Raw genomic sequence first — 144,179 nt, forward strand, 5'->3', positions numbered from 1 at the left:
TGTCAAAAACTTCGCTGACACACTGAAATTTTTTTTAATGGAGGCCAGAAATGACAGTATTTTCTGAAAACGTATATGTGATCCGTGTGACGGAGAAACCACAGTTTTAAATACCTGGCCTGAAGGTAACTATTTTGAACAGCAAACCGGTGTCAAAAACTTTGCTGACACACTGAAACAATTTTTTTAATGGAGGCCAGAAATGGCAGCATTTTCTGAAAACGTATATGTGATCCGTGTGACAGAGAAACCACAGTTTTAAATACCTGGCCTGTAGGTAACTATTTTGAACAGCAAACCAGTGTCAAAAACTTCGCTGACACACTGAAACAAATTTTTAATGGAGGCCAGAAATGGCAGTATTTTCTGAAAACTTATATGTGATCCGTGTGACAGAGAAACCACACTTTTAAATAGCTGGATTTTTAGCGCTGTAATTTGGAAAGGACCTGGCAGTATTCTACACTGCTAACAAGCAAATGGCGCAGAAAAATGGTGTTCTCTGGATTGCTTTTTAAGCAAATAATGAGGATTAAGATCCCAAAAAAAATATTCCTGGCCCCTTAGACCTGGTCCTATGTCTAGAAATGTCTAACAGCAGCAGCAGCAGACAGAACAGGAATGGAGCCTCTTGTGCTATATGCACTGCAGTCTGCTATATACACTGCCTGCCTGCCTATATACATTGCCTGCCTGATATCTCTGCAGATGGATTAGTCCTCTGAAGGACTGTTTGTTGAGATGGATATATGTAATGTACTTGTTTTCTCTCTACACTACCTAATACACAACCAAATCTCTCCCTAGCTCAGCAACACCTCTCCCTACACTGCCTGATTGCGAAGTAGACTGACGAGCATGGCGGAGCCAGGTCTCATATAGACCAAATAACGCTGTGCGGCCAGCCAATCACTGTAATGCCACAACCAACATGGCTGCGGCATTACAGTGAGTGGCAGCAATCCCTGCATGTTCATTGGCTCTGTAAAGAGCGCCAAACATGTAGGGAGGGGACCCGAGCATCTGCCCGAGCATCTCATAAGTACTCGGCGAGCTCCGAGCATCTCGAGTACTGAGATGCTCGGGCGAGTACCGAGTACTTGCGAGTATGCTCGCTTATCACTACATGCAAACCAACTCCACACATCAATCTGCTAAAAACTCTCCAACTACCTACTCCAAACACTGAACTCTCTACTAGAGATGAGCGTTGTTCTACTCGAACTGTTCGCCAATCTCAAATTCCAGCTGTTTTGGGCGGTGTTCGAGCCGTTCGGCGAACACGAACAATTTGAGAAAAATTCGGCTGTTCGAGGTTATGTTCGATAACTGTTCGTGCACCAAAATCATAACTGGATTTTTTCTCAGTAATGATGAAAATTAATGTTAATACGCAGTTTGAGTGTACAGCGGGGTGGGGGGAGGGGCAGGGGATGGATCTCTGCAGGAACAATGAAGATCTCCATTTTTTTTTCTCTTTCCCGCATTTGCAGTGGGGAGGTGCAATCTGTCAGCCTATCAGCAGCGAACACACGGAGCGAAGTGCTTTTTTTCACACAAGCAAGGGCATGTGTCATTGGCAGTGTATGTCACATGTCCTTGCCCTATAAGACCAAGCCATTTTCCCCGTCGCCACCATTTTCTCACTGCTGCAGCTGCGTGTTAGACGGCACCGCTGTTGCTGTGTGCGCTATACCTTGTTTATTTCAAGCCAATTTTCGCACAAATATACAGATAGCTTGGGAGTAGGGAATAGTTGTGATTGCAGTCCTTTTAAGGACTAGGTTACAGCATTTCCTACGACTTTTATCAGGGAGGTCTGTGCTCTTAAATAGATAGGTTGTGGGAGTAAAGACTAATTGTAATTGGAGTCCTTTTCAGGACTAGGTTACATCAGTTCCTATCAGTTTTTGCCAGGCAGGTCTGTGCCAGTGCTGTGCAAGTTTTTTTCACAGCATTTGGCTGAATCTAGCAAAGCTAATCCTTTTTGGCCTATTGCAGAGTGTGTTAGTCAGTGGAGTAGCCTATCTGTGTTGCAAGATATACCACCTGTGTATAGAATACCAATTTTTTTACTGCACCTAGTGAAGTAAAATCTTTTGGGCATAGCATCATTCTATTAGTCCATCTATACTGACCTCCATCAGGTTGCAAATTAAAACTAATTTTTATCTGCATCTACAGTACCTCTGAAAAAATATTTGGGCTTCTACCTGTGTGTGGGACTTGTTGTATTAGTCCATCTATACTGACCTCCATCAGGTTGCAAACTGAATATATTTTTTTCCTGCATCTACCTCTGAAAAAATATTGGGCTTCTAGCTGTGTGTGGGTCTTGTTCTATTAATCCATCTATACTGACCTCCATCAGGTTGCAAACTGAATATAATTTTTTTCTGCATCTAGCTCTGAAAAAATATTTGGCCTTCTAGTAGTGTGTCGGACTTTCTCTATTAGTCCATATATACTGACCTCCATCAGGTTGCAAACTGAATATAATTTTTTTCTGCATCTAGCTCTGAAAAAATATTTGGCCTTCTAGTAGTGTGTCGGACTTTCTATATTAGTCCATCTTTACTGACCTCCATCAGGTTGCAAATTAAAACTAATTTTTATCTGCATCTACAGTACCTCTGAAAAAATATTTGGGCTTCTAGCTGTGTGTGGGACTTGTTGTATTAGTCCATCTATACTGACCTCCATCAGGTTGCAAACTGAATATATTTTTTTCTGCATCTACCTCTGAAAAAATATTGGGCTTCTAGCTGTGTGTGGGACTTGTTGTATTAGTCCATCTATACTGACCTCCATCAGGTTGCAAACTGAATATATTTTTTTCTGCATCTACCTCTGAAAAAATATTGGGCTTCTAGCTGTGTGTGGGTCTTGTTCTATTAATCCATCTATACTGACCTCCATCAGGGTGCAAACTGAATATAATTTTTTTCTGCATCTAGCTCTGAAAAAATATTTGGCCTTCTAGTAGTGTGTCGGACTTTCTCTATTAGTCCATCTATACTTACCTCCATCAGGTTGCAAACTGAATATATTTTTTTCTGCATCTACCTCTGAAAAAATATTGGGCTTCTAGCTGTGTGTGGGACTTGTTGTATTAGTCCATCTATACTGACCTCCATCAGGTTGCAAACTGAATATATTTTTTTCTGCATCTACCTCTGAAAAAATATTGGGCTTCTAGCTGTGTGTGGGTCTTGTTCTATTAATCCATCTATACTGACCTCCATCAGGTTGCAAACTGAATATAATTTTTTTCTGCATCTAGCTCTGAAAAAATATTTGGCCTTCTAGTAGTGTGTCGGACTTTCTCTATTAGTCCATCTATACTGACCTCCATCAGGTTGCAAAATGAATATATTTTTTTCTGCATCTACCTCTGAAAAAATATTTGGCCTTCTAGTAGTGTGTCGGACTTTCTCTATTAGTCCATCTATACTGACCTCCATCAGGTTGCAAATTAAAACTAATTTTTATCTGCATCTACAGTACCTCTGAAAAAATATTTGGGCTTCTAGCTGTGTGTGGGACTTGTTGTATTAGTCCATCTATACTGACCTCCATCAGGTTGCAAACTGAATATATTTTTTTCCTGCATCTACCTCTGAAAAAATATTGGGCTTCTAGCTGTGTGTGGGTCTTGTTCTATTAATCCATCTATACTGACCTCCATCAGGTTGCAAATTCAAAATAATTTTTTTCTGCATCTAACCCAGCCAATAGTTTTGGCCTAATACCACAGTTTGGCCACTCAGCTCTGCTCGGTTACCATCCATTGTTTTTTTGTGCAAACAACTCCAGAGTTGTGAATTAGTTAACCACCAAAATGAGTGGAAAAAGGCCTGCTGCTGGTGGAAAGGGGAATAGGCGTGTTGGGAAGGGGAAAAAAGGTTGTGTCCGTGGGGTAGGTGTTAAAGCAACAGTAACATCTGCAGAAGAAAGACCATCTTCCAGCCAAACTAAAATGTCTACTTCTTTTAGCGGACAATGTGATAAGATCCCTTTCTTACGGCCACGCCAATCGCTACAAATTCCAGATTAGGCACAAAAACAGCAGGTGCTTCAACGGATATCAAGTGCTCCTTTAAGTGGGCTCTCCTCCACATCAACTTCAACATCACAAATACTCCAGTCCTCAAAGGTGTCACCCAAATCGCACTTGCTTCCTCACAGCTCCCAAATCTCCAGCTGCCCGTCTGAGTATGAGGTAGAACAGATGGTTGAGTCTGCAGAGCTGTTTACTCATACTATAGCCTGGGAATCAGAGGTCGACTCCAGCGCTTCTGTGAATCCAGACGAGGAAATCATCTGCACTGATGCCCAGAATCTTTATGAGTGGGATCCAGGACCAGACGCAGAAGGTTCTGACCATAATGTAGACCCTCATTCCCAAACTGTAACTCCTGTTGGTGGAGAAAATGAGGAAGTCGATGATAAGACTCAAATACCTGATTGGAGCGACAACTTTAGTCTTTTGTCAGGGCAGGAACAGGTTGGCTCTGAGGACGACGGGTGTGATAACGCACAGGGTGATGATGATGAGGTCGGAGATCCCACTTACTATCAACCCACAGTCAGCCAAGAGATGAGGTCAGCAGAGGAGGTGGAGGAAGATGCTAGTGACGACGAGGTCAGGTTGCGCCTTCCTGGACAGAGACGTAGTACTGGAAGCACGTCAACAACTGCATCCTCAAACACAACTCTGCCTCTCACCACAAGTCGTGGTGGCTCTTCAGGTCGCATGGGTGCTAAGCCTTGCATAGCCTGGGCATTTTTTCAGATCGATAAAGATGACCCAACTCGTGTTATCTGTAACATTTGTCAGCAAAAGCTAAGTAGAGGCCAAAAAATACATAGTTTGAGTACTTCATGCATGAACCGGCACATGGACATGAAGCATAAGTTGCAGTGGGAAGCTCAGTGTGCTACAATGCGGCCTAGCCGGCCGGGCCAACCACCGTCTGCCATATCTTGTGCATCCGCGGCCTCTTCATCCTCTGTGACTGGGGGGACAGCAGTCACATCTGTTTTGGGGCGCAGACCTGCCACCTCTTTACCCGCAACAGCCAGCGTGATTGGCAGGTCATCATTTTCTTTGGAGGTGGTAACACCAGCTGGTGTTGAGCGCTGTCCGACATCGGTAGCACCACCTTTGGATCAAGGCAACCTAACATGTCCGCCTGCATCTTCCTCACAGACCGGCAGTTTGCCGGGGACACCCTTATCAACCCCGTCTAAGCACAATAGCCAGCCCTCGGTCCCTCAGATGTGGACAAGTAAAAGACCATTTCCTCCTAGCCATGAGAAAGCTAAGAGGTTGAATTTCACCATCTGCAAGCTCTTGGCTACAGAAATGCTGCCTTTCCGCCTGGTGGACACAGAGGATTTTCGAGACCTTATGTCCGTCGCAGTGCCCCAGTACCAGATGCCCAGTCGGCACTACTTCTCAAAGAAAGGTGTGCCTGCGCTCCACCAGCATGTCGCACATAACATCACCGCTTCTTTGAGAAACTCTGTGTGTGACAGGGTGCATTTCACCACAGACACTTGGACGAGTAGGCATGGACAGGGGCGTTACATGTCGCTGACTGGGCACTGGGTAACTATGGTGACAGCAGGACAAGGGGCTGCTGTCCAAGTCTTGCCGTCCCCACGAGTTGTGCGTCAATCCTCTTTATGTCAAAGTTCCTCCACTGCTTCTGCCTCCTCAACCTCCTCTCGGTCTTCCACCTGCACCCAAAGCCTGTCTGGTCATGCCACAAGCTTTCTAACTGCGCAGAAGGGATCGTGCACACCTCCTTACTATGCTGGCAGTAGGGCTCAACGTCATCAGGCGGTTTTTACATTGAAATGTCTGGGAAATGTGAGTCGCACAGCTGAGGAGTTGTGGTCAGCTCTGGAGAACCAATTTCATGAATGGTTGTCTCCACTGGACCTGAAACCAGGGAAGGCCGTGTGCGACAATGCTGCAAACCTGGTTGCGGCCCTTCGCCGGGGCAATGTCACACACGTGCCTTGTATGGCTCACGTGTTGAACCTGGTTGTACAGCAATTTTTAGCCCACTATCCCAGACTAGATGGCCTTCTGCAGAGGGCACGGTCGCTGTGTGCTCACTTCCGCCGTTCGCATCCCGCAGCTCAGCCACTTACATCTCTACAGAAGTCGTTGGGCCTGCCACTTCACCGGCTAAAATGCGATGTGCCTACCCGGTGGAATTCAACTCTGCACATGTTGCAGCGACTGTGGCAGCACCGACAAGCCCTGGTGCAATACGTTCTGACGTATAGCCTGGGCCAACGAGATTCAGAGGTGGGGCAAATCACGCTGGAGGAGTGGTCTCAGATCAGGGACCTATGCACCCTTCTGCACAGTTTTGAAATGGCGACGAAGATGTTTAGTGCTGACGATGCCATTATCAGCATGACTATTCCGGTGATTTACATGCTGGAGCACATGTTAAACAGAATTCGGAGTCAGGTGGTGGCACAAGAGGAGGTGGAGGAAGTAGAGGAGGAGGAGTTGTATGCGGAAGGGCTAACATCTGCAAGGTCCAGACGGTCGGCAGCACCAAGGCGGCAGGCATGTGAGGGTGGGGGAGATGGTTTTACGAGGGCGCATGGTAGCAGCCAAACTAGTGAGGAAGGTGCAGGAGCCCAGGAAGAAGTGGAGGACGAACTGATGGAAGACTCATCAGATGAGGGAGACCTTGATCACATTTCTGTTGTGCGAGGTTGGGGGGAGAGGACAGAGGAAGGAAGCATGATTGTTACCTCGCCACCAACACAACAGGGACTTGGTGCTCCTGGATGCGCAACACACATGAGTGCCTTCTTGCTGCACTACCTGCAACATGACCCTCGAATTGTGAGAATTAGAAATAATCCTGACTACTGGGTTGCCACACTGTTAGATCCCCGGTACAAAAGTAAATTTGCAGAAATTATTCCTGCCATAGAAAGGGATGCACGCATGCAGGAGTATCAGCAGAGACTGTTGCAGAATCTTACATGTGCTTTTCCACAAAATACCAGTGGTGCACGTAGTGAATCTCACAGTTCCAACTTGCCAACCGTGGGACCGTCAAGTGTTCAGCACTCAAACCGTAACAGAACCACAGTATCTGCTGGTAACATCAATTTTGCGGAATCATTTCACCACTTTTTTAGCCCATCCTTTGCAAGGCCACAGGAGACAAGAAGTCTGACACATAGTCAACGCCTAGAGACGATGGTACAGGAGTATCTCCAAGTAAACATTGAAGCCACGACTGTGTCACTCGACCCTTGCTCTTTTTGGGCTTCCAATCTGGATAAATGGCCGGAGCTAGCCACTTACGCCTTGGAGATCTTGTCATGCCCCGCAGCCAGCGTTCTGTCTGAACGTGTGTTCAGCGCTGCTGGTGGTGTGCTGACAGATAAGCGCACGCGGCTCTCCACTGATAATGTAGACAGACTCACGTTCATAAAGATGAACAAATCATGGATCCGAAATGACTTTTCTACCCCTGTGTCATCCTGGGGAGAGTAAAAGCTTGATGATTGCTTAAAATCACCCTACCAACCGTTTTAAGCTTTCAAATTACTAATCATGTTTATCTGTATCTTGACTGGAAAATAATTTGGGCTTTGTAGCAGTGTGCAGCACTGATCCTATTAGGCCATCTATACTAAAGCTTCACCAGATTTAAAATTAAAAATAATTTTTAGCTGCATCTAGCCCGGAAAATAATTTTGGGGCTCCGAGATGCGCAAGACACATAAGTGCCTTCTTGCTGCACTACCTGCAGCATGACCCTCATATTGTCAGAATTCGAAGTAATCATAACTACTGGGTTGCCACACTCTTAGATCCCCCAAACTTTTCGATCAACCTTTTCATTTTAATAAAGACCAAAAAAATGGTCATTTTTGAAATTATAAGCATTAGCAGGTTGTTAGAAACTGAAATCAAACAGTTTTCAACTCAAAACTTTATTCTAGGTGATGTTACATTTTCACATAGGACCCCTTGTTCGAAAGAAGCTTCTGAACTCTCTCGTCCATTGAATTTGTCAGGTTTTGGATGGTTTCTGCTTCAATTGTTTTGCATGAGGACAGAATACCCTCCCAGAGCTGTTGCTTAGATGTGAACTGCCTCCCGCCATCATAGACACTCCTTTTAATGATGCTCCAAAGGTTCTGAATGGGGTAGAGGTCAGGGGAGCATGGGGGTCACACCATAAGTTTGTCCCCTTTTATGCCCATATCAGCCAGAGATGCAGATGTTTTATGTGCAGCATGAGATGGTGCATTATCATGCAGAAAAATGATCTTGCTGTGAAATACACGGTTCTTCTTCTTGAACCATGGCAGGAAGTGCTGTTTGAGAAAATCCACATAGATTATGGAGTTCATCTTTAGCGCCTTCAGGGATCCTAAAGGGGCCGACAATCTCTCTCCCCATGATTCCAGCCCAAAACATTAATCCACCTCCTCCTTGTTGGCGCTGTAGCCGTGTTTGCGTGGGGTGTCCATCAACCAGCCATCCTCCACTCCATCCATCTGGACCATCGAGCGCTGCATGGCACTCATCCGTGAACAAAACAGTTTTGAAATCAGTCTTCTTGTAATGTTTAGCCCACTGGAGCCGTTTCTGCTTGTGTGAAGTGGATAGAGGAGGTCGACAGGATGGCGTATGCACAACTTTGATATACAGTAAGGTTTTTAATATAGGCAGTATAGGTACCGTCCCAATTTAGGGTCACCTTGCCGCTGGTGGGACGGCTTGTATACTTTTTTTGATCAAAAATAGTTCACTAAGTACCCTATATTTATTATGCAACTTTGCTTTACATTTATATATAATGATGGTAGGGTATGAGATATATTTTTGTCTTTTGTCTTTTGTAGGTTTTGTTTCTTTTTTGCTAGTGTGAACATGCTTCTATTTCTTGCATGTCTACCATCTTAGACCTCAGTTCACATTGCCTGGTTTTTTGTCTTGTTTGCATTCTGTGCAATTTAAGGGTGTGGCATCCCCTTTGTTGAGCTGACTGGTATATATGTAGCTTACCACGGGCCTGGGTGGTCTGGAGTTGGGACCCGGTCCTATTTGTCTACCCTTTTATATGCATTACTTCAACTTTGATATACAGTAAGGTTTTTAATATAGGCAGTATAGGTACCGTCCTAATTTAGGGTCACCATGCCGCTGGTGGGACGGCTTGTATACTTTTTTTGATCAAAAATAGTTCACTAAGTACCCTATATTTATTATGCAACTTTGCTTTACATTTATATATAATGATGGTAGGGTATGAGATATATTTTTGTCTTTTGTCTTTTGTAGGTTTTGTTTCTTTTGTGCTAGTGTGAACATGCTTCTATTTCTTGCATGTCTACCATCTTAGACCTCAGTTCACATTGCCTGGTTTTTTGTCTTGTTTGCATTCTGTGCAATTTAAGGGTGTGGCATCCCCTTTGTTGAGCTGACTGGTATATATGTAGCTTACCACGGGCCTGGGTGGTCTGGAGTTGGGACCCGGTCCTATTTGTCTACCCTTTTATATGCATTACTTCAACTTTGATATACAGTAAGGTTTTTAATATAGGCAGTATAGGTACCGTCCCAATTTAGGGTCACCTTGCCGCTGGTGGGACGGCTTGTATACTTTTTTTGATCAAAAATAGTTCACTAAGTACCCTATATTTATTATGCAACTTTGCTTTACATTTATATATAATGATGGTAGGGTATGAGATATATTTTTGTCTTTTGTCTTTTGTAGGTTTTGTTTCTTTTTTGCTAGTGTGAACATGCTTCTATTTCTTGCATGTCTACCATCTTAGACCTCAGTTCACATTGCCTGGTTTTTTGTCTTGTTTGCATTCTGTGCAATTTAAGGGTGTGGCATCCCCTTTGTTGAGCTGACTGGTATATATGTAGCTTACCACGGGCCTGGGTGGTCTGGAGTTGGGACCCGGTCCTATTTGTCTACCTTTTATATGCATTACTTCAACTTTGATATACAGTAAGGTTTTTAATATAGGCAGTATAGGTACCGTCCCAATTTAGGGTCACCTTGCCGCTGGTGGGACGGCTTGTATACTTTTTTTGATCAAAAATAGTTCACTAAGTACCCTATATTTATTATGCAACTTTGCTTTACATTTATATATAATGATGGTAGGGTATGAGATATATTTTTGTCTTTTGTCTTTTGTAGGTTTTGTTTCTTTTTTGCTAGTGTGAACATGCTTCTATTTCTTGCATGTCTACCATCTTAGACCTCAGTTCACATTGCCTGGTTTTTTGTCTTGTTTGCATTCTGTGCAATTTAAGGGTGTGGCATCCCCTTTGTTGAGCTGACTGGTATATATGTAGCTTACCACGGGCCTGGGTGGTCTGGAGTTGGGACCCGGTCCTATTTGTCTACCCTTTTATATGCATTACTTCAACTTTGATATACAGTAAGGTTTTTAATATAGGCAGTATAGGTACCGTCCCAATTTAGGGTCACCTTGCCGCTGGTGGGACGGCTTGTATACTTTTTTTGATCAAAAATAGTTCACTAAGTACCCTATATTTATTATGCAACTTTGCTTTACATTTATATATAATGATGGTAGGGTATGAGATATATTTTTGTCTTTTGTCTTTTGTAGGTTTTGTTTCTTTTTTGCTAGTGTGAACATGCTTCTATTTCTTGCATGTCTACCATCTTAGACCTCAGTTCACATTGCCTGGTTTTTTGTCTTGTTTGCATTCTGTGCAATTTAAGGGTGTGGCATCCCCTTTGTTGAGCTGACTGGTATATATGTAGCTTACCACGGGCCTGGGTGGTCTGGAGTTGGGACCCGGTCCTATTTGTCTACCCTTTTATATGCATTACTTCAACTTTGATATACGGTAAGGTTTTTAATATAGGCAGTATAGGTACCGTCCCAATTTAGGGTCACCTTGCCGCTGGTGGGACGGCTTGTATACTTTTTTTGATCAAAAATAGTTCACTAAGTACCCTATATTTATTATGCAACTTTGCTTTACATTTATATATAATGATGGTAGGGTATGAGATATATTTTTGTCTTTTGTCTTTTGTAGGTTTTGTTTCTTTTTTGCTAGTGTGAACATGCTTCTATTTCTTGCATGTCTACCATCTTAGACCTCAGTTCACATTGCCTGTTTTTTTGTCTTGTTTGCATTCTGTGCAATTTAAGGGTGTGGCATCCCCTTTGTTGAGCTGACTGGTATATATGTAGCTTACCACGGGCCTGGGTGGTCTGGAGTTGGGACCCGGTCCTATTTGTCTACCCTTTTATATGCATTACTTCAACTTTGATATACAGTAAGGTTTTTAATATAGGCAGTATAGGTACCGTCCCAATTTAGGGTCACCTTGCCGCTGGTGGGACGGCTTGTATACTTTTTTTGATCAAAAATAGTTCACTAAGTACCCTATATTTATTATGCAATTTTGCTTTACATTTATATATAATGATGGTAGGGTATGAGATATATTTTTGTCTTTTGTCTTTTGTAGGTTTTGTTTCTTTTTTGCTAGTGTGAACATGCTTCTATTTCTTGCATGTCTACCATCTTAGACCTCAGTTCACATTGCCTGGTTTTTTGTCTTGTTTGCATTCTGTGCAATTTAAGGGTGTGGCATCCCCTTTGTTGAGCTGACTGGTATATATGTAGCTTACCACGGGCCTGGGTGGTCTGGAGTTGGGACCCGGTCCTATTTGTCTACCCTTTTATATGCATTACTTCAACTTTGATATACAGTAAGGTTTTTAATATAGGCAGTATAGGTACCGTCCCAATTTAGGGTCACCTGGGTCGCTGGTGGGACGGCTTGTATACTTTTTTTGATCAAAAATAGTTCACTAAGTACCCTATATTTATTATGCAACTTTGCTTTACATTTAAATATAATGATGGTAGGGTATGAGATATATTTTTGTCTTTTGTAGGTTTTGTTTCTTTTTTGCTAGTGTGAACATGCTTCTATTTCTTGCATGTCTACCATCTTAGACCTCAGTTCACATTGCCTGGTTTTTTGTCTTGTTTGCATTCTGTGCAATTTAAGGGTGTGGCATCCCCTTTGTTGAGCTGACTGGTATATATGTAGCTTACCACGGGCCTGGGTGGTCTGGAGTTGGGACCCGGTCCTATTTGTCTACCCTTTTATATGCATTACTTCAACTTTGATATACAGTAAGGTTTTTAATATAGGCAGTATAGGTACCGTCCCAATTTAGGGTCACCTTGCCGCTGGTGGGACGGCTTGTATACTTTTTTTGATCAAAAATAGTTCACTAAGTACCCTATATTTATTATGCAACTTTGCTTTACATTTATATATAATGATGGTAGGGTATGAGATATATTTTTGTCTTTTGTCTTTTGTAGGTTTTGTTTCTTTTTTGCTAGTGTGAACATGCTTCTATTTCTTGCATGTCTACCATCTTAGACCTCAGTTCACATTGCCTGGTTTTTTGTCTTGTTTGCATTCTGCGCAATTTAAGGGTGTGGCATCCCCTTTGTTGAGCTGACTGGTATATATGTAGCTTACCACGGGCCTGGGTGGTCTGGAGTTGGGACCCGGTCCTATTTGTCTACCCTTTTATATGCATTACTTCAACTTTGATATACAGTAAGGTTTTTAATATAGGCAGTATAGGTACCGTCCCAATTTAGGGTCACCTGGGTCGCTGGTGGGACGGCTTGTATACTTTTTTTGATCAAAAATAGTTCACTAAGTACCCTATATTTATTATGCAACTTTGCTTTACATTTAAATATAATGATGGTAGGGTATGAGATATATTTTTGTCTTTTGTCTTTTGTAGGTTTTGTTTCTTTTTTTGCTAGTGTGAACATGCTTCTATTTCTTGCATGTCTACCATCTTAGACCTCAGTTCACATTGCCTGGTTTTTTGTCTTGTTTGCATTCTGTGCAATTTAAGGGTGTGGCATCCCCTTTGTTGAGCTGACTGGTATATATGTAGCTTACCACGGGCCTGGGTGGTCTGGAGTTGGGACCCGGTCCTATTTGTCTACCCTTTTATATGCATTACTTCAACTTTGATATACAGTAAGGTTTTTAATATAGGCAGTATAGGTACCGTCCCAATTTAGGGTCACCTTGCCGCTGGTGGGACGGCTTGTATACTTTTTTTGATCAAAAATAGTTCACTAAGTACCCTATATTTATTATGCAACTTTGCTTTACATTTATATATAATGATGGTAGGGTATGAGGTATATTTTTGTCTTTTGTCTTTTGTAGGTTTTGTTTCTTTTTTGCTAGTGTGAACATGCTTCTATTTCTTGCATGTCTACCATCTTAGACCTCAGTTCACATTGCCTGGTTTTTTGTCTTGTTTGCATTCTGTGCAATTTAAGGGTGTGGCATCCCCTTTGTTGAGCTGACTGGTATATATGTAGCTTACCACGGGCCTGGGTGGTCTGGAGTTGGGACCCGGTCCTATTTGTCTACTCTTTTATATGCATTACTTCAACTTTGATATACAGTAAGGTTTTTAATATAGGCAGTATAGGTACCGTCCCAATTTAGGGTCACCTTGCCGCTGGTGGGACGGCTTGTATACTTTTTTTGATCAAAAATAGTTCACTAAGTACCCTATATTTATTATGCAACTTTGCTTTACATTTATATATAATGATGGTAGGGTATGAGATATATTTTTGTCTTTTGTCTTTTGTAGGTTTTGTTTCTTTTTTGCTAGTGTGAACATGCTTCTATTTCTTGCATGTCTACCATCTTAGACCTCAGTTCACATTGCCTGGTTTTTTGTCTTGTTTGCATTCTGTGCAATTTAAGGGTGTGGCATCCCCTTTGTTGAGCTGACTGGTATATATGTAGCTTACCACGGGCCTGGGTGGTCTGGAGTTGGGACCCGGTCCTATTTGTCTACCCTTTTATATGCATTACTTCAACTTTGATATACAGTAAGGTTTTTAATATAGGCAGTATAGGTACCGTCCCAATTTAGGGTCACCTTGCCGCTGGTGGGACGGCTTGTATACTTTTTTTGATCAAAAATAGTTCACTAAGTACCCTATATTTATTATGCAACTTTGCTTTACATTTATATATAATGATGGTAGGGTATGAGATATATTTTTGTCTTTTGTCTTTTGTAGGTTTTGTTTCTTTTTTGCTAGTGTGAACATGCTTCTATTTCTTGCATGTCTACCATCTTAGACCTCAGTTCACATTGCCTGGTTTTTTGTCTTGTTTGCATTCTGCGCAATTTAAGGGTGTGGAATCCCCTTTGTTGAGCTGACTGGTATATATGTAGCTTACCACGGGCCTGGGTGGTCTGGAGTTGGGACCCGGTCCTATTTGTCTACCCTTTTATATGCATTACTTCAACTTTGATATACAGTAAGGTTTTTAATATAGGCAGTATAGGTACCGTCCCAATTTAGGGTCACCTGGGTCGCTGGTGGGACGGCTTGTATACTTTTTTTGATCAAAAATAGTTCACTAAGTACCCTATATTTATTATGCAACTTTGCTTTACATTTAAATATAATGATGGTAGGGTATGAGATATATTTTTGTCTTTTGTCTTTTGTAGGTTTTGTTTCTTTTTTTGCTAGTGTGAACATGCTTCTATTCCTTGCATGTCTACCATCTTAGACCTCAGTTCACATTGCCTGGTTTTTTGTCTTGTTTGCATTCTGTGCAATTTAAGGGTGTGGCATCCCCTTTGTTGAGCTGACTGGTATATATGTAGCTTACCACGGGCCTGGGTGGTCTGGAGTTGGGACCCGGTCCTATTTGTCTACCCTTTTATATGCATTACTTCAACTTTGATATACAGTAAGGTTTTTAATATAGGCAGTATAGGTACCGTCCCAATTTAGGGTCACCTTGCCGCTGGTGGGACGGCTTGTATACTTTTTTTGATCAAAAATAGTTCACTAAGTACCCTATATTTATTATGCAACTTTGCTTTACATTTATATATAATGATGGTAGGGTATGAGATATATTTTTGTCTTTTGTCTTTTGTAGGTTTTGTTTCTTTTTTGCTAGTGTGAACATGCTTCTATTTCTTGCATGTCTACCATCTTAGACCTCAGTTCACATTGCCTGGTTTTTTGTCTTGTTTGCATTCTGTGCAATTTAAGGGTGTGGCATCCCCTTTGTTGAGCTGACTGGTATATATGTAGCTTACCACGGGCCTGGGTGGTCTGGAGTTGGGACCCGGTCCTATTTGTCTACTCTTTTATATGCATTACTTCAACTTTGATATACAGTAAGGTTTTTAATATAGGCAGTATAGGTACCGTCCCAATTTAGGGTCACCTTGCCGCTGGTGGGACGGCTTGTATACTTTTTTTGATCAAAAATAGTTCACTAAGTACCCTATATTTATTATGCAACTTTGCTTTACATTTATATATAATGATGGTAGGGTATGAGATATATTTTTGTCTTTTGTCTTTTGTAGGTTTTGTTTCTTTTTTGCTAGTGTGAACATGCTTCTATTTCTTGCATGTCTACCATCTTAGACCTCAGTTCACATTGCCTGGTTTTTTGTCTTGTTTGCATTCTGTGCAATTTAAGGGTGTGGCATCCCCTTTGTTGAGCTGACTGGTATATATGTAGCTTACCACGGGCCTGGGTGGTCTGGAGTTGGGACCCGGTCCTATTTGTCTACCCTTTTATATGCATTACTTCAACTTTGATATACAGTAAGGTTTTTAATATAGGCAGTATAGGTACCGTCCCAATTTAGGGTCACCTTGCCGCTGGTGGGACGGCTTGTATACTTTTTTTGATCAAAAATAGTTCACTAAGTACCCTATATTTATTATGCAACTTTGCTTTACATTTATATATAATGATGGTAGGGTATGAGATATATTTTTGTCTTTTGTCTTTTGTAGGTTTTGTTCATGTAATGTTTGGCCCACTGGAGCCGTTTCTGCTTGTGTGAAGTGGATAGAGGAGCTCGACAGGATGGCGCATGCACAGCTGCAAACCTCTGAAGGACCCTGCATCTTGTTGTTCGGGGGACGTTGGAGGCACAAGCAGCTTCAAAAACTTGTCTGCTGCTATGACAAGGCTTTTTTGCCGCTGCTCTTTCAACCTGACGTAATTGCCTGTAGGAAAGAGTCCTCAATTTGCCCTTATCAGCACGCACACGTGTGTACTGTGAATCAGCTACATACTTCTTGATTGCCAAGACACTTCATCCTGATCATCGCACAATGTTGATTGTAGTCATGCCTTGACCTAAACACTCCACAATTTGTTGCTTCTCAGCAGCCGACACATCCTTTTTCTTTCCCATTTTGGCAGAAAATGTAGGCTGCTTAATAATGTGAGAGAGCCTTCTTAAGTAGTCTTGCCTTTCATTGGACACACCTGCCAAACTAATTAGCACAGGTGTCTGCAATTGCTTACAGTGATATAAAGAGCCCTGACATACATCACCATCAATGAGTTTAACTGACAAACAAACAAATTCTTCCCTTATCACTCCTAAACACTTTTTGCATAATAATTTGGAACGCAGTGTACATGTGCTTTTCCACAAAACACCAGTGGTTCACGTAGTGAATCTTACAGTTCTAACTTGCCAACCGTGGTCTGTATGGAGTTGTTCAATAAAGGGCCCAAAATTAAGATAACATAGATGGGAGAGGTCTCTATGAATAGGAATTCCTAAGTATTTGATACCCTGTGAGGGCCAGGCAAAGGGAAAGTTGTACTGGATGGAATCCTATATGGATTTGGGGAGGGAGACATCGAGGGCCTCAGACTTCGCTGCATTGATTTTAAAATTTTACCATGTAACAAAGTGATCTATTTCAGCCATAACAGCATGGATGGATATATGTGATTGAGTGATATATACTAGGACATCATCAGCAAATAGAGAGCACTTGTACTCGGTGCCTCCCACCTCAATCCACCTAATATTGGGGTTATGGCGAATTGATGAGAGCAGGTGCTCCGTCACTAGGATGTATAAGAGAGGGGACAGAGGACATCACTGCCTTGTCCCATTGGTGATTGTGAAAGGTGATGAAAATGTTCTGACGCACCCCCTGGGCCTTGGGACACCCGGAGCCGGACCCTTTTTGGTGGATGCTGGTGGTTGTAGTCTTCGTGGCGGCGACCCGCTTCCGTGGCTCAGGGCGGTCAAACCAGTGGCGGAACTATTTATGTGGTTTTGATGTTTAAATGTCCGACTACGCCACCCGTGGATTGCGGTCAGAGTGAACCGCCGCTACAGGGCAGACCACTGAGGCTGGTGTTGTGGGTGCAGCAGAGCGTAGCATAACTCCCCACGGGAGGAGTATAGCCTCAGGGCAGTGTATGCGGAGGATGGGGGTGATGGTGCAGGGCAGCAGCAGTAACGACACGGAGTCAGTGATGCAGTTCAGGGCCTTTACTCACAGTTCTTATTATCCAGACCACGTCTGCAGGTAACGGCTGCCCACGTCGTACTGTGCTCACCAGGTGAGGGGCTCAGACAACTCCCAGATAACTTTGGAGCACTTCACAGGACCCCCTTTGTGTGTCCTTTGTCTGGCCTTTCTTACCAACCCTTCTGTCCGGCTGCCTCGGGCCTCCTCTTGGTAAACTTGGCGCCAGTTTCCCTGATCCTATGTGGTGCCTTCCTAGCGGGTGTAGCGAGGGGCTGCGCCACATAAAATGTCAGAGCCTCCGGTTTCTAGCTGAGGGTCGTTTCCTGCCTCCACTAGTTCGGGGACCGGTCTCTCCCTTTGGCCTGACCCCTCCACGCAGGTGGATTCGGGCGTGCGGTGGCGACTCGCCCGTCCGCACCCCTGGGATCCCTTCATTCCTCGTTCCTGGAGCCTTCTCCGCTCCTCTTCCTTCCTTCTCCCTCTTCCAGGCCTGGGCCTCTGTTACTAGGCCCGCCTCCGGAGCAGAGCTCATGCAGAGCCCCTGCTCCCTGCCACTTCTGCTCAGACTTCTCTGCACTGAACTAAGATGGTGCCCACCTTTTATACTCCCTTCTCAATGCACCCAGGAACTGCTTCCTCCCTGCTCCTGCACTACAGGGTTCCCCTTCCTCAGTGTTCCCTCCCCCCACTCCAGCCAGGGACAGGGACTGTCGTGCCCATCTCAGGGGCATATTGGTCGCCCTGCCCCACGGCAATGTGGTGTAATGCATGCAGGTGTCGGGTCCTGATCCACACTCCATCCTTACCTGAGAGTGAGATATCACACCTCTGGGTGAGGTGCAATACGTCTGTAGCAACCGAGCCCTCAGGGTGCTACAGTTCCATTTATCTTCAGCCTAAGTGACGTATTGCGATACAGGGCCGTGATTTTGGCTATAAAAGGGTCCCCTAGACCCCTACCCCAAGCTTTTTAAGAGAATCATATATGGCGTGCCAGGAGACTCTATGGAATGCTTTCTCAGCATCCAACGAGAGTATCTAATTACAAATTTTTAACTGCATCTAGCCCAGGAAATACTTTGTGCCTAGTAGCAGTGTCTGCTAGTCAGCGGATTATCCCGGCTGTTAAGCAAGCTGCACCACCTGTAGTTTAGACATTTAATTTTTTCAAAGGAAATGCTTCGGGACCATGGGATACTTAGTGAAGAGCATCAGGAGGCACCCCAAGGCATAGGGGCTGGGACTGGCAGTAGGATGCCTTGCGGTGGACAGCCGAGCTCGATCCTTATAAAAGCTTTTTAACTGCAGCAGCTTTAGTGGACGCTACTGGAGCTGGAATTACCGCGGCTGCTGGCATGAGACTTGCCCTCCAATAGATCCTTGTAAATGGATTTAAAGTGTATTCATTCAAATTAGAGAGACAATTTAAATTAAAAAGCTTAGAGCTGCCTCCACCACAGGGGGGCTCGCTCGACCCACCAGCGGACAGGCACCAGTATTGGGAGAGGGGGGCTGGCCGTCAGGGTTCACCGCGGCTCTGGCACAAACCCGGTGACACGGAGGTGGCACGGGCAGGAGCGGACTGGCCGTGTCGGCTTCTCACTTTTTGGATTTTAGAAGGGCATGACATGCCTATATCTGTGTCTCCCCCTCCTTTTACTCCTCCACCTCTTTTATTTTCGCATGACTATATGTACTTGTCACTTTTCCATGTGTTAGTTATGTCTTCTGAGCAGTTTGTCAGCTTTTGGACACCTTTGAAGGTGTTTTCTATGTGTTTCTATGTGTTTTTGTTTGCCTGCCATTGGTTTTAACGGTGTTCGAAGGTGTTCGACGAACAGTTCGACGAACAGTTCGGCGAACACACGGGTGTTCGACGAACCGAACCGAACTCGAACACTACGGGGGTGGCTCAACACTACTCTCTACTACAACTCCAAACCAGGTAGTGGTAACGATCACTGGCAAGGTCAGAAGCAAAGAGGAGGGTTCTTATACCTACTTGGAGTAACAAACTCAGAATAGCTGTTATAACCCAAGACAGAGAATTCCAGGACTCAAACTAAGCAGTTTAACCCTTGCAGCACAAGAACAAAGAAAGCAGAACTGCTAATAGGATGGTGAAGCTGTTCAAACTACTGCAGGTGAACGTGTCACCAGATTCTGTGATCGTCATACTCAACTGTCGCGGTATCCCCGTGATAGCAACACTAGAGTCTCAATTCCAAGACACAAGTGGCCTTAAATAGGGAGGTGATGTCAGTGATCCACTCTGGGCAACCTGCAAACCCCAACTCGGAGCACAGCAGAGGACAATAGATCCAGGGAAATGAAACAGAACCTGGCATAGACAGGATAGGTGTGCAACATTTTCCTACACCATAGATAACTCCATCCTCACCAGCTTAAACTATGGAAAGCTAACAGGAAGGGTTCATTAATTATGTTGCTTACACCAAATTTTGTCTCTCCGATCAGCATGTTGCAGCAGAAATCCTAATTAATTTTATCAAGCAATGCTTTTCCTTTGCTTAGTGATCCAATTTTTAAGGATGCAGAAAGAAAAGATCCAGCTTCAAACAGAAATGCATTGAAGTAAAATTTCTTAAAAATGTATATATAAAGGCAACACTATATGGTACCTAGGCATTGGTGCAATTGGAGACCGAGTCTAAGAACACCAACAACCAACTTCCGGCACCTGTCAGCTGTTATTCCAGCCCAGGATGCTTTGACTACATTACACAATTTTTTGCCATTTGTTGGCTTTGCCTCAGAAATAGCATTTTTGATGTCACCCCACAAGTGTTCTATCAGATTAAGGTCCGGAGATTGGGCTGGCCACTCCATAGCCTCAATTTTGTTGGATTGGAACCAAGATTTTGCTTGTTTACTGGTGTGTTTAGGATCATTGTCTTGTTGAAACACCCATTTCAAGGGCATATCCTCTTCAGCGTAAGGTAACATGACCTCTTCAAGTATTTTAATATGTTCAAAATGGTCCATGATCCCTGGTATGCGGTAAATAGGTCCGGCACCATAGTAAGAGAAACATGCCCATATCATGATGCTTGCACCACCATGCTTCGCTGTCTTCAGAGTGCACTGTGGCTTGAATGCAGAGTTTGAGGGTTGTCTGATGAACTGTCTGCGGCCTTTGGACCCAAAAAAAACAATTTTACTTTCATCAGTCCACAAAATGTTTCTCCATTTTTCTTTAGGCCAGTTGATGTGTTCTTTGGCAAATTGTACTCGATTCAGTAAATGTCTTTTTTTTAACAGTGGGACTTTGCGGGGACTTCTTGCTAAGAGATTAGCTTCACTCAGGCGTCTTCTAACTGTCACAGTACTCACAGGTAACTTGAGACTGTCTTTGATCATCCTGAAACTGATCATTGGCTGAGTCTTTGCAATTCTGGCTATTCATTGCTTCATTCGAATGATAGTCTTTGGTTTTCTTCCACGTCTCTATGGTTTTATGCTCCATTTTGAAGCATTGGAGATCATTTTACCTGAACAGCCTATCATTGTCTGCACTTCTTTATAAGTTTTACCCTCTCCAATCAACATTTTAATCAAAGTATGCTGTTCTTATGAACAATGTCTCGAACGACCCATATTTCTCAGGCTTTCAAGGAGAAATGCATGTACAACATGTGCTGGCTTCACCCTTAAATACGGGACGCCTGATTCACACCGGTTTCTTCACAGAATGATTGACCTCACTAATTGAACCCACACTGCTATTATTTTGAACACGCCCCCTTTCAATTAATCAAATACACATACTCAAAAACATGCAGATCATGAATGCTGAGTCTGTTGGTTTTCTTAGAATCTACTGCACCAACTGGTAAATTGTTTGTTATGTGGTAATATAATTTAAACCAAAAACAGTGATTAATCTGGTTAGTCATATTGGACTGCTATTATTTTGAACACTATTGTACATGATCCTGTGCTTCATTTTGCTGCCAGAACTTATCTGGATTGTTCTCAAGGGTGAGCTGATTTCTTGTTTTTTGCCTCTATCCAATTTTAAAGCTTTTTTGCCTTTTAGAACCTTGCCTTTTTGTTTTTATTAGACAGCAATGCCACTCGACCTGGTCATCTGCTGTTATAGCCAATTCATGCTAAGGAACAACAAGTTCGGACACATTAGTTGAAGTACCAGCATTGTACTCAGCTGCAAGTTGCTTGACTGTGTACCGCCTACTTATCAGAGTATTTCCTGATACCTACAGGAACCCCTTTCTTTTCATATTTTCCCTCTGCCTGCTATCGATCTCTGAATGACAGGTCACTGCTGAGATCTCAGCTGTGATCTGTCATTCAAAGGGTGAAGGCAGGTTAATGGACCGGGGAATCACAGACAGGGAGAAGAAAACCCAGTGCACAGTCCGGCCCATGTGCACTGAAATCTAATTAGCAGAAAACTTCAAATAGTGATTAGAGAAGAACAACAAGGCCTATTTCTTCTCCAAAGGTATCAATGTAATCTGTATCACAGCACCGTTACAGCCATGTCTTTACTTTACATTCCAAAATTGTGCTGACAGGTTCTCTTCAAACTCATCTTTTACTCTGAAAAATGATAGGATCTGCCAACTCACTGAGGATGAAGTTACAGCTGTCTATTGAAGTCTGTGGAGTTGAAAGGGTGGAGAAGGAGGTAGTAAAATAGAGAGGAACAGTCACACACAAGCCCTTTCCACAGCTTCTAGTATGTAATTTATCTCAAGCCAGTGCTGGATTCACAGCTACACTGCTCAATACTGCTGTTTTAAAGCTTTAATGCTGCTACATACAAACAAGAGAGCAGGATCTCCCATTTCTTTGTGCTATTTGTGAGAGATATAATACCAACTAGACTGCAGACACTAGCTCAAAGGCAACTAGAAATGAGAGATAATGCCTGCACAGGGGAAACTGTTAACAAAAGGCTGGATTCTAGTCATATAATGTTGACTGTCCTTCAATTTCACTGTTTTCCCATAATGTTTTATAACTTTTTACTTTTATGTTTCAGTTTACTCAGCAGAATCACTAATTTTAAAAAGTAGTAGGTAAATCTATGACAAATATATATCATCTATAAAAAGCATTCATAACTGTCAAATCCGGTTAGATACCACAGAAGTGGTATAGAACACATTGAAAGAAACCAGTTGAGGCAGAGTGGAGGAAATTTATGAGGATATTATTATCACCTATACCACTTACCTGAACATTGTCATAGACTAAGTAAACCCTTTCATGGCAACAGTACTTTCTAACGTCAGTGACATCTTTCAACACAATGCTGTAATCCAAAATACACTGCTCAAAAAAATAAAGGGAACACTTAAACAACAGAATATAACTCCAAGTAAATCAGACTTCTGTGAAATCAAACTGTCTACTTAGGAAGCAACACTGATTGACAATCAATTTCACATGCTGTTGAGCAAATGGAATAGACAATAGATGGAAATTATTGGCAATTATCAAGGCACACTCAATAAAGGAGTGGTTCTGCAGGTGGGGACCACAGACCACATCTCAGTACCATTGCTTTCTGGCTGATGTTTTGGTCACTTTTGAATGTTGGTTGTGCTTTCACACTCATGGTAGCATGAGACGGGCTCTACAACCCACAGAAGTTGCTCAGATAGTGCCGCTCATCCAGAATGGCACATCAATGCGAGCTGTGGCAAGAAGGTTTGCTGTGTCTGTCAGTGTAGTGTCCAGAGGCTGGAGGCGCTACCAGGACACAGGTCAGTACACCAGGAGATGTGGAGGGGGCCGTAGGAGGGAAACACCCCAGCAGCAGGACAGCTACCTCCGCCTTTATGCAAGGAGGAACAGGAGGAGCACTGCCAGAGCCCTGCAAAATGACCTCCAGCAGGCCACAAATTTGCATGTGTCTGCACAAACGGTTAGAAACCTCCTCCATGAGGGTGGTATGAGGGCCCGACGTCCACAGATGGGGGGTTGTGCTCACAGCCCAACACCGTGCAGGACGCTTAGCATTTGCCACAGAACACCAGGACTGGCAAAGTCGCCACTGGCGCCCTGTTTTCTTCACAGATGAAAGCAGGTTCATACTGAGCACATGTGACAGACGGTACAGAGTCTGGAGACGCCGTGGAGAGCGATCTGCTGCCTGCAACATCCTTCAGCATGACCGGTTTGGCAGTGGGTCAGTAATGGTGTGGGGTGGCATTTCTTTGGAGGGCCGCACAGCCCTCCATATGCTCGCCAGAGGTAGCCTGACTGCCATTATGTACCGAGATGAGATCCTCAGACCCCTGGTGAGACCATATGCTGGTGCAGTTGGCCCTGGGTTCCTCCTAATGCAGGACAATGCCAGACCTCATGTGTAGTGTTGAGCCACCCCCGTAGTGTTCGAGTTCGGTTCGTCGAACACCCGTATGTTCACCGAACTGTTCATCTAACTGTTCGCCGAACACCTTCGAACATCGTTAAAACCAATGGCAGGCAAACAAAAACATATAGAAACACATAGAAAATACATAGAAAACACTTCAAAGGTGTCCAAAAGCTGACAAACTGCTCAGAAGACACAACTAACACATGGAAAAGTGACAAGTACATATAGTTATGCGAAAAGAAAAGAGGTGGAGGAGTAAAAGGAGGGGGAGACACAGATATAGGCATGTCATGCCCTTCTAAAATCAAGAAAGGCTGGAGTAAAAATCTAAAATCAGCCTACCAACACCCAGACGTCGTGACAAGAAAATTATAAAAAGAAATATCTTTAGGTAGTATGGCGGTTCCATTCAGAACACTTTACTTACAAGACGTAGTGGTATCCCCGTTGTGAGTTGTGCCAAAAAGGGAACCCAATACATTTGGACTAATCCACCATTTGTCATATCCAAGGGGCAGGTCAGTAAACGACAACATCGACGTGGATTCAAATACAGTAGTATATACTGTGCATCCTTTGACAAGGCAATTAGGCGGATCATGAAGTTGGGAAGGGTCACCCTAATGGCCAAAACAGACATTGATGCGGCGTTCCGGTTGCTTACTACCTGTGCCTCCGAATAGTGTCCACCTATTGGGCTGCTTCTGGGAAGGAGCATACTATATAGATCGCTGTTTGCCCATGGGGTGCTCCAGATCCTGCTCACTATTTGAGGCGTTTAGTTGCTTCCTCGAATGGGTTGTAATGGACGTTTCTAAGGGGGCACATATTATCCATTACCTCGACAACTTCTTATGCCTGGGCCCAAAATATTCGCCACAGTGTGAATACACGCGGTAGTCCACTTGTGAGAAGGAGAGAGCTGGAGGGAGAGCAGACACCACAGAGCCGAGGGGTTAGATGGAGAACGGAAGAAGGAAAGAGGGCGAGGGAGGTAAGGGAGTAGAGTGGAAGGCCGACCTGAGCTCCCCCACGTTCCTGCTGGGCAGGGAACAGCCCTGGGAAGAAAAGCCGCTTGCGCATCCCTTTGAGGTTACGGGCGGAGTGCGAAGCCGACACGGCCAGTCCGTTCCTGCCCGTGCGACCTCTGTGTTGCCGGGTTTGTGCCAGAGCCGCGGTGGACCCTGACGTCCAGCCCCCCTCTCCCAATACTGATGCCTGTCCGCTGGTGGGTCGAGCCCCCCCGCGGTGGGGGGGGGGTAACATCTGCAGAAGAAAGACCATCTTCCAGCCAAACTAAGATGTCTACTTCTTTTCGTGGACAATGTGACACGATCCCTTTTTTACGGACATGGCCATCGCTACAAATTCCAGATGAGGCACAAAAACAGCACGTGCTTCAACGGATATCAAGTGCTCCTTCAAGTGGGTTCTCCTCCACCTCAACTTTAACATCACAAATACTCCAGTCCTCAGAGGTGTCACCCCAATCGCACTTGCTTCCTCACAGCTCCCAAGTCTCCAGCTGCCCGTCTGAGTATGGGGTAACACAGATGGTTGAGTCTGCACAGCTGTTTACTCATACTATAGCCTGGGAAACGGAGGTCTGCTCCAGAGCTTCTGTTAATCCAGATGAGGAAATGATCTGTACTGATGCCCAGAATATTTATGAGTCGGATCCAGGACCAGATGAAGAAGGTTCTGAGCATAATGTAGACCCTCGTTCCCAAACTGTAACTCCTGTTGGTGGAGACAATGATGAAGACGATGATGAGACTTAAATACCTGATTGGAGCGACAACTGACTTTTCGGTCAGGGCAGGAAGAGGTTGGCTCTGAGGACAACGGGTGTGAGAACACACAGGGTGATGATGACGAGGTTGGAGATCCCACTTACTGTCAACCCACAGTCAGCCAGTCGATGAGGTCAGCAGAGGAGGTGGAGGAGGATGTGACTAGCCCAGGGGATGGGGATGACTCGGTACCCGTGCCTTTGCCTGGCCTTTGGGATGTCGCGGTGGTCGGCTCCCAGGCCCGTACCCTGGGGTCACTCTTTAAAAGGGTGGATAATTGTTAACTTTATAAGAGTTTGTGACACCACCTGTGGTATCTGGTGAGAAGCACCAGCGCTGCAGCAGTCCACTGAGGCCGGTGATAAGGCAGCTCGATGGTATAGCTCCCCACAGGTGGAGCTAGGTCTCAGAAAAGCGTATGCAGGGGGATGCAGGACAGGCGAGACCTAGCTGGGTCAGAGCAAGAACGGGAACGGACAGGGTCGTCACTTCAGTACCTTTTACTGGTGGAAATTCAGGCACATCCCGGAGCACTGTAGGGTGAAGGGTGCATATCATTAACATATTGCCTGTTGGCAAATAGAACCCCCAACTAAAGCTCTATAAAACTTAACTTTTAATAATTAAATCCTTATTATAGTAGTAATTTATATTAAAATTCCAATATAGGCGCAGGTAGTGAGGACTATCAGGATTATTCAATTGGCATAACTATGTATCCGATTCATATTGGACTGGCCTTGTGGACGCAGTGGTGTAACGCCACATGAGAATAGTTCACTCTGAGAATCCATTAAAATTACAATTTATTGGAATTAGTCAGATGAAGTTGGGGCCCAGAAAAGGCAATCTTGATAGAATTTTACAGCAAGAAGAAGCTAAATGGATTTTCAGACTGAACGCTCTTGGGGAGGGGGGTTTAAATGAGGGATTTACCTATACATCCTTCTTATAATTAATCGATGTGAAGCCTGCAAATATAATACAAATTAAATACTCTATTGAATATTGTTATTATGGTATAGTAATTTTAATGCACCCTGATTGAAACGCCCATATACCTAAAAATCTAGTTACATTTTTTGCAGTCATATTTTACTCTTAATTATGATCAATAATGAATAGGATATCATTACTATTATCACTATATAGGTTATACAATAATTATTTATAGGTTTATTAACCATAGTGGAATGGAATATTGATATAAATGGAAGTGTTTATCCCCTTATAGCTATCTGTGATATATTGACAATAAGAAATCTCTGTTATATGCGCAGTGAAGTCTAATTACTCCAAGAAATTAAATTAGAGCGTAAATAAATCAAGTAAATAGACATGCACATTGTGTAAAAGGAATGATATAACAGGACGTTGCCTACGTCAGGGTTCCCCAACTCCAGTCCTCAAGGCCCACCAACAGGTCATGTTTTCAGGATTTCCTTAGTATTACACAGGTGATAATTGCATCACCTGCACAGGCAATAATTCCATCACCTGTGCAATACTAAGGAAATCCTGAAAACATGACCTGTTGGTGGGCCTTGAGGACTGGAGTTGGGGAACCCTGGCCTACGTGGTACCACGTGACTAGAACATGTAAAGGTCCTGATATGCATGATCTTTAATGATCCTAGTAACTTGTGCAATTATAGAAAGAAATATGAAAATGACCTTGGCTACGTAGTACCACGTGTTTAAAATATATAAAGGTCCTGACACATATGGTTTCTATTTGTTTTGGTTACCTTAGTAACCGCAGAAATGAATATGCTAAGGGAAATAACTTTGCCTATGTGGCATAATCTGATTGGAGTAAGCAAAGGTCCTGCTATATATGCCTTCTATTGATTTGGACCAATGGTGCAGACACAATAACTGATGTGCATAAAGAAAAGGACCTTGCCTATGTGGCATAATTTGATTGGAGCAAGTAAAGGTCCTGCTATACATGCCCTCTATGGATTTGGATAAATAGTGTAGATGCAGTAATTGATGTGGATAAAGAAAAGGACCTTGCCTATGTGGCCTAATCTGATTGGAGTAAGCAAAGGTCCTGTTATGCATCTCCTCTATTGATTTGGACAAATTGTGCAGGCGTAGTAAATGATACGTATCAAGAAAAGGACCTTGCTTATGTGGCGTGTTTTGATTGGAGCATGTGACAGCCATGACATGAATCCCTCCTATTTTGAGTCAGCTGATCACGCAAGTGCAGCAATCGTTTAACACTACCTTCCACAAATGGATTGGATATAGGTAAGTTAATGCAGATTGGTTCCTGAAACTGAGGCATTCAGGCTATTATGAGAATGCTGATATATCGCTTTAATCTCCACCAATGTGGTTCCTTCTGGCCTGAATGACAGCTTTATCCTCCAATCATTTAAATGGTAGGTAACATTTTAATGATATTATCTTCATGATTGGAAATAAGGGAGTCTATTCTATTGGCACATGGCTACAACAATACACATTGGCTTAGAGCCCAAACAGAGGTGATAAAAGCTACCTGGCGGCCATTTTGGGTGTCATTTAGCCTCTATCCCCTGATGACGCTGGTTAGGCGAAACATGTCGGGAAGGCTATAATTTTAGTTTACAATAGGACAGGTAGGGAATAGTGCAATAAGTGGTCCGCGGCCACAAGCATATGATAATGGAAATAGATAGTGTGGCTATTGGATACATAGTTATGCCAATTGAATAATCCTGATAGTCCTCACTACCTGCGCCTATATTGGAATTTTAATATAAATTACTACTATAATAAGGATTTAATTATTAAAAGTTAAGTTTTATAGAGCTTTAGTTGGGGGTTCTATTTGCCAGCAGGCAATATGTTAATGAGTTAAATTGCCCCTACGCTGTCTCTGGCTAAACAGTGTTGGCAAGGGTGCATATCAGGATCCTCCCCAATGAGCAGGTGTAGGGCCTCCTGTTTCTTGCCTCTGCGTAGTAAGTTTCTGACCTGCCTGGAGCTAGGCCTAACTTGGTCTCTGTCCTGCGCTGGCTGACCTTGTGGTAGGGCCTTGTCTTGGAGTTCATGCTCCCAGTATGCGGGGCCTAAGCATCTCCTGGCTCTGTTACGTATCAGCACCTTAGAGATCCTGGGACTTGTAGTTCTCCAGGGATTCCGGTTATGCCTTACTGGGTCATAGAGATCCCGGTAAGCTTGGATCCGGTGTTCAGTAAATGCTTCAGGGTGAGCTGGTTAAGCTCCTCTGCCCCCTATGTACTAACTCTCCGCTCGCCTTCGGTCTACTCGGGCCCTCACTAGGCTATACACACTAACGGCAGCTTGCCGCGCTTCACTGTTCTTATGGCGCCGGCACACCTTAAACTCTAACTGGGCTCCCTGAATCTAGCTAGCAGGAGCCTTGTGCTCCACTGCTGAACTATTAACTGAGTTCTCTAGACTAGACTGAGCTCCACTGCAGATTGACCTCTCTTAGGCTTCTCTACTGCAGAAACTCTTCAGAGGAACTGAACTGCCTAGCTCCACCTTCCCTATTTATATCCCTAACGGGCTCCCTCTGCTGGTCTGAGGTGGAAGGTGGAGATGTGTGAATGTTTATTGGGGCCTCTTGTGGAGGATTCCATCAATGCACTCTTCTAGGATCTGTGATACCAAGCGCAGCTGGGCGTCACAGATGCTATTGACGACGAGGTTAGGTTGCGCCTTCCTGGACAGAGATGGAGAACTGGAAGCACGTCAACAACTGCATCCTCAACCACAACTCTGCCTCTGGCCACAAGTCGTAGTGGCTCTTCAGGTCGCATGGGCTCTAAGCCTTGTATAGCCTGGGCACTTTTTCAGATCGATAAGGATGACCCAACTCGTGTTATCTGTAATATTTGTCACCAAAAGCTAAGTAGAGGCCAAAAAATCCATAGCTTGAGTACTTCATGCATGAACCGTCACATGGATATGAAGCATATGTTGCAGTGGGAAGCTCACTGTGCTACAATGCGGCCTAGCGGGCCAGGCCAACCACTGTCTGCCCCATCTTGTGCATCCGCGGCCTCTTCATCCTCTGTGACTGGGGGGACAGCAGTCACACATGATTTTGGACGCAGACCTGCCACCTCTTTACCCGCAACAGCCAGTGTGATTGGCAGGTCATCATTTCATTTGGAAGTGGAAACACCAGCTGGTGTTGAGTGCTCTCCGACATCGAGAGCACCACCTTTGGATCAAGGCAACCTTACTTTTCCGCCTGCATCATCCTCACAGACCGGCAGTTTGCCGGGGACACCCTACTGAACCCCGTCTAAGCACAACAGCCAGCCCTTGGTCCCTCAGATGTGGACAAGTAAAAGACCATTTCCTCCTAGCCATGACAAAGCTAAGAGGTTGAATTTCACCATCTGCAAGCTATTGGCTACAGAAATGCTGCCTTTCTGCCTGGTGGACACAGAGGATTTTCAAGACCTTATGTCCATCGTAGTGCCCCAGTACCAGATGCCCAGTCGGCACTACTTCTCAAAGAAAGGTGTGCCTGCGCTACACCAGCTTGTCGCACACAATATCACCGTTTCTTTGAGAAACTCTGTGTGTGACAGGGTGCATTCCACCACAGACACTTTGACGAGTAGGCATGGACCTCTTCTCGGTCCTCCACCTGCACACAAAGCCTGTCTGGTAATGCCACCCGCTTTCTAACTGTACAGAAGGAATCCTGCATACCTCCTTACTATGCTGGCAGCAGGGCTCAAAGGCATCAGGCGGTGTTTACTTTGAAATGCCTGGGAAATGTGAGTCACACAGCTGAGGAGTTGTGGTCACCTCTGGAGACCCAGTTTCATGAATGGTTGTCTCCACTGGACCTGCAACCAGGGAAGGCCGTGTGCGACAATGCTGCAAACCTGGGTGCGGCCCTTCGCCGGGGCAATGTCACACACGTGCCTTGTATGGCTCACGTGTTGAACCTGGTTGTCTAGCAATTTTTAGCCCACTATCCCGGACTAGATGGCCTTCTGCAGAGGGCATGGTCGCTGTGTGCTCACTTCCGCTGTTCGCATCCCATAGCTCAATGACTTACATCTCTACAGAAGTCGTTGGGCCTGCCAGTTCACCGGCTGAAATGCGATGTGCCGACATGGTGGAATTCAACTCTGCACATGTTGCAGCGACTGTGGCAACACTGACAAGCCCTGGTGCAAAACGTTCTGACGTATAGCCTGGGCCAGCGAGATCCAGAGGTGGGGCAAATCACGCTGCAGGAGTGGTCTCAGATCAGGGACCTATGAAGTTGACGCGCCCCCTGGGCCGTGGGATACCCGGAGCCGGGCCGGTTGACGCTGGGGGTTGTAGTCACTGTGGCGGTCCCGCTCCATGACCCAGGGCGGTCAATCCCAGGGTAATTTGTATATATGGGTTTTATAATGTCCGACTACGCCACCTGTGTGTCGCCGTAGGGGTCGCCGCTGCGGAACAGTCTTCTGAAGCTGGTGGTTTTGCAGCAATGGTAAAATTACTCCCCACAGGAAGAGTGTAGCTTCCGGGCAGTGTGGGTGGATGATGGTGGTTGTAGTGCAGGGAGCCAGTAATGAACACAGAGTTCGTGTGATGCAGTCCCAAGATCTTTACTCACAGTTGTTGCAGTCCAGATTACAGGTACCAGAGCAATCTCCCCCGTCGTGCTGTGCGTACTTAGTGAGGGGCTCAGTCCACCCCCAGATAGTTCCAGAGTACTTAGCAGGACCCCCTTCTGTGTGTCCTTTCTCTGGCCTTCTCCCTGCACCTCACACCCAGTGACACTTCTATCCGGTATCCTCGGGCCTTTGCGGGCGACGTGTGTTCCGTCCCCTGGGTCCTATGTGGCTACTTTCTTAGTGAGACTGGTGTGGACTTTGGCCTGCAGTACATGAAATGCTGCAGCCTCCGGTTTCTAGTTGAGTCTTGCTGTTTCTCCGCTAGTTGAGGGACCGGTTCCCCTTATCTGGCCTGACCCCTCTACCTCCTGGTAGCAGCGGGCGTACGGGTGGCCTTCTGCATGGCCCGTACCCCTAGGGTCCCTTCGGTTCCTGGAGCCTTCCTGCTCCCACTCCTCTCTTCTCTCCTTCAGTCCTGGGCCTCACAGGCTAGGCCCGCCTCCGGAGCAGAGCTCATGCAGTGCCTCTGCTCCTGTCACTTCTCCTCCTCTGACTGGCTTGCTCTTTCTAAGATGGCTTCCTATTTATACTCTCCCTGTCATGTGCTCCCCTAAGCTGCTTTCTCCACCCACACACACTAGATAGGACCCTCCCGCAAGCTAGGGACCTGGGACTGTGCTCTCCCTTAGGAGCAATCTCGCCCTACACCCACTGTGTGTTGGATGCAGGTGTTAGGGTCCCGAGCCATACTCCTTCCTTACCTGAGGGTGAGATACCACACCTCTGGGTGAAATGCAGTACCTCTGTGGCGACTGAACCCTCAGGGGCGCCACACACCCTTCTGCACAGTTTTGAAATGTCGACGAAGATGTTTAGTGCTGATGACGATGCCATTATCAGCATGACTATTCCGGTGATTTACATGCTTGAGCACACATTAAACAGAATTCAGAGTCAGGTGGTGGGACAAGAGGAGGTGGAGGAAGTAGAGGAGGAGTCGTATGCAGAAGGGATAACATCTCCAAGGTCCAGACGGTCGGCAGCACCAAGGCGGCAGGCATGGGAGCGTGGGGGAGAGGGATTAACCAGGGCGCATGGTAGCAGCCAAACTGTTGAGGATGGTGCAGGAGCCGAGGAAGAAGTGGAGGACGAACTGGCGATGGGCATGTAAGACTCATTAGATGAGGGAGACCTTGATCACATTTCTGTTGTGCAAGGTTGGGGGGAGAGGGCAGAGGAAGGAAGCATGATTCTTACCTCGCTACCAACACAACAAGGACTTGGTCCTCCGGGATGCGCAAGACACATGAGTGCCTTCTTGCTGCACTACCTGCAACATGACCCTCGGATTGTCAGAATTCGAAGTAATCCCGACTACTGGGTTGCCACACTCTTAGATCCCCGGTACAAAAGTAAATTTGCCAAAATAATTCCTGCCATAGAAATGGATTCACGCATGCAGGAGTATCAGCAGAGGCTGTTGCAGAATCTTACATGTGCTTTTCCACAAAACATCAGTGGTGCACGTAGTGAATCTCACACTTCAAACTTGCCAACCGTGGGACTGTCGAGTCTTCATCACTCAAACCGTAACAGTAGCACAGTATCTGCTGGTAACAGCAATTTTGTGGAATCGTTTCACCACTTTTTTAGACCATCCATTGCAAGGCCACAGGAGACAAGAAGTCTGACACATAGTCAACGCCTAGAGAGGATGGTACAGGAGTATCTCCAAGTGAACATCGAAGCCATGACTGTGTCACTGGACCCTTGCTCATTTTGGGATTCCAATCTGGAAAAATGTCCGGAGCTCGCCACTCACGCCTTGGAGATCTTGTCATGCCCTGCAGCCAGCGTTCTTTCTGAACGTGTGTTCAGCGCTGCTGGTGGTGTGCTGACAGATAAGCGCACACGGCAGTCCACTGAGAATGTAGACAGACTCACGTTCATAAAGATGAGCAAATCATGGATCCGCAAGGACTTTTCTACCCCTGTGTCATCCTGGGGAGACTAAAAGCTTGAGGATTTGGTAAAATCACCTCACCAACCGTTTTAAGCAACTCTGGGGCAATTGATGCCACTTAAGTGGTGTCTGTGCCACAATTTTTGGAAAAAATGGAGACTCTTTTTGGAGTCCCCTTGCTGTGTTTTAGGTGACGTTGGCATCGTCAATTCCAGGTGGGTTGGGTCGCTCCCTCCCCCTTTTAACTGTAAGAAACTACATACACTATGGCTTGGGGTAACACAGATGGTTGAGTCTGAAGAGCTGTTTACTCAGAGGTCTGCTCCAAAGCTTCAGTGTCTGCTAGTCAGGGTAGAAATTTTAACTGCATCTAGCCTAGGCAATACTTTGGGCGAAGTAGCCCAGCTGCGAATCAAGCTGCACCGCCTGTGTATCTAATAAGAATTTTTAAATGCATCTAGCCTAGGCAGACTGTGGGAACCCCCAACCAAACCCAGACGCTCAGCCCCCCTACCGCCCCCCTTTCCTTGACAATACAATAATGTAACTCTTACAACTGGATGGGTGAGGATCAGTCACAGCTTTATTAACTCTTTATACTCATTCCATTAGAAAGGCATTTTATTTCTAAAATAATTCAGCTTGTTGCAGCATGCCCTGGGTCTCCACACTGGCAAGTTGGCCAACAAGTGTAACTCTCCAACATGTCCTTTCTATTTCCAGGCCACGGAGGATCCTGCATACTCGTATGCAGGACTCTGACCCCCATCCATCACTCTTAACGCTTGTTCCACTTTGTCCTGGAGTCCTGACAGGAATATGTCCAGTCCAATATCCATTAAGTGAACACCGTCGGGCCGTATGAGGCCTGCTTTATCTCCTTCCAGTTGTCGGTGTTGTATCATTACACCGCCTCTGTCTCTTCTAAATTTTGCCATCCGAATATTGATTACCCGCCTTGTCCGTTCGATGGCCGTGATGTCTTGCGCACCTTGCCATACCGCTATCGGCACAATCTCTGACCATACTATAGTTAGTTTTGTGAAAAATTCTCTGAAGCGCTCAGTGTCTAGTTTCATTATTGCCATTAGTTATGCGCTCTTGTGATGATGACCTAGGTCATTTCCCCCGGCCTGTATAACTAAGATGACCGGACCTCTTGCCTCTCTCCCTACCTTGATTACCTCCATTAGTACCTGTCGCCATAGCAGGCCTCTAATACCTCTCCAGTTGAAATATGTGTTATGAAACTCTAATTTCCTCCCACCTGGGCGGACTTTCGCCCTTTTTTCTGCCCAATATAAATACGAGTGGCCTATCACCCACACTGTTGGCTTAGCATCACCTGAAAAAGAAACAAACCACGTTAGGATAACAAGTCCGGTCTTATGTATCTCGCCAAACACGTGGATCGCCATCTCCCTATCCTCTGAACTTCTGTTTCTGACAGTCCTGCTCTTGCTGCTTCCGTGGCCGCGCCTATGCGGGATGAGTATGTCCGGTAATCTTTGGGGTGCTTCCCTGCCGATGTTATGCATTTATTAAATATAGCTTGGAACTGGTATCTTGATAATGGCGTTCCATCAATGTGTGATAGGAAGAAATTACTTTGTGATCTGATGGTTATATATGTTTTTACTATTGTTACCCCACTCAGAGTACCGTTTGTGGGTTGTAGAAGTATTCAAGTGCCCCTGCCCGCTGGAACCGTTTTCGATTGGCGTATGCGTAGTCGTACTGCATTATTGGCCATGACTACGTCCTGGTGTAATAAGCCTCCACAGGTGGTAATTTTGGATTGAGGGACTAATTCGCTTATGCATAGCGCCCCGAAGAAGGCGATCGCAAATGCAGTAGACTGTAGTGTTGCTTCAAATTGTGAGTGTCATGTTAATGGTGTTAGGGATATGATGTGAGAAATCAGTTTTAGTGACACGGGACGGGACATCTACACTCCTGACTTGGCTGACCCCTGTTCCACCCTTTTATGGATTGTCTGATGATGAATCTCTTTGTCACACCTCCCCAATTCAGTAGTTGGAAGTGAAATGCTACTCCGGTCAGACACCGCTGCGCTGACGCCCCTGATATGCCCCTCATCATTAGCTGGTGGAGAAATTCTATGGTGACTTGTAATCTGGCTTGTTCACATTGGTCAACCCGTCTGCCTGCTACTAGTCGTGTCCACTCTTCCCATACCTTACCGTATGCTTGCCACGTCGACGGGGCAACTGACGTTCTGATTAATGGCATCAACTATTCGCCACTAGATCCCATTGGGAGGGTGGGCAACTGTTTCCCGATGGGTGTGCATTGGGGAGGAGCTCTGTGAAAATCTGCCAATTGAATTGTGATAAAGCGTTAGCAGCAGCTTTAGACCCCTCAGCATCGTGGCTAGCGCGGACCCATTCATTGTGTTTTAGGCACAGGAATGCTAGCCGGAGTAGTAGGCTTAGCACTGGGAGAGACTATGATGCCATCTTATTAATGCAGTGCGCTAGGCTGGTGTTTTTTGTTATGAAGAGTATATTTTTGTTAGCCTGGCGCGCCCCATATTTCTATTGCTACCACTATTGGGAAGAAAAATTATTTTCCGGGCTAGATGCAGCTAAAAATTATTATTAATTTCAAAGCTGGTGGAGCTTAGTATAGATGGCCCAATAGAATGAGTACCACACACTGCTAATATGCCCAAAATTATTTTACAGGCAAGATGCAGCTAAAAATTATTATTAATTTCAAAGCTGGTGGAGCTTGGTATAGATGGCCTAATACAATGAGTACCACACACTGCTACTAAGCCCAAAATTATTTTCCGGGCTATATGCAGCTAAAAATTATCATTAATTGCAAAGCTGGTGGAGCTTGGTATAGATGGCCTAATACAATGAGTACCACACACTACTAATATGCCCAAAATTATTTTCCAGGCAAGATGCAGCTAAAAATTATTAGTAATTTGAAAGCTGGTGGAGCTTAGTATAGATGGCCTAATAGAATGACTACCACACACTGCTAATATGCCCAAAATTATTTTACAGGCAAGATGCAGCTAAAAATTATTATTAATTTCAAAGCTGGTGGAGCTTGGTATAGATGGCCAAATACAATGAGTACCACACACTACTACTATACCCCAAATTATTTTCCAGGCAAGATGCAGCTAAAAATTATTAGTAATTTGAAAGCTGGTGGAGCTTTGTATAGATAGCCTAATAGAATGAGTGCCATACACTGCTAATATGGCCAAAATTATTTTACAGGCAAGATGCAGCTAAAAATTATCATTAATTTCAAAGCTGGTGGAGCTTGGTATAGATGGCCAAATACAATGAGTACCACACACTACTACTATACCCCAAATTATTTTCCAGGCATGATGCAGCTAAAAATTATTATTAATTTCAAAGCTGGTGGAGCTTAGTATAGATGGCCTAATAGAATGAGTACCACACACTGCTAATATGCCCAAAATTATTTTACAGGCAAGATGCAGCTAAAAATTATCATTAATTTCAAAGCTGGTGGAGCTTGGTATAGATGGCCTAATACAATGAGTACCACACACTGCTACTAAGCCCAAAACTATTTTACAGGCAAGATGCAGCTAAAAATTATTAGTAATTTCAAAGCTCGTGGAGCTTGGTATAGATGGCCTAATAGATTGTGTACCACACACTGCTACAGGCCCAAAATGTTTTACTTGGCTAGGTGCAGTAAAAAATTTGTATTACATACACAGGTGGTGTAGCTTGCAACACAGATAGGCTACTCCACTGACTAACACACACTGCAAGAGGCCCAAAAGGATTTGCTTAGCTAGATTTAGCCAAATGCTGTGAAAAACACTTGCACAGCACTGGCACAGACCTGCCTGCTAAAAGTGCTAGGAACTGCTGTAACCTAGCCCTCAAAAGGGCTGCAATTGCAAACTAGTCCCTACTCCCTAAACCTTTCTGTCTATTTAAGAGAAAATTTGCTTGCAATTCAGTTACACAATATAGCGCTAACAGCAGCAGTAGTGCTGTCTAACACTCAGCTGCAGCATTGAGAAAATGGTGGCGACGGGGAAAATGGCTGGGTCTTATAGGGCAAGGACATGTGACATACACAGCCAATGACACATGCCCTTGCTTGTGTGAAAAAAAGCACTTCGCTCCGTGTGTGCGCTGCTGCTGATAGGCTGACAGACTGCACCTGCCCACTGTAAATGCGGGAAAGAGAAAAAAAAATGGAGATCTTCATTATTTCTGCAGAGATCCATCCCATGTCCCTCCCCCCGCCCTGCTGTACACTCAAACTGTGTATTAACATTGGTTATCAGCATTACTGTGAAAAAATCCAGTTACGATTTGGGTGCATGAACAGTTATCGAACATAACCTCGAACAGCCGGATTTTTTTAAAATTTGTGATTGGCGAACACTTTGATTCGAACACCACTCATCTCTACTCATGTGGCTGGAGTGTGTCAGCAGTTCCTGCAAGATGAAGACATTGAAGCAATGGACTGGCCAGCCCGTTCCCCAGACCTGAATCCGATTGAGCACATCTGGGACATCATGTCTCGCTCCATCCACCAACGTCACGTTGCACCACAGACTGTCCAGGAGTAGGATGTTTTAGTCCAGGTCTGGGACTAATCAGGAGCATGCCCAGGCATTGCAGGGAGGTCATACAGGCACGTGGAGGCCACACACAATACTGAGTCTCATTTTGACTTGTTTTAAGTACATTATATCAAAGTTGGATTAGCCTGTAGTGTGTTTTTCCACTTTAATTTTGGGAGTGATGCCAAATCCAGGCCTCCATTGGTTAATAAATTTGATTTCCATTGATGATTTTTGTGTGATTTTGTTGTCAGCACATTCAACTTTGTACAGAACAAAGTATTGAATGAGAATATTTTATTCATTCAGATCTAGGATGTGTTATTTGAGTGTTGCCTTTATTTTTTAAGCAGTGTATTTCCAGGAATGGTTTAAGAAACATGACAAACAGATCTAGTTATTGACTTGACCTTCAAATTCCCTTGATCAAATATCCAAGAAATGCACTTTATAAACCAGTCCAATACTTTAATGCCACTCCTCAAAACTTGCATATTCAGAATTACTTATCTATATTTTGGACACATACCCTTCTGTAGGACACTAATAGACTGTCAGTGCAGTGATGGTGGGGACTGGCAAATATTTATTTCCCAATTAATATTTTAAGAATATTATTTCTCCAACTATTATTTCTCCAATTCTCCAATTATGGTGGAGCGAGGGTTACTGCAGGTTGTAGGCTTGTAGGAAGAGGTGGGTCTTCAGGTTCCTTTTGAAGATTTCCACGGAAGGCGAGAGTCTGATGTGTTGGGGTAGAGAGTTCCAGAGTAGGGGGGATGCATGGGAGAAATCTTGTATGTGACTGTGGGAAGAGGAGATAAGAGGGAAGTATTAATATTTCTACTTTTTAGTTAGTCTTATAAAATATTGTTGGCAAATGTCTTTTTAACAGCATTTTGGTTGGCAATAAAAAATAATGGCTGATTAATCTGTGTAAACACTAGAGATGTCCAAATCTGGCAAGTCGTCAAAAAGGGTGGATTTTACAAGAAAATTTGTAAGCAGTAAAGTCATTCTCTGGAAACTGAATCTCCCAAGACCCAAGAGCATAATAAACATAGACTGTAAAAATTTCAATTAATAGTCATGTCACCACTCAATTGTCACAACGTTATGGCGCGCGTCGCCAGAGTAATGGCATGGCACTCAATAATGTCTGAGGCCCAGTTAAGACCGAAGTAATGGCCTAGAGTGGAGGGGCTGAAGACAATGTGCGTGGAAGAAGGGGAAAAGAAGGGGTACGGAGGACCAGACATCAGGTTGCAGGAGTGGCAGTACTGATGAGCAGTGAGGTGAGTATTGTTATTTTCTTTAACTGTTTTTCTGGCCCTCTATGTTTTGAAAATTGCAAAGAATCTGTGTTCTGAAAAATACACATTTTTGTAAAATCCAAGGAGAATTCAATTTCACTCAGTTAATCTCTACTAAAGATCCATACACAGTGAAGAATAATTTGCTGAACCCACTGATTTCAGCAGGACCATCCTTTCTGCTCCTCTTTACTGATGATATCAGGGGAAATTAGGGTTGGGCTTGTTGAGTTTTAGTGTCTGATCTTGTTGTTTTGTCTGGCAGAGAAGAAATGGGATTGGTCAGTGATGTCTGATAGTAATGACGCGCCCCCTGGGCCATATTCTTTAGGGGGAATATCCGGAGCCGGATCAGATGGGAGTTGTAGTCTTCCGAGTGGCTGTGACCCGGTCCGTGCCCAGGGTGTCAAACTCAGTTGTATGTGGCAGTCCTACAGATGTTATTAAGTTCTTAATGTCGACTACGCCACCCGTTGTATTGCGGTCACTATGGCCGCCGCTGCAGCAGGGTCCGCTGAGGCTGATGGTGTAGGTGCAGCTTGTGATGGTATAACCCCCAACGGGTGGGGTATAGCCTCAGGGGGTCAGGTGCAGAGGATGGGGGTTGTGGTGGTGCAGCGTAGATGTAAAATGAAGACAGAGTCGGGTTGTGCAGTTTAGGGTATTTACTCACTGCTGATGTTCCGGTCACTCCAGCTTCAAGTGACCACCCGAGCCGTGCTGCGTCCACCAGGTCCTGGATCCAGCCAACCCCCAAACAAGTCCGGAGCGTGACCCTGAGCTCTCCTTCTGTCCTTTCCTCTGGCCGTCTCCACTAGTGATCCACCCAGGTCCAGCTCCCTCGGGCCTTCTGTTGGGAGACCCTTGGCCTTGGGTTCCCTGACCCTCCACGTGGTATGCCTTCGGGGTGGATGTGGTGGGTGGCCGTGGCAGACACTGCCCACGGCCTCCGGTCTCTGGCTAGGGTGTGCTTTTGCCCCCACCAGCTTGGGATCCGGTACCCTTTTGCCAACTCTTCACCCGCTGATGGACTTTGGGTTCTCAGAGTTCCTTTTCTGTTTCCCCCTCTGGGTCTTTCTGGCTTTCTCCTCTCTCTCTCTCTGGGTCTTCTCTGCTCCTCTTCCTCTGACTTCTCTGCAAAGACTCACAGACTGACTGACTGTGGCTGACTGACTGACTGTGGCTGACTGACCCTGTTCTTTGATGGTGCCCACCTTATATACACCCTCTATGTGTGAGCTCAGGTGACCAGCACCCAATGAGCTCCTATCTTTACCCAGGCTGCTCCCCCTATCTGCCCCTACACTACTTGGGATGTACCACCCCCCTCCCACTCCAGCCAGGAACAGACTCGGTCGTACCTGCACATTTCTAAGTGGGAGTACCGTCGGTCTGCTCCCCGGAAATGGGATGTGTGTAGTGCATGCAGCCTACCGAGCTCAGGTCCACACTCCATCCTTACCCGGGAGTGGAATATCACACCTCTGGGTTGAGGTGCAATACCCCTGTAGCAGCCGAATCCTCAGGGTGCTACATTCCCCCCTGGTAAATCACAGCACGTCCTCGGGCTGTAAGAACAAAACACCAAAAACATACAAATTTTTGCATAAACATATAAAACATCATATATATATATATTAATAAAACTTTTCATATAAAACTTTCTCGTAGTCACTTTCTTTGGAACTCGTGGCTTTCCCATAAAACCAGTAGGGGCGCTTTAGGACGCGCAACTATTTACAAGGATATGGCCGCTCTCAGTCCTCGGCCAGTGGGATTTAGGGGTTAAACGGGTAAACAGTTCAATTCTCTGGTCCCAACGGGGACTACATTAGCAACTGTAACAGTTCACTGTGCCCCGACGGGCAACTATATACAGCTTCGGCTCCGCTGTACTTAACGACGGCGTCCTCCTGCTCTTTCTTTATGGTTACCTCTAACTCTAGTTTCAGACCCGTCCGGGTCCTCTTGTTCTTCCTCCTCACACCGCAGCTCTTCCTCCGTCAGGCGATGCACATGGAGGGCGTAGGGTCCTTTGGCACACTTGTGCCGGGTGAAGGTGACCTCGTCCCCGATGTAAAGGTCACGACCTCTGTGTCCCTCCGGTAGGTGGGACTCAACGTCTCTCCTGGTCACGAAGACGTCGCCTAGGGTGCGGTGGTCTCGGATGAAGCCCCACCCATGCTGCATGTTAAACTTGATCACAGTCCCGGTGGTGCGGGGACTATGCGCTGCACGGGGGTCTCTCCTGGCCCGGCTCTTCTGCTCCGCGCTCCTTATTTGAGCTTGCTGTTCCCGGACCCGCCTCTCTCTCCGCTCCCTCTCAAAGTCCTCGAGCTGTTGGCGGCAGCACTCAGCACGCTCCGCTGCAGCTGCCCGAGTCTCCTGAGTGAACCCCATGAGATCTTCTCCGGTGGGGTCCCACTCAAACTGCGCTTCTGCTAGCGGGGGCGAGATCCTCTTTACGGGCTTTGGAGCCGGGATCAGGGGTTCATCCAAGGGTCTCTCTCTCCGGAGTCGGGGATGGTGAAACTCCGGTGGCCATATAAATGGCTGCCCATCCGGGCACGTATGCTGGGCGTACAGGTCCTCTCCCAGATGCGGCACTCTTGGTCTTATGGGCGCGGTGGTGTTAGCGCCCGGGTTGCCCGGGCCTTGCGGCCAGGCCTGGGGTATCTGGAAGGTAAAGGGCACCGTAAGGACGGCGGCGCCCTGGGCTACTTGGCCCTGCGACCAGGCCGGGGGCTCCGCGGAGGTAGGGGGCGCTGTTGGTATTGCGGCGCCCGGGGGTACTAGGCCTTGCGACCAGGCTGGTGGTACTTCCTGCTTGGTCACGCCCGGGGTCGAGGCGTGTGACGTCACAGGGGTCGCGGCTCCCGTTTGAGGCCTAGTCTGCGGCGGTGACGTTGCAGCGACGGGCACGGCAGGATAGACTTCGGGCTCTGCGACGGGGAGCTGGGGCAGGTACGCGGTTTCCCGGTTTGGGGTATAGACGTCCCCTTTACCTGCCTCCACTCGTTCGGCTCCCTTCTCGGCGCCGTCTCCGGCCTTCAATCCTCCCGCGCCATCCTCAGAGGCGGTCTGTTTCCTCGTCTCGGGTGGCATGCTCCGCTGACAGGTCTCGGTCTGCTGGGCCATCTCACGGCTCCACTCCGCCAACGTCTCTCGCTGCACCCGGGCCATCCTCCTTGCGAGGCCCTCCAGAGCGGTCTGTGCACACTCCCGGTCTCGGGGGAGCTGTGCTAGGACCTCCACTAGTCCTAGTGGGGTCGTTGTTTCCAGCAGGCTCCTGACCAACGGGTCGGTGCTGCTCTGCTCTCCTACTGTTGTCTCCAGCAGGCTCCTGGCCAACGGGCCGGTGCTGCTCTGCTCTCCCTCCTCTGTTTCTAGCAGGCTCCTGGCCAACGGGCCGGTGCTGCTCTGCTTTCTCGCCATCTCCGGGTAAGCTCCTCCGATATTCTTCTCCAGGCTTCTTGCCTCCGGGTGCGCTCGCTCCAGACTGCTCCAAGCGACACCCATCTTTGTTCTCTCCTTTCGTCTCCTCCCACCTCGAGGGCGGTCCCGGGGCCACTTGGTGACTGTCAGCTCCAGGGGCTGTTCTTTCACGCTGACAGACACCTCTAGCATCACAGTCTCTGTTGGTGGGGGCGGTTTCCACTTTTGGCGCCATTTTCGGTCCTGGCCCACGATGGGAGGTGGCCTCTCGCCACCCTCTGGCACGCCCATAATGGCGTCCGCTCTTCCAAGGCGGGAAACCTTTGGAAATGGCGGGAATCGCTTCCCAGTGGCGGGAAACTCTGCAGATGGCGGGAAAACGCTGTTAATGGCGGACAACCGGCGGGAATCGACCCGTGATGGAGTCCGATGGCGGGGACCCTCCGGAACCGGCAGGAGACTTCTTTTTGAGGTAAACTTGCACTTTTCTTCAGGCACGCAGTACCCGGGTGTTGCGGGCACGGGATCCTGCCGACTACGCCAAAGTTGACGCGCCCCCTGGGCCATATTCTTTAGGGGGAATATCCGGAGCCGGATCAGATGGGAGTTGTAGTCTTCCGAGTGGCTGTGACCCGGTCCGTGCCCAGGGTGTCAAACTCAGTTGTATGTGGCAGTCCTACAGATGTTATTAAGTTCTTAATGTCGACTACGCCACCCGTTGTATTGCGGTCACTATGGCCGCCGCTGCAGCAGGGTCCGCTGAGGCTGATGGTGTAGGTGCAGCTTGTGATGGTATAACCCCCAACGGGTGGGGTATAGCCTCAGGGGGTCAGGTGCAGAGGATGGGGGTTGTGGTGGTGCAGCGTAGATGTAAAATGAAGACAGAGTCGGGTTGTGCAGTTTAGGGTATTTACTCACTGCTGATGTTCCGGTCACTCCAGCTTCAAGTGACCACCCGAGCCGTGCTGCGTCCACCAGGTCCTGGATCCAGCCAACCCCCAAACAAGTCCGGAGCGTGACCCTGAGCTCTCCTTCTGTCCTTTCCTCTGGCCGTCCCCACTAGTGATCCACCCAGGTCCAGCTCCCTCGGGCCTTCTGTTGGGAGACCCTTGGCCTTGGGTTCCCTGACCCTCCACGTGGTATGCCTTCGGGGTGGATGTGGTGGGTGGCCGTGGCAGACACTGCCCACGGCCTCCGGTCTCTGGCTAGGGTGTGCTTTTGCCCCCACCAGCTTGGGATCCGGTACCCTTTTGCCAACTCTTCACCCGCTGATGGACTTTGGGTTCTCAGAGTTCCTTTTCTGTTTCCCCCTCTGGGTCTTTCTGGCTTTCTCCTCTCTCTCTCTCTGGGTCTTCTCTGCTCCTCTTCCTCTGACTTCTCTGCAAAGACTCACAGACTGACTGACTGTGGCTGACTGACTGGCTGTGGCTGACTGACCCTGTTCTTTGATGGTGCCCACCTTATATACACCCTCTATGTGTGAGCTCAGGTGACCAGCACCCAATGAGCTCCTATCTTTACCCAGGCTGCTCCCCCTATCTGCCCCTACACTACTTGGGATGTACCACCCCCCTCCCACTCCAGCCAGGAACAGACTCGGTCGTACCTGCACATTTCTAAGTGGGAGTACCGTCGGTCTGCTCCCCGGAAATGGGATGTGTGTAGTGCATGCAGCCTACCGAGCTCAGGTCCACACTCCATCCTTACCCGGGAGTGGAATATCACACCTCTGGGTTGAGGTGCAATACCCCTGTAGCAGCCGAATCCTCAGGGTGCTACAGTAACTTAAGGTGACTTTACATTACCCAATCTGGCAGTGGTAAATGACCGCCGATCAGTAAATATTTGCTGATCACTAGTCGCTTACATGCCTGTTTACACAGGCAGACCATATTTAACATTGTGCAAAGAATGACCTGTAATAGATCATTGAGTGCACATAGTCTGCCATTGTTCTCAGCAGCACAACTCCTTTTTGTGAAAATCAAAAGATCATTTCCCCCAAAGAACAAGTGTTTTGCTCATTGATCGGATGATTGGCAGCTTGTTTATACTGCAAGATTAATGTTAAACAAGTATTCCTAGGAACGCTCATTAATGATAATCTTGCAGTGTAAATGCACCTTTACACTAATTGCCTAATTAAAAACAGGAACCCCTCAGCTGATCAGTGCATATCTAAAGTATAGAACCTCAATGTTTTAGGAGTTGGTAGAGACTGCTGTCGGCTAACAGCTATGTGAGATTTATGGGCACCTTTAGGCTTAGCCAAAATGAAGACAAATCTATGAACGTCCTAATGAGTTAAATACTTATGCAAGTCACTTTATAAAGAACATGTACATGTATGTGTGTCTTAATAGCTGTTTTGTAAGCTTCTCTCCGTCTTGGACATTGACTTTGACTAATTTTTACAAGTATTCAACATTGAAGAAAAGTCGGCATTCCGTTTTTCTTCTTCTTCGTCTATGATTAAGGAGTTGTATTCCGAAACGCGTCAGCTGGTTTGAAGATTTTATTGTCATTTTTGCACATGGATTTCCAATAAAGTATTGATCCTAGAAAGACAAAGTGCCAATGTTTCTTCATTGCTGGATTTATTCCTTTGCATGCACAAGCTGCCGTGCATTTAGGATCTCATAGATGTATTTGTGGTAAGCTATCGTTTTTTGGCTTTGGATTTTTTACAAGTATGCCCCAATTTCTATATACTGTTATAAATTTTTACAAAGCTGTAGGATATAGGAACTAAAGAAAAAGGAATAAGTGGTGTATTATATAGGAATAAAATGATTTTATTTTATATCACTGACTAGACAACAGTAATTGTTCATATCTAGCACTACAAAACAACATCAAAGCGGATGTCTATTGCTTAAAATTATATGAAGGATTATTGAAAAAAAAGTGATTCCTAGAAACATAGCCTAAAAATAAAAATTATATTTGAGAAATAACTTAAAATGCAAACATATATGTTAAGATCAAACATGACAGAGATATGAATACTGAGTTTGATAGAAATTACATTTGAAGAGTTGATTTATTATCATTTTTACATTAGCTTTTAGATACTGGACAGAAAAGTTTTCTTTTTCACTAAAGGTGTTAATTTTTTTCTCATTTTCCAATAATTACCAGGACACTATTATATTCCATGCAGAAAATGTGCTCATGCTAGTTGCTGTTCTCCATATGGCACACACTAAAATGGTATGAATATTCAAATTTCATAGGATACTCAGTAACTTAAACATGTATAGCATCCAGGGGCGTACATATAAATCATGAGGCCCCATAGCAGAATTTCTAATTGGACCCCCTTACCCCCTAAAAAAAAGTTTAGCAGGGTGACAGTAGAGCATAGCTCATAACTTTGCAGCCTTTACAAAGTAATGTTCCTCCTAGATTCCCCTTTCATTGCACTCAAAGTATGATGCTAACAAAAGTGCCACACAGACACTGTATGATAGCCCCACAGTGAATTCCTGTAAAGCAGGGTTCCCCAACTCCAGTCCTCAAGGCCCACCAACAGGTCATGTTTTCAGGATTTCCTTAGTATTGCACAGGTGATAATTCCATCATCAGCACAGGCAATAGTTACATCACCTGTGCAATACTAAGGAAATCCTGAAAACATGACCTGTTGGTGGGCCTTGAGGACTGGAGTTGGGGAACCCTGCTGTAAAGTACCCGCCACATGCACAGTATGATGACCTGATTGAACCCAACCTCAACTTCCCTGGCAAAGTATGGTGACCCCAACACAGTATCATCTTCCAACGGTGACCTCCACACAGCCCTCCATGCAGTATAATGGGCCTACATATAGTATAATGGCTCCCACACCTCACCACACTGTATAATGGCCACCAGTAGCTCTCCAAACAGTATAATGGATCCCACACAGCCCTCCACACAGTATGATGGACTCTACAGAAACCTTCACACTGTATAATTGCTTGTACACAGTATTATGTCCCCCTCATAGCCTTCCATAAAGTATAAATGCTCCCACATAGCCATCCAAATATTATAATTGGCTCCACATAGCTCATCATATACTATAATGGGCCCCATAGTCCTCCATATAGTATAATGCACCCCATAGTCCTTCATATAGAATAATAATGTGGCGCCCCTGAAGGTTCGACCGCCACAGGGATGCTGCACTTCTTTAGTGGAGTGTAATGTTCCTCCTCTGAGGTAAGGCCAGTGTGATAGTCGTGACCCAGCCCTTGCATCCAAAGCCACATTTCTCCACCAGAGGGAGCTAGTATGCACTAGGTGCTGCCCCCCCTGGTTACAGGGAGACTGGTGAACCAAGAGTGGTAGGAACCAGTTAGTGGGTGAGGGTGGAGGACTTACAAGTTAGTTACACTTTAGATTTGATATTTAATTCAAAGCTATCTTTGATCTTGGTCTTTTTTGTCTGTCAAGCGGTGTTGGTTGCTGTCAACTACTGTGTGCAATGTGACCTCCCTCCGGGAGCGCAGATCCTGTGTGGGCCTGTGCTGGCCAAGGACCATGATCAAGAAGGCCCGGAGCTTAAGAGTGTGGCTCCACAGCAAATGGATCCCTGGCAGGATGCAGACGGAGCGGTGTACGCCACCTGTCCTCGCCTACCTGATATAGTCAGAGGGACTCCGGCTGCAAGAGGGGTACCGGCCCCCGACACCCGACCTTGCTACTCTATGTCCTGGACGGGAAAGCCCGGTTAGGCCCAGAGGATCCCACCGGGTATCGGACGGAGCGGAGCTGCCCCTGTGCCCTTGTTCTGAGAGGAGCTCAGAGGGAGACCCGGCCTATTTGCACACACACGGACAGGAAGGGAATTGGTCTGTAGTTCAGGAACACTCTGCTGTAAGGACATGACTGAATGCTGGACTTACTCGGAGGCTGTGGGACCCCCGTCTCTGGTGAACGCAGGACTCCGCGGGGAGCAGGGAGTCGCCTTCCTTTGCCATCTAAGTGAGTAAAGCCTTGGAAGTTCACCCCTATGGCCCCCGGACTGTTATTTATGCACCACACTGGGGACGCAGGATCCCTTCTTCTCTACTACTACCCCCCCTCCTTCCTGTCCCTCTGCCCTGAGGCCTCGCTCCACCTGTGGGGAGTAGTAAGAACTTTGGCTGCCATAACACCAGGCCTCGGCGGACTCCAGCGGCGCTGGTGATCCTTCACCAGACACCACAGGTGGCGTAGTCGTTAAATAAGCCACTCAACCCGGATGAGCCCACAACATCTTCCTTTTAATGTGACGGCCCTGAGCACGGGTCGGGTCCGGGCCACGGCTGCATCCCATCTCTCCATCACAGGACCCGACACCGAGTCCCCCAACACCCAGGGTAGACTAAAAGGGCTTACACCGGACGTTCGAGGTGTCACAACCTGGCGTAGTCAGCAGGATCTCGTACCCGCAGCAACGGAGAAGAGTGCCCATTGCTACCGGGTACGGCACGCCTTTCTTAACAGACTGTCGTTTTCCACTTAAAATGGCGCCCACCCAAGAAGAACAGACGCCATAATGTGAAGGAAGGACAGCATCTCAGCACCTCCTATCGTGGGCCTGGCTCCCCAATGGCGCCAAGAGATCAGACCGCCCCTTCCATTACAGACTATCTGCGGGGTAGTGTCCATCACCCCGGAGGGGACGTCCGAGGGAGTGCCAGATGGCCTGCAGCCTTAGAGCCGCCCCAAAAAGAGGTGGAGACGAAGTGGTGCAGCCATTGTTGTGCGAGTTCCAGCATCGTCACCACGAGCAGCGACGATGGATGCCGGTGGAGACGGAGCCAGATCCCATCCCCACCTGGGAGCCCCTGCGGTCCCCAGCTATGGACCGACCAAACTGGCCCGAGAGTTCATGGAGGCGGCTATGCGGAAGAGGAGCAGCGGCGAAGGAGTGAGGCCTTGACCCAAGAGGCGGCTGCCCCAGATGAAGAGTCCCTGGAGGGTGCCTGCAGCCTAGCATCGGGTGAGTCGGAAGCCCTTACCCCGGCAGCGGAACAGGCCGAGACCCTCCTGGACCTGTGGTCTGAGTGCCAGTTCCCAGGTGCGGTATCCTGGGAGGAAGCCATCTCCACGGAGCCCCAAACCGCCGCCATCTCCGGAGACCTCCGTGGTCCCTTACCTCCCGGTCCGGAGGAACCCAGTTCTGCATGGGGGTCCACGGGCCCCAACCCGGACTGGTCTGCATACTCAGGACCTGCTGCAGCAACCCCTAATGCTGCTTCCGGCCCCCACCGTTACCTGCCCAGCGGCAGAAGAGTGGGCCTGGGAAAACCAGGGGGGCGACCTAATGGGCTTCCCCAGGGAGACCCGAGTGGAAGCTCAGAGGAGGAGCGAGTATTGCTCCGAGCAAATCCAACAGCTGAGTCGGAAGCAGCAGGAACGGGAGCTTCGCTGTGAGCAGCTTCAAGTGAGGGCCAAAGCTGCCAAATCCAGGGCCCGCCGGAGGGAGGCGTCCAGCCCAAGCCCCCGTGAAGAAGGGCAGGTGGTCCGCTTCCACCGGGAGGCAGGATGGGGCTTCTTAAGGAGTCCCGGGCTGGAGCGGGATGTCTTCTTTAACAGGCGTGGCGTCGAGCCCCAGCTCAAGAAGGGACACCCTGGCCGGAGTCTCGCCGTGGGTGACATGGTAACGTACACACGCCATCATGGAGAGCGAGGTTGGTACGCCCTGGATATCCATAAAGTGTCCAGGAGCGAGGCCCCTGCGCACTCCTCTACGGAGGACTGGCTGGCCTCCGTCGGGAGGAATGAGCCCTTTCCCCGGCAAGGATACATGGACTGAGCAGCCCCCGGCTGTTGTCACAGTTGAGTTATACTGGTTGCATTGCTGCAATATGTTTATTTTGACTTTCTAGAGACATGTGTCCCTGTGGACTGGCAGCAGACAGACTCTTTACATTGTATATAGTTTGTATCTCTTTAGGTGCTCCATATTGGTTTTATGTGAAACCGTGCCTTTCTTCTACCTCAAGACCTCAGAAAAAAAAAAAAAACCTGTCAGGGTGGCTTGCTGGGAGGTCCAACTCGGGATCTTATGCCCTGCAGCCACCCCAGGGCACCTCGCACTTCTGAACTGACTCTGCGTCCGTGCACTTTAACCTGTCTGTTTGCCAAAAATGTCTCTGGAAAAATGCTAGCACTTTCATAATTTTATAATTTTATACTCTTGTACTTTTATACTATTTACCTTGTTATGCAACGTTTAAGAAATGTGCCTCCCATAAAGGGAAGATAGTTTTGTTATATTAAAAAGAATATTCCTGGGTGTTACTTCTTTTGCAGCCCGCGGACGTGCTGTGTTTTACCAGGGGGGAATGTGGCGCCCCTGAGGGTTCGACTGCCACAGGGATGCTGCACTTCTTTAGTGGAGTGTAATGTTCCTCCTCTGAGGTAAGGCCAGTGTGATAGTCGTGACCCAGCCCTTGCATCCAATACCACATTTCTCCACCAGAGGGAGCTAGTATGCACTAGGTGCTGCTCCCCTGGTTACAGGGAGACTGGGGAACCAAGAGTGGTAGGAACCAGTTAGTGGGTGAGGGTGGAGGACTTACAAGTTAGCTACACTTTAGATTTGATATTTAATTCAAAGCCATCTTTGATCTTGGTCTTTTTTGTCTGTCAAGCGGTCTTGGTTGCTGTCAACTACTGTGTGTAATGTGACCTCCCTCCGGGAGCGCAGATCCTGTGTGGGTCTCATGCTGCACACTACACATCTGCATCTCTGGCTGCTGTGGGCATAAAAGGGGACAAACTTATGGTGTGGCCCCCATGCTCCCCTGACCTCAACCCCATTGAGAACCTCTGGAGCATCATCAAAAGGAGTGTCTATGATGGCGGGAGGCAGTTCACATCTAAGCAACAGCTCTGGGAGGGTATTCTGTCCTCATGCAAAACAATTGAAGCAGAAACCATCCAAAACCTGACAAATTCAATGAACGAGAGAGTTCAGAAGCTCCTTTTGAACAAGTGGTTCTATGTGCAAATCTTACATCACCTAGAATAAAGTTTTGAGTTGAAAACTGTTTGATTTCAGTTTGTAATAACCTGCTAATGCTTATAATTTCAAAAATGACCATTTTTTTGTTCTTTATTCAAATGAAAACATTGAAAACTCTGCTGTGCATAATAATTTGGAACATGCATTTTGAGTACAGTTTGAGTGTTTTATTTTTTTAAAAATATACTGTTATCATAGGCAGTTTGTACAAAAACCTTTCAATTGTACTCTAATAGTTATTTGACTGGAAAATTACAATGACTGCAATTCATATAGGTAATTTGGGAAAATCTGTGAAAATATTTGCATAATAATTTGGAACACAGTGTAAAGTGCACCCCATTGTCCTCCATATATTATAATGCATTCGCCATAGTCCTCAATATACACTGCTCAAAAAAATAAAGGGAACACTCAAATAACACATCCTAGATTTGAATGAATGAAATATTCTCATTGAATACTTTTTTCTGTACAAAGTTGAATGTGCTGACAACAAAATCACACAAAAATCATCAATGGACATCAAATATATTAACCAATGGAGGCCTGGATTTGGAGTCACCCGCAAAATTAAAGTGGAAAAACACACTACAGGCTGATCCAACTTTGATGTAATGTCCTTAAAACAAGTCAAAATGAGGCTCAGTATTGTGTGTGGCCTCCACGTGCCTGTATGACCTCCCTACAATGCCTGGGTATGCTCCTGATGAGGTTGCGGATGGTCTCCTGTGGGATCTCCTCCCAGACCTGGACTAAAGCATCTGCCAACTCCTGGACAGTCTGTGGTGCAACGTGACGTTGGTGGATGGAGCAAGACATGATGTCCCAGATGTGCTCAATCGGATTCAGGTGTGGGGAACGGGCGGGCCAGTCCATGGCTTCAATGCCTTCATATTGCAGGAACTGCTGACACACTCCAGCCAAATGAGGTCTGGCATTGTCCTGCATTAGGAGGAACCCAGGGCCAACCGCACCAGCATATGGTCTCACAAGGGGTCTGAGGATCTCATCTCGGTACCTAATGGCAGTCAGGCTACCTCTGGCGAGCACATGGAGGGCGGTGCGGCCCTCCAAAGAAATGCCACCCCACACCATTACTGACCCACTGCCAAACCGGTCATGCTGAAGGATGTTGCAGGCAGCAGATCGGTCTCCACGACGTCTCCAGACTCTGTCACGTCTTTCACATGTGCTCAGTGTGAACCTGCTTTCATCTGTGAAGAGCACAGGGCGAAAGTGGCGACTTTGTCAATCCTGGTGTTCTGTGGCAAATGCCAAGCGTCCTGCACGGTGTTGGGCTGTGAGCACAACCCCCATCGGTGGACGTCGGGCCCTCATACCACCCTCATGGAGTCGGTTTCTAACCGTTTCTGCAGACACATGCAAATTTGTGGCCTGCTGGAGGTCATTTTGCAGGGCTCTGGCAGTGCTCCTCCTGTTCCTCCTTGCACAAAGGCGGAGGTAGCTGTCCTGCTGCTGGGCTGTTGCCCTCCTACGGCCCCCTCCACGTCTCCTAGTGTACTGGCCTGTCTTCTGGTAGCGCCTCCAGCCTCTGGACACTACTCTGACAGACACAGCAAACCTTTTTGCCACAGCTCGCATTGATGTGCCATCCTGGATGAGCTGAACTACCTGAGCAATTTCTGTGGGTTGTAGAGTCCGTCTCATGCTACCACGAGTGTGAAAGCACAACCAACATTCAAAAGTGACCAAAACATCAGCCTGAAAGCATTGGTACTGAAATGTGTTCTGTGGTCCCCACCTGCAGAGCCACTCCTTTATTGAGAGTGTCTTGATAATTGCCAATAATTTCCATCAATTGTCTATTCCATTTGCACAACAGCATGTTAAATTGATTGTTAATCAGTGTTGCTTCCTAAGTGGACAGTTTGATTTCACAGAAGTTTGATGTACTTGGAGTTATATTCTGTTGTTTAAGTATTCCCTTTATTTTTTTGAGAAGTGTAGTATAATGCACTACCCATAGTCCTCCATATAGTATAAGGCACTCCTCATAGTCCTCTAAACACTATTCTGACCACCACAATATAGTCACTGACTTAAAAAGAAAAAAAATACTCACCTCTCCTCCTCGTTCCTCCGCAGCTCCAGTCTCTGCAGCGGGCATTCTGAAGCACCATACATCTCAGCACAGCGGGCGCCATGTAGTGACATCATTACATGCACTCCCCACAGTTCTCCATACAGTATACTGCACTCCCCATAGTCCTCCATATAGTATAATGCACTTCTCATAGTCCTCAATGCAGTGTTATGGCCACCACAATATACGCACTGATATAAAAAAAAAATACAATACTCACCTCCCCTCATTCCCCAGCGGGCGCTATGTAGTGATGTCATCCCACCCTCTGTGCTGAGACATTAGACGCCGGGGAAGAATGATGAAGGAGGGAGCGTCATCATCCAGGATACTGATACAGTTGAACGTGCGATGACGGGTGGGGGGCCCATTGCTGGTGCTGGCATCAGGCCCCGCCGGCTTACGGGCCTTATAGCAGCTGCATATGTCACTGACAGTACCCATCAAGAAGTTGGACACACCTTTTCATGCAATGGTTTTCCTTGTTCTTATTGAAATGTTCACATTTTAGATTCAGACAGTTGGCAGCAAAAACACAAACAAAAGGAGTAAAGAAACACGTGTGAAACAAATCAGAATACATGTTAAACCTTAGTGTCCTCAAAGTATTTGCTCTAAGGAGAGCTTTACTTACCCTTGACATTCTCTCAAGCAGATTTAATAGGTAGTAACCTGAAATGGCTATCCAATAATATGAAAGTAGTTTCCAGAGGTGAGCACTTATTGGCTGCTTTGCCTTCACTCTGCAGTCTAACTCATCCCAAACCACCTAAATTTGGTTGGTGTCAGATGATTGTGGAGGTTGTGTCATTTGACAACACGCTCCATATCTCTCGTTCCTGGTGACTTAACCCTTACATAGCCTGCAGGGGCTGTTTTGGGTCATTGTTTCAACACAAATAATGGTCCCACTAAATGGAAACCAGATGGCATAGCATGTCTATGCAGCATGTCTATGCAGAATCACCAACATCTCACAAAGCCATAGGAATTGGTCCAAAAAAATATCTGATTTTGACTTGATTTTGCAGTCCTTAGTGCTTCATTAATAATGACTGTTATCTGAGGTGCAGTCAATTTGCGGTTTCTGAGGCTGCTAACTCTGATGAACCTATCCTCAGTAGCAGAGGTAATTCTTGTTTTTCTTGTCCTGGGGTGCTAATTTCATCATAGCGATTGCTGGTTTTCATTATTTCACTTGTTATCTCAAGGTTCTAGTAATTTTCAGGATTGAGTGAACTTCATGCATTAAAGTAATGATGGACTGTTGTTTCTCTTTGCTTGTTTGAGTGTGTTTTTTGCCATATTCTGGCTTACAACAGTTGTGGAATAGTGCTCAGCCCTGAATGGAACTGTGTACCAACACTGCCTCTCCAAAATACACCTGATAATCACAAACACTTTCTGAAGGCCGTTGTCTCCACTAATGAACTCTTGACAAGGAATATTTGCTTATTGGAAGCCATTCCAGTTAACTATTTGATGAAGCTGCTTGAGAGAATTCCAAGGGTCTATAAAGCTGTTATCAGAGTAAAAGGCTGGGACTTTGAGGAATCTAAAGTTTATCACAATCTGGTTTGTTTCACACATGTTTCTCTACTCCTAGTTTGTATATGTGTTCCTTTGTGATTTCGCTGCCCTCAATTTGAATCTACGATGTGCACATTTCATTAAGAACAAGAAAACCATTGCATGAAGGGATGTGTCCAAAGTTGACTGGTATTGTATGTCCCTTTTGTCCTTCCATAGTCCAGCTGGGGGGTAGAACATGCAGACCCTAATCTGATTGTATATTCATATAGCAATTACTCCATTATTATACAAAATAATATGATATATTTTATTAGTAATATATTGAAAAACACAAGAAAATGGGCTGGTTTATGCAGGACACAACACTATTAAATGTAAAGCATTAACATGGAAAGCCAGTAGACTAAGCTAATCAGATTGTGCCTTGGACACATACAAACGAGGACTAGAACCACAAGGCTGTTAGCCAGTATGAGTCATCATTAGTGTTGAGCGAACATGCTCGACACTGCTAGGTACTCGCCCGAGCATCACGCTACTCGGGAAGTTCGCCGAGCACTGAGCATTTCCGGGTTACTCAGGCGGGAGCTCGGGTCTCCGCCCTGCATGTTTGGCGCTCTTTACAGAGCCAATGAACATGCAGGGATTGCCAGCAAGTCACTGTAATGCCGCAGCCATGTTGTTTGTGGGCATTACAGTGATTGGCTGGCTGCACAGCGTCACCTCGAGTATTTAAAACCGGGCGCTGCCATCTTGAACACAGTCGCTTCGGATCAGACAGTGTAGGGACAGCACTGCTAATTTAGGGAGAGATATATCCTGCAAAATAGTTAGTGTAGGGTCTGTAAAGGCTGCCAGATCAAACAAACAGTCCTTCTGAGGACTAATATCCATCCCAGATATCAGGCAGGCAGGCAGGCTGTATAGGAGACGCAGTGGTTATACCAGCAAAAGCTGCATTACAGTCCTGTGTGCTCCTGTTGCTGAAATTGCTGGACTTAGCTCCAGGTCTCGGGGGCAAGGAAAAATCCTTTTTTTTTCATCTAAATCCTCTTTTTTTTTTTCCTCCTTCACACTGTACAAATACCCGTCTTATTAACCTTTTGGTGTCCCCCCCCCCCCCCCAAAAAAAAAAAGTGTGTCTATGATTTTTCAGACACAAATATATCTGTTGAAAATAGTCTGGTATAGGCCAGAGAAACAGAAGTGTGGTTTTGCAGTTCCATGGTTCAAACCTCAGTATTATCCACTTTTGGGCCATTTGTATCTAAAAAAAAACAGTTTGAGTGTGTCGCTCACTGTTCAGCCGCAAATATATATATTTAAAAAAGTCTGGTATACACCAGTAAATTATAACTGTGGTTTGCTGTTCCACGGTAAAAAATCTCTATTATCCTGCTTTTGGTGTAGGCCAGAGAAACAGAAGTGTGGTTTTGCAGTTCCACAGTTCAAACCTCTGTATTATCCACTTTTGGGCCGTTTGTATCTAAAAAAACCCAGTTATAATAATAATCTTTATTTTTATATATCGCTAACATATTCTGCAGTGCTTTACATACATTATTGTAACTGTCCCCATCGGGGCTCACAATCTAGATTCCCTATCAGTATGTCTTTGGAGTGTGGGAGGAAACCAGAGAACCTGGAGGAAACCCAGCGCTGCAAGGCTGCAGTGCTAACCACTGCGCCACCGTGCCGCCCAGCATACCTGGCAGTATACCAGTATTTATGTGATATTGTGGTTTGAGGGTGGCTGGACGGAGGTATATATACGTTCCTGGAAGGAACTGGTGGTATATATACGTCCTGTTACATCACGTGCCACAATAGTCGACATAAATTAGAGCAGCTGCGCCCGTGCTTATCCTCGGTCAATACCGTGTTAGACCAGCAGGATAATTGGGCGCCAGAGGGCTGCAAGGTCTGACCAAGTGTGGTTTTGCTGTTCCACGGGTCAAATCTCTGTATTATACGGCTTTTTTGCATTTTTTGCTGTAAAGAAAAACAGTAGTGTCTCCTGATTGTTCAGACACAAATATATCTGTTGAAAATAGTCTGGTGTAGGCCAGATTACTAGAACTGTGGTTTTGCAGTTCCACGGGTCAAATCTCTGTATTATCCTGCTTTTTTGCATTTTTTGCTGTAAAGAAAAACAGTAGTGTCTCCTGATTTTTCAGACACAAATATATCTGTTGAAAATAGTCTGGTGTAGGCCCGAGAAATACAAGTGTGGTTTTGCAGTTCCACGGGTCAAATCTCTGTATTATCCTGCTTTTTTGCATTTTTTGCCGTAAAGAAAAACTGTAGTGTCTGCTGATTGTTCAGACACAAATATATCTGTTGAAAATAGTCTGGTGTAGGCCCGAGAAATACAAGTGTGGTTTTGCAGTTTCTCGCTTCAAACCTCTGTATTATCCACTTTTGAGCCGTTTGTATCTAAAAAAACCCAGTTATAATAATAATCTTTATATATTGCTAACATATTCTGCAGTGCTTTACATACATTATTGTAACTGTCCCAATCTAGATTCCCTATCAGAATGTCTTTGGAGTGTGGGAGGAAACCAGAGAACCTGGAGCAAATGCATGCAAACATGGAGAGAACATACAAACTCCTTGCAGATGTTGTCCTTGGTGGGATTTGAGCCCAGGGCCCCAGTGCTGCAAGGCTGCAGTGCTGACCACTGCGCCACCGTGCCGCCCAGCATACCTGGCAGTATACCAGTATTTATGTGATATTGTGGTTTGAGGGTGGCTGGACGGAGGTATATATACGTTCCTGGAAGGAACTGGTGGTATATATGCGTCCTGTCACATCACGTGCCACAATAGTCGACATAAATTAGAGCAGCTGCGCCCGTGCTTATCCTCGGTCAATACCGTATTTGACCAGCAGGATAAGGGGGCGCCAGAGGGCTGCAAGGTCTGACCAAGTGTGGTTTTGCTGTTCCATGGGTCAAATCTCTGTATTATACTGCTTTTTTGCATTTTTTGCTGTAAAGAAAAACAGTAGTGTCTCCTGATTGTTCAGACAAAAATATATCTGTTGAAAATAGTCTGGTGTAGGCCAGATTACTAGAACTGTGGTTTTGCAGTTCCACGGGTCAAATCTCTGTATTATCCTGCTTTTTTGCATTTTTTGCCGTAAAGAAAAACAGTAGTGTCTCCTGATTGTTCAGACACAAAAATATCTGTTGAAAATAGTCTGGTGTAGGCCCGAGAAATACAAGTGTGGTTTTGCAGTTCCACAGGTCAAATCTCTGTATTATCCTGCTTTTTTGCATTTTTTGCTGTAAAGAAAAACAGTAGTGTCTCCTGATTGTTCAGACACAAATATATCTTTTGAAAATAGTCTGGTGTAGGCCCGAGAAATACAATTGTGGTTTTGCAGTTCCTCGCTTCAAACCTCTGTATTATCCACTTTTGGGCCGTTTGTATCTAAAAAAACCCAGTTATAATAATAATCTTTAATTTTTATATACTGCTAACATATTCTGCAGTGCTTTACATACATTATTGTAACTGTCCCAATCTAGATTCCCTATCAGAATGTCTTTGGAGTGTGGGAGGAAACCAGAGAACTTGGAGGAAATGCATGCAAACATGGGGAGAACATACAAATTCCTTGCAGATGTTGTCCTTGGTGGGATTTGAGCCCAGGGCCCCAGTGCTGCAAGGCTGCAGTGCTGACCACTGTGCCACCGTGCCGCCCAGCATACCTGGCAGTATACCAGTATTTATGTGATATTGTGGTTTGAGGGTGGCTGGGCGGAGGTATATATACGTTCCTGGAAGGAACTGGTGGTATATATACGTCCTGTCACATCACGTGCCACAATAGTCGACATAAATTAGAGCAGCTGCGCCCGTGCTTATCCTCGGTCAATACCGTGTTTGACCAGCATGATCAGGCACATGGCAGCAAAGCACCCGACTTTGTGGGGCGAACCCCAGGGTCCACGACGAGTATCAGCAGGTGTCACCACTGCTTCTTCTGCTGTTGTGCGTGCAATAGAACCCCCTGTTGTGTGTGCAAGGCAATCCCCTGTCCATACTGCATGCAAAGATGCCCCCTCCTCTCAGTCTTCACTTGTTATGGCAGTTTCTCAAGAAACAGCATCAACGTCCACGTCCACGTCCCACCGCAGAGTTCAATTGTCCATATCCCAGAGCTTTGAACAAAAGCGGAAATTCGCAGCTAACGCCCCACATGCCACAGTCCTAAATTCGCACATTTCACAACTGCTTGCGTTGGAAATGCTGCCTTTTAGGCTGGTGGAGACGGAATCCTTCCGCAACCTTATGGCAGTGGCCGTCCCTCGGCACTCGGTCCCCAGCCAACACTATTTTGCCCGGTGTGCCATCGCCGCACTACACAAGCAAGTGTCTCAAAACATCTGCCGTGCCCTCAACAACGCAGTTACTGGGAGAGACCACCTGACAATGGACACGTGGACAAGTGCTTGTGGCCAGGGACGGTACATCTCCCTGACGGCACACTGGGTAAACATAGTGGAAGCCGGGAGCCAGTCGGACCTTGGGACGAAACACATCCTTCCCACACCGAGGATTGCGGGCCCTATGTCAGTCAGAGTTGCCCCCACAGTGTACAGCTCCTGCGCATCATCCTCCTCCTCCTCCTCATGTTCAGCCTCCATCTCAGATATCACCACATCAGTTACAAATTGGAAGCACTGCAGTACTGCCTCCGCCAAGCGGCAGCAGGCTGTGCTGAAACTCATAAGCTTAGGTGAGAAACCTCACACTGCTTGTGAGTTGTGGACAGCTGTGAAAGAGCAGGCAGATCTGTGGCTGAGACCACTGAACCTAAATCCAGGCATGGTCGTGTGTGACAATGGCCGTAACCTGGTGGCGGCTCTGAGGCGAGGCGAGATCACACACGTACCATGCCTGGCTCATGTGCTTAACCTCGTGGTTCAGCGGCTTCTTAAATCGTACCCCGAGTTGCCAGATCTGCTCGTCAAAGTACGCCGCCTGTCAGCTCATTTTCGCAAATCGGCTACAGCTTCCGCTGCCCTTGCTGTGTTGCAGCAGCGTTTGCAGCTTCCGTCACACCGACTGGTGTGTGATGTCCCCACACGTTGGAACTCTACCCTCCACATGTTGCAAAGGATTTCTGAGCAGAAGAGAGCAGTTGTGGAGTACCAGCTGCAACAAGGCCGTCGATATTCAGGTCAGACTCCACACATAAGACCTCAGGAGTGGACCTGGATGTCTGACATATGTACCATCTTGACAAACTTTGAGGAGTCCACCAAGATGGTGAGTGGCAATGACGCCATCATTAGCGTCAGCATTCCACTTGTCTGTCTTTGGCAACGCTCTCTGCAGAGAATTAAAGAGGAGGCATTGCAGCCAGAGTATGATGAGATGGATCAAGAAGCCGTAGCGGTCGATTACACACAGCCCAGCGTCATCTCATCGTAACGTGCATTGGGGGACAATGAGGGAGAGGAGGAGGAGGAGGAAGAACAGGAGCTGGTATTATGCGCTGTAGACGGTAGTACCTGTCCAACTGTCATACCGTCGGTTCAGCGTGGGTGGCCTGAGGACAGGGGGGAGGAGGAGGAGGAGGAGAGCATGGTCAGTCGTCATCTTGGTGAGGACACGGAAGTCTTGCCCGTTACCAGTCTGGCACGCATGGCTGACTTTATGTTACGCTGCCTTAACCGTGACCCTCGCATTGTCAAAATGTTGGGTGACAGTCATTACTGGTTGGTGACACTTTTAGACCCCGCTACAAGGAGAACTTTCACTCTCTTATTCCTGATGTGGAGAGGTCTACAAAAAGGGGGCAGTACCAGAAGGCCCTTGCTGCAGAACTGTTAAAAAAATTCCCATCTGAACACGCTAGCGGCAGAGGCCACAGTTCGTTGCCCAACCAAGGCGTACATGCGAGAGAGACGCAACTCCAATCCAGCAGAGGCAGGGGAACACTGTCAACCTTCTGGGACAGTTTTCTCAGACCCTCCCTTCGGACAGACCCTGAGGCGCATTGTACTCTCACAAGGAGTGGAAAGTTTCAAAAGATGGTGAAGGAGTACCTTGCCGACCGTACCAGCGTCCTCCGTGATTCCTCTGTGCCTTTTAATTACTGGGTATCCAAGCTGGACACTTGGAATGAACTCGCTCTGCACGCCTTGGAGGTCCTGGCCTGCCCTGCCGCTATCGTGTTATCGGAGCGTGTTTTTAGTGCCGCTGGGGGAATTATAACTAATAAGCGCACTCGCCTGTCAACTGACAATGCTGACAAGCTGACCCTTATCAAAATGAACAAGGGCTGGATTGGGCCAGACTTCTCATCACCACCAAATGACAGCAGAGTAACATAAAGTCAAATCCACTGTGTTATTTCGGGAAGTGTATTAACATGCACCGCTTCACACCCACACATGGGTATATGCTTCCTCATTTCGGCTGTTTTATGTTCTGCTCCTTATCCTCAGCCTCCACCACCATTATACCACCAGGGTGAACGTGGTCCATGTTGCCCTTATTGAAAATTCCTCTGTCCTTATTTTTGTCAGCTTTTGCTTGGAAGGCATAAGCAAAGACTGTGGGAGACCCACTCCCCAATAATGGGAATAATATTTTTAAGATGCTGGACTGTATGGCTCTTGTAAGGGGCATTAAAACCGTCTTGTTAAGCTACTGCAACCTCCACCATTTTTCCGAGGGGCATTCAAACCGTCTTGTTAAGCTACTGGGACCTCCACGACCAAGGGGCATTCAAACCGTCTTGTTAAGCTACTGCGACCTCCACCACTTTTCCAAGGGGCATTAAAACCATCTTGTTAAGCTACTGGGACCTCCACATCTCTTCTGAGGGGCATTAAAAGCGTCTAGTTAAGCTACTTTGACCTCCACCACTTTTCCGAAGGGCATTAGAACCGTCTTGGTAAGCTACTGGGACCTCCACGTCTCTTTCGAGGGGCATTCAAACCGTCTTGTTAAGCTACTGGGACCTTCACGACTCTTCCAAGGGGCATTCAAACCGTCTTGTTAAGCTACTGCGACCTCCACCACATTTCCAAGGGGCATTAAAACCGTCTTGTTAAGCTACTGGGACCTCCTCGTCTCTTCTGGGGGGCATTAAAAGCGTCTTGTTAAACCACTCTGAACTCCACAGCTCTTCCAAGGGGCATTGAAATGTTGTTTTTAGTTAACTCTAACCTCCACGACTTTTCGAACGGGCATTGCATTTCCTCCTAATTTTTGGCTGCTTTTGCTTGGAAGACATAAGCAAAGACTATGGGAGACACACTCCCCAATAATGGGAATAATGTTTGTAATATGCTGTACTGCATGGCTCTTGTAAGGGGCATTGCAAGTTCCTCGGTCCTAAATTTTGGCAGCTTTTGCTTGGAAGGCATAAGCAAAGACAATGGGAGACACACTCCCCAATAATGGGTATAATGTTTTTAAGATGCTGTACTTATGGCTCTTGTAAGGGGCATTAAAACCATCTTGTTAAGCTACTGCAACCTCCACCACTTTTCTGAGGGGCATTAAAACCGTCTTGTTAAGCTACTGTGACCTCCACGTCTCTTCAAAGGGGCATTAAAAGCGTCTTCTTAAGCCACTCTGAACTCCACAGCTCTTCCAAGGGGCATTGAAATGTTGCTTTTAATTACCTCTAACCTCCACGGCTCTTCCAACGGGCATTGCATTTCCTCCTAATTTTAGTCAGCTTTTGCTTTTCAATGCAAAGGCGAAAACTAAGGGACACCCACTCAAAATAATGGGTAGAAGGTTTTTAGTACGCTGTAATCCACGTCTGTTTCAAGGGGCATTGCAGTTCCTCATAATTTTTGGAAAGCCTTTCATTCACTGCTTAGGCCAACAGAGTACAGGAGACCCAGTTGCTATAAATGGAAAAAAGGGTTTAGTTAAGGCCCTCTGACCTCCATATCATTTCCAAGGGGCATTGGAGTGCCTTAAAATTTTTGGTAGGCATTGCACTCACTGTATGCCCAATAACTGTGTAGCCGAACCGCTCCTTTTGTTACAGAAACATATCCTACAAGACATATGTGTTTGACTGGCCTGATAATGATGTGAATTGTCCTTGTTCTTCCTGCTCTTTCTCCTTTGCCACTACCTCATCCATCATTTATCACCTGAGGCTTTGTTTTAATGGGAGTCATAGAACTGGGATAGTAGCAGGAAAACATCCAATCCTCGGAGGAGGTAGGATATGCGCCAAAACGCTGACCACCTCAGGCCTTGCCGCTACTACATACATGCGCTTGCATTCCAAGAAAACAAAGCAGATGCTAACTTCTATCATCATCATGCTCCTCACCTTGGCACTCTCAACTCCCCTGATGGAGAAGCCAGGGCCCACCGGAAGAGTCTGGTTCTCTAGTGGGCTTGTCCAATGCTGCCCTAAAGCAGGCCGGGCTAAGAAAAGTGTGTGGGGGGAAGTTGACAGGAGAAATAGGGGCGGCTGGGGACCGTTTATGGACACCCGGCTGCCCCCAGGCGGCTGGGAGCTGTGTGTGGACACCCGGCCGCGGGGCAGCTGGGGACCGAGTATGGATACCAGGCCGCCAACGCAGCCATGACGTGGTGGCCAGATTCCGCCTCCACATGCCTAAAAGGCCCAATTTCAAGTGCAAGCGAGCAGTATGGTATTGCAGCCTGGGGGTGGGTGAGTGGCAGGATGCACACTTACGCTTGCATTCCAAGAAAACAAAGCACATGCTAACTTCTATCATCATCATCATGCTGCTCACCTTGGCACTCTCATCTCCCCTGATGGAGAAGCCTTGGCCCACCGGAGGAGTCTGGTTCTCTCGTGGGCTCGTCCAATGCTGCCCTAAAGCAAGCCGGGCTAAGAAAAGTGTGTGGGGGGAAGTTGACAGGAGAAATAGGGGTGGCTGGGGACCGTTTATGGACTCTCGGCTGCCCACAGGCGGCTGTGGACCGTGTGTGGACACCCGGCCTCGGGGTGGCTGTGGATTGAGTATGGACACCCGGCCGCCCCCTGGCGGCTGGGGACCAAGTGTGGACACCCGGCCGCCGGGCGGCTGGGGACTGAGTATGGATACCAGGCCGCCAACACAACCATGACTTGGTGGCCAGATTCCGCCTCCACATGCCTAAAAGGCCCAATTTCAAGTGCAAGCAAGCAGTATGGTATTGCAGCCTGGGGGTGGGTGGGTGGCAGGCTGCATACTTGTGCTTGCATTGCAAGAAATGGGAGAGGTACGATTGAACACTGCCCTGGGACAAGGACTTGAACGGGGATAGTTGCAAGTCTGCAACGACAGGTGCAGGGTGGGAGGCATCTTCACATGTACCATGAACAGGGGTTTGGCATGCACACACTACAGCGGAATAGGCTGTCCTTCCCACTAAATACACTGGGGAGGGCACAGGTAATGTTTTGGTATGCGCGCTTAATCTTATGCATAAGGCACACCGGGACAAATAGGGGCAGCTGGGGACTGAGTATGGATACCTTGCTGCCGAAGCAGCCATGAGGTAGTGGCCAGATTCGGCCTCCTCCAAACTAAAAGGCCCCATTTCAAGTGCAAGCTAGCAGTATGGTATTGCAGCCTGGGGGTGGGTGGGTGGCAGGCTGCACACTTATGCTTGCATTCCAAGAAAACAAAGCAGATGCTAACTTCTATCATCATCATGCTCCTCACCTTGGCACTCTCAACTCCCCTGATGGAGAAGCAAGGGCCTACCGGAGGAGTCTGGTTCTCTCATGGGCTAGTCCAATGCTGCCCTAAAGCAGGCCGGGATAAGAAAAGTGTGTGGGAAGGTGACAAGAGAAATAGGGGCGGCTGGGGACCGTTTATAGACACCCGGCCGCCCCCAGGCGGCTGGGGACCGTGTGTGGACACCCGGCCGCGGGGCGGCTGGGGACCGAGTATGGACACCTGGCCTCCGGGCGGCTGGGGACTGAGTATGGATACCAGGCCGCCGACGCAGCCATGACATGGTGGCCGGCATCTGCCTCCACATGCCTAAAAGGCCCAATTTCAAGTGCAAGCAAGCGAGCAGTATGGTATTGCAGCCTGGGGGTGAGTGGGTGGCAGGTTGCACACTTACGCTTGCAGTCCAAGAAAACAAAGCAGATGCTAACTTCTATCATCATCATAATGCTCCTCACCTTGGCACTCTCAACTCCCCTGATGGAGAAGCCAGGGCCCACCGGAGGAGTCTGGTTCTCTCGTGGGCTCGTCCATTGCTACCCTAAAGCAGGCCAAGCTAAGAAAAGTGTGGGGAAAGTTACCGGGAGAAATAGGGGCGGCTGGGGACCGAGTATGGAGACCCAGCCGCCGGGCGGCTGGGGACTGAGTATGGATACCAGGCCGCCAACACAGCCATGACTTGGTGGCTAGATTCCGCCTCCACATGCCTAAAAGGCCCAATTTCAAGTGCAAGCAAGTAAGCAGTATGGTATTGAAGCCTGGGGGTGGGTGGGTGGCAGTCTGCATACTTACGCTTGCATTACAAGGAATGGGGGAGGTACAATTGAACACTGCTCTCGGAGAAGGACTTGCACGGGGATAGTTGCAAGTCTGCATCTTCTGATGCGGCAAGGATGACTTCTGATGGGCACACTTTTAGGCAGTGACCTGGGTGTCAGAGATGCTTCCAGGGGTCTTCCCCATGCTGTTCCCATGTCTTTTCAGCACTTTATGCATGTGTCACACAGCACATGGCCAGATAAGGTTGTAAAATGTTAAAATGACATTTCCCGATGAATGCATTTGTCACAGTTAAAAGCAATACTAAAATGCAAAAACGCATAAAAAATGCTACTTGTGAACATAGCCTAAGGTGTGGAGGAGTATTTTTTTGGGGGGTTATTTATTTTACCTTATACACAAGTCTTTAGCCTGCAAAGGAACTTCCTTAACATATTTCACAGGAAAGCAGTTTCAGTTTTGTTTTTGAACGTTTTATTGTGAGACCTTAAAAGTGGCTTAATACCTCTGACCACGTTGTTGACAGCAGTGACCTGGGGGTCAGAAATGCTTCCTGGGGCGATCCCCATGCTGTCCCCATGTCATTTGAGCACTGTCACTATCGTTTTGGGCACTTGTTAGGCTTTTAAAAGACTGCCGGGGGTGCCGCCGCAAAAATGCTCGGGTCTCCCATAGACTAACATTGGGCTCGTTGCTTGGGTCGAGCACCCGAGTATCACGGCGAGCTCGGCCCGAGCTTCGAGCACCCGAGCATTTTAGTGCTCGCTGAACACTAGTTATCATTCATGATGTCTGCATATCACCTCCACGAAATAAGTCTCAAGCTTAATGCCAATTACTGTGAAAAGCATGCAGGCATCAGAATCATTGATCTAATTTCCTCTATACTTTTGATAATCATATAAGATGAGGGATTCTTAATGTGATTCCTTTGGGAGCTTTGTAGTTGGGCATTACTATACAAAGTAGTTACAATTAGATTTGTGGAGAAGTAATTCATGTTGCAATTACAAATCATGTTCTAAAGATTCATTTTGCACTGTTAAATATAGAGTGCTTGCAGGTTTAAAATAAAGGGTTGTATTTGACCTAGAAGAAAAATATCTTATTTTTTCAAAGAAAGAGCATCATGCTTATCTTTGGATTATATGTTAATTAACTCACTTTTCATTATTTTGTTGGATATTAAATTATTTTATATGTATACAAAATAAAAAACGACATGCAGTCATGTGCATCTCTTTGTAGTAGTAATATATTTCAGTAAAAAATATCCACCAACTAGTCATAACATTAAAACCACATGTCATCTGGTTGTCACCATATGGGTGTACATAACACGGTCTTTCAGCCTTGTGTATATTTATTTTATAGTCTTAGTGTTCGGCGTCGGTCTGGGGCTGGATTCAAAATGGGTCCAGGACTTTCTGTTGCCTCCCATTCCACACCAGCCAAGGCTGATACTGCTCAGCATTGTTGTCAGTCCCAACACCTAGCTGTTCCATGAGCCCTGCAGATTGTCTCCCAGGGATTTGTGCCCAGCAGTGTTAAGCATAGGCTGCAGAGGGAGACAGGGCTCGTGGAGTCTAAGTCCAGGATTCGCAGCACTGAGCATGTCCGTGACCTGGCGGATCATGATTGGTGGGTTGGCACCCACCTGACTCGGTGACCTGGCACTCCCTGATTGGTTCACGGGTAACGTCACCAATAGCGCGTCGCTGGGCAGGGCTTAGTCTTTAAAAGGCCCGCCCACAAACATGGCGGCGCGCTCAGATCATTTGAGCTAGCTGTTTTGTGTGCACGCTTACTCTGGGCTCAAAGAGCCATAGCTTTAGTTAGGCAGGCCTGGCTCAAAGAGCCATAGCTTTAGCTAGGCAGGTAGCTTCGCCTCGCTGACTCACTCTAATCAGGGGGTTCGCCTTACACCCCGAGCCGCCTGTGAGCTAAATAGAGCGGGTTTGCTCAGTCCGGTAGCACGCCGGCTGAGTGCTCGATTACCCGGCGGGAATCACCCGCACGCTAGCTCCGTCTCCTATACCGTAGCGCCTGTACCGAAGACAGGGCTATTGCTCATAGTCCGGTCACACGTCTCCCTGCGGTTCTTGGAGATTGTGTGAACCGCTTTAGCGCCAATCCCCATAGCGTAGCGCCTGTATCAAAGACAGGGCTACTGCTGTTCCCACGGACGCACGTCTCCCTGCGGTTCTTGGAGATTGTGCGTACCGTCTTACCCTTCCGTGTGCGTTAACACGAAGGGCTAAGATATTTATTAGGTGCGTCGCCGGTCGCTCTCTCCTCCGTGCAGTAAACGGAGATAGAGCGTACCGCTATACCCTGTCCGGTGTGTAGTTAACACGAAGGGGTTTATCTTTTAGTTGTCGTTTGCCTTTCCACCCGGGAAGTGTTCGGCAGCAGTCCTCTAGGCTGCATCGCGGACCCCGGGGTCGGTTGCGTTCCATTAAATAAAGTTGTCTGCAACCGCTCCCCCTAACACTTAGCCTGGTGTCTTCTGTTTCTTCTTGGAAGAGTGCACAAGGGATAGGCACTAGTGATGAGCGAGCACTAAAATGCTCGGGTACTCGTTGTTCGAGTCGAGCAAATTGGAATTCTCGAGTGCTCGACCCGAGTAACGAGCCCAATGTAAGTCTATGGGAAACTCGAGCATTCTTCTGGCAGCCCCCCCGGCGGTCTGCAGAGGGCCTTAAAAATTACCCAAATCGATGGGAACAGTGCTCAAATGGCATGGGAACAGCATGGGGATGACCTCTGGAAGCATTTCTGACTCCCAGGTCACTGCTGTCAACAACTTTGTCAGAGGTATTACGCCTCTTTTACGGACTCACAATAAAACATGCAAAAACGAAAGCAAAATGGATTTTCCTGGGAAATATGTTAAGGAACATCCTTTCCAGGGTAATGACTTGTATATAAGGCAAAATAAATATACAAAAAAATGCTCCTCCACACCTTGGGCTATGTTCACAAGTAGCTTTTTGGATGTGTTTTTGCACTTTTGTATTGCTTTCAACCAAGACAAATGCATTCACCAGGAAATGTCATTTTAACATTTTACAACCTTATCTGGCCATGTGGTGTGTGACACATCATCAGACACATGCATACAGTGCTGAAAAGACATGGGAACAGCATGGGAAGACCCCCTGGAAGCATCTCTGACTCCCAGGTCACTGCCTAAAAGTGTGCCCATCAGAAGTGATCCTTGGCGCATGCGAAGGTGCCTCCTGTCATGCACCTGTCATTGCAGACATGCAACATTCACCGTCCACGTCTTTGTCCCAGCACAGCATTCAGTTGTCTCTACCCCATTCCTTGGAATGCAAGCACAAGCTATTAGCCACCCACCCACCCATAGGCCGCAATAGTAAACTGCCAGATGTCTAGGCAGCTGCTTGCACTTAAAATGTGGCCTTTTAGGCTCGTGGAGGCGGAAGCTGTCCACAACCTCATGTCTGCAGCGGCCAGGTGTCCATACTCGGTCCCCAGCTGCCACTATTTCTCCCGGTGTCGTCTCTTCCTTCCACAAGCATGGGTCTCACAACATTACCCATGCCCTCCCCAGTGGACTAAAGTGGGAAGGACTGCCTAACCACAAACACATTGGCAGGTGAATGTGGCCAGGGAAGGTACATCTCACTAGAGCCAAGTCCACAGTAAAAAAGCAGCCATAAAGTGTCCGGGGACCTTCCCACACACTTTTCTTAGCCAGGGCTGCTTCTCGGCAGGGTTAGAAGGGCCCACCAGAGAACCAGTGAATCCTCCGGTGGGCCCTGGCTTCTCCTTCAGGAGAATTTATAGTGCCGAGGTAAGGTCGTGATGATGATAGAGGCCACCATCTGCTTATTTTTCTGTTACTTGGAATGCTAGTGCAAGTATGCAGCCAGACACCCACCCACCCACAGGGCGCAATACTAAACTGCCACATTTCAGGACTGCTTGCTTGTGACGCACCCCCTGGGGCCGTGGAGTACTTGGCGCCAGGCCACTCAGTTCTTTTGGGATAGTCACGGTGATGTGACTCGGTCCATGGCCCCGGGTGGTCAATAACAGAGGGGAATAAAGTTTTGGGGATAAAGTTTTGTGACGCCACCCGAGGTATGCGGCTATAGGTGGCCGCCGCTGCTGTTCAGATCCACTGGGGCCATTGGTGACGCAGCAGAGATGGTTCAGCTCTCCATGGGTAGAGCTAGGCCCCAGGGCAGTTAAAGAGGTAGCTTTGTTGTTGGTGTAGTGCAAGGCAGGTGACGCAGCAATTAAGTCAAGCACACAGTGGGGTGCAGTCTTCAAGTTTTTACTCACAGTCCAGGTTACAACTGCAGGTTATAACAGCCCACCAAGTCCTGTGTCCTACGGGGAAGTGATCCAGCCAACTCTCAGATAACTTGGGTGCACTTGATCGGGACCCCCTACTTGTGTACCTTTCCTGGGTCATCTCTCTCTGCGCTGGCTCTCGCCCTCCTGCCCTGTGCCTCACACACAGTGTCCCGAGCCAGTGGCCGCGGACCTTGTCGGGGAACGTCCTCTCTGTTTCCTTGGTCTTATATGGCCACCTTTTCAGCTAATGTGGGTGCCTTTTTCCAGGGTAGCACTTAATCCTCCCTGTTGTTAGATGGCGCATCCGGGTTATTTGCTGCAGCCAGGGCTGAAGCTGCTGCTTGCTGTCGGCAGGGGTCAGCGGCACTGGATGTCAGGGGCATGTCCTCCGCACTCGCCTTCCGCACATTGAGCGCGTACCACCCCCTCTCTCCTCAATGCCGGGTGTAGGTGACTCGATCGCCAGGGTACCAGTCACGGTCAGTGTGTCCTTGTTGAAGGTGGGACTCCACGTCACTCCTGGTGACGAAGAGAACCTGGGCAGCATTGGGCTCTCTGATGAAACCCCAGCTCATGTGTAGATAAAATTTTACTACGGTGCCCAGCACTCTCACACCCCGTTCGGCAGGTTTGGCCTTCCGGGTCAGGGCCTTGGCCCTCTTATTCCTCTCCTCCATGGCCTGCCACCTGGTCTGCCGCTCCTTCTCCTTCACTTCCCACATTCGGATCTGCTGCCGGCAGAACTCTTCCCATTGCAGGGCCTTCTCCGGTGTCTCCTTCACTTGGGCCTCCCCAGGGAACCACATTAGATCATCTTCCGGGTTCTCCCACTTGTATTCTACCCTTCCTGTACAGACGGCCTGGGGCGCTGGCGCAGGTATTATTGGGGCCCCTAGCTGATCCTCTACGCGTGCGGACCAGTCCCATGACGCGCCCCCTGGGCCGTGGGGTATTTGGTAGCCGGGCCGGTCGATGCTGGGGGATGTCACGGTGGCAGTGACCAAGGGCAATCAATTAAAGGGGAAAAAGCAAAAGGAATAAAGTTTTTATAGATAATGTTCGTGACGCCACCTGTGGTATTCGGCTATATAGAGCCGCCGCTGCTGTGCAGATCCTCTGGAGCTGATAGTGATGCAGCAGAGTTGGTTCAGCTCTCCACAGGCAGAGCTTAGCTTCAGGGCAGGAAATAGTGATGTTATTAGGTAGATGTTGCTGGTGCTGTGTAGAGATGAGCGGTGTTCGAATCGAACTGTTCTCCAATCTCAAATTCGAGCTGTTTTGGGCGGTGTTCGAGCAGTTCGATGAACCCGAACGATTTGAAAAAAATCCGGCTGTTCAAGGTTATGTTCGATAACTGTTCGTGCACCCAAATCGTAACTGGATTTTTTCACAGTAATGCTGATAATCAATGTTAATACACAGTTTGAGTGTACAGCGGGGCGGGGGGAGGGGCATGGGATGGATCTCTGCAGAAATAATGAAGATCTCCTTTTTTTTTTCTCTTTCCCGCATTTACAGTGGGGAGGTGCAGTCTGCCAACCTATCAGCAGCGCACACACGGATCGAAGTGCTTTTTTCACACAAGCAAGGGCATGTGTCATTGGCTGTGTATGTCACATGTCCTTGCCCTATAAGACCCAGCCATTTTCCCCGTCGCCACCATTTTCTCACTGCTGCAGCTGAGTGTTAGACAGCACTGCTGCTGCTGTTAGCGCTATATTGTGTAACTGAATTGCAAGCGAATTTTCTCTTAAATAGACAGAAAGGTTTAGGGAGTAGGGACTAGTTTGTAATTGCAGCCCTTTTGAGGGCTAGGTTACTGCAGCTCCTAGCACTTTTAGCAGGCAGGTCTGTGCTCTTAAATCGACAGATAGGTTGGGAGTAGTGACTAGTTGTAATTCCAGCCCTTTTGAGGGCTAGGTTACATCAGTTCCTATCACTTTTTGCCAGGCAGGTCTGTTTTAGTGCTGTGCAAGTGTTTTTCACAGCATTTGGCTAAATCTAGCTAAGCAAATCCTTTTGGGCATCATGCAGTGTGTGTTAGTCAGTGGAGTAGCCTATCTGTGTTGCAAGCTATACCACCTGCGTATGTAATACAAATATTTTACTGCACCTAGCCAAGTAAAACCTTTTGGGCCTGTAGCAGTGTGTGGTACTCAATCTATTAGGCCATCTATACCAAGCTCCACCAGCTTTGAAATTAATAATAATTTTTAGCTGCATCTAGCCCGGAAAATAATTTTGGGCTTAGTAGCAGTGTGTGGTACTCATTGTATTAGGCCATCTATACCAAGTTCCACCAGCTTTGAAATTAATAAAAAATTTTAGCTGCATCTTGCCTGGAAAATAATTTTGGGCATAGTAGTAGTGTGTGGTACTCATTGTATTAGGCCATCTATACCAAACTCTACCAGCTTTGAAATTAACAATAATTTTTAGCTGCATCTAGCCCGGAAAATAATTTTGGGCTTAGTAGCAGTGTGTGGTACTCATTGTATTAGGCCATCTATACCAAGCTCCACCAGCTTTGAAATTAATAATAATTTTTATCTGCATCTTGCCTGTAAAATAATTTTGGGCATATTAGCAGTGTGTGGTAGTCATTCTATTAGGTCATCTATACTAAGCTCCACCAGCTTTCAAATTACTAATAATTTTTAGCTGCATCTTGCCTGGAAAATAATTTTGGGCATAGTAGTAGTGTGTGGTACTCATTGTATTAGGCCATCTATACCAAGCTCCACCAGCTTTGAAATTAATAATAATTTTTAGCTGCATCTAGCCCGGAAAATTATTTTGGGCTTAGTAGCGGTGTGTGGTACTCATTGTATGAGGCCATCTATACCAAGCTCCACCAGCTTTGAACTTAATAATAATTTTTAGCTGCATCTTGCCTGTAAAATAATTTTGGGCATATTAGCAGTGTGTGGTACTCATTCTATTAGGCCATCTATACCAAGCTCCACCAGCTTTGAAATTAATAATAATTTTTAGCTGCATCTAGCCCGGAAAATAATTTTTCTTCCCAATAGTGGTAGCAATAGAAATATGGGACGCGCGCCTGGCTAACAAAAATATACTCTTCATAACAAAAAACACCAGCCTAGCGCACTGCATTAATAAGATGGCATCATCGTCTCTCCCAGTGCTAGGCCTACTACGCCAGCTAGCATTCCTGTGCCTAAAACACAATGAATGGGTCCGCGCTAGCCACGATGCTGAGGGGTCTAAAGCTGCTGCTAACGCTTTATCACAATTCAATTGGCAGATTTTCACAGAGCTCCTCCCCACCGCCCACCCATCGGGCAACAGTTGCCCACCCTCCCTATGGGATCTAGTGGCGAATAGTTGATGCCATTAATCAGAGCGTCAGTTGCCCCGTCGACGTGGCAAGCATACGGTAAGGCATGGGAAGAGTGGACACGACTAGTAGTGGGCAGACGGGTTGACCAATGTGAACAAGCCAGATTACAAGTCACCATAGAATTTCTCCACCAGCTAATGATGAGGGGCATATCAGGGGCGTCAGCGCAGCGGTGTCTGACCGGAGTAGTATTTCACTTCCAACTACTGAATTGGGGAGATGTGACAAAGAGATTCATCATCAGACAATCCATAAAAGGGTGGAAAAGGGGTCAGCCAAGTCAGGAGTGTAGACGTCCCATCCCGTGTCAGTAAAACTGATTTCTCACATCATATCCCTAACACCATTAACATGACACTCACAATTTGAAGCGACACTACTGTCTACTGCATTTGCGATCTCCTTCTTCGTGGTGCTATGCATAAGCGAATTAGTCCCTCAATCCAAAATTATCACCAGTGGAGGCTTATTACACCAGGACGTAGTCATAGCCAATAATGCAATACGTTTACGCATACGCCAATCGAAAACGGTTCCAGCGGGCAGGGGCACTTGGGTACTTCTACAATCCACAAACGGTACACTGAGTCGGGTAACAATAGTAAAAACATATATAACCATCAGGTCACAAAGTAATTTCTTCCTATCACACATTGATGGAATGCCATTATCAAGATACCAGTTCCAAGCCATATTTAATAAATGCATAACATCGGATACATAAGACCGGACTTGTTATCCTAACGTGGTTTGTTTCTTTTACAGGTGACACTAAGCCAACAGTGTGGGTGATAGGCCACTCCTATATATATTGGGCAGAAAAAAGGGCGAAAGTCCCCCCAGGCGGGAGGAAATTAGAGTTTCATAACACATATTTCAACTGGAGAGGTATTAGAGGCCTGCTATGGCCACAGGTACTAATGGAGGTAATCAAGGTAGGGAGAGAGGCAAGAAGTCCGGTCATCTTAGTTATACAGGCCGGGGGAAATGACCTAGGTCATCACAAGAGCGCATAACTAATGGCAATAATGAAACTAGACACTGAGCGCTTCAGAGAATTTTTCACAAAACTAACTATAGTATGGTCAGAGATTGTGCCGATAGCGGTATGGCAAGGTGCGCGAGACATCACGGCCATCGAACGGACAAGGCGGGTAATAAATATTCAGATGGCAAAATTTAGAAGAGACAGAGCTGAATTATTTTAGAAATAAAATGCCTTTCTAATGGAATGAGTATAAAGAGTTAATAAAGCTGTGACCGATCCTCACCCAACCAGTTGTAAGAGTTACATTATTGTATTGTCAAGGAAAGGGGGGCGGTAGGGGGGCTGAGCGTCTGGGTTTGGTTGGGGGTCCCCACAGTCTGCCTAGGCTAGATACATTGGAGATGTTATCCCTTCCGCATACGACTCCTCCTCTACTTCCTCCACCTCCTCTTGTCCCACCACCTGACTCTGAATTCTGTTTAACGTGTGCTCCAGCATGTAAATCACCGGAATAGTCATGCTGATAATGGCATCGTCAGCACTAAACATCTTCGTCGCCATTTCAAAACTGTGCAGAAGGGTGTGTGGCTCCCCTGAGGGTTCAGTCGCCACAGAGGTACTGCATCTCACCCAGAGGTGTGGTATCTCACCCTCAGGTAAGGAAGGAGTATGGCTCGGGACCCTAGCACCTGCATCCAACACATACCCGCAGTGGGGGTAGGGCGAGATTGCTCTTAAGGGAGAACACAGTCCCAGTCCCAGGTCCCTAGCTGGCGGGAGGGTCCTATGTAGTGGGTGTGGGTGGAGAAAGCAGCTTAGGGGAGCACATGACAGGGAGAGTATAAATAGGAAGCCATCTTAGAAAGAGCAAGCCAGTCAGAGGAGGAGAAGTGACAGGAGCAGAGGCTCTGCATGAGCTCTGCTCCGGAGGCGGGCCTAGCCTGGGAAGCCCAGGACTGAAGGAGAGAAGAGAGAAGTGGGAGCAGGAAGGCTCCAGGAACCGAAGGGACCCTAGGGGTACGGGCCATGCAGAAGGCCACCCGTACGCCCGCTGCTACCAGGAGGTAGAGGGGTCAGGCCAGATAAGGGGAACCGGTCCCTCAACTAGCGGAGAAACAGCAAGGCTCAACTAGAAACCGGAGGCTGCTGCATTTCATGTACTGCAGGCCAAAGTCCACACCAGTCTCACTAAGAAGGTAGCCACATAGGACCCAGGGGACGGAACACACGTCGCCTGCCAAGGCCCGAGGATACCGGATAGAAGTGTCTCTGGGTGTGAGGTGCAGGGAGAAGGCCAGAGAAAGGACACACAGAAGGGGGTCCTGCTAAGTACTCCGGAACTATCTGGGGGTGGACTGAGCCCCTCACTGAGTATGCACAGCACGACGGGGGAGATTGCTCTGGTACCTGTAATCTGGACTGCAACAACTGTGAGTAAAGATCTTGGGACTGCATCACACGAACTCTGTGTTCATTACTGGCTCCCTGCACTACAACCACCATCATCCACCCACACTGCCCTGAAGCTACACTCTTCCTGTGGGGAGTAATAATACCATTGCTGCAAAACCACCAGCTTCAGAGGACTGTTCCGCAGCGGCGGCCCCTTTGGCCGCACTCCACAGGTGGCGTAGTCGGACATTATAAAACCCATATATACAAATTACCCTTGGATTGACCGCAGTGGGTCACAGACCGGGTCAAGGCCACAGTGACTACAACCCCCAGTGTCTACCGGCCTGGCTCCGGGTACCCCATGGCCCAGGGGGTGCATCAACTTCATAGGTCCCTGATCTGAGACCACTCCTGCAGCGTGATTTGCCCCACCTCTGGATCTCGTTGGCCCAGGCTATATCTCAGAACGTATTGCAATAGGGCTTGTCGGTGCTGCCACAGTCGCTGCAACATGTGCAGAGTTGAATTCCACCGTGTCGGCACATCGCATTTCAGCCGGTGAACTGGCAGGTCCAACGACTTATGTAGAGATGTAAGTTATTGAGCTGCGGGATGCGAACGGCGGAAGTGAGCACACAGCGACCGTGCCCTCTGCAGAAGGCCATCTAGTCCGGGATAGTGGGCTAAAAATTACTGAACAACCAGGTTCAACACGTGAGCCATACAAGGCACGTGTGTGACATTGCCCCGGCGAAGGGCCACACCCAGGTTTGCAGCATTGTCACACACGGCCTTCCCTGGTTGCAGGTCCAGTGGAGACAACCATTCATGAAACTGGGTCTCCAGAGCTGACCACAACTCCTCAGCTGTTTGACACACATTTCCCAGACATTACAAAGTAAACACCACCTGATGACGTTGAGCCCTGCTGCCAGCATAGTAAGGAGGTGTGCAGGATTCCTTCTGCGCAGTTATAAAGCGGGTGGCATTACCAGACAGGCTCTGTGTGCAGGTGGAGGACCGAGAGGAGGTTGAGGAGGCAGAAGCAGTGGAGGAACTTCTAGATAAAGAGGATTGACGCACAACTCGTGGGGAGCCCCTTGTCCTGCTGTCACCATAGTTACCCAGTGCCCAGTCAGCGACATGTAACACCCCTGTCCATGCCTACTCGTCCAAGTGTCTGTGGTGAAATGCACCCTGTCACACACAGAGTTTCTCAAAGAAGTGGCGATGTTGTGTGCGACATGCTGGTGTAGCGCAGGCACACCTTTCTTTGAGAAGTAGTGCCGACTGGGCATCTGGTACTGGGGCATTGCGACGGACATAAGGTCTCAAATCCTCTGTGTCCACCAGGCGGAAAGGCAGCATTTCTGTATCCAACAGCTTGCAGATGGTGAAATTCAACCTCTTAGCTTTGTCATGGCTAGGAGGAAATGGTCTTTTACTTGTCCACATCTGAGGGACCGAGGGCTGGCTGTTGTGCTGGCTGTTGATGCAGACGGAAAAGTTAGGTTGACTTGATCCACAGGTGGTGCTCTCGATGTCAGAGAGCGCTCAACACCAGCTGGTGTTTCCACTTCCAAATGAAATGATGACCTGCCAATCACACTGGCTGTTGCGGGTAAAGAGGTGGCAGGTCTGCGTCCCCCCAGTCACAGAGGATGAAGAGGCCATGGATGCACAAGATGGGGCAGACGGTAGTTGGCCCGGCCCGCTAGGCCTCATTGTAGCACAGTGAGCTTCCCACTGCAACTTATGCTTCATATCCATGTGACGGTTCATGCATGAAGTACTCAAACTCTGGATTTTTTGGCCTCTATTTAGCTTTTGGTGACAAATATTACAGATAACACGAGTTGGGTCATCCTTATCGATCTGAAAAAATGCCCAGGCTATGCAAGGCATAGAGCCCATGCCACCTGAAGAGCCACCACGACTTGTGGTCAGAGGCAGAGTTGTGGTTGAGGATGCAGTTGTTGACGTGCTTCCAGTACTCCGTCTCTGTCCAGGAAGGCCCAACCTAACCTCGTCGTCAATAGCATCTGTGACGCCCAGCTGCGCTTGGTATCACAGATCCTAGAAGAGTGCATTGATGGAATCCTCCACAAGAGGCCCCCATAAACATTCACACAACTCCACCTTCCACCTCAGACCAGCAGAGGGAGCCCCTTAGGGATATAAATAGGGAAGGTGGAGCTAGGCAGTTCAGTTCCTCTGAAGAGTTCCTGCAGTAGAGAAGCCTAAGAGAGGTCAGTCTGCAGTGGAGCTCAGTCTAGTCTAGAGAACTCAGTTAATAGTTCAGCAGTGGAGCACAAGGCTCCTGCTAGCTAGATTCAGGGAGCCCAGTTAGAGCTTAAGGTGTGCCGGCGCCATAAGATCGGTGAAGCGCGACAAGCTGCCGTTAGTGTGTATAGCCTAGTGAGGGCCCGAGTAGGCCAAAGGCGAGTGGAGAGTTAGTACATAGGGGGCAGAGGAGCTTAACCAGCTCACCCCGAATCATTTACCGGACACCGGATCCGAGCTTACCGGGATCTCTATGACCCAGTAAGGCATAACCGCAATCCCTGGAGAACTACAAGTCCCAGGATCGCTAAGGTGCTGATACGTAACAGAGCCAGGAGACTCTTAGTCCCCGCATACTGGGAGCGTGAACTCCAAGACAAGGCCCTACCACAAGGTCAGCCAGCGCAGGACAGAGACAAAGTTAGGCCTAGCTCCAGGCAGGTCAGAAACTTACTACGCAGAGGCAAGAAACAGGAGGCCATACACCCGATCATTGGGGAGGATCCTGATCTGCACCCTTCACCCTACAGTGCTCCGGGATGTGCCTGAATTTCCACCAGTAAAAGGTACTGAAGTGACTACCGTGTACGTTCCCGTTCTTGCTCTGACCCAGCTGGGTCTCGCCTGTCCTGCATTCCCCCTGCATACGCTGCCCTGAGGCCTAGCTCCACCTGTGGGGAGCTATACCATCGAGCTGCCTTATCACCAGCCTCAGTGGACTGCTGCAGCACTGATGACTCTCACTAGATACCACAGGTGGCATCACGAACTCTTATAAAATTAACAATTATCCACCCTTTTAAAGAGTGACCCCAGGGTACGGGCCCGGGAGCTGACCACCGCGACATCCCAAAGGCCAGGCAAAGGCCCGGGTACCGAGTCATCCCCATCCCCTGGGCTAGTCACATCCTCCTCCACCTCCTCTGCTGACCTCATCGACTGGCTGACTGTGGGTTGACAGTATTGACAGTAAGTGGGATCTCCAACCTCGTCATCATCACCCTGTGTGTTCTCACACCCATCGTCCTCAGAGCCAAACTCTTCCTGCCTTGATCGAAAAGTCAAGTTGTCGCTCCAATCAGGTATTTGAGTCTCATCATCGTCTTCATCATTGTCAGGAGTTACAGATTGGGAACGAGGGTCTACATTATGCTCAGAACCTTCTTCATCTGGTCCTGGATCCGACTCATAAAGATTCTTGGCATCAGTGCAGATCATTTCCTCGTCTGGATTAACAGAAGCTCTGGAGCAGACCTCCGTTTCTCAAGCTATAGTATGAGTAAACAGCTGTGCAGACTCAACCGTCTGTGTTACCCATACTCAGACGGGCAGCTGGAGACTTGGGAGCTGTGAGGAAGCAAGTGCGATTGGGGTGACACCTCTGAGGACTGGAGTATTTATGATGTTGAAGTTGAGGTGGAGGAGAGCCCACTTGAAGGAGCACTTGATATCCGTTGAAGCACCTGCTGTTTTTGTGCCTCATCTGGAATTTGTAGCGATGGGCGTGTCCGTAAGAAAGAGATCGTATCACATCGTCCACGAAAAGAAGTAGACATCTTAGTTTGGCTGGAAGATGGTCTTTCTTCTGCAGATGTTACTCCCCCCACCGCGCGGGGGCTCGACCCACCAGCGGACAGGCACCAGTATTGGGATAGGAGGGCTGGCCGTCAGGGTCCACCGCGGCTCTGGCACAAACCCGGCGACACGGAGGTCGCACGGGCAGGAACGGACTGGCCATGTCGGTTTCACACTCCAGCGTAGTCCCTCTGCCCGCTCGCGTCCGTAACCTCAAAGGGATGCGCAAGCGGCTTTTCTTCCCAGGGCTGTTCCCCGCCCAGCAGGAACGTGGGGGAGCTCAGGTCGGCCTTCCACTGTACTCCCTTACCTCCCTCGCCCTCTTTCCTTCTTCCGTTCTCCATCTAACCCCTCGGCTCTGTGGTGTCCGCTCTCCCTCCAGCTCTCTCCTTCTCACAGGTGGACTACCGCGTGTATTCATACTGTGGCGAATCTTTTGGGCCCAGGCATAAGAAGTTGTCAAGGTAATGGATAATATGTGACCCCTTAGAAACGTCCATTACAACCCATTCGAGGAAGCAACTAAACACCTCAAATAGTGAGCTGGATCTGGAGCACCCCATGGGCAAACAGCGATCTATACAGTATGCTCCTTCCCAGAAGCAGCCCAATAGGTGGACACTATTCTGAGGCACAGGTAGTAAGTAACCGGAACGCCCCATCAATGTCTGTTTTGGCCATTAGGGTGACCCTTCCCAACTTCTACATCCGCCTGATTGCCTTGTCAAAGGATGTACAGTATATACTACTGTACTTGGTTCCGCATCGATGTTGTCGTTTACTGAACTGCCCCTTGGATATGACAAATGGTGGATTAGTCCGAATGTATTGGGTTCCGTTTTTGGTACAACTCACAACGGGGATACCACTACGTCTTGTAAGGAAAGTGTTCTGAATGGAACCGCTATTCTACCTAAAGATATTTCTTTTTTTAATTTTCTTGTCACTACGTCTGGGTGTTGGTAGGCTGATTTTAGATTTTTACTCCAGCCTTTCTTGATTTTAGAAGGGCATGACATGCCTATATCTGTGTCTCCCCCTCCTTTTACTCCTCCACCTCTTTTCTTTTCGCATGACTATATGTACTTGTCACTTTTCCATGTGTTAGTTGTGTCTTCTGAGCAGTTTGTCAGCTTTTGGACATCTTTGAAGTGTTTTCTGTGTGTTTTCTATGTGTTTCTATGTGTTTTTGTTTGCCTGCCATTGGTTTTAACGGTGTTCGAAGGTGTTCGACGAACAGTTCGACGAACAGTTCAGCGAACATACGGGTGTCTCAACACTAGTGCTGTGTAGTGCACTGCTGGTGATTGGGCAGAAATAATTCTAGGACACAGTGGGTGCAGTCTTCAAGGTTTTACTCACAGTTGTTCAAGACTCCAGGTTACCAGCGCCAGTGTGTTACCTCCCACGTCGTCCTGCGTTCACCAAGGAAGGGGTTCAGCAATCCCTCAAGTATCTCAGGAGTACTTAAACGGGACCCCGGTCTATGTGCCTTCCTCGAACGTCTTGCTGCGCTGGCTCTCACCCTCCTGCCCTACACCTCACAGTCAGTGTCCCAAGCCAGTAGCCTCGGATCTTGGTGGCCGACATGCAGTCCCCTGAATCCTATGCGGCCACCTTTTCGGCGATATAATTGTGGTTTTGGGCAGCTGCACCATGAAAGTACAGTAGACTCCGGTTTTCTAGTTGAGCCTTGTTGTTCTCCACTAGTTAGGGGCCGGTCCCCTCTGCGGCCTGATCCCTCCACGTCCTGGTAGATTCAGATGCACGCTTGGCTTCCGCACTCACTGTGCCCCTGGGATCCCCTCTGTTCCTCTTGGAGCCATCCCTCTGCTCCCGTCCTCTCTCTCAGTCTGATCTCCTGGGCCTCCCAGACTAGGCCCACTCCTTCCTTCTCTCCTCCTGAGCAGAGCTGCTACAGAGCTCCGGCTCCCAACTCTCTCTCTCTCCTCAGACTGAACGGTCTCCTGCAAGATGGTTCCCTTCTTATACTCCTTCTGAAGGTGCTCCCCTGTCTTACTTCCTCCACCTACACCCACTACATGGTTCCCCCTCACTCGGTTCTCCCCCACTTCCAGCCAGGGACAGGGCTCAGCACTGTATGTTGAGCGCCCCGAGGGTTCGGTTGCTACAGGGGTATTGCACCTCAACCAGAGGTGTGATATCCCACTCCTAGGTAAGGATGGAGTGTGGACCAGGGCTCAGTTAGCTGCATGCACACACACACACTCACCCCATTTCCGGGGGACAGCTCGACGGTGCTCCCAGATGCGGGCACAACTGACCATGTCCCTGGCTGGAGTGGGGAGGGGGGAGAGAACCCAGTGGTGTAGGAGCAGGAGGGGACAGTTTCTGGAGCATAGGAAAAAGCTCATTGGGTGCAGGTCACCTGAGCTCAGACACAGAGAAGCAGATAAAAGGTGGGAGCCATCTTGGTCAGAGAGTTCAGAGGAGAAAAGTAGTTCAGTCAGAGCTGACAGGGAGCCGTGGCTCAGCCTGAGCTCAGCTCCACGAGGCAGGCCTAGAGAAAAGGCCGGGGCCAGAGAGGAGAAGAGGAGAAGGAGAAGGAAGGAAGGAGAAGAGACAGAGGAGTGGAAAGGCTCCAGAAACAAGAAGGCAGAAGGGACCCTATGAGTGCAGAATGGCCAGCAACCGTTGCATACCCCATTATACCGGGTGAAAGGGTCAGGCTGTGGAAAGGTACCGGATCCCTAAATTGGTGGAGGCTAATCTACCCTCAGCCAAGAACCAGAGGTTGTGACCATTTATTGGTGCGACCCCCCCGCTAAACCTGCTAGGAAGGCACCATATAGGATAGCGGGAAGTGAAGGCCAACGCTTACCCGACACGGTCCGCGGTAGCCGGACAGAAGTCAGGACACTGGTGGGGCATGAGAGGCCAGAGAAAGGACAGAAGGGGGTCCTGTGCCATACTCCTGAATTGCCTGGGGGTTGACCGAGCTCCTCACCTGGTGGATGCAGCACGGCTCGGGCAGTCCTTGCTGACAGAAGTGACTTGGATAACAACTGTGAGTAAAAGACCCTGGACTGCATCATTGGACTCTGTGTGATTTTTGCTGCTCCTGCGCCATCACCCCCAGCATCCCCTTACACTGCCCTGAGGCTACACTCTTCCCATGGGGAATTATCCTATCCCTGTGCTGCACACCAACACCAGCCTCAGCGGTCTGCCTTGCAGCGGCGGTTATCTCTGACCGCAATCCACGGGTGGCGTAGTCGGACATTCACAAAACACTGATAAATAGACTGCCACAATTTGGTCTGACCACCCTGAGCCACGGGACCGGGTTGCCACTACTACCCCCATCAGCACCGTACACCAGAAGGCCTGGTTCCGGGTACCCCACGGCCCAGGGGGCGAGTCATATGCATGCATCTTGCCTCGCCTGCTTGTCTGGAATGGTGTAGTGGTGGATGCAGGTGGGTGGGTCCTGGGCAGTACTCCCTCCTTACCTGAGAGTGGGGTACCACACCTCTGGGTGAGATGCAGTACCTCTGTGGTGACTGAACCCACAGGGGTGCCACACCCACGTGGCGCTTTTGTACACCCAGCCGGGTGCAAGGGCTGCTGGTGGCCCCAGGGGTCCAATGAGGGTCGCCTCAGCTACCGGGGCAGGGACGTTACCTGCTGCGGCTGCCTCTCCGGTGCTGCATGTCTCCTTCTCCTTAGTCCCCTCGGGGGCTGGGGTGGTAGCTGCAGGCCGCTACGCCGACCACTGCCGAGTGATCTTTTCTAGCAGCGCGTCTTTCCATCTCTCTACTGCTGCCTTCTGGGCCTGCTCCATTTGCTGGCCCAGCTCCTGCATCTCAGTCTGCAGGAACCCCAGATCCACTGGGAGTAGTTGTTTCAGGACTCCTTCTAGGTTACTGGGGGAGTCTTCTGCCTCCATGCTACGGTCTGGAGTCTGGTTGCCGTTTCCACGTACCGTACCGGGTACACATACCGGGTTAGCTGTGATTCCTCCATAGTCGCACGTGTATCTGCCCTTTTCCCAGGGCTCCTTCCTTCCTCTCCCCTTTCGTGGGCGGATCTTTCCCATTTCGCTGTCAGCCACACCAGGAAGCGGATACCCCTGCTGATGAACAAGTCTATTAATATGGCCGTTGTTGCAAAGGGCGGGCACGGCTTTTCGCGCCATTCGGCAACCCGACCCACGATGGGAGGTTTCTCTACTTCTTTCGACATACATTTGTATTCTTTCTGGGCGGGCGCCACTACTCAGTCTCAAACACTGTCTCTTGTCGCACGAGACCCGATGTAATGGGTCGGTACATCCTTTTCGTGACGCCAATTTGACGTGCCCCATGGGGCCGTGGAGTACTCGGCGCCAGGCCGGTCGGTTCTTTTGGGATAGTCACAGTGGCGTGACCCGGTCCATGGCCCCGGGCGGTCAATAACAGAGGGGAATAAAGTGTTGGGGATAAAATTTTGTGACGCCACCCATGGTATGCGGCTATAGGTGGCCGCCGCTGCTGTTCAGATCCACTGGGGCCGTTGGTGACGCAGCAGAGATGGTTCAGCTCTCCATGGGTAGAGCTAGGCCCCAGGGCAGTTAAAGAGGTAGCTTTGTTGTTGGTGTAGTGCAAGGCAGGTGACGCAGCAATTAAGTCAAGGACACAGCGGGGTGCAGTCTTCAAGTTTTTACTCCTAGTTCTTATGATGTTCCAGGTTACAACTGCAAGCAGGTTATAACAGCCCACCGAGTCCTGTGTCCTCCAGGGAAGTGATCCAGCCAACTCTCAGATAACTTTGGCGCCCTTGATCGTGACCCCCTTCTTGTGTACCTTTCCCGGGTCGTCTCTCTCTGCGCTGGCTCTCGCCCTCCTGCCCTGCGCCTCACACACAGTGTCCCGAGCCAGTGGCCGCGGACCTTGTCAGGGAACGTCCTCTCTGTCCCCTTGGTCTTATATGGCCACCTTTTCAGCGAATGTGTGTGGTTTTGGCTACGGCACTTAGAGATACCGCAGCCTCCGGTTTGCTAGCTGAGTCTTGCAGTCCTCCACTAGTCTGGGGCCAGTCCCCTACTGCCACCTGATCCCTTCTCCCGACTACGGTCGGCATGAATTTGGGTGCACGGGTGGACTCTGCACTTCCCGTGCCCCTAGGATCCCTTCTCTGACTCCCTCGCTCCTCTCGTTCTCTCTCCTACTGGGCCCCTCTGACTGGGCCCTATCTCTGTCTGGACCCTACTCCTCAACGGTCCTCACTCACTGGGCACTTCTAGATGTTTCTACCTGTCTTTTTATACTGTCTGTCATGTGACCCATGTCACTAACTGTCACTCTACTTGGTCGCCTCTACGTTCAGTCCTTCCTTGTGTGCTCCCCTAAGCTACTTCCTCCACCCACCTCCTCTACCTAGTTCCCTCCTCCAGACAGGGACAGGGACGGTACTCTCCCTCAGGAGCAATCTCGCCCTTCCCTACTGGAGTTATGTGGTGTTGGATGTGGGTGTGTGGGTCCCGGGTAGTGCTCCCTCTTTACCCGAGAGTGGGGTTCCACACCTCTGGCTGAGATGCCGTACCTCTGTGGCGACTGGACCCGCAGGGGCGCCAAACTTGCTTGCACTTGAAATGTGGCCTTTTAGGCTTGTGGAGGTGAAAGCTGTCCACAACCTCATGGCGGTGGCGGCCGGGTGTCCATACTCGGTCCCCAGCCACCACTGTTTCTCCCGGTGTCATGTCCGCCTTCTACAAGCACGGGTCCCACAACATTACCCCTGCCCTCCCCAGTGGACTTAAGTGGGAAGGACCGCCTAACCACAAACACGTGGACAAGTGAATGTGGCCAGGGACGGTACATCTTACTGACGCATGTCACTGGGTTAATATTGTGCTCGGTCTCATAGACAGCGACCAAATTATTCATGATTTTTGGATCATCCATCTCCTTAGCTTTGTGTTACTTGTAATGCAAGTGCAAGTATGCAGCCAACCACCCACCCACAGGCTGCAATACTAATCTGCTACATTTTGGGACGGCTTGGTGGCACTTGAAGTGTTGATTTTTAGGCTCGTGGAGGCGGATGCTTTCCACAACCTCATGGCAGAGGCCAGGTCCCCAGCCACCACTATTTCGCACGGTATCATCTCTGCCTTCCACAAGCGCTGGTCCCAGAACATTACCTGTGCCCTCCCCAGTGCACTTAAGTGGGAAGGACCACCTAACCACAAACATGTGGACAAGTGAATGTGGCCAGGGGTGGTTCATCTCGCTGACGCATTCCACTGGGTTAATATTGTGAAGAAGGGACCTAGTGGGACCATGGGATGGAATACGTCCTCCCAACACAAAGGATTGCGGGCCCTGGGTCAATGAGGGTTGCCCCTACGTTCTATAGCTCCTTCACCCCCTCCTCATCTTCAGCCTCCATCACTTGATTCATTTTTTCAGGACATATTCCAGATTATTTACTTAAACTTCGTGTGTGCCAATAACAATAAGCAGGACTGTATGCTTAGGCGACAAACCTCACACCGTTGCAGAGTTGTTGAAAGCTGTATCAGAGAACCTGGTGGCGGCTCTGAAGCTAGGCAAGCTCGCACATGTACCATGCCTGGCCCATGTGCTCAACATAGTGGTTCTGTAGTTTCTCAAAATCTACATGGATCTTCCAGAGCTGCTTTTGAAAGTATGCCGCCTGTGTGCCCATTTCAGAAAGTCAGCTACAGCTTCCGCCGCCCTGGCAGGGCTTCAGCAGCGTTTGCAGCTTCCAGCTCACCGACTGGTGTGCGATGTGACTATGCCTTGGAAATCAACGTTGCAGATGTTTGGAATGATTTTGAGCAGCAGAGAGCAGTTGTTGAGTACTAGCTTCAACACGTCTGTCGGCATTCAGATCAGCTTCCGCACATAAGAGCTGATGAGTGGGCATGGATGTCTGACATCTGTGCCCTCCTCCAAAACTTTGTGGACTTCACCAAGATGGTGAGCGGCGATGACACCATAATTAGTGTCACTATTCCGCTTCTCTGTCTACTGAAATGCTCACTGCTCACAAATAAAGACGAGGCATTGCAGGCGGAGCAAGGAACTATAGAGGGTGATGCTACCCAGCCCAGCCTCATCTCATCTCAACGCGGATTGGGTGATAATGAGGAGGTGGAGGCGGAAGAGAACATAGACAGTCGTACTCTTGGTGAGAACAGGGGAGTCTTGGCTGTTGGCAGTTTGGCACACATGGTTGACTTTATGTTCTCCTGCCTTTACTGTGACCATCGCGTTGTACGCATTTTGGGCATTACAGACAACTGGCATGGCACAAGAGAATTCTTGGAGACAGAGTTGTGAGGTTCTGATTAAGGAGGATGTCTGTCTTAGATCAGTTGCAGAACGGAGGGCACAGGAGGGGTGATACACAGAAATGAGGGAAGAGATATAGGCCGGTGCAGAACTGTGGACAGCTTGGTGGATGAGAGACATGAGTTTGTATTGTATTTTGTAGTGATTGTTTAACCTAACCCGTGCAATGACTGGCACAGGTTAGAGGTGTTGGTGAAGCGGCTTGATAGAAATACTACCCTGGCTGCTGCATTCAGAAGGGATTGGAGAGGAGACAGTTTGTTTAGAGGGAGATAGATTAGAAGAGAGTTGCACTAGTGAATAAGAGCGACAGTAAGAGTTTTTGCAGTATCAAAGGTGAGAAAAGGTCGACTTCTGGAGAAGTTTTTAAGGTGCAGGCGACATGAGCGAGTGAGTGATTTTCCATGTTGAATAAAGGAAAGTTGTGTGTCAAATATGACTCCAAGATAGCAGGCGTGCCAAGTGGGAGTTATGGTGGCAGCACCTAAAGAAAATTGCAAAGCCAGGTATAGGTAGGTTTGTAGAGGGAAGAAACCGAAGGAGTTCATTTTTGGAGATATTAAGTTCAGGCTCTTGTTGAAGAATTATAACAAAAAAAAATTCCCATCTGACAACGCTGGCGGCAGAGGTCACAATCAGATAGTTCATTGGACAACCAAGGAGTACAAGCGAGGGAGACACAAACCAGATGCGGCAGAGGCAGAAGAATGCTGTCAAAGGTCTGGGACAGTTTTCTCAGACCCTCTAAGCGCCCTGGCCCTGATACATGGGGTACTCTGACAAGGAGGGAAAAGTTTTGGAAGATGCAAGCTGGACACGTGGCATGAACTGTCTCTCTAAGCCTTTGAGGTCCTGGCCACTAGCGTTTTGTCAGAGATTGTTTTTAGTGCCACCGGGGGCATTATAACTGATAAAACTGATAGGCGCATCCGCCTGTCAACTGAAAATGCTGACAGGCTGACTCTTATAAAAATGAACAAGGGCTTGATGGGGCCAGACTTCTCAACACCAGCAGATGATAGCATCAAACATAAACATATCCAGTGGTTATTTTTTGGGGGATTTATTCCCATGCACCCCTTAACACCCAGACATGGGTATACCCTTCAGGAATTGTTCTATTTTATGCCGCCCTCTCCCTTCTTCTCATCCTCCACCACCATATCACCAAAGAGACCGTGATGCAACACCCACATAATTTTTTTAAGGATGAAACGAGTGAATATTTCAATATTCGTTTCAGATTACAATCACCGTTTTTGCAATATTCACCAATGCAATTGTCGAATATTCGCCGAACATTGCCGAACGTCATTGGATTCAATGGGTGCCAAAACCAAACATATACACAACACCTTCAAATGGGACCAAAAGCTGTCAAAACACATCAATATAGGGGCAGTCACCAGGAAAGTGCCATCAATTGACCCAGAGTACAAGTAGTATAAATATTATTTATTATTATAGCGCCATTTATTTCATTGCGCTTTACATGTGAAAAGAAGTCACTGACCGGTACAAGAGCAGAGATGACCCTGTCCGTGAAGTCGCACAAACAGTCTATAAGGGATGGGTGAGAATACAGTAGGTGAGGGTAGAGCTGGTCGTGCAGCGGTATGGTGGAGTGAGGGTTACTGCAGGTTGTAGGCTTGTCACAGATTCTAAACACCAAAAATCATATAGATACCTAAAATATACCTTTTATTGAATAAATATTAAAATTACCCATGAAAAACAATCACATGAAAATATAAATCTATGGCCATATGGCTGGGAATTAGGAAGGAGACTGTTCCCCTCACTGTCTATCATGAATACTTCATTAAGCTAAGTCCATGATACATGTTTTTCTTCTTTTGGTTAATTGTGGGGTCATAGGGACCTGTCAATGGTATGCTCTCCTGATGAATCTATCTAAGGGGAAACACGTTGAGATTTATGTAGCATACGGTCCCTGGACATGAGTTTTATGGAATGTTGTTTTGATTGAGAGATTTATATGGTATACCATTTTTGGACATGAGATTTGGCATATTATTCAGATTGACGTATTCTGGTTGCTAGCATTGCACTCTATTTGTCTTTTGACATCGTACACTGTTATTTATTGCACTTTATTTTTGGGCATTGTGCAATTATCTTTTGCTGTCTGACTGTCATCGAAATACTGATGGCCTTGGGGATTATGTGCAAGAGGCATTATATAGAAAAGATAGGGGTATTGCATTATTGAAAATGAGTTGTGATTACCGTCATGCATGCACCTTATGTAGGCAAAATTAGTTGCGTGTAATAGGAATCAGCAACCGTATGTTTATATAAATTATTTTGCTCTATTCTCTAAGAGTTTGAATATCAGCCTAACATTTTGGACTTCTATGTGTTTCTTTCTTCTCATACTTTCTTCTATTTATAGGGCCTATTAGGTTCAGGCATGGAGAGTCGATGTGGAGCGGGGGAGCCATTGCGCAGGATAAGGGTGCCAACCTCCGCTGTCAGGCAGGTGGACAAGAGAGGGATACTCTTCAGTTTTTTCTGCTTCTGTCTGTCCATTATAATTGTATGGGTCATATGTTTATGGTGTTCTGGGTTGTTTATATATTATACCCTAAATATTGGTCAGTGGTATCTTTTAGACTCAGATTGAGTTATTATTGGGGAGTATTTCCTTTACAGTTATCCCAGTTACAGGGCCCAACAGGGACAGATAGGGACAGTCGATGCTGAGTAGGGGCGCCGCTGCGCAGGATAAAGGTGCCAACCTCCGCTGTCAGGTAGGGAAACACTAGTAATATTGTAGGGTGAGTTCCCCAACCCTGCCTATTGATTTACTGGCTGGCCATAGATATATATTTTCATGTGATTGTTGTTCGTGGGTAATTTTAATATTTATTCAATAAAAGGTATATTTTAGGTATGTATATGACTTTTGGTGTTTAGAATCTGTGATTAGCCTAAATTTTCTACATCAAACCCAATAGTCTATGAATTCTGGTTGTAGGTTTGTCGGAAGAGGTGGGTTTTCAGCTTCCTTTTAAAGGTTTCAACAGTAGACGAGAGTCTGATATGTTGAGGTACAGAGTTCAAGAGTAGAAGGGATGCAAGGGAAAAAATTTGTATGCGATTCTGCGAAGAGGAGAGAAAATGGGAGTAGGGAAGGAGATCTTGTGAGGATCGGAGGTTGCGTGCAGGTATGTACTGGGAGACTAGGTCACAGATATATGGAGCACACAGGTTGTGGATGGCTTTGCATGTCATGGTTACAGGTTTTGAACTGAAGTCTCTGGCCAATGGGGAGCCAGTGAAGGGATCATAGATTACAATCTTATAGATTGCTGGAGCCAGTCCACAGTAAAAAATCAGCCATAGAGTGTCCAGGAACCTTCCCACACACTTTTCTAAGCCAAGGATGTTTCTCGGCAGCATTGGACGGGCCCACCAGAGAACCAGAGAATCTTCGGGTGGGCCCTGGCTTCTCCATCAGGAGAGTTCATAGTACCGAGGTGAGGTCATGATGATGATAGAGGCCACCATCTGCTTAGTTTTCTGTTACTTGGAATGCAAGCGCAAGTATGCAGCCAGCCAGCCACCCACCCACCCACAGGCCGCAATACTAAGCTGTCACATTTCTGGACAGCTGCTTGCACTTGAAATGTTGCCTTTTAGGCTCATGGAGGTGGAAGCTTTTCACAACCCCATGGCGGTGGCAGTGACCAGGTCTCCATACTTGGTCCCCAGCCGCCACTATTTCTCCTGGTGTCGTCCCCGCCTTCCACAAGCACGAGTCCCAGAACATTACTGCTGATACTTTTCTGTGTGAATCTGCTTGCCTCCTACCAGCCTGGAATATTTCCAGTGAACTCTGGCATGACGCCATGGTATTAGCACTGCCCCCAGTACCAGTAGCGAAGCCATCCCCAATTTCCTTCTCAGGAATTTTATTTAGTAGACTGAGTGGCTGTCCAAATACATTAGTTTCTCACAAAGGGGCTGAAGATACAGAGTGGAAGTAGGTGCAAGTTTCTCCTGCCTGTTAGATATCAGAGGGTGAACGACAGCACAGTGGCTCAGTGGTTAGCACTGAAGCCTTGCAGCGATGGGATCCTGGGTTCAAATCCCAGCAAGGACAACATCTGCAAGGATTTTGTATGCCCTCCCCGTTTTTGTGTGGGTTTCCCCCTCAGTAAAAAAGCAGCCATAGAGTGTCCGGGAACCTTCCCACACACTTTTCTTAGCCAGGGATGCTTCTCGGTAGGGTTGGACGGGCCCACCATAGAATCCTCGGGTGAGCCCCGGCTTCTCCATCATGATAGCGCTAACTTTGCAGCTGCTATGGGGCACTTGAGCGAGGGAGAAAGGTGGGCTCTCAGAATCAAATCCTCTGGTGAGCCCAATGTTTTTCAGTCTAACACTGCTTCTCAGTGAGAGTTGTATTTCACCACAGCCATATTCTTTAGCTCGGTGAAAGGACTGGCATAGAGGGAAACCTTATCTACTTCGGCTGTCATTTCTCCACCACCAGGTTCCACCCATTGTCACACACGACTAGAGATGAGCGGTGTTCGACTCGAACTGTTCGCCAATCTCAAATTCGAGCTGTTTTGAGCGGTGTTCGAGCCGTTCGGTGAACACGAACGATTTGAAAAAAATCCGGCTGTTCGAGGTTATGTTCGATAACTGTTCATGCACCAAAATCATAACTGGATTTTTTCACAGTAATGATGAAAATTAATGTTAATACGCAGTTTGAGTGTACAGCGGGGCGGGGGGAGGGGCAGGGGATGGATCTCTGCATAAATAATGAAGATCTCCATTTTTTTTTCTCTTTCCCGCATTTGCAGTGGGGAGGTGCAATCTGTCAGCCTATCAGCAGTGCACACACGGAGCGAACTGCTTTTTTTCACACAAGCAAGGGCAGGTGTAATTGGCTGTGTATGTCACATGTCCTTGCCCTATAAGACCCAGCCATTTTCCCCGTCGCCACCATTTTCTCACTGCTGCAGCTGCGTGTTAGACGGCACCGCTGTTGCTGTGTGCGCTATACTTTCAGTGTTAATTTCAAGCCAATTTTCTCAGAAATATACAGATAGCTTGGGAGTAGGGAATAGTTGGGACTGCAGTCCTTTTGAGGACTAGGTTACAGCATTTCCTACGACTTTTAGCAGGCAGGTCTGTGCTCTTAAATAGATAGGTTGGGAGTAGGGACTAATTGTAATTGCAGTCCTTTTGAGGACTAGGTTACAGCATTTCCTAGGACTTTTTGCCAGGCAGGTCTGTGCCAGTGCTGTGCAAGTGTTTTTCACAGCATTTGGCTAAATCTAGCTAAGCAAATCCTTTTTGGCCTCTTGCAGTGTGTGTTAGTCAGTGGAGTAGCATATCTGTGTTGCAAGCTACACCACCTGTGTATAGAATACAATTTTTTTTACTGCACCTAGCCAAGTAAAACCTTGTGGGCATAGCATCATTCTATTAGTCCATCTCTACTAAGCTCCACCAGCTTGCAAATTACAAATAATTTTTAGCAGCATCTAGCTCGGAAAATAATTTTGGGCTTGTAGCAGTGTGTGGGACTTATTCTTAGTCCATCTATACTAAGCTCCACCAGCTTGCAAATTACTAATAATTTTTTTCTGCATCTAGCTCGGAAAATAATTTTGGGCTTGTAGCAGTGTGTGGGACTTATTTTTAGTCCATCTATACTAAGCTCCTCCAGCCTGCAAATTACTAATAATTTTTAGCTGCATCTAGCTCAGAAAATAATTTTGGGCTTGTAGCAGTGTGTGGGGCTTATTCTTAGTCCATCTATACTAAGCTCCTCCAGCTTGCAAATTACAAATAATTTTTATCTGCATCTAACTCATTCTAACCAACCGTTTTAAGCAACTCTGGGGCAATTGATGCCACTTAAGTGGTGTCTGTGCCACAAATTTTTGGAAAAAATGGAGACTCTTTTTGGAGCCCCCTTGCTTTGTTTTACGTGACGTTGCCATCGTCAATTAGAGGTGGGTTGGGTCTCCCCCCCCCCCTTTTAACCGTAATAAAATACATACACCATGGCTTGGGGTAACACAGATGGTTGAGTCTGAAGAGCTGTTTACTCAAAGGTCTGCTCCAAAGCTTCAGTGTCTGCTAGTCAGCGTAGTAACCCAGCTGCGAAGCAAGCTGCACCGCCTGTGTATCTAATAATGATTTTTAAATGCATCTAGCCTAGGCAGACTGTGGGGACTCCTAACCAAACCCAGACGCTCAGCCCCCTAACGCCCCCCTTTCATTGACAATACAATCATGTAACTCTTACAACTGGATGGGTGAGGATCGGTCACAGCTTTATTAACTGTTTATACTCATTCCATTAGAAATGCATTTTATTTCTAAAATAATTCAGCTTGTTGCAGCATGCCCTGTGTCTCCAGTCTCCACAACGGCAAGTTGGCCAACAAGTGTAACTCTCCAACATGTCCTTTCTATTTCCAGGCCACGGAGGATCCGTATGCAGGACTCCAACCCCCATCCATCACTCTTAACGCTTGTTCCACTCCGTCCTGGAGTCCTGACAGTAATATGTCCAGTCCAATATCCATTAAGTGAACACCGTCGGGCTGTATGAGGCCTGCTTTATCTCCTTCCAGTTGTCGGTGTCGTATCACTACACAGCCTCTGTCTCTTATAAATTTTGCCATCCGAATATTTATTACCTGCCTTGTCCGTTCGATGGCCGTGATGTCTCACGCACCTTGCTATACCGTTCTCGGCACAATCTCTGACCATACTATAGTTAGTTTTGTGAAAAATTCTCTGAAGCGCTCAGTGTCTCGTTTCATTATTGCCATTAGTTATGCGCTCTTGTGATAAGCTATGTCGTTTCCCCCGGCCTGTATAACTAAGATGACCGGACCTCTTGCCTCTCTCCCTACCTTGATTACCTCCATTAGTACCTGTGGCCATTGCAGGCCTCTAATACCTCTCCAGTACAAATATGTGTTATGAAACTCCAATTTCCTCCCGCCTGGGCGGACTTTCACCCTTCTTACTGCACAATATAAATAAGAGTTCTTAATCATTGCATAGCAAAAAAACAGCAAGGAAGTGGTATTTATATGTCATGTCCTGCTATGCATCTGTTCAAGGCTGAGTTATTCAGAAATTTAAACACACATACCATGTTAAAATCGTATAGCATAGAAACAATGCATATAAATGTAAATAATCAAAAAGAAAAAGAAAAGAAGAAAAAAGGAACATATATATATATGATAATAATCAATAAATGATCACTCATAATGATACATCAAATCATGTCTGATGTTTAAACCCGCTGGTACACGTGTATTTAAAGTATAAATCCACCAACTTTCTCTATTAAGGAGCTTTCTCCTATAATCATCCACCAATTCTCCACCAATCGCCACGGCCCACGGAGGGGCCACCACAGTCAGTGAATCCTTCCTTATTTAGTATAGAGTCTACCAATACTTTGGGCGTATTAGCCCAGCTGCGAAGCAAGCTGCACCGCCTGTGTATCTAATGAGAATTTTTAACTGCATCTAGCCTAGGCAGACTGTGGGGACCCCCAACCAAACCCAGACGCTCTGCATCTAACCCAGCCAATCATTTGATAGTATTGCTAGTAGCAGAGTCGCATGGGCTCTAAACCTTGCAGAGCCTGGGCATTTTTTCAGATTGCTAAGGATGACCCAACTCGTGTTATCTGTAACATTTGTCACCAAAAGCTAAGTAGAGGCCAAAAAATACATAGTTTGAGTACTTCATGCATGAACCGTCACATGGATATGAAGCATAAGTTGCAGTGCAAAGCTCACTGTGCTACAATGCAGCCTAGCGGGCCGGGACAACCACCATCTGCCCCACCTGTGTCATCCTGGGGAGACTAAAAGCTACTGCGTAGTCTTTTCCAAAAATTTGAGGGAATTACCACGGGAATGGTTTGGAAGAGGTATAAGAGTTTAGGTAGGACGTTCATTTTTAGTATACTTATTCTGCCGAACCAGGAAAAATCCTTCATCGTCCTAGAAGTAAGATCTTTATGGAGTTGTTCAATAAAGGGCCCAAAATTAAGATAACATAGATGGGAGAGGTCTCTATGAATACAAATTCCTAAGTATTTGATACCCTGTAAGGGCCAGGCAAAGGGAAAGTTGGACTGGATGGAATCCTGTATGGATTTGGGGAGGGAGACATCGAGGGCCTCAGACTTCGCTGCATTGATTTTAAAATTTGACCATGTAACAAAGTGATCTATTTCAGCCATAACAGCAGGGATGGATATATGTGATTGAGTGAAATATACTAGGACATCATTAGCAACTGCAGAGCACTTGTACTCGGTGCCTCCCACCTCAATCCACCTAATATTGGGGTTATCGCGAATTGATGAGAGCAGGTGCTCCATCACTAGGATGTATAAGAGAGGGGACAGAGGACATCCCTGCCTTGTCCCATTGGTGATTATGAAAGGTGATGAAAATGTTCCATTTATCTTCAGCCTAGCTGACAGATTGCGATACAGGGCCATGATTTTGGCTACAAAAGGGTCCCCTAGACCCCTACCCCAAGCTTTTTAAGAGAATAATATATGGCGTGCCAGGAGACTCTATGGAATGCTTTCTCAGCATCCAACGAGAGTATCTAATTACAAATTTTTAACTGCATCTAGCCCAGGCAATACTTTGTGCCTAGTAGCAGTGTTTGCTAGTCAGCGGAGTAGCCACCGCCTGTAGATCTAATTACAAATTTTTAACTGCATCTAGCCCAGGAAATACGTTGGACCTAGTAGCAGTATCTGCTAGTCAGCGGATTATCCCACCTGTTAAGCAAGCTACACCACCTGTAGTTTGGACACTTAATTTTTTCAAAGGAAATGCTTCGGGCCCCCGGGACACTCAGTGAAGAGCATCGTTGAGGCACCCCAAGGCACAGGGGCTGGGACTGGCGGTAGGACGCCTTGCGGTGGACCGCCAAGCTCGATCCTTATAAAAGCTTTTTAACTGCAGCAGCTTTAGTGGACGCTACTGGAGCTGGAATTCCCGCGGCTGCTGGCATCAGACTTGCCCTCCAATAGATCCTTGTAAAAGGATTTAAAGTGTACTCATTCAAATTACAGAGACAATTTAAATTAAAAAGCTTAGACCTGCCTCCACCGCAGGGGGGCTCGCTCGACCCACCAGTGGACAGGCACCAGTATTGGGAGAGGGGGTCTGGCCGTCAGGGTCCACCGCAGCTCTGGCACAAACCCGGCAACACGGAGGTCGCACGGGCAGGAACCGACTGGCCGTGTCAGCTTCACACTTTTTTGGTTTTAGAAGGGCATAACATGCCTATATCTGTGTCACCCCCTCCTTTTACTCCTCCACCTCTTTTCTTTTCGCATGACTATATGTACTTGTCACTTTTCCATGTGTTAGTTGTGTCTTCTGAGCAGTTTGTCAGGTTTTGGACACCTTTGAAGGTGTTTTCTATGTGTTTCTATGTGTTTTTGTTTGCCTGCCATTGGTTTTAACCGTGTTCGAAGGTGTTCGACGAACAGTTCGACGAACATACGGGTGTTCGACGAACCGAACTCGGACACTACGGGGGTGGCTCAACTCTACACACGACCATGCCTGGCTGCATGTTCAGCAGTGAGAGCCACAGATCAGGCTGCTGTGTTACAGCTTTCAACATCTCTGCAGCGGTGGGTGGTTTGTCTTCTAAGCATTAAGCATGTTATCTTTAGCACAGCCTGTTTCTGCTTGGCCAAGGTAGTGCTGCAGTGCTTTCAGCTTGTGACTGATGTGTAGAGATGAGCGTTGTTCTACTCGAACTGTTCGCCAACCTCAAATTCGAGCTGTTTTGGGCGGTGTTCGAGCCGTTCGGCGAACACGAACAATTTGAGAAAAATTCGGCTGTTCGAGGTTATGTTCGATAACTGTTCGTGCACCAAAATCATAACTGGATTTTTTCTCAGTAATGATGAAAATTAATGTTAATACGCAGTTTGAGTGTACAGCGGGGTGGGGGGAGGGGCAGGGGATGGATCTCTGCAGGAACAATGAAGATCTCCATTTTTTTTTCTCTTTCCCGCATTTACAGTGGGGAGGTGCAATCTGTCAGCCTATCAGCAGCGCACACACGGAGCGAAGTGCTTTTTTTCACACAAGCAAGGGCATGTGTCATTGGCAGTGTATGTCACATGTCCTTGCCCTATAAGACCAAGCCATTTTCCCCGTCGCCACCATTTTCTCACTGCTGCAGCTGCGTGTTAGACGGCACCGCTGTTGCTGAGTGCGCTATACCTTGTTAATTTCAAGCCAATTTTCGCACAAATCTACAGATAGCTTGGGAGTAGGGAATAGTTGTGATTGCAGTCCTTTTAAGGACTAGGTTACAGCATTTCCTACGACTTTTATCAAGCAGGTCTGTGCTCTTAAATAGATAGATTGTGGGAGTAAAGACTAATTGTAATTGGAGTCCTTTTCAGGACTAGGTTACATCAGTTCCTATCAGTTTTTGCCAGGCAGGTCTGTGCCAGTGCTGTGCAAGTTTTTTTCACAGCATTTGGCTGAATCTAGCAAAGCTAATCCTTTTTGGCCTATTGCAGAGTGTGTTAGTCAGTGGAGTAGCCTATCTGTGTTGCAAGATATACCACCTGTGTATAGAATACCAATTTTTTTACTGCACCTAGTGAAGTAAAATCTTTTGGGCATAGCATCATTCTATTAGTCCATCTATACTGACCTCCATCAGGTTGCAAATTGAATATAATTTTTTTCTGCATCTACCTCTGAAAAAATATTGGGCTTCTAGCTGTGTGTGGGACTTGTTCTATTAATCCATCTATACAGACCTCCGTCAGGTTGCAAACTGAATATATTTTTTTCTGCATCTACCTCTGAAAAAATATTGGGCTTCTACCTGTGTGTGGGACTTGTTGTATTAGTCCATCTATACTGACCTCCATCAGGTTGCAAACTGAATATATTTTTTTCTGCATCTACCTCTGAAAAAATATTGGGCTTCTAGCTGTGTGTGGGACTTGTTCTATTAATCCATCTATACAGACCTCCATCAGGTTGCAAACTGAATATATTTTTTTCTGCATCTACCTCTGAAAAAATATTGGGCTTCTAGCTGTGTGTGGGACTTGTTGTATTAGTCCATCTATACTGACCTCCATCAGGTTGCAAACTGAATATATTTTTTTCTGCATCTACCTCTGAAAAAATATTGGGCTTCTAGCTGTGTGTGGGACTTGTTCTATTAATCCATCTATACAGACCTCCATCAGGTTGCAAACTGAATATATTTTTTTCTGCATCTACCTCTGAAAAAATATTGGGCTTCTAGCTGTGTGTGGGACTTGTTGTATTAGTCCATCTATACTGACCTCCATCAGGTTGCAAACTGAATATATTTTTTTCTGCATCTACCTCTGAAAAAATATTGGGCTTCTAGCTGTGTGTGGGACTTGTTCTATTAATCCATCTATACAGACCTCCATCAGGTTGCAAACTGAATATATTTTTTTCTGCATCTACCTCTGAAAAAATATGTGGCCTTCTAGCAGTGTGTGGGACTTTCTCTATTAGTCCATCTATACTGACCTCCATCAGGTTGCAAACTGAATATAATTTTTTTCTGCATCTAGCTCTGAAAAAATATTTGGCCTTCTAGCAGTGTGTGGGACTTTCTCTATTAGTCCATCTATACTGACCTCCATCAGGTTGCAAATTAAAAATAATTTTTATCTGCATCTACCTCTGAAAAAATATTTGGGCTTCTAGCTGTGTGTGGGACTTGTTCTATTACTCCATCTATACTGACCTCCATCAGGTTGCAAACTGAATATATTTTTTTCTGCATCTACCTCTGAAAAAATATTGGGCTTTTCTCTGTGTGTGTTGGACTTGTTGTATTAGTCCATCTATACTGACCTTCATCAGGTTGCAAATTAAAAATAATTTTTATCTGCATCTACAGTACCTCTGAAAAAATATTTGGGCTTCTAGCTGTGTGTGGGACTTGTTCTATTAGTCCATCTATACTGACCTCCATCAGGTTGCAAATTGAATATAATTTTTATCTGCATCTAGCTCTGAAAAAATATTTGGCCTTCTAGCAGTGTGTGGGACTTTCTCTATCAGTCCATCTATACTGACCTCCATCAGGTTGCAAATTAAAAATAATTTTTATCTGCATCTAGCTCTGAAAAAATATTTGGCCTTCTAGCAGTGTGTGGGACTTTCTCTATTAGTCCATCTATACTGACCTCCATCAGGTTGCAAATTAAAAATAAGTTTTATCTGCATCTACCTCTGAAAAAATATTTGGGCTTCTAGCTGTGTGTGGGACTTGTTCTATTAATCCATCTATACAGACCTCCATCAGGTTGCAAACTGAATATAATTTTTTTCTGCATCTAGCTCTGAAAAAATATTTGGCCTTCTAGCAGTGTGTGGGACTTGTTCTATTAGTCCACCTATACTGACCTCCATCAGGTTGCAAATTCAAAATAATTTTTTGTCTGCATCTAGCTCTGAAAAAATATTTGGCCTTCTAGCAGTGTGTGGGACTTTCTCTATTAGTCCATCTATACTGACCTCCATCAGGTTGCAAACTGAATATATTTTTTTTCTGCATCTACCTCTGAAAAAATATTGGGCTTGTAGCTGTGTGTGGGACTTGTTCTATTAATTCTTCTATACAGACCTCCATCAGGTTGCAAACTGAATTAAATTTTTTTCTGCATCTACCTCTGAAAAAATATTTGGGCTTCTAGCTGTGTGTGGGACTTGTTCTATTAGTCCATCTATACTGACCTCCATCAGGTTGCAAATTGAATATAATTTTTTTCTGCATCTAACCCAGCCAATAGTTTTGGCCTAATACCACAGTTTGGCCACTCAGCTCTGCTCGGTTCCCATCCATTGTTTTTTTGTGAAAACAACTCCAGAGTTGTGAATTAGTTAACCACCAAAATGAGTGGAAAGGGGAATAGGCGTGTTGGGAAGGGGAAAAAAGGTTGTGTCCGTGGGGTAGGTGTTAAAGCAACAGTAACATCTGCAGAAGAAAGACCATCTTCCAGCCAAACTAAAATGTCTACTTCTTTTAGCGGACAATGTGATAAGATCCTTTTCTTACGGCCACGCCAATCGCTACAAATTCCAGATGAGGCACAAAAACAGCAGGTGCTTCAACGGATATCAAGTGCTCCTTTAAGTGGGCTCTCCTCCACATCAACTTCAACATCACAAATACTCCAGTCCTCAAAGGTGTCACCCCAATCGCACTTGCTTCCTCACAGCTCCCAAATCTCCAGCTGCCCGTCTGAGTATGAGGTAGAACAGATGGTTGAGTCTGCAGAGCTGTTTACTCATACTATAGCCTGGGAATCAGAGGTCGACTCCAGCGCTTCTGTGAATCCAGATGAGGAAATGATCTGCACTGATGCCCAGAATCTTTATGAGTCGGATCCAGGACCAGACGCAGAAGGTTCTGACCATAATGTAGACCCTCATTCCCAAACTGTAACTCCTGTTGGTGGAGACAATGAGGAAGACGATGATAAGACTCAAATACCTGATTGGAGCGACAACTTTAGTTTTTTGTCAGGGCAGGAACAGGTTGGTTCTGAGGACGACGGGTGTGATAACGCACAGGGTGATGATGATGAGGTTGGAGATCCCACTTACTGTCAACCCACAGTCAGCCAAGAGATGAGGTCAGCAGAGGAGGTGGAGGAAGATGCTAGTGACGACGAGGTCAGGTTGCGCCTTCCTGGACAGAGACGTAGTACTGGAAGCACGTCAACAACTGCATCCTCAAACACAACTCTGCCTCTCACCACAAGTCGTGGTGGCTCTTCAGGTCGCATGGGTGCTAAGCCTTGCATAGCCTGGGCATTTTTTCAGATCGATAAAGATGACCCAACTCGTGTTATCTGTAACATTTGTCAGCAAAAGCTAAGTAGAGGCCAAAAAATACATAGTTTGAGTACTTCATGCATGAACCGGCACATGGACATGAAGCATAAGTTGCAGTGGGAAGCTCAGTGTGCTACAATGCGGCCTAGCCGGCCGGGCCAACCACCGTCTGCCATATCTTGTGCATCCGCGGCCTCTTCATCCTCTGTGACTGGGGGGACAGCAGTCACACCTGTTTTGGGGCACAGACCTGCCACCTCTTTACCCGCAACAGCCAGCGTGATTGGCAGGTCATCATTTTCTTTGGAGGTGGTAACACCAGCTGGTGTTGAGCGCTGTCCGACATCGATAGCACCACCTTTGGATCAAGGCAACCTAACATGTCCGCCTGCATCTTCCTCACAGACCGGCAGTTTGCCGGGGACACCCTTATCAACCCCGTCTAAGCACAATAGCCAGCCCTCGGTCCCTCAGATGTGGACAAGTAAAAGATCATTTCCTCCTAGCCATGAGAAAGCTAAGAGGTTGAATTTCACCATCTGCAAGCTCTTGGCTACAGAAATGCTGCCTTTCCGCCTGGTGGACACAGAGGATTTTCGAGACCTTATGTCCGTCGCAGTGCCCCAGTACCAGATGCCCAGTCGGCACTACTTCTCAAAGAAAGGTGTGCCTGCGCTCCACCAGCATGTCGCACACAACATCACCGCTTCTTTGAGAAACTCTGTGTGTGACAGGGTGCATTTCACCACAGACACTTGGACGAGTAGGCATGGACAGGGGCGTTACATGTCGCTGACTGGGCACTGGGTAACTATGGTGACAGCAGGACAAGGGGCTGCTGTCCAAGTCTTGCCGTCCCCACGAGTTGTGCGTCAATCCTCTTTATGTCAAAGTTCCTCCACTGCTTCTGCCTCCTCAACCTCCTCTCGGTCTTCCACCTGCACCCAAAGCCTGTCTGGTCATGCCACAAGCTTTCTAACTGCGCAGAAGGGATCCTGCACACCTCCTTACTATGCTGGCAGTAGGGCTCAACGTCATCAGGCGGTTTTTACATTGAAATGTCTGGGAAATGTGAGTCACACAGCTGAGGAGTTGTGGTCAGCTCTGGAGAACTAATTTCATGAATGGTTGTCTCCACTGGACCTGAAACCAGGGAAGTGCGTGTGCGACAATGCTGCAAACCTGGGTGCGGCCCTTCGCCGGGGCAATGTCACACATGTGCCTTGTATGGCTCACGTGTTGAACCTGGTTGTCCAGCAATTTTTAGCCCACTATCCCAGACTAGATGGCCTTCTGCAGAGGGCACGGTCGCTGTGTGCTCACTTCCGCCGTTCGCATCCCGCAGCTCAGCGACTTACATCTCTACAGAAGTCGTTGGGCCTGCCACTTCACTGGCTAAAATGCGATTTGCCTACCCGGTGGAATTCAACTCTGCACATGTTGCAGCGACTGTGGCAGCACCGACAAGCCCTGGTGCAATACGTTCTGACGTATAGCCTGGGCCGAGATCCAGAGGTGGGGCAAATCACGCTGGAGGAGTGGTCTCAGATCAGGGACCTATGCACCCTTCTGCACAGTTTTGAAATGGCGACGAAGATGTTTAGTGCTGACGATGCCATTATCAGCATGACTATTCCGGTGATTTACATGCTGGAGCACATGTTAAACAGAATTCGGAGTCAGGTGGTGGCACAAGAGGAGGTGGAGGAAGTAGAGGAGGAGGAGTTGTATGCGGAAGGGCTAACATCTGCAAGGTCCAGACGGTCGGCAGCACCAAGGCGGCAGGCATGTGAGGGTGGGGGAGATGGTTTTACCAGGGCGCATGGTAGCAGCCAAACTAGGTGCAGGAGCCCAGGAAGAAGTGGAGGACGAACTGATGGAAGACTCATCAGATGAGGGAGACCTTGATCACATTTCTGTTGTGCGAGGTTGGGGGGAGAGGACAGAGGAAGGAAGCATGATTGTTACCTCGCCACCAATACAACAGGGACTTGGTGCTCCTGGATGCGCAAGACACATGAGTGCCTTCTTGCTGCACTACCTGCAACATGACCCTCGAATTGTGAGAATTAGAAATAATCCTGACTACTGGGTTGCCACACTGTTAGATCCCCGGTACAAAAGTAAATTTGCAGAAATTATTCCTGCCATAGAAAGGGATGCACGCATGCAGGAGTATCAGCAGAGACTGTTGCAGAATCTTACATGTGCTTTTCCACAAAATACCAGTGGTGCACGTAGTGAATCTCACAGTTCCAACTTGCCAACCGTGGGACCGTCAAGTGTTCAGCACTCAAACCGTAACAGAACCACAGTATCTGCTGGTAACATCAATTTTGCGGAATCATTTCACCACTTTTTTAGCCCATCCTTTGCAAGGCCACAGGAGACAAGAAGTCTGACACATAGTCAACGCCTAGAGACGATGGTACAGGAGTATCTCCAAGTAAACATTGAAGCCATGACTGTGTCACTGGACCCTTGCTCTTTTTGGGCTTCCAATCTGGATAAATGGCCGGAGCTAGCCACTTACGCCTTGGAGATCTTGTCATGCCCCGCAGCCAGCGTTCTGTCTGAATGTGTGTTCAGCGCTGCTGGTGGTGTGCTGACAGATAAGCGCACGCGGCTCTCCACTGATAATGTAGACAGACTCACGTTCATAAAGATGAACAAATCATGGATCGGAAACGACTTTTCTACCCCTGTGTCATCCTGGGGAGAGTAAAAGCTTGATGATTGGTTAAAATCACCCTACCAACCGTTTTAAGCTTTCAAATTACTAATCATGTTTATCTGTATCTTGGCTGGAAAATAATTTGGGCTTTGTAGCAGTGTGCAGCACTGATTCTATTAGGCCATCTATAATAAGCTCCACCAGATTTAAAATTACTAATCATGTTTATCTGTATCTTGACTGGAAAATAATTTGGGCTTTGTAGCAGTGTGCAGCACTGATCCTATTAGGCCATCTATACTAAAGCTTCACCAGATTTAAAATTAATAATAATTTTTAGCTGCATCTAGCCCGGAAAATAATTTTGGGGCTCCGAGATGCGCAAGACACATAAGTGCCTTCTTGCTGCACTACCTGCAGCATGACCCTCATATTTTCAGAATTCGAAGTAATCATGACTACTGGGTTGCCACACTCTTAGATCCCCCAAACTTTTCGATCAACCTTTTCATTTTAATAAAGACCAAAAAAATGGTCATTTTTGAAATTATAAGCATTAGCAGGTTGTTAGAAACTGAAATCAAACAGTTTTCAACTCAAAACTTTATTCTAGGTGATGTTACATTTTCACATAGGACCCCTTGTTCGAAAGGAGCTTCTGAACTCTCTCGTCCATTGAATTTGTCAGGTTTTGGATGGTTTCTGCTTCAATTGTTTTGCATGAGGACAGAATACCCTCCCAGAGCTGTTGCTTAGATGTGAACTGCCTCCCGCCATCATAGACACTCCTTTTAATGATGCTCCAAAGGTTCTGAATGGGGTAGAGGTCAGGGGAGCATGGGGGTCACACCATAAGTTTGTCCCCTTTTATGCCCATATCAGCCAGAGATGCAGATGTTTTATGTGCAGCATGAGATGGTGCATTATCATGCAAAAAAATGATCTTGCTGTGAAATACACGGTTCTTCTTCTTGAACCATGGCAGGAAGTGCTGTTTGAGAAAATCCACATACATTATGGAGTTCATCTTTAGCGCCTTCAGGGATCCTAAAGGGGCCGACAATCTCTCTCCCCATGATTCCAGCCCAAAACATTACTCCACCTCCTCCTTGTTGGCGCTGTAGCCGTGTTTGCGTGGGGTGTCCATCAACCAGCCATCCTCCACTCCATCCATCTGGACCATCGAGCGCTGCACGGCACTCATCCGTGAACAAAACAGTTTTGAAATCAGTCTTCATGTAATGTTTGGCCCACTGGAGCCGTTTCTGCTTGTGTGAAGTGGATAGAGGAGGTCGACAGGATGGCGTATGCACAGCTGCAAACCTCTGAAGGACCCTGCATCTTGTTGTTCGGGGGACGTTGGAGGCACCAGCAGCTTCAAAAACTTGTCTGCTGCTATGACAAGGCTTTTTTGCCGCTGCTCTTTCAACCTGACGTAATTGCCTGTAGGAAAGAGTCCTCAATTTGCCCTTATCAGCACGCACACGTGTGTACTGTGAATCAGCTACATACTTCTTGATTGCCAAGACACTTCATCCTGATCATCGCACAATGTTGATTGTAGTCATGCCTTGACCTAAACACTCCACAATTTGTTGCTTCTCAGCAGCCGACACATCCTTTTTCTTTCCCATTTTGGCAGGAAATGTAGGCTGCTTAATAATGTGAGACAGCCTTCTTAAGTAGTCCTGCCTTTCATTGGACACACCTGCCAAACTAATTAGCACAGGTGTCTGCAATTGCTTACAGTGATATAAAGAGCCCTGACACACATCACCATCAATGAGTTTAACTGACAAACAAACAAATTCTTCCCTTATCACTCCTAAACACTTTTTGCATAATAATTTGGAACACAGTGTACATGTGCTTTTCCACAAAACACCAGTGGTTCACGTAGTGAATCTTACAGTTCTAACTTGCCAACCGTGGTCTGTATGGAGTTGTTCAATAAAGGGCCCAAAATTAAGATAACATAGATGGGAGAGTTCTCTATGAATACAAATTCCTAAGTATTTGATACCCTGTGAGGGCCAGGCAAAGGGAAAGTTGGACTGGATGGAATCCTATATGGATTTGGGGAGGGAGACATCGAGGGCCTCAGACTTCGCTGCATTGATTTTAAAATTTGACCATGTAACAAAGTGATCTATTTCAGCCATAACAGCATGGATGGATATATGTGATTGAGTGATATATACTAGGACATCATCAGCAAATAGAGAGCACTTGTAATCGGTGCCTCTCACCTCAATCCACCTAATATTGGGGTTATGGCGAATTGATGAGAGCAGGTGCTCCGTCACTAGGATGTATAAGAGAGGGGACAGAGAACATCCCTGCCTTGTCCCATTGGTGATTGTGAAAGGTGATGAAAATGTTCTGACGCGCCCCCTGGGCCTTGGGACACCCGGAGCCGGACCCTTTTTGGTGGATGCTGGTGGTTGTAGTCTCCGTGGCGGCGACCCGGTTCCATGGCTCAGGGCGGTCAAACCAGTGGCGGAACTATTTATGTGGTTTTGATGTTTAAATGTCCGACTACGCCACCCGTGGATTGCGGTCAGAGTGAACCTCCGCTCCAGGGCAGACCGCTGAGGCTGGTGTTGTGGGTGCAGCAGAGCGTAGCATAACTCCCCACGGGAGGAGTATAGCCTCAGGGCAGTGTATGCGGAGGATGGGGGTGATGGTGCAGGGCAGCAGCAGTAACGACACGGAGTCAGTGATGCAGTCCAGGGCCTTTACTCACAGTTCTTATTATCCAGACCACGTCTGCAGGTAACGGCTGCCCACGTCGTACTGTGCTCACCAGGTGAGGGGCTCAGACAACTCCCAGATAACTTTGGAGCGCTTCACAGGACCCCCTTTGTGTGTCCTTTGTCTGGCCCTTCTTACCAACCCTTCTGTCCGGCTGCCTCGGGCCTCCTCTTGGTAAACTTGGCGCCAGTTTCCCTGACCCTATGTGGTGCCTTCCTAGCGGGTGTAGCGAGGGGCTGCGCCACATAAAATGTCACAGCCTCCTGTTTCTAGCTGAGGGTCGTTTCCTGCCTCCACTAGTTTCGGGGACCGGTCTCCCCCTTTGGCCTGACCCCTCCACGCAGGTGGATTCGGGCGTGCGGTAGCGACTCGCCCGTCCGCACCCCTGGGATCCCTTCGTTCCTCGTTCCTGGAGCCTTCTCCGCTCCTCTTCCTTCTCCCTCTTCCAGGCCTGGGCCTCTGTTACTAGGCCCGCCTCCGGAGCAGAGCTCATGCAGAGCCCCTGCTCCCTGCCACTTCTGCTCAGACTTCTCTGCACTGAACTAAGATGTTGCCCACCTTTTATACTCCCTTCTCAATGCACCCAGGAACTGCTTCCTCCCTGCTCCTGCACTACAGGGTTCCCCTTCCTCAGTGTTCCCTCCCCCCACTCCAGCCAGGGACAGGGACTGTCGTGCCCATCTCAGGGGCATATTGGTCGCCCTGCCCCACCTCAATGTGTTGTAATGCATGCAGGTGTCGGGTCCTGATCCACACTACATCCTTACCTGAGAGTGAGATATCACACCTCTGGGTGAGGTGCAATACCTCTGTAGCAACCGAGCCCTCAGGGTGCTACAGTTCCATTTATCTTCAGCCTAGGTGACGTATTGCGATACAGGCCCGTGATTTTGGCTATAAAACGGTCCCCTAGACCCCTACCCCAAGCTTTTTAAGAGAATCATATATGGCGTGCCAGGAGACTCTATGGAATGCTTTCTCAGCATCCAACGAGAGTATCTAATTACAAATTTTTAACTGCATCTAGCCCAGGAAATACTTTGTGCCTAGTAGCAGTGTCTGCTAGTCAGCGGATTATCCCGGCTGTTAAGCAAGCTACACCACCTGTAGTTTGGACACTTAATTTTTTCAAAGGAAATGCTTCGGGACCACGGGATACTCAGTGAAGAGCATCAGGAGGCACCCCAAGGCATAGGGGCTGGGACTGGCAGTAGGATGCCTTGCGGTGGACAGCCGAGCTCGATCCTTATAAAAGCTTTTTAACTGCAGCCGCTTTAGTGGACGCTACTGGAGCTGGAATTACGCGGCTGCTGGCATGAGACTTGCCCTCCAATAGATCCTTGTAAATGGATTTAAAGTGTATTCATTCAAATTAGAGAGACAATTTAAATTAAAAAGCTTAGAGCTGCCTCCACCACAGGGGGGCTCGCTCGACCCACCAGCGGACAGGCACCAGTATTGGGAGAGGGGGGCTGGCCGTCAGGGTTCACCGCGGCTCTGGCACAAACCCGGCGACTCGGAGGTGGCACGGGCAGGAGCGGACTGAACGTGTCGGCTTCTCACTTTTTTGATTTTAGAAGGGCATGACATGCCTATATCTGTGTCTCCGCCTCCTTTTACTCCTCCACCTCTTTTCTTTTCGCATGACTATATGTATTTGTCACTTTTCCATGTGTTAGTTGTGTCTTCTGAGCAGTTTGTCAGCTTTTGGACACCTTTGAAGGTGTTTTCTATGTGTTTCTATGTGTTTTTGTTTGCCTGCCATTGGTTTTAACGGTGTTCGAAGGTGTTCGACGAACAGTTCGACGAACACACGGGTGTTTGACGAACCGAACCGAACTCGAACACTACGGGGGTGGCTCAACACTACTGATGTGGTCATTTCGGAGATGGAAGCCGAACTGGAGGAGGAGGTCCAGGAGCTGAACAATGTGATTACACTGAGGTTACATTAGCGAGTCTGTTTTTTATACTAAAGAAAGATCCTACTGTGTTTTTATTTATCTATTTTTTTTTTTTTACGCCTCTTCAAATGGGTAATGGAGTGCGTCCTAATTTTTGGTTGCCCTTGAAATTGTTGCATATGCAATAACAGTATAGGAGACACTCCTTAATAATGGGAAGGAAAATTCAAATAGATTCTATATTCTAGAATATTAACTGTCTTATCTGAAATTCTTTTACGGGTGAGGTATCGCAGTATGGATAGCGTATTACACTGATCCAGCCAGGTATTATTGACTTATACTGCGTGCTGCTGGTGCTGCCCCCAAAAATTTAAAATCTATTCTATTCCCTATCGATAATGCTGTTAGATGCATTTACAATAGGAACAGGTGCTGCTGCTAGGTGGTGTCATTACCAGCTACAGATGAGTGTTCATTCTGGTCGCAAACATGTCTTCCACAGTCCATAACTTTATTTTTTATTATTTCTTTGGCCTTATATACAAGTCATTACCCTGGAAAGAATGTTTCTTGACATTTTTTACATTTTAGCTTGTTTTTTGTATGTTTTTTTTTGTCAGTCCGCAAAAGTGGCATAATACTCTGACAAAATTGTTCACAGTTATGCTATTTGTCAGTGTCCAACTGAGAATAGGTTTGAACCCTCAACTGCAATACTTTAAATTGAGTGTAATATTTGACATGCTCACAATAATTGCTGGATTATTAGGGCAGTCATATGGGATAACGTCTGATGACCACGGTTTCAGACAGTCGCCTAATAGCATGGTATTTGTGAGCGATCAAGTGTCAATTGATTCAACAAAACACAGGTGGCTGACTTTAAAAATAGTGGAATATTTGGCACGCTCCACAAAATTTCTGTATTATTATGGCAGTCATATGGATCACGTGCATCTGATCATTGAAAAAAGTACCTCTGCTTCTACAATACAGTAATATGAATAAAACGAAAAAAATCTGGCTGTATTCTGCAAACAAGCAAGTGGAGCTGTAAAATGGTGTACCCTGACACACTGCAATAACCTATAAATGGAGGACAATATTTTCCACGTTCACTACAAGTGGCTGGATTTGAACTGCAGCTATATGTGATAAGTCTGACAGAGAATCACGGTTTTAAATAGCAGGCCTGTAATTTACTAATATTATTCTAGACAGAGACCTAGTGTGAATAGCTTGACCAACACCCTGCAACAGAATGGAAATGGAAGAAATGTCTTATTTTGGAACAGTCTTATAGGTGATATGTCTGACAGAGAACCACAGTTTTAAATAGCAGGCCTGTAATTTACTAATACTATTCTTCACAGACACCTAGTGTGAATAGCTTGACTGACACACTGCGATAGAATGGAAAAAAAGGTCAATATTTTCCATGTTCAGTTCAAATTTCTGGATTTTTATCGCTGAAATATGGAACAGATCTAGCCTTATTCTGCAGTGAGAACAAGCAAATACAGCAGAAAAATGGTGCACTCTGGATTGCTTTTTAAGCAAATAACCAGGATAAAGATTAAAAAAAAATTTGCCCTTGCCCCTGATATCTGGGGCTATGTCTACAAATATCTGTAATTATTGCAGCAGCAGCAGGACGTTCAATGGACCCTCTTGTGCTGCATCATACACTGCAGTCTGCCACATACACTGCAACACTGCCTGCCTGCCTAGCACTGATTATATGCAGCTGGATTAGTCCTCAGAAGGACTGTTAATTCAGATGGATATATATATATATATATATATATATATGTTGTGGAATACCTATCTATAGCTTCCCTATAGCACTGAAAGAGTTAAAAGAGAATGTTCCCGGTAGTTAAATCTCTCTGGGCTGCAGTTAGGTCCAGATAAGGGGTTAGCTGTGCTAATCCAGCCAATAGAGTAGAGGGGAACCTAGTGTCATGATCGAGCATTGAATGTGAATAAAACTTTGTTTCTGATATATTTCCCTGTGGGCTGTAGTATTGGTAACCAGCCACAAGATGCCACTGTCCTGGGTGCAGATGTCATGTTAAGCCTGCCAGTAGTATTGCAGACAGTGAAGGGGTAAATTGTGTGTGAGAACAGCCCATAGAGGGTGGGCACATTAGTAAAATCTCTGCTTAGTTTCCAGAAGCAGGAAGTAATGAGTCAGTGCTGTGTAGTGCCTGGGACAGGCCAGACAGGCTTCATATAACTGGCTGCTAGGGCAGACGTGGGCCCCATACCCCAGACAGTAGGATCACCAGAGTGAAGATTACCTCCACAAGAGTCCCCTTAGCCGGCTGGAGGAACTCAACAGAGGTATTGAGGACCCAGGGCACATTCTGTCTGCAGGCTGCAGAAGAAGCTAGGACTCAAGGCTATGACGTGGGGATATACTGTCACTGGTGAGAAAGATCCTCTAGGGCTAGAGAATAGAGGAACAGAGATGCTTCACTTAAAGAGGGAACCAGGGCTAAATTTGCTTCCAGTACCTGTGGGAAAGATGACAACCTGTTGAGCCTTATCCATTATATCTGCCTGTAAATATTGTACATATTCCTCTACCCCAAGTAAAGTCCCAGTTTTGGTTAAGAACCTCGTGTCCTCTGAATTTATTGCTGCCCTGGTTCCAGAAGAGAAATGCCTGGAGACAGATGAGACCAGATGGTCTGAAGTAAGTAGAGAGCACCACATACGTTGCAGCCCATCAGAGACAGGACACACATTGTCTGTAAGGTGCCAGAGCAAGCAGGGGACACAGCTCACCCATGACTACCTCGCTGGAGGCAGCCAATCACTGTAATGCACACAACCAGCATGGCTACGGCATTACAGTGCATGGCAGGCAATCCCTGCATGTTTATTGGCTCTCTAAAGAGCACCAAACATGCAGCGAGGTGACTTGAGTTCCCAACCGAGCAACCCAGAAATACTCGCCGAGCTTGTCGAGCACAGTGATGCTCGGGCGAGTACCGAGCAGTGGCGAGCATGTTCGCTCATCCCTAATAGGCACTCAATATCTGAGGGTATATGACTACCTGTGACGCTCGCAGCCCTGCCCTGGAAAAAGATGGTGGGGGTACTCGGAACCAGGTCAGATGTTAGGGGGGATGTAGTTGTGGACTGGACCTGTTCCATGCCCAGGGCCGTCACATTAAAAATGATGTAAGGGCTTTCAGGGTTGAGTGGTATTATCGACTACGCCACCTGTGGTGTTTGGTGATGCGCCACCAGCGCTGCTAGCTGTCCTCTGAGGCTGGATGTAGTGGCAGCAGGCGATGTTATAACTCCCCACAGGCGGAGCAGAGCCTCAGGGCAAATGGGACAGGAGGATGGGGAGAGTAGTCCTGGTCACCAAGGTGCAGTGTGGTACAGTGTGTAATAAAGAGTCCGGAGGCCATAGGGATAGTCTTCCAGGGTTTTTACTCACAGCTCTTTTAAGCAGCGGCAAGGCTTCTCCCTGCTCCTCACGGATCGCTGCGGCCACCAGGAATGAGGGCTCAGCGCACCCAGGTGCTTCAGGTGCCTGAGTCAGGACCCTCAGAGTGTTCCTAACAGTCCCCTTTGAACCTCTCATGTCCGTCTGCGTGCAAAGGCAGGGTCTCCCTCTGGACTATGCACAGATATAGGGTAAGGCAGCAATTCCGTTCCGCCCGTCACCCGACGGGATCCACTGCAGCCTACCGGGCTTCTCTGACAGAGACTTATAGTGACAAAGTCAGATATCGGGGGCCGGTACCCCTCTTGCAGCAGGAGTCCCTCTGGCAGGGCCAGAATGGAGAGTACAGGTGGCGTACGCCGCTCCGTCCATGCTCCCTGGGATCCTTTTGCTTGTGGAGCTGTCACTATAGCTCCCGACCTTCTTAAGCAAGGGAACTTGACCGGGGTAGAGACACTGTTAACTCATACCCGCTCCTCGTGTCAAGGTCAGAGCACGAGGACCGTGCATCTTCAACATGCTGCAGGCTCCAACACATGGCCGCTGCCAGCTGTCAAGATCACACTCCAAGAACTAAGAATCAAGAGCCAAGAGCCTGGAATCAAGAACCTTGTGCTAAAGATGGCTGGCTATTATATATGAAACTATGTGTGCAAACTAAAAGTGTGTTCTACACCCTCCACCCACTACATGGTTCCCCTAACTTTTGGTTCCCCTCACTCGTGATCCTGCTGAGGCAGCATTATGGTGCATACTTGCCTCCCATAGGTCAGGAGTGTGTGTAGTGTTGAATGTAGATTAGGGTCCTGACCAGTGCACCATCCTTACCTGGGTGAGGAGACACTACACCTGCTGACAGGCTGCATTATCCCCCTTGTGGCGACCAAACCCTCAGGGGCGCCACATACCCACATGCATTCTTGAAGCTAACAATGTAAACTTTTTGGGTTTCCATTCATTTAAGTAAAAGTTGCACTCTAGGAAAAAGAGGTATAGTGGTCTTATAATGATAATATACACAAACAATTTGTAAACTATTGCTGCTACACATGTAAGACTACGAGCTCTTTAGTACATATTTTGATCAATGTGTGTATGCCCATTTACCAGTGACAAGGTAACCTGATTTAGGTTGGGCTGTATATTAAACACTCACCTCTCTTTGTGTTTCAGCCTCAAATGAGGTAAAAACAGGATCAAGCTATACTTTCCTCTAATATAAAAACAGTCTTGTCGATAAGATGCACAGATCTTGGAGGCAACCACAACCTCCAATTAGCAAAGCAAAAAATCTAGAATTGGCCAATGTCAGGGAAACACACTTGGTCAGACCTTGCAGCCCTCTGGCGCCCCCTTATCCTGCTGGTCAAACACGGTATTGGCCGAGGATAAGCACGGGCGCAGCTGCTCCAATTTATGTCGACTATTGTGGCACGTGATGTGACAGGACGTATATATACCACCAGTTCCTTCCAGGAACGTATATATATATACCTCCGTCCAGCCACACTCAAACCACAATATCACATAAATACTGGTATACTGCCACCACCGATTGCTTAACAGGTGGATCGGGTACCCGTTAGGTAACGTGAATTAGCAGGTGAGGAACGTGTTTGCTCGACATAGGACAAGAAGAATGAAGCTGGTAAATAATAATGATTTACTCCCGAAAGTGGGCAGTGTTTACAAAAGATATACAAGATATTATAAAAGAGACAATTTACATATATGCATAAAACAGTTATTAAAATAAAAGGGGTAAGTAATAGCAAAACCTGCACCACGAGGTGATGGTCTCAGATTCTGTGGGGGGGACGGCTCCCCGGAAATTAAATGTGATTCTTCCACGCAGCGAGGAGTGCATGCGTCTGACATCCCGGGTAAGAATGAATTAAAATGGCCGTTCTGGTTTTTAGTAAGGGGCCAAAACATTAGGAGACACCCATGTTGTTTACCTCACACGGGGGCTCAGTTTTGTGAACCCACCCAGCTGCATAAGACGTAAAAATCCTTCAGATTTCATATCTTGGTATGGGGGGTCCCACATCCAAGATGGAGACATCATGTTTGCCGTCACCAATTTTCATGAAGATGGATATCAAATATGATATCTCTATGACGCTCAAAAGCTCAGAATCCATTTCCCAGGTTCCTGGTGGTCTCCCAGCCACGAAAACCACACCATCACAATTGGAAAAAGGTGAGCATCTCAAAAATGTGGTCCCTGTGTTTGTGACAGTCATGTGCATTATTAAAATCGACATTAAAAGTTTGTACCGTTAGACAATAGGATCTTGGAGGGAATTTCCAGTTTAAACCAGAATGCTGGTTCTCTTGGCTGAGGGTTTATGACGATCGTAAAAATTCCTGGTTTTGGAGGAAGTAAGAGAAGAGTTCTATGGATGTCCCTTCCAAATGAACAGGGGGTGGAGATTTAAGACATCTCTCATTTTTAAAACTAGGACAAAAATACATTTTGCCTGACAGCCAACACTGCTCGTTAATAATAAAAAATCTTTGGGTTTCTTTTTATTTCCGTGGAAGTTGCACTTAAGGAAAAAGAGGTATAGTGCTCTTATAATGATAACATATACGACCAATTTGCAACTATTGCTAGCTCCTTAGTGCATATTTTGATCAAAATGTGTATGCTCATTTGCCAGTGACAAAGCAATCTCTTTTATTTTGGACCCTATACTAAACGCTCACCTCTCTTTGTCCTTGTCTTTGAAAGATGTGTCGAAGGATGCACACAACTTGGAGGTAACCAGAACCCCAATTCACAATGCTAAAAATCTCCAATTGGCCAACACTGCTCTTTAATAATGAAAACTCTTTGGGTTTCCATTTATTTCAGTGGCAGTTGCACTCTGGGAAAAAGAGGTATAGTGCACTTATAATAATAACAGATATGAACAATTTGCAAACTATTGCTACACATGTAAAACTATGAGCTCCTTGCCACATATTTTGATCAAAGTGTGTGTGCCCATTTGTTCGTGACAAGGCAATCTATTTTAGTTTGGACCCTATAGTAAACACTCACCTCTCTTTGTGCTTGTCTTTCAAATAGTATCGATAGGATGCGCAGACCTTGGAGGTAACAACAGCCCCCAATTCATAATGCAAAAAAATCTAGAATTGGCCAACACTGCTCGTTAATAATAAAAAATCTTTGGGTTTCTTTTTATTTCAATGGAAATTGCACTCTGGGAAAAAGAGGTATAGTGCTCTTATAATGATAACATATACGAACAATTTGCAAACTATTGCTAGCTCCTTAGCACGTATTTTGATCAAAATTTGTATGCCCATTTGCCAGTGACAAGGCAATCTGTTTTAGTTTGGACCCTATACTAAACGCTCAACTCTCTTTGTGCCTGTCTTTGAAAGATGTGTCTAAGGATGCACTACAACCCCAATTCACAATGCCAAAAATCTAGAATTGGCCAACCCTACTCGTCAATAATGAAAACTCTTTGGGTCTCCATTTATTTCAGTGGAAGTAGCAGAAAAAGGAGCTCTAAAAAAGGGTAGTGTATGCAATGTGGTATAGCGCTCTTATAATTATAACATGCTTTAATTTGATAACAGGTTGACCCCTTCAAGTCATGGATGAATACAGCCATTTTCGTATTGCAGCACACTACTCAAATCTGGTATGAAGACTAATGTACTTAAATATGCCGACACCTGATCCACATGCAGAATACATTAGCGCGCAAAGTAGTACATTCTCCTTCACGTTCACATAGGCCTCTTGAAATGCACCAGGTATAGAGCCTCAATGTTTTGATTTACAGTTGTACTGATGTGTGAAATTTTGCCTCAATTACATTAAATTGCTGTAAAGCGTCGTTGGGCTTCTTGGCAGATTCAGAACTAGCGTAAAAGACTTTTTCTTAACTGAACCTTGATTCAAGAACTGAAGGAGCACTGACTGAGCGCTTGTTGCATTGTATATTTTCTTTTAAGTGAAGAAAGGATATGTCAAGTCTTAACTCCAAATATATTCACACATTTGAATATATAAATGATACTGTTACTTACCTTTAGCATGTTTTTTCCACTGACAGGTATGCTCAGAAAACATCTCTTACTAAAAATGAAATGTTGATATAAATATCTGAGAAAAAAATACTAATCAGAGAATACATTGAGAAGACTTACTGATCTTGTATACCTGGAAACTGATTTTCAAACACACTCTGTCAGTTCAGGCTTGGCATTTCTTGTCAAACAAAAGCACGCCTAAAGACACATTTCAAAAGCAGACAATACAGTACTTGCTAACCTGCAGAAAATCGAAAAGGATCAGGGAGACGGAGAACAAACAGAATAGGTAAGCATTAAGAAATGGAACACAGTTCTAAAGACATGTTTCTGAGAGCCAAATATGTTTAAAGAAGCAGGCATTAATAATTAAACATGAGTAAGTAAAATTCAGTATACTTCTTTTTTGCTCGTATTGTCTTAAGATTTGTAATGTAGAAATAGAATAATTGATTCAATATCAGTAAGGAACGAGATAGCGATGGAAAGGAAAAAAAAAGAAAAAATACTGTCAGGAGAGGCGACTTGGCCTGAAATCTGAACTTTTTTGTTAACGGCAATACATACTTTTCCTCGGTATTTGCCCATTGCAGTCACATGAAAATTTGGGTCAGGTAGCCGTTATGTGAATTGACAGCAGCTATCTCACAAAAAGATGTTTGCTTATAATGTGACCTTTCCTATCTGCTGTGTCACATTTACGCCACTCATGTTGCTTATATTGTGTCATATTGTACGGTGATTTGATGCTACATAACACAACATGACAAGAGCCACAGTTGACTGCTATTCGCATTTCATTCAGCTTGCTTCCTAACTCAATTCTCTCTGCTGTATGTTTTCTCTGGAAAGTTATGTTGTTGTTGTCTATTTTTTATTTTTTTTTTTAACATCACCTTTTAAGATGGAGAAAGTGGTTTCCAAAGGCTCCGAAAAATGCATTTTTCATGACTCGCAGCCACAAAAGTTTGGTCACTTCAATCACTTAGGAGCATTTATTGGCCCTAATTTTAAGACTACTAAGGTTATTTCTTGCCCGTGGCAGAAATCTTTAGAGACGCTTGCTTTATAGGTAGAATATTTGAACAAGTTTTCAAGATAGAAATAATAACCAATTCAGACTGAAAACAACTTTAATCCCTTCCATTTCAGAAACCCTACAGCAAAAAAAAAGGTTATTTACCAAGGCAAATGCTGTTTTAAGCCAACTACTGATAGAAGAATGGGAGGAAGCACTGTATATATGGCAGAAAAGGAAAACTCGAAGAGACTAATATTTTTAGATAAGACTGAATCCCATAAGAAATCAACACCATTTTGTAAGACCGTATATCTTCCAAAATTAAGATGATATGTTGCAATCTGTGGTGCAATGCCTCTGTATATGCTTCAGTCTCTCCAGGAGTGTATGGAGCATTGCTGTTTCGACTGTAGTCACCGTTTCTATTTGGCTGCCCAATGGAAGTGGCAACAGCTGATCTATGGAGATGCATGGTGCCAAATCCTCACCAATTTTATCTTGATCACCTATCACAAGGATAGCTAAACAATATTTTAAAGGTAATTAATAATACCTATTGTTTACATCAGGTTATTGTGCTACAAAGTCAAAGAGGAGAACTGTGACCCCTACTTATCCAGCCATGGGCCCATCGATCTGGCCCAACAAGAGGCACTCTCATCTCTTCAGTCCATAAAATCTTTGAAAAGTCTGTCTTCAGATATTTCTTCAGCTTCTGTGTCTTGTTCAGTGGTGGTCGAGTTTCCAGCCTCCCCTACCTCGGCCGTGTCTCTGAGCATTGAGCACCTTGCACTTCTGGGCCCTCCAGGGAGGTTACAGTTCTGGAATATGACAGCACTGGAGGATAATGGCTTCCTGGTCTCTTCACATGTGATTTTTCTCAAACCTTTGGCAGTTAATGCACGTCTTTTTTTCTCACTATGTTTTTGCGACCGTGTTGACTATTTGCGACAAAACTTTTAATGGTTCTGTGAACTTTTAATGGTTCTGCCCCAATATCTTAGCAATTTCAAGAGTTCTGCATTCCTTTGTAAGACTTTTAAGAATTATCGACTTTTCAGTGTCAGTTAGATTTCTTTTTTGTCCCATTTATCCTGATAATTCTGCACACCTTGATAAAGAGTGGTGTATCCTTACACCTCACCCTCCCTCATTACACAAATACACATAATCTGATATGCTTCATCCAATAAGCATTTAAGTTTATACAGTTTGGAGTTGGAAAAATTGCATAAAAATTATAATGTGGTCAAAACACTCAATTGCCTAATAATTGTGCACATAGTGTGCGCCATTTATAACACTGGTTTCACCTTATGTGCTAGAGAGACCATTGAATTACTTAATGCACTATAGTCCAATTGGCACTGCTACCTCTAGACCATGTAGCTCTATGCCCATGTAAGTGTTGGGGACTATGGTATCTTGGGGGCCTACTCTGCAATTTGCAACAACCACTGTTTAGATATAGAGATTGTGTGCTCTGCATGTATGAAGTGGGCTCCATATAGCTCTGGTTCTGGTTTTGTTATGGAACTGTGATTGGAGCACAGTAGTTTAACCACTTTGATGCCACTCTCAATGGTGACATGGAATTTGAGAGGTTGGAAATGAAGGGTGGTGGCTCCCCATGTCATTGTGCCCCAGGCAATATGATTATGGGGTGCCAATGGCATTATCATAATGGCAACAGGGCTTATTGAAGGCCTTGTTTGTACACTTAGGAGATTGATCATCTCTCCAACTTGGCTAACAGTAGGTTCATGCATCCCCTCCAATAGTTGGGAAAATGCTAAAATGCCAGAAAACAATGCTTCATGAGACCTGAAAGTCTTAATGTTAATATAATTATTCATCTTAAGGCTATGGTCACACCAGTGTACTTTATTTAATCCGAGAGAATCGGGCCGATTATGCTAATCACACGCTAATCAAACCCTGCTCAGATTTTGAGTGTGATCATAGTGTGATCTGTTTTTCTCGGACGAGGAGATGATGGAAAAAAATTTCTTCGTCTTCTCCATTCTGTCAGTCTGTGGAAAGCAGACTGCACCAGATATAATTTGAGTGCAGTCCAATGTTTTCTACGGACTCATTGACATGCATGGCTGAGTGCGATCCGATAATCGGATTCAACTTGGGCATGCTGCAATTTTTTCTTTGGTCCGGCTCGGTCTGAAAAAAATATCAGACATGTGCACGGCTCCATAGAATAACATTGGTCCAAGTGTGATCCAATGTTTTGTCAGATCACACTTAGGCTAAGTGCCCACGATGCAGAAATGCTCCGGATTTTTCCTGAGCGTTTCTGCATCTCCCCTGGCAGAAAAAACATATGCAGATTGTACATGCGTTTTTCCTGCCAGGGACAAGCGTAAGTGAAGCGTTTTTCACATGCATTTCCACATGCGGGTTGTCAAGCGCTTTCCAAGCGATTTTAGCATCACTTGGAAAGTGCTTAACAACTTGGTCACACTATATAAATCCATGCAACCGGCATGGATTTATATAGTGTGACCAAGTTAATAGTTGAAAAAAAGATTAAAAATGGTAAAATATAAAAAAAATAAAAACATTATACTTACCTTCTGATGGCCCGCGGTCTTTTCTCCGCTGCGTCCGGTCTCACATCCGGTGTCTTCGACGGCTCGCGGTGGTGTGAAAGGACCTTCCATGACGTCATTTAGTCATGTCACAGGTCACACGACCGCCGAAGTTAGCGGCCGCGTGACCCGTCACATGACTAAATGACATCATGGAAGGTCCTTTCACACCACCGCGAGCCGCCGGAGACACCGGACGCAGCAGAGTAAAGACCGGTAGTGTTGAGCCACCCCCGTAGTGTTCGAGTTCGGTTCGTCGAACACCCGTGTGTTCGCCGAACTGTTCGTCGAACTGTTCGTCGAACACCTTCGAACACCGTTAAAACCAATGGCAGGCAAACAAAAACACATAGAAACACATAGAAAACACCTTCAAAGGTGTCCAAAAGCTGACAAACTGCTCAGAAGACACAACTAACACATGGAAAAGTGACAAGTACATATAGTCATGCGAAAAGAAAATAGGTGGAGGAGTAAAAGGAGGGGGAGACACAGATATAGGCATGTCATGCCCTTCTAAAATCCAAAAAGTGAGAAGCCGACACGTTCAGTCCGCTCCTGCCCGTGCCACCTCCGTGTCGCCGGGTTTGTGCCAGAGCCGCGGTGAACCCTGACGGCCAGCCCCCCTCTCCCAATACTGGTGCCTGTCCGCTGGTGGGTCGAGCGAGCCCCCCTGAGGTGGAGGCAGCTCTAAGCTTTTTAATTTAAATTGTCTCTCTAATTTGAATGAATACACTTTAAATCCATTTACAAGGATCTATTGGAGGGCAAGTCTCATGCCAGCAGCCGCATAATTCCAGCTCCAGTAGCATCCACTAAAGCTGCTGCAGTTAAAAAGCTTTTATAAGGATCGAGCTCGGCTGTCCACCGCAAGGCATCCTACTGCCAGTCCCAGCCCCTATGCCTTGGGGTGCCTCCTGATGCTCTTCACTGAGTATCCCGTGGTCCCGAAGCATTTCCTTTGAAAAAATTAAGTATCCAAACTACAGGTGGTGTAGCTTGCTTAACAGCCGGGATAATCCGCTGACTAGCACACACTGCTACTAGGCACAAAGTATTTCCTGGGCTAGATGCAGTTAAAAATTTGTAATTAGATACTCTCGTTGGATGCTGAGAAAGCATTCCATAGAGTCTCCTGGCACGCCATATATGATTCTCTTAAAAAGCTTGGGGTAGGGGTCTAGGGGACCCTTTTATAGCCAAAATCACGGCCCTGTATCACAATACGTCACCTAGGCTGAAGATGAATGGAACTGTAGCACCCTGAGGGCTCGGTTGCTACAGAGGTATTGCACCTCACCCAGAGGTGTGATATCTCACTCTCCGGTAAGGATGGAGTGTGGATCAGGACCCGACACCTGCATGCATTACACCACATTGCCGTGGGGCAGGGCGACCAATATGCCTCTGAGATGGGCACGACAGTCCCTGTCCCTGGCTGGAGTGGGGGGAGGGAACACTGAGGAAGGGGAACCCTGTAGTGCAGGAGCAGGGAGGAAGCAGTTCCTGGGTGCATTGAGAAGGGAGTATAAAAGGTGGGCACCATCTTAGTTCAGTGCAGAGAAGTCTGAGCAGAAGTGGCAGGGAGCAGGGGCTCTGCATGAGCTCTGCTCCGGAGGCGGGCCTAGTAACAGAGGCCCAGGCCTGGAAGAGGGAGAAGGAAGGAAGAGGAGCAGAGAAGGCTCCAGGAAAGAGGAATGAAGGGATCCCAGGGGTGCGGATGGGCTGTTATGTTCTGCTACCAGAGCTAAGGAAAGAGAGGAGATCTGTCCCTACAATAGAACTCAGCTTAATCCCTACGATGTAACAGGGGACCTGATCCTGCGATCAGACCTGCTAAAGTCCTAAGTTAGTCTGTACGGAGACCTATAGATGTGGGGAAGGAATCCCTACAAGTACTAAGGACTGGGAGGAATATGGGACACCTCCTAACAGAAATAGTAGCAGACAGACGAACAAACAAAATATATAGAACATAGAGGTCAGTAGACCAAGCAAACTAACAGAGCAAGACACAGAGCACAGGCTAGCTAGAAAGTAGATATACAATGAAGTCCAGCAAAGCCAGAAGGGCGGAGCAGGATTAAATAGGCCAACAAGGTCATGTGACCAGCAAAGGAAAAAAAAACCTAAGAGCAAGGTTCTAACAGTACCCCCCCTTCTAAGAGGATCCTCCGGATCCCCTAGGACCAGGCTTATCAGGAAATCTCCTGTGAAACGCTCTGATAAGTCTGGACGCGGAAACATCATCCGACCTCACCCAAGAGTTATCCTCGGGACCGAAACCTTTCCAGGCCACACGATACTGCAAACTACCTCTATACCGTCTAGAGTTAAGGATGCAAGAAATTTCATATTCCCCGTCCTCCACCACCGGAGGAACAGAGGCAGAGGCGTCACAATCCGATACAACAGCTTTTTTCAACAGAGAGACATGAAATACCGGATTAATTCTCCAGGAGGTAGGAACCTCCAACCTAACAGCAGATTGGTTGACAACCTGAAGCACCTTAAAGGGCCCTACAAACTTGGGACCCAATTTCTTTGAAGGAATCCTCAACCGCAGATTCCTAGAGGACAACCAAACCATGTCACCAACAGCGAACAAAACCTCCTGTCGTTTCCTATCAAAGTAGTCTTTAGATTTTCTGTTGGCCTCCTGAAGATTACCACGCACATCCGTCCAAACTCTCTCCAAATCACCGGAAAAATTCTCCTCCTCAGGCACGGCAGATCCCAACTTGGAGAACGACCCAAACGACGGATGTCTCCCAGAACAACAAAAAATAGGCGAACAACCAGCAGAAGAAGATGTATGATTGTTCAGAGCAAATTCAGCAAGTGGCAGAAACTCAGACCACCCCTCATGATTGTCTGCCACAAAACAACGCAAGAACTGCTCAACATCCTGGTTTTTCCTTTCTGTCTGGCCATTAGATTCAGGATGATATCCGGACGAGAACGACAAATGAACTCCCAACCTATCACAAAAGGCACGCCAAAAACGAGCCACGAACTGAGGACCCCTATCAGAAACAATGTCAGTAGGAACGCCATGAAGTCTGACAATTTCCTTGACAAAGGCCTTAGCGAGAGTTTTAGCGCAGGGCAGTTTGACGAAAGGAACCAAGTGACACATCTTGCTAAAACGGTCCACGACCACCCAGATGACAGTAAAACCCTCAGAGGGGGGAAGGTCAGTTATAAAGTCCATAGCCAAATGTGTCCAAGGAGCACTGGGAACCTCCAAAGGACAAAGCAACCCCGCAGCAGGAGTATGTGAGGACTTAGATCTAGCACATATAGTACATTGACGCACCCACTTAATGACTTCCTTCTGCCATCCAGGCCACCAAAAACTGCGACCCACCAGTCTCTTGGTCTCAGAGATTCCGGGATGACCTGCCAACCGAGATTCGTGACACTCAACAAACAAATCTCTCCTAAAGGTCCCAGGCACAAACAACCTCCCATGAGGAGTGTTAGAAGGGGCATTCTCCTGTGCTTTAAGAATCTCATTTTCCAAAACGGAATCCAAAGCAGCTATCACAACACCTTCTTGTAAAATGTTCTCCTCTTTCTCAGCACCGACTATGGGAGAAAAACTGCGAGACAAGGCATCCGCCTTAACATTCTTAGTACCAGGGATGTAAGTAACGGAGAAATTAAACCGCGAGAAAAACAGTGCCCACCTAGCCTGACGGGCATTCAGGCGCTTGGCAGCATCAAGATATATCAGATTTTTATGATCCGTAAGAACCTGAACGGGAAATTCCGCACCTTCCAAGAAGTGGCGCCAGTGTTCAAATGCGAGTTTAATAGCCAATAATTCCCGATTACCAATATCGTAATTCAGTTCAGTCTCCGAAAATTTTTTTGAAAAAAAGGCACAGGGATGTAATCCATCCCCGTTATCCTGAGACAATACTGCGCCAACCCCCACAGAGGAAGCATCAACCTCAACCAAAAACGGCCTAGTAACATCAGGCTGCATAAGGATGGGAGCAGAGGTGAACCTCTCCTTGAGATACACAAAAGCTTCAATGGCCTCAGAAGACCACTGAACCGCATCAGCACCTTTCCTGGTGAGATCAGTCAGAGGTTTGACAATACTAGAAAATTTTTTTATGAATTTTCTGTAGTAATTGGCGAAACCCAAAAACCTCTGTATCGATTTCAAACCAATAGGCCTAGGCCATTCCTGCACAGCCTGAACCTTAACCGGATCCATCTCAAAACCTTTGCTGGAGATAATGTAGCCCAAAAAACTAATTCTCTGTACAGCGAACTCACATTTCTCCAGCTTAGCAAAAAGCGAATTGTCCATTAATAACTGTAATACCTCACGCACGCTCCGCCAATGAGACTCCAGATCCGGCGAATAAATCAAAATGTCATCCAAATACACAACCACATTTTTACCGATCAAAGGTCTAAGGATGTCATTAATCAGATTCTGAAAAAATGCAGGAGCATTAGTAAGACCAAAAGGCATAACCAGATTCTCAAAATGACCCACAGGAGTGTTAAAAGCAGTCTTCCATTCGTCACCCTCCTTCATGCGCAACAGATTGTATGCCCCCTTAAGGTCAATTTTAGAGAACCACTTGGCCCCCATTAACTGGTTAAACAGATCAGGAATCAATGGCAGTGGGTAAGGATTGCGTACAGTAATTTTGTTAATCTCACGAAAATCCAGACAAGGACGTAAACCGCCGTCCTTTTTTTTTACAAAAAAAAATCCAACCGCCACAGGAGACTTAGAGGGCCTAATGTGACCGGCGGCCAAACTTGTCTGTATGTATTCCTCCAAAGCCTTCCTCTCAGGAATAGTAAGGTTAAATAAACGACTTTTAGGAAGAGTCGCTCCAGGGACAAATTCAATAGAACAATCATAGTCTCTATGGGGAGGCAAAACCTGCGATTCCTTCTCAGAAAAAACTCTCCAAAAATCCTGAATAGGAACAGGCAATTCTCCCCTATCCAAAGCTGCAATACGCCCGTTACAACACTTGTCATAACATTTATGGCTCCAGGATTTAATTTCACTGGTAGACCAATCCAGTACAGGATTGTGAAATTTTAACCAGGGCAATCCCAATATTACTGGAGAAGGCAAGTTATTCAACACTACCAAATCCAATTTCTCATGGTGAACACCATTAATAGTGAGAGGAAATTCACAGACCTTGAGAGTAATATTCTTCAAAGGGGAACCATCCACAGAAACCACAGCAATGGGGGATGATAAAGGTTCAGGTTTTAAATTGAGTCTTTCCACGAATCCCCCATCAATTACATTCAGAGTAGACCCGCAATCCACAAACACCCGAAATTCCATTAATTTTTTCTGAGCAATCGTGGAAGCAGCTAAAAATATACCCTTGGAATTTAAACAGGCAATACGGGCGTGACTGACCATTTTTTTTTCTTTCTTCATACGAAGCTCACAGCCTTTAATCAAATGACCAGATTTTCCGCAATAGAAACAGAAGCCTTCAGAAAATCGACGGTCTTTTTCTTGAGAGCGAGGTGCCACCGATCCAATCTCCATCGGTTCACCACTGTTAGTACACACATTCTCATAACCAGAAACTGACATAGCAGAGGATTTGCTCTCATTAACCCTTGCATGCAGTCTTCTATCCACCCGTATAGCTAATTGCATAGCCTGTTGCAAATCTTCAGGTGTAGGATAAGCAATTAGCAGGTCTTTAACCCTTTCACTGAGCCCAGCAAGAAATAGACTTTTCAGAGCAGAATCATTCCACCCTGTTTGAGTAGACCAACGACGGAAATGAGTACAATATTTTTCCACATTACCTGATCCCTGTTTTAAACGTCTCAACTCAGTCTCAGCTGATGCGACACGGTCAGGATCATCATATAATAGTCCCAAAGCAGAAAAAAAACTATCCACTGATCTGAAGCATGTATCACTAGGTTGCAAAGAAAAGGCACACTCCTGAGGCTCTTTGCGCAAAAGTGACATTATGAACCCTACGCGCTGGGATTCATCCCCAGAGGACTTAGGTCTCAAACGAAAATACAATAAGCAAGCATTTTTAAATGAAAAAAATTCTCGGTGTTCACCAAAAAATAAATCCGGCAAACATACCTTAGGCTCCAAGAAATGTGCTCCAGGACAGTTACTCACGTGCTGACGGAGCTCGGCCACCTCCAGAGAGAGTCCCTGCAGGCGATGAACCAAATCCTGAACCGACACCATGATGGAACAGAAAAATCTTTCCTTAGAGAATTTGCTGGCTGGACTTACTGTTATGTTCTGCTACCAGAGCTAAGGAAAGAGAGGAGATCTGTCCCTACGATAGAACTCAGCTTAATCCCTATGATGTAACAGGGGACCTGATCCTGCGATCAGACCTGCTAAAGTCCTAAGCTAGTCTGTACGGAGACCTATAGATGTGGGGAAGGAATCCCTACAAGTACTAAGGACTGGGAGGAATATGGGACACCTCCTAACAGAAATAGTAGCAGACAGACGAACAAACAAAATATATAGAACATAGAGGTCAGTAGACCAAGCAAACTAACAGAGCAAGACACAGAGCACAGGCTAGCTAGAAAGTAGATATACAATGAAGTCCAGCAAAGCCAGAAGGGCGGAGCAGGATTAAATAGGCCAACAAGGTCATGTGACCAGCAAAGGAAAAAAAAACCTAAGAGCAAGGTTCTAACATGGGCGAGTCGCCACCGCACGCCCGAATCCACCTGCGTGGAGGGGTCAGGCCAAAGGGGGAGACCGTTCCCCGAAACTAGTGGAGGCAGGAAACGACCCTCAGCTAGAAACCGGAGGCTGTGACATTTTATGTGGCGCAGCCCCTCGCTACACCCGCTAGGAAGGCACCACATAGGGTCAGGGAAACTGGTGCCAAGTTTACCAAGAGGAGGCCCGAGGCAGCCGGACAGAAGGGTTGGTAAGAAAGGCCAGACAAAGGACACACAAAGGGGGTCCTGTGAAGCGCTCCAAAGTTATCTGGGAGTTGTCTGAGCCCCTCACCTGGTGAGCACAGTACGACGTGGGCAGCCGTTACCTGCAGACGTGGTCTGGATAATAAGAACTGTGAGTAAAGGCCCTGGACTGCATCACTGACTCCGTGTCGTTACTGCTGCTGCCCTGCACCATCACCCCCATCCTCCGCATACACTGCCCTGAGGCTATACTCCTCCCGTGGGGAGTTATGCAACGCTCTGCTGCACCCACAACACCAGCCTCAGCGGTCTGCCCTGCAGCGGCGGTTCACTCTGACCGCAATCCACGGGTGGCGTAGTCGGACATTTAAACATCAAAACCACATAAATAATTACGCCACTGGTTTGACCACCCTGAGCCACGGAACCGGATCGCCGCCACGGAGACTACAACCACCAGCATCCACCAAAAAGGGTCCGGCTCCGGGTGTCCCAAGGCCCAGGGGGTGCATCAGAACATTTTCATCACCTTTCACAATCACCAATGGGACAAGGCAGGGATGTCCTCTGTCCCCTCTCTTATACATCCTAGTGACGGAGCACCTGCTCTCATCAATTCGCCATAACCCCAATATTAGGTGGATTGAGGTGGGAGGCACCGAGTACAAGTGCTCTCTATTTGCTGATGATGTCCTAGTATATATCACTCAATCACATATATCCATCCATGCTGTTATGGCTGAAATAGATCACCTTGTTACATGGTCAAATTTTAAAATCAATGCAGCGAAGTCTGAGGCCCTCGATGTCTCCCTCCCCAAATCCATATAGGATTCCATCCAGTCCAACTTTCCCTTTACTTGGCCCTCACAGGGTATCAAATACTTAGGAATTCCTATTCATAGAGACCTCTCCCATCTATGTTATCTTAATTTTGGGCCCTTTATTGAACAACTCCATACAGACCACGGTTGGCAAGTTAGAACTGTAAGATTCACTACGTGAACCACTGGTGTTTTGTGGAAAAGCACATGTACACTGTGTTCCAAATTATTATGCAAAAAAGTGTTTAGGAGTGATAAGGGAAGAATTTGTTTGTTTGTCAGTTAAACTCATTGATGGTGATGTGTGTCAGGGCTCTTTATATCACTGTAAGCAATTGCAGACACCTGTGCTAATTAGTTTGGCAGGTGTGTCCAATGAAAGGCAAGACTACTTAAGAAGGCTGTCTCACATTATTAAGCAGCCTACATTTTCTGCCAAAATGGGAAAGAAAAAGGATGTGTCGGCTGCTGAGAAGCAACAAATTGTGGAGTGTTTAGGTCAAGGCATGACTACAATCAACATTGTGCGATGATCAGGATGAAGTGTCTTGGCAATCAAGAAGTATGTAGCTGATTCACAGTACACACGTGTGCATGCTGATAAGGGCAAATTGAGGACTCTTTCCTACAGGCAATTACGTCAGGTTAAAAGAGCAGCGGCAAAAAAGCCTTGTCATAGCAGCAGACAAGTTTTTGAAGCTGCTGGTGCCTCCAACGTCCCCCGAACAATAAGATGCAGGGTCCTTCAGAGGTTTGCAGCTGTGCATACGCCATCCTGTCGACCTCCTCTATCCACTTCACACAAGCAGAAACGGCTCCAGTGGGCTAAACATTACATGAAGACTGATTTCAAAACTGTTTTGTTCACGGATGAGTGCCGTGCAGCGCTCGATGGTCCAGATGGATGGAGAGGAGGATGGCTGGTTGATGGACACCCCACGCAAACACGGCTACAGCGCCAACAAGGAGGAGGTTGAGTAATGTTTTGGGCTGGAATCATGGGGAGAGAGATTGTCGGCCCCTTTAGGATCCCTGAAGGCGCTAAAGATGAACTCCATAATGTATGTGGATTTTCTCAAACAGCACTTGCTGCCCTGGTTCAAGAAGAAGAAACGTGTATTTCACAGCAAGATCATTTTTTTGCATGATAATGCACCATCTCATGCTGCACATAAAACATCTGCATCTCTGGCTGATATGGGCATAAAAGGGGACAAACTTATGGTGTGACCCCCATGCTCCCCTGACCTCTACCCCATTCAGAACCTCTGGAGCATCATCAAAAGGAGTGTCTATGATGGCGGGAGGCAGTTCACATCTAAGCAACAGCTCTGGGAGGGTATTCTGTCCTCATGCTAAACAATTGAAGCAGAAACCATCAAAAACCTGACAAATTCAATGGACGAGAGATTTCAGAAGCTCCTTTCGAACAAGGGGTCCTATGTGAAAATGTAACATCACCTAGAATAAAGTTTTGAGTTGAAAACTGTTTGATTTCAGTTTCTAATCACCTGCTAATGCTTATAATTTCAAAAATGACAATTTTTTTGGTCTTTATTAAAATGAAAAGGTTGATCAAAAAGTTTGGGGGATCTAAGAGTGTGGCAACCCAGTAGTCATGATTACTTCGAATTCTGACAATATGAGGGTCATGTTGCAGGTAGTGCAGCAAGAAGGCACTTATGTGTCTTGCGCATCTCGGAGCCCCAAAATTATTTTCCGGGCTAGATGCAGCTAAAAATTATTATTAATTTTAAATCTGGTGGAGCTTAGTATAGATGGCCTAATAGGATCAGTGCTGCACACTGCTACAAAGCCCAAATTATTTTCCAGCCAAGATACAGATAAACATGATTAGTAATTTTAAATCTGGTGGAGCTTATTATAGATGGCCTAATAGAATCAGTGCTGCACACTGCTACAAAGCCCAAATTATTTTCCAGCCAAGATACAGATAAACATGATTAGTAATTTGAAAGCTTAAAACGGTTGGTAGGGTGATTTTAACCAATCATCAAGCTTTTACTCTCCCCAGGATGACACAGGGGTAGAAAAGTCGTTTCGGATCCATGATTTCTTCATCTTTATGAACGTGAGTCTGTCTACATTATCAGTGGAGAGCCGCGTGCGCTTATCTGTCAGCACACCACCAGCAGCGCTGAACACACGTTCAGACAGAACGCTGGCTGCGGGGCATGACAAGATCTCCAAGGCGTAAGTGGCTAGCTCCGGCCATTTATCCAGATTGGAAGCCCAAAAAGAGCAAGGGTCCAGTGACACAGTCATGGCTTCAATGTTTACTTGGAGATACTCCTGTACCATCGTCTCTAGGCGTTGACTATGTGTCAGACTTCTTGTCTCCTGTGGCCTTGCAAAGGATGGGCTAAAAAAGTGGTGAAATGATTCCGCAAAATTGATGTTACCAGCAGATACTGTGGTTCTGTTACGGTTTGAGTGCTGAACACTTGACGGTCCCACGGTTGGCAAGTTGGAACTGTGAGATTCACTACGTGCACCACTGGTGTTTTGTGGAAAAGCACATGTAAGATTCTGCAACAGTCTCTGCTGATACTCCTGCATGCGTGCATCCCTTTCTATGGCAGGAATAATTTCGGCAAATTTACTTTTGTACCGGGGATCTAACAGTGTGGCAACCCAGTAGTCAGGATTATTTCTAATTCTCACAATTCGAGGGTCATGTTGCAGATAGTGCAGCAAGAAGGCACTCATGTGTGTTGCGCATCCAGGAGCACCAAGTCCCTGTTATGTTGGTGGCGAGGTAACAATCATGCTTCCTTCCTCTGTCCTCTCCCCCCAACCTCGCACAACAGAAATGTGATCAAGGTCTCCCTCATCTGATGAGTCTTCCATCAGTTCGTCCTCCACTTCTTCCTGGGCTCCTGCACCTTCCTCACTAGTTTGGCTGCTACCATGCGCCCTGGTAAAACCATCTCCCCCACCCTCACATGCCTGCCGCCTTGGTGCTGCCGACCGTCTGGACCTTGCAGATGTTAGCCCTTCCGCATACAACTCCTCCTCCTCCACCTCCTTTTGTGCCACCACCTGACTCCGAATTCTGTTTAACATGTGCTCCAGCATGTAAATCACCGGAATAGTCATGCTGATAATGGCATCGTCAGCACTAAACATCTTCGTCGCCATTTCAAAACTGTGCAGAAGGGTGCATAGGTCCCTGATCTGAGACCACTCCTCCAGCGTGATTTGCCCCACCTCTGGATCTCGTTGGCCCAGGCTATACGTCAAAACATATTGCACCAGGGCTTGTCGGTGCTGCCACAGTCGCTGCAACATGTGCAGAGTTGAATTCCACCGGGTAGGCACATCACATTTTAGCCGGTGAAGTGGCAGGCCCAACGACTTCTGTAGAGATGTAAGTCGCTGAGCTGCGGGATGCGAACGGCGGAAGTGAGCACACAGCGACCGTGCCCTCTGCAGAAGGCCATCTAGTCTGGGATAGTGGGCTAAAAATTGCTGGACAACCAGGTTCAACACGTGAGCCATACAAGGCAAGTGTGTGACATTGCCCCGACGAAGGGCCGCACCCAGGTTTGCAGCATTGTCGCACATGGCCTTCCCTGGTTTCAGGTCCAGTGGAGACAACCATTCATGAAATTGGTTCTCCAGAGCTGACCACAACTCCTCAGCTGTGTGACTCACATTTCCCAGACATTTCAAAGTAAAAACCGCCTGATGACGTTGAGCCCTACTGCCAGCATAGTAAGGAGGTGTGCAGGATCCCTTCTGCGCAGTTAGAAAGCTTGTGGCATGACCAGACAGGATTTGGGTGCTGGTGGAAGACCGAGAGGAGGTTGAGGAGGCAGAAGCAGTGGAGGAACTTTGACATAAAGAGGATTGACGCACAACTCGTGGGGACGGCAAGACTTGGACAGCAGCCCCTTGTCCTGCTGTCACCATAGTTACCCAGTGCCCAGTCAGCGACATGTAACGCCCCTGTCCATGCCTACTCGTCCAAGTGTCTGTGGTGAAATGCACCCTGTCACACACACAGTTTCTCAAAGAAGCGGTGATGTTGTGTGCGACATGCTGGTGGAGCGCAGGCACACCTTTCTTTGAGAAGTAGTGCCGACTGGGCATCTGGTACTGGGGCACTGCGACGGACATAAGGTCTCGAAAATCCTCTGTGTCCAACAGGCGGAAAGGCGGCATTTCTGTAGCCAAGAGCTTGCAGATGGTGAAATTCAACCTCTTAGCTTTCTCATGGCTAGGAGGAAATGGTCTTTTACTTGTCCACATCTGAGGGACCGAGGGCTGGCTATTGTGCTTAGACGGGGTTGATAAGGGTGTCCCCGGCAAACTGCCGGTCTGTGAGGAAGATGCAGGCGGACATGTTAGGTTGCCTTGATCCAAAGGTGGTGCTATCGATGTCGGACAGTGCTCAAGACCAGCTGGTGTTACCACCTCCAAAGAAAATGATGACCTGCCAATCACGCTGGCTGTTGCGGGTAAAGAGGTGGCAGGTCTGCGCCCCAAAACAGGTGTGACTGCTGTCCCCCCAGTCACAGAAGATGAAGAGGCCGCGGATGCACAAGATATGGCAGACGGTGGTTGGCCCGGCCGGCTAGGCCGCATTGTAGCACACTGAGCTTCCCACTGCAACTTATGCTTCATGTCCATGTGCCGGTTCATGCATGAAGTACTCAAACTATGTATTTTTTGGCCTCTACTTAGCTTTTGCTGACAAATGTTACAGATAACACGAGTTGGGTCATCTTTATCGATCTGAAAAAATGCCCAGGCTATGCAAAGATTAGCACCCATGCGACCTGAAGAGCCACCACGACTTGTGGTGAGAGGCAGAGTTGTGTTTGAGGATGCAGTTGTTGACGTGCTTCCAGTACTACGTCTCTGTCCAGGAAGGCGCAACCTGACCTCGTCGTCACTAGCATCTTCCTCCACCTCCTCTGCTGACCTCATCTCTTGGCTGACTGTGGGTTGACAGTAAGTGGGATCTCCAACCTCATCATCATCACCCTGTGCGTTATCACACCCGTCGTCCTCAGAGCCAACCTGTTCCTGCCCTGACAAAAAACTAAAGTTGTCGCTCCAATCAGGTATTTGAGTCTCATCATCGTCTTCCTCATTGTCTCCACCAACAGGAGTTACAGTTTGGGAATGAGGGTCTACATTATGGTCAGAACCTTCTGCGTCTGGTCCTGGATCCGACTCATAAAGATTCTGGGCATCAGTGCAGATCATTTCCTCGTCTGGATTCACAGAAGCGCTGGAGTCGACCTCTGATTCCCAGGCTATAGTATGAGTAAACAGCTCTGCAGACTCAACCATCTGTTCTACCTCATACTCAGATGGGCAGCTGGAGATTTGGGAGCTGTGAGGAAGCAAGTGCGATTGGGGTGACACCTTTGAGGACTGGAGTATTTGTGATGTTGAAGTTGATGTGGAGGAGAGCCCACTTAAAGGAGCACTTGATATCCGTTGAAGCACCTGCTGTTTTTGTGCCTCATCTGGAATTTGTAGCGATTGGCGTGGCCGTAAGAAAGGGATCTTATCACATTGTCCGCTAAAAGAAGTAGACATTTTAGTTTGGCTGGAAGATGGTCTTTCTTCTGCAGATGTTACTGTTGCTTTAACACCTACCCCACGGACACAACCTTTTTTCCCCTTCCCAACACGCCTATTCCCCTTTCCACCAGCAGCAGGCCTTTTTCCACTCATTTTGGTGGTTAACTAATTCACAACTCTGGAGTTGTTTGCACAAAAAAGCAATGGATGGGAACCGAGCAGAGCTGAGTGGCCAAACTGTGGTATTAGGCCAAAACTATTGGCTGGGTTAGATGCAGAAAAAAATTATATTCGATTTGCAACCTGATGGAGGTCAGTATAGATGGACTAATAGAACAAGTCCCACACACAGCTAGAAGCCCAAATATTTTTTCAGAGGTAGATGCAGATAAAAATTATTTTTAATTTGCAACCTGATGGAGGTCAGTATAGATGGACTAATAGAGAAAGTCCCACACACTGCTAGAAGGCCAAATATTTTTTCAGAGCTAGATGCAGATAAAAATTATTTTTAATTTGCAACCTGATGGAGGTCAGTATAGATGGACTAATAGAGAAAGTCCCACACACTGCTAGAAGGCCAAATATTTTTTCAGAGCTAGATGCAGAAAAAAATTATATTCAGTTTGCAACCTGATGGAGGTCAGTATAGATGGACTAATAGAACATGTCCCACACACAGCTAGAAGCCCAAATATTTTTTCAGAGGTAGATGCAGATAAAAATTATTTTTAATTTGCAACCTGATGGAGGTCAGTATAGATGGACTAATAGAGAAAGTCCCACACACTGCTAGAAGGCCAAATATTTTTTCAGAGCTAGATGCAGAATAAAATTATATTCAGTTTGCAACCTGATGGAGGTCAGTATAGATGGACTAATACAACAAGTCCCACACACAGCTAGAAGCCCAAATATTTTTTCAGAGGTAGATGCAGATAAAAATTATTTTTAATTTGCAACCTGATGGAGGTCAGTATAGATGGACTAATAGAGAAAGTCCCACACACTGCTAGAAGGCCAAATATTTTTTCAGAGCTAGATGCAGAATAAAATTATATTCAGTTTGCAACCTGATGGAGGTCAGTATAGATGGACTAATAGAACAAGTCCCACACACTGCTAGAAGCCCAAATATTTTTTCAGAGCTAGATGCAGAAAAAAATTATATTCAATTTGCAACCTGATGGAGGTCAGTATATATGGACTAATAGAATGATGCTATGCCCAAAAGATTTTACTTCACTAGGTGCAGTAAAAAAATTGGTATTCTATACACAGGTGGTATATCTTGCAACACAGGCTACTCCACTGACTAACACACTCTGCAATAGGCCAAAAAGGATTAGCTTTGCTAGATTCAGCCAAATGCTGTGAAAAAAACTTGCACAGCACTGGCACAGACCTGCCTGGCAAAAACTGATAGGAACTGATGTAACCTAGTCCTGAAAAGGACTGCAATTACAATTAGTCTTTACTCCCACAATCTATCTATTTAAGAGCACAGACCTGCCTGATAAAAGTCGTAGGAAATGCTGTAACCTAGTCCTTAAAAGGACTGCAATCACAACTATTCCCTACTCCCAAGCTATCTGTAGATTTGTGCGAAAATTGGCTTGAAATTAACAAGGTATAGCGCACACAGCAACAGCGGTGCCGTCTAACACGCAGCTGCAGCAGTGAGAAAATGGTGGCGACGGGGAAAATGGCTTGGTCTTATAGGGCAAGGACATGTGACATACACTGCCAATGACACATGCCCTTGCTTGTGTGAAAAACAGCAGTTCGCTCCGTGTGTGCGCTGCTGATAGGCTGACAGACTGCACCTCCCCACTGCAAATGCGGGAAAGAGAAAAAAAAATGGAGATCTTCATTATTCCTGCAGAGATCCATCCCCTGCCCCTCCCCCCACCCCGCTGTACACTCAAACTGCGTATTAACATTAATTTTCATCATTACTGAGAAAAAATCCAGTTATGATTTTGGTGCACGAACAGTTATCGAACATAACCTCGAACAGCCGAATTTTTCTCAAATCGTTCGTGTTCGCCGAACGGCTCGAACACCGCCCAAAACAGCTCGAATTTGAGATTGGCGAACAGTTCGAGTAGAACAACGCTCATCTCTAGCCATCAGGAGGTAAGTATAATGTATTTTTTTAATTTTAATTCATTTTTTTAACAGGTACTATGGTACCCGGGTCTGGAGGAGAGTCTCCTCTTTTCCAAATCCGGGTACCATTCGCACATAGAATTGCATAATATCTGCATGTACACATGTAGTGATGCGGATATTATGTGATTCAATGCAAGTCAATGGCGGCGAAAACGCATCGATTACGCAAAATAATTGGTAGTGCTGCAGATTTTTCCGCAATGAGGAACATAGCAGACCTTCTACCAAGCGTTTTTTAAGCGTTTCTGCAGCGGAATTGCCGCTGCGGATATGCTTAAAATACGCATAGTAGGCACACAGCCTTAGACTGAAAATATGGTTGACTGCACGAGCCCTAAGATTGTCAAAGTCCTATCACCACTGGTGTCTTATGAGTATCCTGTAGAGTGGTGGTCATCATTCTAAACCTTCTCCATGAAACCTTTTCTGTTTAGACATATATCTTAGGCCTCATTCAGGCTGCGTGCCCACTGTTATGATCTGCAACAAGTACTAAGGAAAGACAGGGGAAAGCTGTCCCTACAGTAAGACTAAGCTGAATCCCTACGATGTAGCGGACTGCCTGTTCCTTGTGAACATACCCGCCTTAGTCCTCGGCTAGTCTGAACGAAGACCTATAGAAATAAGGGAGGGGTCCCTAAAAGAATTAAGGACTGGGACAAAAATGGGACACTTCCTAAACAGAAATTGTTGCAGAACACAAAAGACAAACTGACAAAACGTACTAGAGGTCCCAGAGGACCAAGCAAACTGACAGAGATAGTCACCGAAGCACCAGGCTAGCAAAACAGTCAAACTACACTGAAGCCCAGCACAGTCAGAAGGCCAGAGCTGGAATATAAAGGCAGATGGTCACATGACCGCAAAAAGCAAGATAGAAAGAACTAGCAGGAGGGTTCTAACACCCACTATGCGTTTTTCAAGCATTTTTGCCGCGGAATTTCCGCAGCGAAAACGCTTAAAAAACACTTGGTAGTACGTGCCCCATGATCCCCAATGATAATCTGCATGTGCTGTGCACATGCTGCGTATTTTTCCGCAATGATAATCCGCAGTGGAAATTTCCACAGCATGTCCAATAATTTTGCGGACACGCAGCGTAATTGCTGCCACTGACTTGCAATGAATCACTTAATATCCACATGACTACATGTGCACAATCACTTTTCCAAGTCATGCTAAAGTCGCTTGGAAAAGCGCTTGATAAACCGCATGCAGAAATGCATGCAAAGACGCTTGACAGACGCTTATACCTGGCAGGAAAAACGCATGTAAAATACACATGAATTTTTCCTGCCAGGGAGATGCGGAAAAAATCGGCAGCATTTCTGCATCGTCGGTACTTAGCCTCAGACAAACGATTGGCATCAGTATTTGGTCAATGTCAGTTTTACCATGATTTATTTTAACCCCTTAATAACATCTGACGTACTAATACGCGTCTGTGCCCTGGGACTTAAGAGCCAGACCCGTATTAGTACGTCATCGCGATCGCGCGCGCACACAGGCTGTGCGGGCGCGATCGCCGCCGGGTGTCAGCTGATTGTCACAGCTGACACCCGGTACTATGTGCAGGGAGCGGTCCTGCACCTCTCCCAGCACATTAACCCCTGCGATGCTGCGATCGAAGTCGATCGCAGCCGATCGCAGCATTGCGGGGGCAAGAGGAGGTGATCGCAGATACTCACCTCCTCTTCCGGCCTCCAGCGCTGTCTGCAAAGGCTTCCCGGGTGTTGCCATGACGACCTGATGTCGTCATGACAACATCCGGGTCACCAGACAGCAGGAAGATTATTTGGACATGTGCAGTGCATCTCCAAACAATCTTCTCACTGTGCAGCGCTGATAGCCTGTATGACACAGGGATGGTGCTGCATTCCTGTGCCATGCAGGCGATCAGAGAAAAAAAAGTGAAAGTCCCATAGTGGGACAAAGTAATAAAGTATAAAAACTATCAGTAAGTGAAAAAAAAAAAAAAATTGCAAAAATATAAAAAAAAAATAAATAAAATAATCCACCAAAAATAAAAATATAATGTACCCATCAATAAATATTATTATAAAAAAAACAAAAAAAACAATAAAAGTAAACATATTTGGTATCGCCGCGTCCGGAACAACCTGACCTATAAAACTGTCCCACTAGTTAACCCCTTCAGTGAACATGGTAAAAAAAAAAAAAAAAAAACGAAGCAAAAAACAATGCTTTATCACCATACCGCCAAATAAAAAATGGAATAACACGCGATCAAAAAGATGAATGTAAATAAAAATGGTACCGCTGAAAACGTCATCTCGTCCCGCAAAAAACAAGCTGACATACAGCTCCATTAGCCGAAAAATAAAAAAGTTATAGCTCTCAGAATAAAGCTATGCTAAAAAATATTTTTTTCTATAAAATTGCTTTTATTATGTAAAAGTGCAAAACATAGAAAAACGATATAAATGTGGTACCGCTGTAAACGTACTGACCCGAAGAATAAAGCTGCCTTATCACTTTTACCACACGCGGAACAGAATAAAAAAAAAAAAAAAACAATTCCTGAATTGTTGGTTTTTGTTTATTCTGCCTCCCAAAAATCGGAATAGAAAGCGATCAAAAAATGTCACGTGCCTGAAAATGGCACCAATAACAACGTCAACTCATCCCGCAAAAAACAAGCCGTCACATGACTGCCAAAATCTGGAAAAATTATAGCTCTCAAAATATGGCGATGCAAAAACTAGATTTTACAAAAAATGCGTCTTTTTGTGTGTGACAGCTGTCAGTCACAAAAACCTCATATGATTCTGGTATTGCTGTAATCACACCGACCCGAAGAATAAAGTCGTCTAATCACTTATACCGCACGAGGAACGGCGTCAAAAATAAACTCTTGGGTTAGGGTTGTGCTAGGGTTAGGGTTGTGCTAGGGTTAGGGTTGTGCTAGGGTTAGGGTTGTGCTAGGGTTAGGGTTGTGCTACGGTAAGGGTTGTGCTACGGTTAGGGCTAGGGTTGGGGTTAGGGTTGTGGTTAGGGTTGTGATGGGGTTGGGATTTTTTTTCAAAAGTAAGAAAAAAGATGACGATATGGCGACTAGTGTTGAGCGCAAGTGCTCGCTACTTGAGTTTGCATCGGGTGCTCTGGTATGCATTGAGTATCGTGGGTATTTGAGTGACATGCTCGAGTCTCTGCCCCATATGCTTCGCGGCCAAAAAAACTTTACGGGGATTGCCTGCCATGCACGAGCGATCCCCGCATGTTTTTTTTTGGGTGTCTAATAACCGTGAAACATGCGGAGCAGGGACTCGAGCATGTCACTCGAGCACACGCTGTACATGGTGCATACCTGAGTACCCGATGCAAACTCAAGTAGCGAGCACTTGCGCTTAAGACTAATGACAACTTATTCAATATGATGACCTAATGTAAACAAATTCTGTGTCGTACCTCTGGGTTCAAAATGTTATACACCTTAATAAAATCCTTGAGGGGTATAGTTTCCAAAATGGGGTCACTTGTGAGTGAGCTTCACTGTTTAGGCACATCACGGGCTCTCCAAACGCGACATGGCGTCCGCTAACAAATTGAATGGAAAATCGGCTCAAATTGTTAGCAGACACCATGTTGCGTTTGGAGAGCTACTGCGTGCACAAACATTGGAGCTCCCCCACAAGTGACCCCATTTTGGAAACTAGACACCCCAAGGCACCTATCTAGATGCATAGTGAGCACTTGGAACCCCCAGGTGCTTCACAAATTGATTCGTAAAAATGAAAAAGTGAAAAAAAAACACTTTTTCATATTTATGAATCAATTTGTGAAGCACCTGGGGGTTCCAAGTGCTCACTATGCATCTAGATAGGTGCCTTGGGGGGTCTAGTTTCCAAAATGGGGTCACTTGTGGGGGAGCTCCAATGTTTGTGCACGCAGTAGCTCTCCAAACGCAACATGATGTCCGCTAACAATTTGAGCCGACAATTTGTTAGCGGATACCATGTTACATTTGGAGAGTCCCTGTGTGCCTAAACATTGGAGCTCCCCCACAAGTGACCCCATTTTGGAAACTAGACCCCCCAAGGCACCTATCTAGATGCATAGTGAGCACTTGGAACCTCCAGGTGTTTCACAAATTGATTAATAAATATGAAAAAGTGATTTTTTTTCACTTTTTCATTTTTACGAATCAATTTGTGAAGCACCTGGGGGTTCCAAGTGCTCACTATGCATCTAGATAGGTGCCTTGGGGTGTCTAGTTTCCAAAATGGGGTCACTTGTGGGGGAGCTCCAATGTTTGGGCACACAGGGGTTCACCAAATGCAACATGATGTCCGCTAACAATTTGAGCCGACAATTTGTTAGCGGATACCATGTTGCATTTGGAGAGTCCCTGTGTGCCCAAACATTGGAGCCCCCCTCACAAGTGACCCCATTTTGGAAACTAGACCCCCCAAGGCACCTATCTAGATGCATAGTGAGCACTTGGAACCCCCAGGTGCTTCACAAATTGATTCATAAAAATGAAAAAGTGTTTTTTTTTCACTTTTTCATTTTTACGAATCAATTTGTGAAGCACCTGGGGGTTCCAAGTGCTTACTGTGCATCTAGATAGGTGCCTTGGGGGTCTAGTTTCCAAAATGGGGTCACTTGTGGGGGAGCTCCAATGTTTGGGCACACAGGGGCTCTCCAAACACAACATGGCGTCCGCTAATTATTCAAGCAAATTTTACAATCAAAAAGTCAAATGGCGCTCCTTCCCTTCCGAGCCCTGCCGTGCGCCCAAACAGTGTTTTTTCCCCACATATGGGGTATCTGCATGCCCAGGGGAAATTGCACAACAAATTTTGGGGTCCATTTTTTCTTGTTACCTCTGTGAAAAAAAAAATTGGGTCTAAAGTAACATTTTTGTGAAAAAAGTTAAATGTTCATTTTTTTCTTCCACATTCAAAAAATTCCTGTGAAGCACCTGAAGGGTTAATAAAGTTCTTGAATGTGGTTTTGAGCACCTTGAGGGGTGCAGTTTTTAGAATGGTGTCATTTTTGGGTATTTTCTGTCATAAAGACCTCTCAAAGTGACTTCAAATGTGATGTGGTCCCTAAAAAAATGGTTTTGTAAATTTTGTTGGAAAAATGAGAAATCGCTGGTCAACTTGTAACCCTTATAGCTCCCTAACAAAAAAAAATGTTGGTTCCAAAATTGTGCTGATGTAAAGTAGACATGTTGGAAATGTTATTTATTAACTATTTTGTGTGACATATCTCTCTGATTTAAGGGCATAAAAATTCAAATTTTGAAAATTGCAAAATTTTCAAAATTTTCGCCAAATTTCCGTTTTTTTCACAAATAAACGCAAGTGATATCGAAGAAATTTTACCACAATCATGAAGAACAATATGTCACAAAAAAACAATCTCAGAATCAGGGGGATCTGTTGAAACGTTCCAGAGTAATTACCTCATAAATTGACAGTGGTCAGAATTGTAAAAATTGGCCTGGTCATTAACGTGCAAACCACCCTCGGGGCTTAAGGGGTTAAAGTATTCAAGTATGAAAAAAAAATTGCAAAGCTTCTCCTACCCATTGAGATATTAAAAATGGACAGCACACAAATGGCATTCATGTTCTGTCAGTGATTTTCAGGGACCTATAGACGGATATGTCAACAGCACCATAGACTATAATAGGTATGCGTTTTGTCAGTTAAAAACACTGATAGAACATGTACTTAAAACATGAACGTCTGAATGATGCTTAATACTGACGCAGCTCAGGACATGTCTGCTTTATTGTTATGACGGCAGAGGCTTCAGCTGCTGCCTAATGTTTAGACTTTTGCTTAGTTATTATTTTTATGATGATAAAAAGTAAATTAAGATTTTATGGGTCGCATATTACAAAAGAATGATATGTTGAATGAAGAACCATTTACTTAATGGTAAATGGCTGCAGCCTTTAAACAAGTCAAAGTACTGCAATGTGACTTCTAACTTTTCTAAATGGGATCTGTCATTAAACAGACCTTCTTTCTTCTTTCCCATATAGCATCTATAAAATAATCATAGTACTGTACTTCTATTCTAATTCTATTACATCTAAATGGTGTGTCATACTCCCTTTAGAGGAGTTGTCCAGTCTAGAATGAAAAGTCTGCAGTCACTCAGTGTGACCGCAGACTTGTGAATCCTCCCACTGCTCTCACAGAGCGCTGCGAGGATGCAGCCTTACTCAATACAACAATGCGGCACCCAATACACAGATTATGGCTTGGAGTATGCATAGCTTATACCTGATCGCCGTTACAGGAGCAAACACTGGCGAATCCTCGCAGTGCACAGTGCATGTGCTGGCAGGATTCACAAATCACTGCAGAGTGACTGCAGACTTTGCATTCTAGACCAGACAACCCCTGTATGAGTGCTATTTAAAAAAGCACCTGATTCACATCTAATATTACTTTTGGTACACAAGTAGCTAAAAAGGGTTAAGCAGCTAAAAAGTTTGACAACGCTCTCTTACAAGAAACAAGAATGTAGGGGCTGAACTTCCTTTTTTCTTATTTTCCTTGTTGAGAATAAGTCTTAGGCTATGTGCCCACGATGCAGAAATGAAGCAGAAAATTTCTGCAGCATTTCTGCATCTCCCTGGCAGAAAAAACGCATGCAGATTGTGCATGCGTTTTTCCTGCAGAATACATGCGGATTCACATGCGTATCCACATGCGTTAACGCATGTGTTTCCGCATGCGGACTGACAAGCACTTTCCAGGCCATAGCATCACTTGGAAAGTGCTTGACAACTAGGTCACACTATATAAATCCATGCAAACGGCATGGATTTATATAGTGTGACCGTAAAAATAAAAAAATAAAGCTATACTTACCCCCGATGCCCCGCCGCGTGTGCTGTCGCGCTCGTCCTGGCTTCTTCCGGGTTGCTGGCACATCGCGAGACAGCCTGCGGACACATGACCGCGACGTCATCTCAGGTCCTGGAAGGAGAAGCGCTGCAGGGGCCGCCGGACAGGTGAATATAAACTTTTTTATTATTTTATTCTTTTTTTTACAGGTACAATGGTACCCAGGTCTGGATGAGAGTCTTCTCTCCTCCAGAACTGGGTACCATCCGCACATTGAAATGTACAGACACGGATTATATGCGTCTCAATGCAAGTCAATGGCGGCCATTCCGCTGCGCTTCCGCAAAATTAATGAACATGCTGTGGATTTATGAGCGCTGCATAAACGCTGCGGAAAAATCCACAGCATGTGCATTGACATTGCGGAATGCCATTGGGGACCATGGGGTGCGGATTACCAAGCGGAAACGCATGAAAAATGCATCGTGGGCACGCAGCCAAAAGGTGTTGGTATACTTGAACTAGTTATGTGCTGGGCTGTGTATGTGTTTCAAGAAAGAGAAAACTGCACATGGTGTAAACATAAGAATACATCACATAGCATGCTGTGGGTACAAAGGCCTCTGTCTTCCCGATTGGATGCAGTGGGCATATGAGCGAGGAAAGCAAGCCACTAGTGATTATGTGTATGGGTGAGGGAGACTGCAGAAGAAGCCAAAGATCTATGCGTTCATAGAATTTAAACAGAGTAATAGAGTGCAGTAGAAAAGTGCCTTCAAGCCAGTAAAAAGTCGCTTAGTAAGCAAAGTGTGTAATCGTGTAGTGAAGTGGGAGGGCTAGTACAGTGGCCATGAGCCCAGTGACAGTGAGTGGAGGAGTGGAGTTGTGAGGGACTGAGGATCACATACAGGAGTGTATCCATCGAGGGGCACAGCGTAGTAGTATCCAGAAGCAGACAAAGGCAGAAGAGGGCCCTTATGCAAGAACAATATATCGGCCCTTTGCAATCCAATAGCTCATTATAATGCACAATTCCACCTGCTTTGGGAGTGCAAGTGGCCCCCTTATCTCTTAGGCCCCTGGGCAGCTGCGCAGGTTGCACCAATGGTTTGCCCGTCCCTGGGTGTAACTGTCTATGGTAACTTCTAAATAGTTCTGCAATATTCAAGTTTAAACTTAACTGTTTGACTGACTCCTAATAGTTTTTGTCTTTGCCTTCCTGTTGGAGAGTCCACCCATACTGTTTGGCCTGCATTGTTGTTGGGGGGCACAACAACATCCTGCTCACCCCTTACAAGTGCAATAGAAGTATAAATGCTCTTTATAAAACCATGAAACATTGCATTCATATGGTTATCTGGTGCTTCTCATTTCCACATCACAGGTGAGCGGTGATGAATTGATGACAAACTTTATGTTTGGGGTCGTTGTCCAGCTGTAGAAAAAAATTGAAGTCAGATGCCTTCCTGAAGATATTACATGATGGTAAAGTATAGGTGTCTATTTCTCAGAATTGAGGACACCATAAATCATGATCAAATCCCCATCTCCATTTGTTGACATGCAGCCCAAAACTTCCAAGGACCCTCCACTAGTGATGGGCGAGCACTAAAATGCTCGGGTGCTCATTGCTCGGGTCGAACACATTGGAATACTCGGCTGCTCGACCCGAGCAATGAGCCCAATGTAAGTCTATGGGAAACTCGACCATTTTTCAGGCGGCTCCCACCGTTGGTCTGCAGAGGGACTAAAAATTGCCCAAATCGATGGGAACAGTGCTCAAATGGCATGGGAACAGCATGGAGAAGACCCCTGGAAGCATTTCTGACTCCCAGGTCACTTCTGTCAACAACATTGTCAGAGGTATTACGCCACTTTTACGGACTCACAATAAAACATACAAAAACTAAACCAAAATGGATTTTCCTGGGAATTATATTAAGGAACATCCTTTCCAGGGTAATGACTTGTATATAAAGCAAAATAAATAACCAAAAACAAAAATACTCCTCCCCATCATAGGCTATGTTCACACGTAGCATTTTTGATGCGTTTTTGCACTTTTGTATGCTTTCAACCATGACAAATGCATTCACTGGGAAATGTCATTTTAACATTTTACAACCTTATCTGGCCATGTGGTGTGTGAGACATGATCAAACGCATCCTGTTTCATTTATGAAGGAGGGACTCTGAAAGTCACAAAGCCTATTTTTATAGGGCCATCAGGCGGCCTTTACTATTCTTAAAGGGCCAGCAGTCGGCCCTCACTATTGTTAGAGAGCCATCAGCCGGCTATGCTTTGTTGTTCCCATTACTAAAGAGTGGGTCTCCTATACTGTTATTGAGTATGCAGCGAGTGGCAGGGCTGCCCAAAATTTGGATGCACCCCAATACCCCTTTGAAAATTTGGACGCACCACAATCCGACTTTGAAGATACTTAGAGGAGGGCCTCCTGAAAACAATGTTCCCATTATTAGAAAGTGGGTTTCCTATACTGTTTGCCTATTTAGTGAATGCAAGAGCTGCCAAAAATTTGGACCTACTCCAATGCCCCTTGGAAGAGATGTAGAGGAGGGCCTCCTGAAATAAAATGTTCCCATTAATAGGAAGTGGGTCTCGCATTGTGTTGGCCTATGCAGTGAATTCAAGGGTTGCCAAAAATTTGGAGGCACTCCAATGCCCCTTGGAAGAGATGTGGAGGTCAGAGGGCCTCCTGAAAACAATGTTCCCATTATTAGAAAGTGGGTCTCCCATTGTGTTTGCCTATGCAGTGATTGCAAGGGTTGCCAAAAATTTGGAGGCACTCCAATGCCCCTTGGAAGAGACATGGAGGTCATAGGGCCTATTAGGAAGTGGGTCTCCTATTGTGTTTGCCTGTGCAGTGAATGCAAGGGTTGCCAAAAATTGGGAGGCACTCCAATGCCCCTTGGAAGAGATGTAGAGGGCCTCATGAAAAAACGTTCCCATTATTAGGAAGTGGGTCTCCCATTGTATTTGCCTATGCAGTGAATGCAAGGGTTGCCAAAAATTGGGAGGCACTCCAATGCACCTTGGAAGAGATGTAGAGGGTCTCATAAAAAAATGTTCCCATTATTACGAAGTGGGTCTCCCATTGTGTTTGCCTATGCAGTGAATGCAAGGACTGCCAAAAATTTGGACCTATTCCAATGCCCCTTGGAAGAGACGTAGAGGATGGCCTCCTGAAAAAAAATGTTCTCATTATTAGGAAGTGGGTCTCCCATTGTGTTTGCCTATGCAGTGAATGAAAGCGCTGCCAAAAATTGGGAGGCACTCCATTGCCCATTGGAAGAGACGTGGAGGAGGGCCTCATAAAAAAATGTTCCCATTAGAAAGGAGCGGGTCTCCTATACTTGTAATGCCCGTGCATTAAGTGTATGGGGTGACAAACATTTACCCCGGGGGGTATACATGAACATACTGTATAATTTTTCTTTTTTACGGGCATCATAAACACCCTTTAAAAAAATTATGTGGGTGTTGCATCACCCTGGTGATATGGTGGTGGAGGATGAGGATGAGGGGAATGAGGAGGACAAGAGCAAATTGCCATGT

The 144,179-nt window shown here is 46.5% G+C and overlaps 1 long non-coding RNA gene across 1 annotated transcript; it reads right to left on the reverse strand.

Moving 5' to 3' along the window:
• Positions 1-38,090: 38,090 nt before the first annotated feature.
• LOC141156392 (uncharacterized) lies at positions 38,091-114,813 on the reverse strand. The gene is made up of 3 exons (XR_012247602.1): positions 114,766-114,813; positions 114,646-114,694; positions 38,091-38,556 (listed from the first exon to the last, which is right to left on the reverse strand). It is a non-coding gene; the product is annotated as an uncharacterized lncRNA (long non-coding RNA).
• Positions 114,814-144,179: the final 29,366 nt, after the last annotated feature.

This window comes from Phyllobates terribilis, unplaced genomic scaffold, assembly GCF_046119375.1.
Source record: "Phyllobates terribilis strain yellow unplaced genomic scaffold, ASM4611937v1 Scaffold_8__6_contigs__length_399053987, whole genome shotgun sequence".
NCBI lineage: Eukaryota > Metazoa > Chordata > Amphibia > Anura > Dendrobatidae > Phyllobates > Phyllobates terribilis.